This window comes from Rutilus rutilus (genome assembly GCF_951802725.1).
Source record: "Rutilus rutilus genome assembly, chromosome: 21".
In the NCBI taxonomy this organism is placed as follows: domain Eukaryota; kingdom Metazoa; phylum Chordata; class Actinopteri; order Cypriniformes; family Leuciscidae; genus Rutilus; species Rutilus rutilus.
The window spans coordinates 17,318,205-17,462,383 of NC_140226.1; the positions used below are offsets into that span (position 1 = coordinate 17,318,205).

The 144,179-nt window shown below is 38.7% G+C and overlaps 7 protein-coding genes and 1 long non-coding RNA gene across 14 annotated transcripts; 5 read left to right on the forward strand and 3 right to left on the reverse strand.

Annotated features, from left to right (window-relative positions):
• Positions 1–44,816: 44,816 nt before the first annotated feature.
• LOC311280784 lies at positions 44,817–45,223 on the reverse strand. The gene is made up of 3 exons (XR_014625728.1): positions 45,138–45,223; positions 44,980–45,050; positions 44,817–44,840 (listed from the first exon to the last, which is right to left on the reverse strand). It is a non-coding gene; the product is annotated as an uncharacterized lncRNA (long non-coding RNA).
• A 5,248-nt stretch (positions 45,224–50,471) lies between these two features.
• Positions 50,472–59,432, forward strand: neurl1ab (neuralized E3 ubiquitin protein ligase 1Ab). The gene is made up of 6 exons (XM_084393219.1): positions 50,472–50,636; positions 53,490–53,698; positions 54,034–54,355; positions 57,427–58,056; positions 58,313–58,468; positions 58,567–59,432. Exons 1-6 carry the CDS (start codon positions 50,606–50,608, stop codon positions 58,800–58,802), a joined length of 1,584 nt encoding a protein of 527 aa, XP_084249345.1. The 5' UTR covers positions 50,472–50,605; the 3' UTR covers positions 58,803–59,432.
• Positions 59,433–59,671: 239 nt separating this feature from the next.
• sh3pxd2ab (SH3 and PX domains 2Ab) lies at positions 59,672–75,501 on the reverse strand. Of its 3 annotated transcripts, none has more exons than XM_084393213.1 (8): positions 75,314–75,501; positions 74,866–75,006; positions 71,810–71,914; positions 64,724–64,841; positions 63,040–63,635; positions 62,819–62,868; positions 62,565–62,684; positions 59,672–61,771 (listed from the first exon to the last, which is right to left on the reverse strand). In XM_084393213.1, the coding sequence occupies exons 1-8, from the start codon at positions 75,351–75,353 to the stop codon at positions 60,233–60,235; spliced, it is 2,709 nt and encodes a 902-aa protein (XP_084249339.1). In that variant the 5' UTR covers positions 75,354–75,501; the 3' UTR covers positions 59,672–60,232. The 3 variants fall into 3 exon arrangements, with proteins under 3 accessions (XP_084249339.1, XP_084249338.1, XP_084249337.1); XM_084393212.1 differs by having other exon boundaries at positions 75,298–75,496; XM_084393211.1 differs by lacking the exon at positions 75,314–75,501 and having other exon boundaries at positions 74,866–75,202.
• Positions 75,502–79,968: 4,467 nt separating this feature from the next.
• Positions 79,969–87,168, forward strand: LOC311280875 (sterile alpha motif domain containing 8). Of its 4 annotated transcripts, none has more exons than XM_084393358.1 (6): positions 79,969–80,040; positions 83,328–83,904; positions 84,440–84,535; positions 84,932–85,049; positions 85,969–86,119; positions 86,241–87,168. In XM_084393358.1, exons 2-6 carry the CDS (start codon positions 83,330–83,332, stop codon positions 86,543–86,545), a joined length of 1,245 nt encoding a protein of 414 aa, XP_084249484.1. In that variant the 5' UTR covers positions 79,969–80,040; positions 83,328–83,329; the 3' UTR covers positions 86,546–87,168. The 4 variants fall into 4 exon arrangements, with proteins under 4 accessions (XP_084249484.1, XP_084249483.1, XP_084249485.1 ...); XM_084393357.1 differs by having other exon boundaries at positions 79,992–80,092; XM_084393359.1 differs by lacking the exon at positions 79,969–80,040 and adding an exon at positions 81,807–83,051.
• Positions 87,169–88,166: 998 nt separating this feature from the next.
• On the forward strand, positions 88,167–89,948 carry msmb (microseminoprotein beta). The gene is made up of 4 exons (XM_084393363.1): positions 88,167–88,212; positions 88,461–88,581; positions 89,596–89,698; positions 89,808–89,948. Exons 1-4 carry the CDS (start codon positions 88,210–88,212, stop codon positions 89,920–89,922), a joined length of 342 nt encoding a protein of 113 aa, XP_084249489.1. The 5' UTR covers positions 88,167–88,209; the 3' UTR covers positions 89,923–89,948.
• Positions 89,949–94,086: 4,138 nt separating this feature from the next.
• Positions 94,087–97,450, forward strand: LOC311280776 (uncharacterized protein). Of its 2 annotated transcripts, none has more exons than XM_084393215.1 (5): positions 94,087–94,179; positions 94,557–94,647; positions 95,106–95,208; positions 95,541–95,645; positions 95,798–97,450. In XM_084393215.1, exons 1-5 carry the CDS (start codon positions 94,177–94,179, stop codon positions 97,290–97,292), a joined length of 1,797 nt encoding a protein of 598 aa, XP_084249341.1. In that variant the 5' UTR covers positions 94,087–94,176; the 3' UTR covers positions 97,293–97,450. The 2 variants fall into 2 exon arrangements, with proteins under 2 accessions (XP_084249341.1, XP_084249340.1); XM_084393214.1 differs by having other exon boundaries at positions 94,088–94,179; positions 95,795–97,450.
• Positions 97,451–111,471: 14,021 nt separating this feature from the next.
• On the forward strand, positions 111,472–112,605 carry npy4r (neuropeptide Y receptor Y4; the record flags this gene model as incomplete). Its single annotated transcript, XM_084393222.1, has 1 exon — positions 111,472–112,605. The coding sequence occupies one exon, from the start codon at positions 111,472–111,474 to the stop codon at positions 112,603–112,605; it is 1,134 nt and encodes a 377-aa protein (XP_084249348.1).
• A 21,503-nt stretch (positions 112,606–134,108) lies between these two features.
• slc16a9a (solute carrier family 16 member 9a) lies at positions 134,109–142,655 on the reverse strand. The gene is made up of 6 exons (XM_084393220.1): positions 142,165–142,655; positions 141,561–141,807; positions 139,104–139,247; positions 138,277–138,372; positions 135,573–136,457; positions 134,109–135,378 (listed from the first exon to the last, which is right to left on the reverse strand). The coding sequence occupies exons 2-6, from the start codon at positions 141,763–141,765 to the stop codon at positions 135,170–135,172; spliced, it is 1,539 nt and encodes a 512-aa protein (XP_084249346.1). The 5' UTR covers positions 141,766–141,807; positions 142,165–142,655; the 3' UTR covers positions 134,109–135,169.
• Positions 142,656–144,179: the final 1,524 nt, after the last annotated feature.

Below are 144,179 nucleotides of genomic sequence, written 5' to 3' on the forward strand. Positions count from 1 at the left end.
CAAGTTGCATGGAAGACTGGATTATTTTGTCATGCACTAAACAGAAATCTTTCTCATAGATGTAACGACTGATGTAATGGCTGCTCTTCAGCGCCTGAAGGTCTCCTACTCTCATCAGAGAAGTAATGGCTAGTAAAAAAAAGCTAACTTGAGGGAAAGGTTCTTGGCCTCAGCCGACTCCAGAAGTTTGAAGGGGGCCTCGAACAGCCCTTCGAGAACCACTGCCAGGTCCCATGTGGGAACCCTGGTACGAGCCGCAGGTCTCATCCTCCAAGCCCCACGAAGGAAACGTACGACCAGCTGATGTCTCCCCAGAGGCCCATCACCTAGAGGAGAGTGGAAAGCCGCAATGGCAGCCACGTACACTTTGAGTGTGGACGGGGTAAGACTAGCTGAGAAGCGATCTTGGAGGAACTCCAGCACTGAAGCTACCAGGCAGTTAACTGGGCCAACCTCACGCTCTCTACACCAAGTGGAAACACATTCCATTTTAGGCCGTACAATCTCCTCGTGGATGGAGCTCTGGAACTAAGTATGGTCTCAACCACTCCAGCCGACAGGCCAGCCTCTAGGTACTGAGCCCCCTCAGGGGCCAGGCCCAAAGTTTCCACGGGTCTGGTCGAGGGTGAATATTGAGCCCTCGGCCTGTGGAAGCAGATCCCTCCTCAGATCTGTCAAAGCTGGCCTGCCAGGGGTGCTATGGTGTTTGAAAACCATACCCGGGCCCGCCAGTACAGGGACTACTAGAAGTAGGCTGATCCCGTCTCGACGGACCCTCTCCAGAACTCCGGGAGCAGAGCGATCGGGGGAAAGGCATACAGGCGTAGCCTCGGCCATGTCTGTACCATGGCATCCAACCCCAATGGGGCTGGATGGGTGAGAAGAAACCACAGTTGACAGCGGGACGTCCCTCGAGACGCGAACAAATCCACTTCCACTGGGCCGAACCTCTCACATATCGTCTTCACCACCTCGGTGTGAAGTCTCCATTCCCTGGGACTCAGCCCCTGCCTCGACAGGATGTCTGCTCTCTGATTCTGGTCCCCTGGGACGTGCATTGCTCTGAGAGGTAACAGTTTCTCCTGGGGCCACAGGAGGATCTGATATCCAATCTGGATAGAGGGCGCGATCTCAGAACCCCCTGATAAATCAAGTAGGAGACCACCGACACAATTTCTGCGTGGTGGCCCCTGAGGTAAGGGAGGAAGCTCCTCAGAGCCCTGCCATCCATGACTGCCATCACCCCAGCATGTGAGGGAGGCGTCTGTCGAAACGGCTTTCCGGCAACATGACGCTCCCAGCATGGGGCCTTGGGACAGAAACCAAGCTTTTTTCCACATAGATAGGGAACGAAGGCATCTGCGCGTAACCCTGATCATGCGGAATGGGTTCCCCCTCTGGGAAAACCCCTTGGTTTTCAACCACCACTGCTGGGCCCTCATGTGCAGCAGGCCGAATGGAATGACGTTGGACGCTGCTGCCATGAGCCCTAACACTCTCTGAAAATGTTTTCCTTAATTTTAGCTTAATTTAAGTGATGGCTTGGCCTAGCTTTATCCTGGTCATCGTGGCCAGGATGGACTCGATCCGTGCAGGAGACAATTGTGCCTGCATCGTGACCGAGTTCCACACCACTCCCAGGAATGTGGTTCTCTGGGCTGGTGCCAACACGCTTTTTTCCGTGTTGAGTCTCAACCCCAGGCTTTGGATGTGGGCAAGGACAACATCTCGATGGCGAACTGCCAGCTCTTGTAACTGGGCCATAATAAGCCAGTCGTCAATATAATTTAGCACCCTGATACCCTGAAGCCTCAGCGGAGCTAGAGCTGCATCCATGCATTTGGTAAACGTGCGTGGGGAGAGAGCTAGGCCGAACAGAAGAACCCGATATTGGAATGCTTCGCCCCCGAAAGCGAACCTCAGGAACTTCCTGTGAGATGGAAGGATGGATATGTGGAAGTATACATCCCTTAGATCTATCGTGACAAACCAATCTTCAGATTTGATCTGACTCACGATGATGGGAATAGTGAGCATCTTCAGTCTGAATCTCCTCAGAGACCAATTCAAGTGCCTTAGATCTAAAATTGGCACAACCCCCCATCCTTCTTGGGAACTATGAAGTAGCGGCTGTAGAACCCGGACTCGCTGTCTGGAGGAGGAACATGCTCTATGGCCTCCTTTACCAGCAGGGAGTTTACTTCCTGTTCCAATACCTGACCCTGCACTGGGTCGACTGCAGTCCACACCACCCTGCTGAATTTCGGTTGGCGGAAATTTCCCTTCTCTATTGTGTGCAGGACGCATGGAGGAATATTTGGCAGGTCTTGTCATGCTTTGAAATATTCGACTAAGGGAACCAGCCTCTCGAGACTGATTTCGCGTATTATTTGAGATTCGTTCTCGATCCCCTGAAGCGGCTCTCCGGCAGGGTTTGGTCTAAATGATTCTCGATGTGCGGACGCGAGCGCTGCCTGGCCGCAAGCCTGTGGGGCAGACAGAGCAGCGTGCGTTTGCTGGAAACCGATGTGTCCCAAAGCGCATTTGACTGTGGAATACAGACATCGATTTCCTGAGGGCTCCCCAGGGCTCCAAAGGGTGTCCCTTTGTAGCTTCCGTGTATGCCATCACATGTTACGCCATGATGCAGCACCAATCAGAATTGGATTAGTTTCATTCATACTTTAGATGTGTTACGCTAAAGGCGTTCCCCAAAGTGTCGTATCGACACAGTTCGTGTTCCCTCGAAAGGGAACTACTAGTTAATGTAACCCCACCTATATCGTGTCTCCTATCTAATTAATCCTCATTTAATGACTCACACTTTACTGTACATCGCCTTCTCATAGAATGCAGTGTGTGTTTGTGATATCTATCTGAGTATAAATGGACACAAATGGCAAGGCCCACACTTGAGACAGAGTCATAAATCCTCCCAACAGAGAATTTCCCGCTTAGAAATTCCCCCTTTCTTATTGGTTGAGCCAACCCTGAAAGGTGGAACCTTTCTCAGTGTTTAAATGGCCTCTACACAAGCCCTCCGCTCTCTTGGCCTTCTCTTGTACGTTCAGGTTGCTGTCCTGCGGGGCCGCAGCAGGCCTTGACTCACAACCAGCCATGTGCTCATTCAGGAGAGAGAGGACTCTCTCAACCACAACAGAATCAAGGACAACATCAGGAGTTTGGCACAATTTCTTCATTCAATGCATAAGAAGTCCATCGCAACTCCAACCATCAACTCTTCTGACTTCCTCCCTTCTCCTGGTTTCTCTGCGTGGCCTCTCCGGCCCAGGGCCGGCAAGCCACCATCTGCGCTCCAGCCATGTACTCATGAAGAGAGAGAGAACTTCCAACCAGAACGGAGTCAAACTTTTTTTCAACGCAGAAGAAATCAATTGAGACTCAGGGGACCATCAAAATCCTTCCTCAGAAACTTCACAAAATGCTTTCACCGCAAAGGCCATGCAAGTATACATTTAATGAGGTGCTCTGAAAATAATAACCTGATGGTTCTTTTCATTGTTAAATGGATATTTTCCATAGTTCCATTTCCTGCTTCTGGTTTCATTCTGTCACTTACCATTTTACCTATGCATGTATGTGTGTTTAGATTAGTTATGTTTGTGATTTAGTTAATAAAACTTGTGCACAATACGTATTTGGTTCTGATTCTCTGCTTGCAATAAAGTTTATTTTACGATTTAGATTGTGACTACAGGCTCTTAGTAGTACTGTACAGTAAGAAAGACATTTCCCTCCCCCGGAAATGAACATTTCTTAGAATTAATAAACAATTAACATTGAGTGTTCACGAACAGGTTGATTGATTGTAATTTTTATTTTACTACATTAAATTAATTCTATTAACTGTTCGAAATATTCATAATTAATTATTAAGTAATGATTGATTATTAATATTTATTTTGACATAATTTGCTACATAGAGCTTCATTAGTTTACACTGTACTTTTTAGTTTGTCTAAGGTTAATAGAGAAAATGCAAAAATGAGGAATAGATTTCAGAGCCATGGTGCTTGTATTTTTTATCTTGCATTATGAATTTACTTTATTGCTAGATTTTCCAAAATTGCTAACCTAAAAGAGATAACAGGTGAGCTGTCAAACTTAAAAGCAAGCAAAATTCTGTGCAAATCATAGCAATAATTAATTTCGAAATGTCCTCTGGTCCATTAGAAAGCTTGTGATAATGTACAGACTGCTCCATGTACTGTACAACTAATAGGAAGTCCTTGAATTCTTTTATAATTAATTTCCACAAATACAGAAGTATGTTGCCTTCGGATAATGTTGATTGTCACCCTGATGGCACAATATTATATGAGCAGTTTCATTTTTCTATTTATTTTAGAGGTTGCCGGTTTTACAGTTAAAACCTGAAGTATATATTTATATACAAAAAATACTCCAGAATGGGCAACAGGGCTTCTGTCTAAGGAGATTTGAGATCTGCTCGAGGATGTCTTAGGTCTTACAACAGCTATATGAGAGACTGTCTTGTGCAGAAATAATTCTCTTTCATTTTCCTTTTCAACTTTGTCTCTTTCTCTCACTCCTGTGAATATGAGAGTGATAAAAAGTGAGGATGAGAGAATCTTATGTATGTGTGTGCTGTGGGGGAGAACATTTATTTTGCAAAGACCATATTACATGTGGGTCAAGATCTGTTGATTTAAAATCTCTTAATATTTCACTGTGGGGTTTTTATTTTTGCTGATGTTGTTATTGTAATGTTTACTGTGACCCCGTGCCATGCTCTGCAGGGCTGTTGCTCAGTCTGATTTCATATGCCTGAGATAACAGACACTACACTTACATTCTGCATGAATGTTGAGTGAATGTTTGTGTTTTTGTCCCCCTTAGAGTGATTATTGATGAGTAGATGATGTTAAAGAGCATATGAGAGAGTACAGGAAATACAGGAAAATGGGTAATCCAGAAAACGGGCAGAGAATCAAAAAACACACGGTAAACCAGGATAATGGTCAGAAATGCAATGTAACAACATACAAGACTTTGAAAAGTAAGAATGAATACACAGGGCTTAAATAGGCAAGTGTAAATGAGATAACACACAGGTGGAAGTAATCAGAGCATAATTAGTCCAGGCAATGGATTATGGGAAATGTAGTTCATGGTGAGATAAAGCAGATGGAAGGAATGTCCTCTGGTGGAGATCATGGGTGCTCCAGCTGGTGGTTGTGACAGTTACATTAAAAAATATATGTTATTACAATTAATAAAAAAATTATTTCAGCAGATTTAGCTAAAAATATGACATTAAACAATTTTATTTTAATGAATAAATTCAGTCGAGAAGCTAAAGGGCGGAATACACTTCTTAACCGTTTAAAATCTCACTCAAGCCACGTGAGTGTTTCTAATATAACGCCTGAGGAAGGGACATCAAATTCAACATCTTTCTGTCTTCTGACCAATGTAATCAATCTTTCCGTATTGAAACTCTTGTAAGTGTCTTGTAAGTCGCTCTGCGCAGTGCTGCAGGTGCCATATTAGATCCAACAAAAAGTGCCATCCTGCAGATGGCACGTCCCAGTCTCTTCGTCCAGACAGTTCTTCTTAACTTCTCCGCTGTGGACGTATGCCATTATATAAGGCGACTGCTGACAAGATGCAGCGTTAGTTCAGGGCATGTGTAATAGCAGTCGTAGACAGACAACATTAGACAGTAACATGAATAACAGATGGAGCAGAGTGCTGTTAGTTCTCTCGTCTAAATTCCCAAAACACCTTATACTACACTCTCCCTCCTTCTCTCCCCACCTCCCTCTGTTTTTTTCCCCTTCAGTCTTCCTTTCAATCCGTGTAAAGGGGATTGACATGTTGCTGCTCGAGGATGTCTGAAATATTACAACAGCTATATGAGAGAATGTCTTGTGCAGAAATAATTCTCTTTCATTTTCATCCACTGACTTTACGTCTCTTTCTCTCACATGTGAATGATAACAATAGAATACGAGAGTGTCTCCTGTATGTGTGTACTGTGGGGGAGATCATTTATTTTGCACTGGCTATATTATATGTGGGTCAAGATCTGTTAATTTATAATCTCACAATATTTCACTGTGGATTTTTTTTAGATGACGTTATTGTAATGTTTACTGTGACCCCGTGCCATGTTCTGCAGGGTTATTGGCGAGTCAGGATTTAATATGCCTGAGATAACAGACTCTATACTTTGTAGAGAGATAGTATGGTGTAACTGAATATGTGTGAATGTGATCGTGAATGACTGTGTCTTGGGACACATAGAGAAATTATTGATGTGCAGATTATTTTAGGCGGCAGATGAGTCTCATCATACATAATTACATGCAGTCACACATTCACACAAACGCACACACATACTGTAAAAGAACATATAGTCCTTATACAGATGCACTTGCACTTATATCATATATAATTAGCCTAATTTAAATGACCAAATGTTCAAGTACAGCCTGACACTCATCTGACTTGACATGCGGCCACACACACGTACTTACTTGGGACTCTCAGGGGATTTCAAAGTACTTTTGCCTTATCTGAACTCTTTGTACACGAGTCAGGACATTTAGCAATGAATGTTCATTAAAACACTACCACAGATCCGTGCATGAGAAAAGCCATGCTTTGTCTTAATTAAAAATTTAATATCAAGTTGTGTTATCTTAGTATTATGTATGTATTAATTAAGATTTTAAATTGTTCTAGTAATTGTGTTATGTGCTTTGTCATTTTTGTTTGTTTTTTAGCTGATAAAAGAATAATTATTTAGCTTTAATTTTTATTTCAGTTTTAGTATTATTACAATATTACAACATTTCATTGATTTTTTTTAAGTTTAAGTTTTTATGTAATATTTATATCTCATTTTATTTAAGTTTTATTTCAATTAACAAAAACGATTTGAATAATTTAACTTTTAGCTTTAGTTAACAATAACAACACTGATATCAACATGCACAGTATTAAAGCAGTTAAATATTCACGGATGAATCATGGATTTTAATTAGAACAAAAACCTTTTGGTAACACTTTTTGGTAACACTTTATTTCACAGTGTCCTTGTTACATATGTTACATGTACTTACCATAGTAATAACAGTACATTATGCATAATTGCATGCAACTAACCCTCAACCAAATCCTAATCCTACCCTAACCCTATAGTAAGTACATGTAGTTTCTTAATATTACACAATACTTAATTACACTGTAACAATGACAGCTTAAAAAAAAGTGTAACTCAATTTTTTACATTGTCTTTGTTACACGTGTTACATGTAGTTACTATAGTAAAAACATTAAATTATTGTGCAACTAACCCTAAACCAAATCCTAATCCTAACTCTAGTAAGTACATGTAGTTAATTCATATTACTCAGTACTTAAATGTATAATTACACTGCAACACAGACACCTTAAAATAAAGTGTAACCACCTTTTTAATGTGGTATTATTGTAGAAAATTAACGTAATACATGACCTGTTGTTTCAGATTAAAAAAAAAATAGATATTAAACTTAAAAATTATGTTTATGACCCATTATGCTTATTATATTATTTTGTTCTGACATAGTATATTTATTAAAGCTCATAATTGTTGCTAGTGTGTCCCCACAAGGATAGTAAAACCTATGACCAATCACCAATGCCGCTTTTCCACCATCGGGCCAAAACTTTCTCATTGCTTAACCGTTCCATTCCGTGCCGATTTGGCCCAGCTGGTACAGATGGTTTGATTTACCACTGTGGAGTTGTTGGAATGTAATAGTCAAGTTAAGTCATCTTCATTCATATAGCGCTTTTAACAATGTAGTGTTATGGTGTAGGAAGGGTGATGAAGGGAATGAACCCAATCACAGACAGTAGTCACAGCACACGGTTTATTATATGTAAATAATAGGGAAAACAAATCCCACGAGGGGGCAAAACAAGACAGGACAACGAATGACTAAACTAGACTATGACTTGACATAACTTGACTACAAACAAAATACAGAAACAGAACTTTCTCTTGACGACACTCTTGACAGGGTGCTCACAGAGATGAACAAAGTCTCACAATGAATGATAGCATGTAACAAGTAACAATGAACCAGCACAAGACAGCAAACACAAGGGGATTAAATAGGGAGACTAATGATAACAGGTGACACAGGTAAAGCAATGACAAAACGAGGATAACAAGGGGGCGGGGCAAGAGAACGAGACAACACAAGCACATGGCCCAAACAAATGGCCATGTGCTTGTACACAAAACATGGGTCTGTCATGATCCTGCCTCAAGAATTAAAGAATGACAAGGACTAGATGGCAGAATCATGACATGTAGATTGTTCCAAAGCGGCTTTACAGAGATACAAGGATAGTTTAAAGTAACAGAGATTGTTTTGGCTTTAGTTCTTGAATAAAGTTATTATCCAGTTAAAGTTAATTTGATTGATTCACTTCGGTCGCAACGATCATTAGTTATTAACTTAGGGGCCGCTAACACAACACCGTTTTAACAGGAAACTCTACACAGACTTTAAACGCGAAACCTGTGAGAACGCATATGACGTGCACATGCGTATTACGAGTTCAGTCTATTGGTATGTGCGTTTGAATATATGTGCGGAAATTTTTAATTCCCTACAAACCAAGCCTTAAAAAACTACTTGTCTGGCCTTTACATTTTGATACAGAATTGTATCACTTCGGGGTAGATAAGCAAACCGAATTTTCCCGACAACGCTTTATCTGTAGAGTGGTAAAGGGATCCTCCATAAGGAGAAACTAGTTGGCACTTTAGCACCCCGCTATGACATCAGGTCCAGGCGCAGGTCCTTCATCAGATCTGGATACAGCCTGGATCCGGCAGGCTGCGGGAAAACCTCTGGATAAACAAAAACATTAAAATTAGCGTAGATGCCATTCTTCTTATGATGTAACGAGTACATCAGGATTTATGGGAAGTGTTCCCGGTTCCGGCTGGCCTGATCTATGCAGCCTAACATTGAATTATAGAAGTCTATAATGTGTTATGTGTATGCTAGGTCAAAGAGATGTGTTTTTAGTCTAGCTTTGAACTGACAGAGTGTGTCTGCTTCCTGGACAATGGTAGGAAGACTGTTCCAAAGTTTTGGTGCTAAATAGGAGAAGGATATACCGCCAGCAGTTGATTTTGATATTCTAGGTTTTATCAACTGGCCGGAATTTTTAGATCGCAATAGACGTGAAGGACTATAATGCGTTAAGAGCTCGCTCAAGTACTGCAGAGCTAAACCATTTAGTGCTTTGTAAGTAATCAGCAATATTTTAAAATTTATACGATGTTTAATAGGGAGCCAATGCAGTGTTGACAGAACAGGGCTAATATGGTCATACTTCTTGGTTCTGGTAAGAACTCGAGCTGCTGCGTTTTGGACCAGCTATAGTTTGTTTATTAAGCGTGCAGGGCAACCACCCAGTAGAGCATTACAATAATCTAGCCTTGAGGTCATGAACGCATTAACTAATTGTTCCGCATTTGTCAATGAATGCATATGGCGTAATTTAGATATATTTTTAAGATGGAAAAATGCGGTTTTACAGATACTAGACACGTGACTTTCAAATGAAAGATTGGTATCAAAGAGCACACCCAGGTTCCTAACCGACGACGACTAATACAAATGCGTCAGTCATTGCCTTGGTAATGCAAGAGTTTACAGACGGTATGAGATGTAAATAGTGACTGCGTTATGGAGGATGATCACGTATCTCTTTTAATTTTATTATTAACTTGCGTTTACTTTGCTTAAATAGCACGCTTGGCCAGCTACAGAGAAACTGGCAGCCATGCAACAGACAAGTGACCAATCCTGATTGGTGACGTCACTTCATGCATTCTACCAGCACCTTTTTTTGTGAGAATTCCCAGTGAGAATTTGTAATCATGCCGAACTACGCTCAAATGGAAATATAACTGTAACTGTTTCTTACCGTTCTTGGAAGCGTTCGACCCGACGGTGGAAAAGCGACTCGAGACTGAGCCAGCCAGCGGTCCCAACAAGGCCCTGAAAGTACTCTGAGGGTCATATGCAGAAGGTTATAGAAATCATGTTTTAAAAGTTTAACTACTTAATTTCTAGATTTTTAAGAGATATTTTAGGTATTATGCAGTAACTTTAATGTTTGTTTAATGATAGTAATACAAATTCTACCGAGTTACTGAGAAAATCAGTTTTTGTACTGAGGGTTCTTTGGGTTGGCTGAGATCTTGAAGAGGTCTGTAAGGTTGAAAACCCAGAGGATAGAAAAAGTCCTCACCATGAAGGAAAAACTAATGTGTGTGCGTATGTATGTATGTGAATTTGCAGTATTTATCAATCTCTTTTAATCTTTCTGTCTGTTCTAAATAGTTGAACTCTTCAGGAAGGACTTTATTCAACTATATTTCTCTACGGTTTGTTTAATTGGCCTCAGAACCGACTGATTGAGGCGATGTGTTTGAAGGCGATACTGTTGTCTTCAAACTGCCTTAGAGACTGACGTCAGAACCCGACGTCGGATAGAATTCATAACCCGACGTCAGTTTGATTTACCCGATTTTCATTTTCAACCACAATACAACGTCTGTCCAATGTTGGAGATTAACGTCAATCATTCTGACATCAACCTGATTTTCATTTTCAACGTTGGGTTTGGTCTTCTAAATGCGAATTTTGTCATTGTTTTAGAGCACACTAGCTGATAGATAACAGTAAGGCTAACATGTTCATACTAAAAACCAAAAAAAATTAAATAGGGCACAATTTGAGGGAACAGCCATTTGGGTGTCCGAAACCATTGTGGACGTTATTGAGTGCACTTATTCAATCTCACATTCAATCCCACTACTGGAACTGTGTTCTAGAGATAAATTTGATATTGATATGAGGGTAAGTAGGCAGGCATAGATTCAGAGCCATAAGGTACTGTAAGTATTACATACAACAATGCAACAATAATAAAACAATGCATTGACATTTACTTTTTACTTTTGATACTTAAGTATACTTTTAAAAACGAGTACTTCTATATTTTACTTAAGTAAAAAAACTGTCTTTTACTTGTAATGGAGTAATATTTGACCAGAAGTATCTGTACTTTCACTCAAGTAAGGAAGTTGTGTACTTTGTCCACCTCTGCACCTCTGTTAGGATACTGTCTAAGTTGACAATAAGGCAGCATGATAGGTTTTAGACCTTTAACATGTTATCAGATTCAGTGAGGTGGATGTGTATTTTGTATCTGCTCTTTCTCAGTCTCTATCATTCCTGTCACCTGTTGTCTGTGTGACATCTCATTTAAGTTTCAATGACTATTAAAAATATTTTTTTAAACCTTTAAATAATCTCTCATATTCTACACATACATTGTAGGCCTGATAAGATGCCAATCCAGTCCAAAGGCAGTAAAATAAAGAGCAGACATTGATGTTCTTTCTTCTCCTTATCTCTTCTCTTTCTTGTGCGACTTTTGATAACAATTTCAACCTGCGGACACTATGGAACAGGAAACACAGAAAATCAGAGAGGAAGTAGCTCTGATGGAACTTCACAGCCCTGGAGGAGAGAATGAAAGTACGGAGAGGTTGTGTGCGCCTGTGAGAGACAGAGAAAATGAGTGTGTGTGCGTGCGTGTGAGCGGGAGTGTGTTGGTCGGCTCCTGTCGTTCAGTCTCTGAGTGGATCTGGGAGATCAAACGCTGGTGAAAATGAATCTCTTTATATGTCTCTGAGGGTAGTGAGAGAGACGCTCTGATCAAGGAGTGTGAGATGTCTGTTGGTCGGATCAATAACAGACTCATTATGGTGCCAATTTTACACAAATTCCACAGAAAATTTTTTAGAACATTTCTTAGATTATTCAGAATGTGGTGCTTTTGCTGAATATTATAAGTGTTAGATAGATAGATATTCTGTCATTTTTTTACTGTCATTCCAAATCTTTTTTGTGCGAGGAAATTTGTGCGACGGTGTCCGTGTCATTTTTCATGCAATTACAATGAGCATGGACTGAAGCTTTCAAAATGAAAACCGAACATGAAAGTATTATAAATGTGGTCCACATAACACGTATACATAGCAGATAGTGGAAGCAGCCTTGGCCAGCAACATGCAGTGCATGCCCAGTGCCTATTTGGCAAAAGAGAAGACAACAGCCTTTTTTCTTTGTTTTCTCTCAGACAGGTAGCACTGTTTTTAATTTTTTCACCTTTCTACTGTATAGGCAGCCAAGTTTTATTGAAAGCCTATTTTGCCAGTGGTGACGTACCCCTTCAAATGCATGGACAATTTTTTTGCTTTTGCATTCTTTTTCGAAGCTTGTAAGCTTTAGTCTCCATTCATTTTAATTACATATAAAACAGTGACCAGTATGAGTAAAAAATGACATAATTTACATTTTGGGGTAAACCATCCCTTTAAAATTAAATAGTTAATGATTTCTGAAACACCACCGTTAATAAATCCACGGCACATCTCTCCTGTGAACGCCATCTAATGAGCGAGAAGCCTGGCCTTTAGCTCACTATAGCTAACACTCATAGCTTTCATTTCTGAAAATGTCACATGTTCAAAACGGGCACAAAACAAATTGAGGTCTGTCGTTTAGTTGAGGTCTGCGCTGAAAGATCCAGAAAGAAATGAAAGCAAGTGGGTTCCATTGATCTTTTGCGGTGTGAATGAGAGGGAATGATATTATTACGACCTATCCTTCAGGCCGGCCAAAAAAAGAAAGAAATCATTCAATCTTATCCACACACTGTCAAGACACAGACGTGTGTAGCCCCGTGATTTTCGGATTCTTCTATTTTGCCGTCAAGAATGAATTCCACGGGTTTATGCGTAAATCACAGTTCTTCTCTCTTTGATATAAACATTAAAGTCTTGATCTGTCAGAGCCTGAGGGGATGGAGAAGCTTACCCACTCATTAAACACCCATCTGCAGAGTATTGCCAGTCATTAGGATTACTTAACTAATTTCATGATAATTTAACAAATGAAGTTACGAATGAAATATGTATTAGATATTAATATAGGGTAATGCCTGGAACTGCTCTGAGTCATTTGGAAAGAACTGTTTCTTTCTTTCTTTGAATGTGTGTGTGCATAGACGTGTAAAACACTCCAGTGATCAACGAGAGGCTCAGAAAGCTGCGGTTCCTTAAAGCCGGAGGTATTTTATAGCTTTAGGAGGCTCATAGTGTCTTTGAAGGGCTCTTCATATGCTAATGAGGGAACTTTAATCAAGGGTTCTCGTTAAGGTCTCGTTTAGAGCTCTTGTGGGAGCTCGTTAAGGTAAACCTGCCCCAGGATTACACCTAATTAACAAACTCCAAACCAAGCGGAAAAATGACCAGCGTGGAAGACTAGCAATGGGTTTGTGAATGCAAAGGGGAGTTTTTCTCTAAATGTCTACTGAATATTAAGCTCCGTCTCCCGGGTGTTGTTTGAAATGCTTCCGTAGTTTTATCTCCATAATGACTCCATCAAATTACCTTAGCTCAGTGTTACAATTTCTCAGCTCCCTATAATCGTCTGGTTCAGGTGAGTTTGAGGGCAATAAAGGCAGCTAATGTTTATATGTTTTTCCCTTGTTATTTTTATGCACCTCGAACGCGCGTCCACACACGGGTGGGTTCTCACTGTATGTTTAAACCTTTCACGCCGTGGCTAATTCTGACTGATGTTCTTCAGCAGCACTCAAATATGTAATTAATTCAACTGAGCCAATTAAATCCTCCAGACTTACATCTATAAATGTGTGCGTATGTGAGACTCATTTTTGCATTAGACCCTTGGTCAGCATTACCGGAGCCTTTGATTTTCTAGGACTCCATGATCACAGGTTTAATTTATCCTAGGAATTTCGACTTTCTCCGGTCGGCTGGCTTTGCAACGATTGTATACTGATGGATCTGCAAATATGACTGAAGCATAAAGTAGAGACAGCCGATCGCCTCGGGCCAACCTGTGGTGAGACTGATAAGATGGCTTACATATGGTGAATCGTAATATCTCTTATATACGCATTCAAAAACAAAAATCAATTAGCTCACATCCCGTAAGCACGTCTTTTAAATAAAGCACACCTTTAATTGGGAGCCTGATAGCTTACCCAGGAATGTGAATCTTTGTACCTGTGTGTCAGTTGGTCTGTGCACCTGTGAGTGTACTTGTGTGTGTTATTGATGTAAGAAACCCAAAAAGACTTTTGCTAATCAATTCTTGAGCCTTGATATTTGAGGTTTCTGCTATTAGAATTCTAATCACGATGACTGTAAATAAGCACACAAAAGTCTGATTTCTGGGACAGAAATTCCTCACACCTCTCCATCCCCTCTCACTCTCTCTGTATCACTCTGTTCTCTCATCCTTGAATCGTTTCATCACCTCATTCTTAGAATTCATCTCACACATCATTCATCTCTGGAAAGGGAAAAATAACAATATACAAATATATTTATGTGGCGAATTCTCACCCTGAGAGCAGTGAACCAAAAGCATAATATCAAAAACCGGTGACAGCAGCTAAAAAGCATGAATATGAAATGGGCTTATGCTTACACATGGTATAGTCACACCAAATAGCATTTCATTTGGTTAATTGTGTCATTTATGATGCACAATGATGTTCACAACATCTGGCTCTCAGATGCTTTTGTGCATCATTTAAATGCAGACCCAGTCTTTTCAGAAGTGTGGACACTGTCAGTAGAATTGTGTTTCATTTTCTTTAATTGAATCATTTGACTTTTTTTTTTACTTATGTTTCATCCAGCTACCCTGCCGTAAATGTTTGAAGACGTTAACGCCATCATTTCTTATTGATCTCTCCGTGTCTTTCTCTCATACGCAGTGAGCTGCCTCTGACTTCATAGGTGTGTTCCCGTCGTGAAGACTGTTCCAAAGGGAAGGCAATTTAATTATGCTTCTCCTGAAGATACCTCATTTGGCCAAATTCGAAAAGGGCGTTCACACTAACAGTGATTTGCACTGTCAAAGACACATTCATTCATTTTTAATGAGATAAATGCTGATTTAAAAAGAAATAACTGAACAACAGTCCTCGAATTTGATTGGCTGATTTGCAGCACTGAGACTTTTCACTGTATCACTCCACTTGAGAGACGTAAGAAGCTGTGAAGCTTTCTGCAGGTTACTAATGTATTAACTAACATTACCTAACAATGAGCTACAGATTTGTTACAGTATTTATTCATCTTTGTTAACATTAGTTAATAAAAATACAACCGTTCATTGTTTGTTCATAGTGCATTATCTAATGTTAACAAATGCAACTTTTGATTTTAATACTGTATTAGTAAATGCTGAAATTAACATTAACTAAGATTAATAAATGCTATTAGTATTGTTCATTCTTAGTCCATGTTAATAACTGAAACCTTATTGAAATGTGTTTCTCATAATTTCCCAAGTATGGCAACAAGTGTCTTAATGAGCGAGTCATGAATCATTCACTGGACTGATTATTTCAGGAACAAAACAAGTAACTGTCATTGAGTCATTAGATCATTCATTCAAATGGTTCATTCAAAAACAAAGATATTTATGATTTTTAAACGTTCTTTATGATTGAGTCACTGGATCAATCAACTCTCAAGTTGCTGAATCAATCAAATTGTTCAGAAATGAATCAAGTGAATGTCAAGTGAGTCTGTGATGGTTTCTGGATGAACTGCACAGTTTTTAACGACAACAAAAACAATGATTTATTCAGGGGAAAAACTACTTTTTTGATTGTGTTTGGAATTATTATCTTTAGTGGAGCAATAATAGACAGTCGCAAGTTCGCAACATGTTCAAAAGTTTGGGGTCAGTGAGTTTTTTTCTTTCTTTTTTTTTTTTAAATTAGTCATTTAATTCATACTTCATTAATGCATGTAAAGATATTTATAATCTTCCAAAAGATTTATATTTCAAATAAATGCTGTTCTTTTGAACTTTCTATTCATCAACGTATTTATCATGGTTTCCACAAAAATATTAAGCAGCACATCTTTTTTTAACTTTGATAATAATAAGAAATGTTTCGTGAGCAACAAATCAGCATATTAGACTGATTTCTGAAGGATCATGTGACACTGAAGACTTGAGTAATGCTGAAAATTCAGCTTTGACATCACAGGGATAATTGACATTTTAAAATATATTTAAATAGAGAACAGTTTTATTAAATTGCAACTGTTCACAGTTTCACAGTATTACTGTTTTAACTGTATTTTTTTTTGGTCAAATAAATGCAGCCTTGGTGAGCAGACTTCTTTGAAGAAAAAAAAACTTTTAAAAATCTTACCAACCACAAACTTTTGAATGGTAGAGTTAGGTTACTTGGTTTTAACTTCCTGTTTATTGAACTGCTGTTTAAAAACAATATTGCAGTCGAGCTGTTGGTTTGTATGAAACAGAGTTATTCTCTAACCCCCTCTCTCTGGCTTCCTCCTCTCCTCTTTATGCTGCCTTTAATGGACAGAGAGACCGAGTGTTTTGTTCTTCAAATATTGCTTCTAATCCAGGAGGCTTCTTGTGGACTCAGATACAATACACTGTTGTTCTGCTGTGTTGTCTGAAATGGTGCTATGAATAAAAAGATGCTTTTTGTGAGTTTATATTTTTGAGTCTGTGTGTTTTCCATTTGGCAAGTGATGTTTAAATGGATGTCAAAAGAGAAAGCAGATGAAATGGTGCACTCTCACAGCACATCATGAACAAGCAACACTAAGTGTGTACACACACAAGTTTGTGTGGAAAAGACAGCAGGGGATGGAGATTATCACTCTTTGAGAGTATAAACAGAAGAAAAAATCCTTCACTTTCATCCGCTAACAGCAGAAACACAAGACATACAGTTTATATTATGATAGAGTTCAACAAGCCTGCATTTTATAAAATTTAAGCTGTTCAGAGAGAAATATCAGTGTTCTGCTTACTGTGTAATTTATGATATATACTGCCAACTAAATCTATCTATCTATCTATCTATCTATCTATCTATCTATCTATCTATCTATCTATCTATCTATCTACCCACCTACCTATGTCTCTGCAGTGCTTACACTCTATACGTCCATCAGGGCTTCAGGGACATGGTACATCCAGCAGTATTATAGGACCATGATTCCTCTTGGTTTCATTGGAACCAAGATGTATGTGTGTGTGTAAACCCAGCTTTATCCATTACAGAACTCATTGTGGTGGAGGCCAAAGGTTCCTCCTGCAGAGAGGGGGTGTAACCTGTTAAAAGCAGATAGAGAGAGACAAGAGAGGGAGAGAGATGGGAGCTGGTGGAGGGGGCTCTGTTTGTAATGAGCTTGGCGTGTGTCCAGTCTCAGAGCTGTGAGCTTAAAACTCTCCGTCGGGTTGAGTGAGGTTTCAAGGTGTGTGTGTGTGTGTCTGTCCATGCGTGTGTCCATGTGTGTGCTTAAGGTCCAGGGGTCTGATCTCATCTCTGAATTACAGAAACGCTTTCTCCTTCCATTCTATCCCACTTTCTCACGCGGTTCCCCCAGCTTTTTACTCTCTTTTTCAAAGACAATTACTCTCTCCTGTCAGGGTAGGCCCTCGTAATTCTGCCCTTTTTTAAACTGTGCATTTCACCTGCCTGCTTGTCTGTCCATATGTCCATCCTGAAGTCTCCCTGGCGGATCGCTCACTGTGCGTAATTGTTTTTCCTTCTTCGGTGTCTGTGTTTATGCCCATGTATGTCCTGTCATCTCTCAGTCAAAGCTCATTCTCATTTCCTCCACCAGTGAAATCACTGAGCCGCAAACAAGCCGATCTTAACAAGAAAAACTAAATTCACACCCACCCCCCTTCGCTTATGAGAGAGAGAGAGAGTACAAAAATAATGGAAGAGAAAAAGATGACAAGAAGGTTTTATGTCATGTAAAATGAGAGATTTATCCCACATTAAAAGAGTTTGCAGAATTTCCTGTCATCATGCCTTCACTCTGATCAGACCTGTCTGATCTGTAAACTCAGTTTAGAGAAGCATTGTGGGCTTTGAGATAAAAGAACTGACAGGGATAATCTTACACACACACACACATTCTTTCCAACAGCCTTGACAACTCTGGGAATTAAAAAAATATATATATTATTTCATTATTTCACGTGTTGACTCATGTACAAATCTGACATGTTTATTTTTCCTAATGGAACATTTCTCTGCTCTGTATTTTCAGATAAGCTGAAGATGTATGTGTGTGTGTGTGCATGTGTGTGTGTGTGTGAGAGAGAGAGAGAGAGAGAGAGAGAGAGAGAGAGAGTACCCAACAGTTAAAGCCTTTAAAGTTGCATTGCTTTATATTGACCTAAATTTCCTGCCAGTTTTTTGACGATGCCTTGAAGTGAAGTGTGTAAATAAAAGACTGATGTCCTAATGCATAAATGCACCAGTAAAACTTCCATTTTATGGAGAACAAAATGTAAAGGAATCACAGTCGCTCTCTATCGGAGGCTATGAAACCTGTATTTTATGAGCCAACCTTGGCTGTACGGACAAGATGGTTAGTGGTTGTGATTGATTATAGTTTATCTCTTATCTTTCTGACAGCTCTCTCTCTTAGACTTTCTGTCTTTTCTACTTATGGTTCTTTTACCTTGAAACTTTAAAGACAGGGTGAGAAAAGGCTTACAGGTAAAATGCCAACATTTCATACACCACAACATCAAACATGCTCTTCAGGAGGAATCCCTAAGGGGAACGTCACCTGCCATAAACAGTTCAAGCACTGACACCACACCGCTGAAACACAAATGAGACATGACATTCTAAGTTGCCTTCAACAAATGCTAATAAGAGAACACACACAATACTGCTGTAAAGAGGTCAATGAATGAGACTTTTCATTTTGTATTTTCTGTACAGATTTCTGGTCTGTGATCATTTGTGTCCAAAGGGATAGTTCACCCAAAAATGAAAATGCTGTCATTATTTAGGCTACTAACCCTCAACCAAATTCTTCTGTGAAACACACACACACACACATATATATATATATATTATTTTATTATTATTTTTTTATTATTATTATCTATGAATTACAATGAAAGTCAAAGGAGCCCAATGTTGTTTTGGACCCCATTTACTTTCATATATGGACAAAAAAACATTCTTAAAAATATTACACAAAAAAAAACGGTAGTGTATACAAGTATACATATGACCCCTTTAATATCATTTTAGTCAATGAACCAGTTGTTTGAAGGATTTTAATTATATTAGCCAAATTTGTTTGAAGGAATAATATTAGCTAAATTAGTTAACATACATACAACCATTTCTGTCACAAACGTGTCATGTTATTCCTGCAAACTACAATGTTTAAAAAAATTTTTTTTATAAAGTCTCAAATGCATTTCCTGTGATTCTGAGACACAGATGCCCTTTACCTGCCATCACTCATTCGATCAGTATCGTGCCTGCTAAAGCCTGTCTGGGTTTTTGTGCGTGACTGTGTATATGGTTTTCATTTGTAGATCCCTGTAAAACAGTTCTGTCTGTCATTTCAGCACTGGTGAAAATAATATTTAACCAAATACATTTATACATTTAATCAGTTATTAATCATTTTTTGTCTTTTCATGCTGCAGTCTGCTTACTGCCATTGTGTATGCTGTGACAGTGTGCATAAAATGTCTATAAAGTATGAATATCAAGATATGATCATCTCTTTATGGGGTATTTTGCTATAAACACTGTAAATGTCACATTTTGAGTTTGTTTTTTGATCTGTTCTTTTCATGTCTGTTTCTAGATTAGTTTTCACTTTGTTCAGTTCATGTTTCCCTGTGTCTGTATTCCTGTCACCTGTTCATCTATTATCTCTTTAGTCATGTCGGCTGTGTCTCGTTTCTTTGAGTAGTCCCTGTGTATTTAAACCCTGTGTTTGGTTCAGTCAGTGTTCAGTTCTACGTCGTTTTATGTTGGTTGTTCTGTTCCTTAGGATCCTTGATCCTATGATTCTGTTTTGTGAATATTGGAGTTTCTTTCGAAATAAAGACTGCTGCACTTAGATCCTGTTTCATCTCTGCTGCAACCAACGCTGACAGTAAATTATATATGAAACAGCTTGCATTAAACAGTATGCTAGTATGCAACATGACCTATTACATACGTACATGTTTAATTCAATGGGTGAAGGTGAGCATTTTGATTATATGCTCTGGTTATACTGCACATTTGGACAAATGTCATTCTATACATTTGCATACTGCAAATAATAATATAGTAGTGTAGCGGATTTCACCCAGCACCACAAATGAACCACTGACACCAGGCTCTTCGGGGGACTACGTCTGCAGTTTATTAAACACAGGACAGGAATTAAGCATCAACACTCTCAGTTCTGTGGTCTCTGTCTCACCCAAATCCCAAGCTGTTCTATACAACATTGACTAATAATTTTTATTTTTATTTTTTTTACAATGTCTCTTTTCATTCGTTTTACTTTCAAAACATGTATCACCAATTACATACAACACAATCTTAGACACACATTCATCAGGTAAATAGATAATAAATGTAATAATAAATGCATATAATAAAATGATCTATATATATATATATATATATATATACAGTACTGTGCAAAAGTCTTAGGCATGTTAATAGAGATGCAATTGGGCAATTCAGCTAGTGGAAATGACGTCCCTTAGCCATAAAACTCAATACAGTATTTTAAAACAAAAACTAACATTATTCTATATAGGATATGAACAGCAATATGTGCACAGACACACACAAATAAAATAGAAATAGATTCAATTTATTTCTGGGAGGACGAAGTTTGCTGGAATGATCACAAAACTCAAAACACTCCACTAGTGTATATTATTTATCTTTGCTGCTCCCAATGCCGCTAGTGCAGGGGTGTCCAAACTCAGACCTGGAGAATTTAACTCCTCAACACAACTCCCTGGAAGTTTATATGCCTAGTAAGACCCTGATTAGCTGGTTCAGGTATGTTAGGGTTGAAGCTCTGCAGGACAGTGGCCCTCCATGAGCAGGATTGGACACCTCTGCGCTAGATAAAGCTGGGAGTGTGCCCAATGGGCAGTGAAGGAGCTGATAACTCTCTAATGGACTACTTGCACAACTACTTCCGCGCTCTACTAATTATTACTCTGGAGTTTTCGGTTACAGCGTTCAGCATACCTATATGGACAGTTACTCATGAGAACACAGATTATTATTATGTTTTATGGCTGTCAATTGATTACAACAATTAATCATGTTCTGCTTTAACGTGAATTATCTTGAACCTGATTAAATGTTTTCTTTCCAAATGTGCATTCACTCTGAATAATATATTTCCCCACTAACCTGCAGCAGTCCAGTGCTCATCTTTTCATTAACAGTGTTTTACTCTTACTGATCATATCTCATACCTGTGGGGTTTAAATTTTTTTATTAATTTGACTGATAAAAAGGATTGCTTGTGTGCAATGGTGCTCATATTCCAGTCTTTTAAAATAGTTGAATGAATACATGGTACGTGCCTTAAATAAATAACAATATTAAATATTTAATTAATCTTAAACAGTAACACGTTGACAGCACTACTACTTTGAATATTAATTTATAATTTTGGCATAAAAGTTACGCAGTGAAATGATTGATTTAATACAAATAAATAAAGGTTTGTTCAAATTATGTACACAGTAATCATCAGAATATCTCTTCTCCTGTCTCTGAAAATGTCCAGATTTGTCCAGAGGACACTCATTTTAAGTGCCGTTTAGTCAACTAGGTGACTACAGCACATTGAAAATATACATTAGAAATAAATGAGTCGTACTATTTCAAAAATGGAAGTGCATCACGAAGTTCAGTGCAAGTAGTCTATTGACCTGGTCACACTTCACCATTACCACTAACAATTATTTACAGCGGTTTATGTGTGGAGGCCAGGTTTCAAAACACCAGATGGCAGCCTATTTAGGGGAAGAGGGAACATGAATTTTCATGGTTGGTTTTCACAAGATGTCTGTCTGTTCCTGGTCTCACACTCCTGTGGCATGTTAGGTTTGTTTATTTTTATTTGTCTGTGCATCTATTGTGGTATTTTTTTTTTACATATATATATATACTGTATATATTTGGTAGAACACTGTTAGATCAATATCAGTAGAAGAAAGTTGCATTGCATGTCAATATATATAAAAGATTATTGTTCTTGTAACTCAACTGGTAGAGCATGCCATTAGCAACAGCAAGGCAATGGTATTGATTCCCAGGGAACAGGCATATTGATCAAATGTATGAACCTTGAATGCAACCTGAACCTTGAATGAAAGTTTATTTGCATAAAAGCTTAACATTAATGCATAAATAGAGAATGGACCTATGCAAACGATGAACACTGACAAACTCCTCCAAATAATTTTCTCCTTTTGTAGTAATTTCTTGAATTAGCCTGCTGAATCCTTACAAACAATATAAGAGAAATCTCCAAAATGCTGTACGAGGTTTACTAGGTAGGTAGCACATATGCTGGGCATATCAAAATTATTGCTTGTAGGCTATGAGTTGAGTGCAAATATACACCATTAACTCCATCAGATAATAAAGGCTTTGAAGATAGCTATTTTCTTTAAATCATCATTCACATTAAACATAGATCAATGGCAAACAGGATAGGCTATATTCTTCAAACAGGGGTGCGTTTCCCTAAAGCATCGTTAGCCAACTATGGTCGCAAGTTCCGTCGTTATAGTTCAATGAGTCGGTGTTTGCTGAAACCATCGTTCCAAAGAACATTCGCAAACAGCATCGCAAAGTTATGTGTTTGGACCGACAGCTCTCGACCTGAGGTTAGAAGCAAGTTTCTTGTTTCCATGACATATGGACTCAAATCCTTATCTTGAGCCAAATAAGAAAGCTAACATTCAGTGCAATCTGTATCTTTTTAGAGAGAGTCCAGGGTGTGCTTGACAGCTTGTGTGACCAAACTAAATTTCCCATTATTCTCTGGGGCAGTCTAAGCACATCAAATTAGGAAGTGAAAAAAAGAAATAAATTTCAATGGCCTATCGAGTCAATTTTATTCCAACCAAAATCACACACACAGCATTACACACAATCAACAGTATCTTTTATGACTTTTATATCAGTATTAGAACCTATCACTATACCTCTATCACTCCCACTGATGTAAGATGCAGAGCATGTACTGCATACCCTGGAAATCCAGAGTTCTCGCGAGAGAACAAGTTGAATTTGCTCAGCGAGTTTACTCTGGCGTCGAGTAATGATGCTCATTAAATATGCCCTTGTATCCGAGCTGCACCAATCACATCGGGTTATCTGATATAGGCAGGCCAGAGGCGAGCTAAACAGATGACGACAGAGCTGTGACGTTGAAGTCATTAGTAAACATTGCAAGATGGCTACCCTTACGAAAAAGAAGTATACTTCAAGTTCATTTTATGAAGTATACTAAAGTAATGTTCAAGTATATTTTTAAGTATACATTATGAAGTAAGTATACTAATGTCAGTATAGTTGTAACGGAACAGCTGCGGTGATGAAATGCTGGCTGTATGTATACTGGCCTAATCCTCCGGTCAGAGAAGACGCAGCAACTTCTTTCCTTTAGATGAATTTATTGGTCTTTTACAACTCTACAGGGCACTGTAATATGTGTATGTGTGGTTTGTGATGCCTACAGAAAATAACAACAGTAAAACAATATTAATACTAATTAAAGTTCAGTGGCATCAATGGTAATAATGATAAAATAACATGAATTACAACAGATATGAACAGTGTGTAATACTGCAAATCGCCACTAGGAGTCAGTGTAGGATCATTAAACAACACCACAGCTTCGCGCCATAGGTAGGTCACGTGACCAAGCTAAACTGAGAAAGCCCTGACAACTACCGATCAGTAATTTGACACATTAACGTCAAAATATTAACGGCCTCAATAAACAAAGCTACACAGCTAAATAAACAGTAGAATAAGGAAATAAAATGTGGGGTAATTAACTACATGTCAGGCCGTCTGTTTCACGGGGCTCAGCAACACACGCTAAATAGGAAGTTAACAAATAAACATATTACCCCGGTAATATTAATAACTCACGCCACCTTCAAATATATAAACAATATCTACTCATCACGTAACTTACATCATCACCGACGCACACTGTTGTACAAAGTAATAATGAAGACCACGGACTGTCGGTGGAAGGCCAACTATTGACTAGGCCTACACATAGACAGTAAAAGAAATGGACACAGCGACCCCATTGGAACTCAATTGAGACAAGTGAAGCCCATTTTTAGCGATTTCTTAGCACTTCCTTTCCTGACGCGCAGACTCAAACCGAGCAAAGCTTTACACGGACCACGTGAGCAACCCGTCTGTCTTCTAGTAGCTGTGCCAAGAAAAATCTGAATCATTCCCTTCCGAATCTTGCAGAGACGGAGAGTGTGAGTAGGAGCTGTCCATAAGCTTGGAGCAGGAGCAACTTTTGCTAGGTATTCTGATTAATTATATTGTCATTTTGCCTCCACGTCCCCCCGATTGCCCGCGAGCTTCTCCTCCCGTCCATACGGTAATCTCTCTACTGTGCGACAGAGAGTCGCGTGGTTATGACGCAATCGTTAGCCTACTTTTACAAAAACTGCTTCTACGGGGCCATAACATAAGCTACAAGGTAATGGAGCATTTTATACATTGTCGTGTTTCTTTAGAAATAAATAATGGACAAATGGAGTCTTTAAACGCCTCAGATGTAAAGTTATTCGCTGTCAAAGTGACGCCAAAATGAATGGGAGTCAATGGGATGCTAACTGCAGGTGAAGTTCTGCTACAAGATGGCGGCACGCGGCCGACTTCAACTTCCGGTCGACTTACTTCCCCCCTGGGCCTACACAGGAAAATTTCCCCGAACACACTGCGCATGCGCAAACAGTCCCTCAGTGTATGAAGCAGCTTGCTGTGACGTGACCTCCTCACAGCAGGGAATTCACAACAATAGTAGTAAACTTGTAAGTGTACTATTTTAATACTGCTTGGGTCTAAATTGGCCCACTTTTAATAAATAAAAGTATATGTTTAATAGTCTCCAGCAGAAGAGTGTGGAATCATGGGTAAGTGCTCTTACCCTGCCCTGCAATGAGGTGGCGCTGGCATCACTCCTTCGTTCATTCATGGGTGCCATCATTGTCCACTGATTGGTGTTTGGATCGTAGGTAGCGCTCTACTGTTTTAAGCCGTTGTTGTCCACCAAAACCACCAATGGCATAAATGAGCCCGTCCAGAACAGCAACACTAATATAGCAGCGGCGTTCATACATGGGGGCCACCTACAACACACCAAATACATCAGTGTGCGAACACACATCAATACACCATCTCATTGGTTCTGTCCTATCAGTTGCAAATAAATACAATAATACTATTATTATTTTTCTTAAAGGAGCACGCCGACTTTTTGGGACTTTAGCTTATTCACCATATCCCCCAGAGTTAGATAAGTCCATACATACCATTTTCATCTCCGTGCGTGCTGTAACTCTGTCTGATGCACCCACCGCTAGCCTAGCTTAGCACAAAGACTGGAGGTAAACGGCTACAGCTAGCATACTACCTAGAGCCCTGCACGGGGCAAAACATCCAGCCCTAACAAAGACCTGGCCTGTGGTGTTCAAGCCCTAATCCGGCCCCAGCCCGAAAACGTCTGCAATTTTTCAGCCCGAACCCGACCCGAGACCAACATCAATATCACTTAAAGCTCTCGCTGACGCGTGCTCTCTGATCCGTGGTGTCTCTGCTAGACGCACACACACGCTACTAGGTAAAATTTTATTATAGGCCTCAAACATAACTACCACCACCGACAATTATGCCCACAAATATACAGATTGTCCATTACAGAGAAGCATAAGCATGCAGTAGAGAATATTATATAGCCAAATGTGATCCAGCAGTAAATAAAGATTTAAGGCCTACCTTTTTTTGATGTCAAGTAACTTTACTGAAGAACAACGTTTCAAAGAACTCTTCGCCAACTGGCTAACGTTAAATAATATAAAAAATATAATAAAGAAAAAAAAAATTCGTTGAACTGAGTAGGCTCATTCACTGTTTATTTGCGAGTGTTGTGAAGAAAAAGAATAGCATCCACTGTTGAAGGCTTCAGGCTCATTGTTTGTTGTGGTAATCAAATCAAAACTCTTTCAAAATGCAGCTTTTCCTGAAGTATTGAGAACTTTTAGTAACTCCCCACGCTCCAACTTCTCCCTGATGCTCTGCATGGTCAACTGTCACCTACTGCATTGCACTCATGTAATCGCATATTGCGTTGCATATTTATAATATTATCAATAGAACAATATTTCATACAGTAGCCTGCACCCTGCACGTATATTATGGGCACGATGAAAGGAGATAAGCTAAATGAGCCCGAGTCTGACCAAAGCCCGATCTGTAAAAAAAATAAAAATAATAATAATAATAATTGTACACGCTGTGACTATACAAATCACAACATGTATATAGGAAAATGTTGGCGTTATTTTGTCACTTATTGGGAGCAGTATGCTAGCTGGAGCCGTTTACCTCCTGTCTTTGTGCTAAGCTAGGCTAGCGGTGGGTGCCAGACAGAGTTACAGCACGCACGGAGATGAAAAAGGTATGTATGGACTTACTAACTCTGGGGGATACGGTGAATAAACTAAAGTCCCAAAAAGTCGGTGTGTTCCTTTAAGTGTACTATAAGTGTAACAGTAGTAAACTTTAAGTGCACAACTAGTTCATAATTACATTTCTCATTTGTACTGCAAGTGAACTTATGGGTATACTAGTAGTTTATATTTTAATACTTGTTGCAACTTTGAAGTATACTCTCAGTAAACTACTAGTTTAGTAGTTTTATACTACAAGTTTTCTTTAAGTGACCTTAACATTATACTTATAGTTTACTATTTATATATAATTTTTGCACTTGCAGTAGGCCTATTGAACTATGTTCAAATGTTATTTTTTATACTTGAAAAATACCTTTAACTGTACTTTAATTTTAAAAACATTTTATTAGCTTCATGCATCCTTTTTTATCAACACTTGCATGTTGGTAAGTTTCATAAAGAAAGGCAACATTTTAAACAAAAAAGATGAGAAAATCTCATTTTTGTCAAAGACTACGCCTTGATCAGATTCAGAAACGTGATTAAAACACAGATGGAGTAGATCGAGTCCAACCCACCCAAAGCTTCACAGTCGTTTTCTCTTCATGGGTTACGCTTCATTTCATTTGGAAACATTAAGCAGTTTTGATTTACAAGCTGTTTAATGTTTGATGATCACATTATTTTACATTTGAGTGAGCAATCTTCTATCACTTGTTTCAGCTTCTTCTTCTCCTGTGTTTTGATCTGGAGATTCTGCACTAGAAGATGCGTCATAGCGCCCCCCTACCTTATAACAGTGAAAACATGGATAGCTGGAAAATTCAGTCAATGGTGGGGAAAAAGTACCCTGGTAATCCAGAGTTCTCGCGAGAGCACAAGTTGAATTTACTCAACGAGTTACTCTGGTGTTGAGTAATGATGCTCATTAAATATGCCCCTCGATCTGAGCTGCACCAATCACATCGGGTTATCTGATATAGGCAGGCCAGAGGCGAGCTAACCAGATGACAACAGTAAACATTGCAAGATGGCTATGGATGAATACCAGTTGTTTGAAACGGCTTTGGCCGCTACAATGAACGAGTTAGACTAGGCTTTTTATCTAAAACAGGAACAGAAGACGCCGCTCGAATCGTTCCTTTGCAAGAAGGACGTTTTTGCTGTTTTGCCGACCGGATACGGTAAGAGTATAGTCTACCAGTTTATACTGGTAGCTAAGCGTATGGGGTTTATTGTTGTGATTGGTCGTAGTGTTATCCAATTGCGTGCAGTGAGATTTTGCCCCTCGAGCTGGACGATTTTCATTAGTCGACGCCAGACCCTTAATCTTTTAGATTTAGGTCTGGATTTCCAGGCTAGGGAAAAAGTAGAATTAGAGTAAATTCCTATGTACACTACCAGTGGACTAGCCTACACAAAAATTCAGATACGCATAATTAGAAACATATCTGTTTTATATCAATATTTTCAAACAATGTAAGTTTCATAAGACTGTGTATGAAAACCTATGTAAAAAAAGTATATTTAATAGGCTACTCGATCAAAAGAGTTAACAGAACTACAAGCCAAGTATACTTTGAATACTTAATTATACTTTTAAGTATATCTCGATCAAAAGATTGAGTACAAGTATAGGCCAAATATTCTTGGACTTTTCTCTCAGTATAAGTCAAGTACACTTACAGTAAGTGTAATTAAGTATATTTCTGAGAAGTACATAAAGTATATTTTTGAGAAGTATATAAAATGTAGACTGAAAGTATGCTTTCTTCTTTTTAGTTGAAAAGAAGTATACTAATAGAACACTTGAATAAACGTATTTTTCGTAAGGGAATTATTATCGCTGTGTACAAGGTTCAGTTCAGTGAGATTTTCAAATGCATGCTTGGTGCCGCCCCTCGAGCTGGCCGATTTTCATTAGTCGATGCCAGACCATTAATCTTTCAGATAGGTCTGGATTTCCAGGCTAGGACTGCAGGCCCTGAGAGTGAAAGATCTACCCTTGAGAGTAAACACTTCCACACCAGGCACTTAACATTAAAAAATGCAACGTAACATTATGAGACCAGACAATGTGACACTTTTCTTTGTGTGCATTTGGAAGCATCACTTCTCTGATGTTAAGAAATTCATCCAGCCCACAACACAAATTGTGCCTCGTGGTCCGTCACAAGCCACGACTGATGTTGTTTATGTATGAGGTTTATGAACAGCATGTGCACTAAAGCAGATGGATATGGTGCAGGCTAGGGGTGGGTGATATGATCAAAATCTTTATCACGATATGAGTCATTTGATTTCAAAATAACGATATATATAACGGTATAGATATTTTTGCTTCAAATAAGATATTGATATCAAAATTCTTGTCACAATTTTCAATATTACAAAAAAGAAGCCTTCTGAACAAGAAAGCAGTGATAAAATAAGAACAAGAAGCACCAGAAATAAGAAATAGTAATCAAATTAATAAAAACACTGTAGTCTTCATTATTGTTTAAATTAAAGTGAGAGATTCTCTCTCTTTTGGTATTTGATTAAAATCAATGACACAGACGGCAGCAGCAGTGTCAGCGCCACCAGGGGGCCCGGCCCATGCCACCTCGGCCACTGTGCCCCCTCCCCTTTGTTCGTCCACTCCACTCAGAGCAAGGCAGGCTACTGCCCTGGGAAGATTTCCCACTTGAATATTTGTTATATATATGTTTCTGAATATTGCTTTATTTATACTGTTTAGATCAATCAATAGGCCTATTCAGAATCAGGTGCAGTTATTTTTCTAAATGTAATTTTTTTCTGTGGAGTATGAGGGAATGGAAGCGAGCCCCGCCCACCCTCCTGCCAGTGTGAGTATCGGCTTTACCCTATGGACAATTTGTGTGTTTGTGAAGAGACGAATTTCCTGTGTCTCTTCATCTCGCCAGAACCAGAATCGTCTTCAGTCCTGTTCACCCCACCCAGCCTCCCTCTCCCACCACCTCTCCAAACTGCCCTTATTGATTTATTTTGTTAAGTTAGTTTCTGAGTCATTCTCCAGTCTCCTCTTTAGCCCTCAGCCACTCCTACCACCCAGTCATCGCTACCTCCCATCAATCCCTTAGCTTCACCTCAGCCTTCTCTCAGTGGCACGGCTACCCCTCGAACCCGCTAGGAGCCATCTCTTCCTGGGTGTAGGAATGTCCGTGGCTCCGCCTCCAGCCTTTGAGTGCTCCGCTCCACCTGGACCCGTCGCCATGGCTCCTGTGCCTACACTCCTTTCTCTCTTGACTCCAGCGTGGACCATCGGCCATTCGGCCTCGCCAGGCTCCCTTGGTATGTCGGCTCTACCTGTGTCAGACATCGCCACTGCGGGCTTGGGGGCCATTCACTGCTCTCCACCCCTTCGGCTCTGGCATGCTCCGTCCTCCCTCAGGCTCCGCCTCCGCCTCCGCCCTCGGTCACTCAAGCTCCACCTCTGCCCTCCTGATCCCCACTTCCACCTCAGGGGGGGTAGTCGCTGCGGCTCTGTCGTGGCCGCCTAGGTCTTCAGTGACTCTCCACCTCATGGGCTCTCCGTCTGCGCTGTGGGCTCCACCTCTATTACCGTCGGCATTTTCGCCTCCAGTCATCCCCAAGGTGACGTCGAACATCACACCATCTGCACGCCCCAGTTCAAGGCCATCCCCTGGATTCATCCACCATCCTCACCACCCTGGACTGTCCTGTTATCCATCCCCCTCCCGGATCTTTGCCCTCCAACAAAGGCTCCTCCAGTCTACCTGTTCTCACTATCCCTTCGCTAACTCCAAAGTCGTTTTGCACTGTCTAATCTGTCGTCTTGGACACTGATGTGATTTGTTATTCAGTTCAGGTGTGTGTCTTTAATTATCCTCATTTACCTGTGTATTCAAGTTCCCTTGTTTCAGTTCAGTGGTGTCGGGTCTCGTCAGTGTTATGGTTGTGTTTGCTTGCCTGCCTCTACCTGTGGATACTAAAGACTGTCTTGGATCTTCATCTTTGTCGTGTGTCACAGCCGGAGTGTGACATACGTCTTATTCTGCATAATCTCATTGGTTTTTAAGGATTCTCAATGAGAAATGAGCACAAAGTTGTGCATCGAGTTTTGAACAATGCACCAGAACTGCAAATTGTGTGAAGGGAACAAGAATGTGTCAACAGTTTTGCAGAAATGGTATTTGTTCCCAGGACATTAGCATGAGCAATGCCTCGGTGTATGGCTTCAGTCATAGTCTGTATCCAGTTGAAAAATACTGTAAGCACACAGATATTTTCCAGTCACTTTGCATTTATATCAACGCTTAGGAGAGCGTTTCTCAACTGGTGTTGCTTCAGGATCCAGATTTAGGGCTTGGACCTGCTGTTTGTGAACCACTGGCTTAAAAAATGCCAATTATAGTTTTTAAAAGATAGTAAATCTATTAAAAGGCATTAATCTTCATTGGAAGGGCATGGCCTCACTCTCCCTGTTAAAGTGCCAGTGTGGGTACCTGCATGCGATGCTGTCATAACCGGTTGAGACTGACTGCTTTGATATTTATGACGTAGGCTGATGAAAGAGAGAAATCGGCACTCTGCATGAGTGCTGTGTGTGTGTGTGTGTGTGTGTGTGTGTGTGTGTGTGTGTGTGTGTGTGTGTGTGTGTGTGTGTGTGTCTATATTGATTGCTGGGCTCTGATGGGTTCGCTGTTGGTGGTCTTAAGACTTAGTACACACATCTCTGTTAATAAGGTCATACTGGCCACACAAGCATACACACATACACATAGCACTCATGCAGAGTGCCGATTGCTCTCTTTCAATGTTGGGTTTTCATGCTTTATGGGGACTTTTCATATACATAGTGATTTTTATACTGTACAAACTGTATATTCTATCCCCTAAACCTACCCATCACAGAAAACATTCTGCATTTTTACATTTTCAAGAAACATCACTTAGTATGATTTTATAAGCTGTTTTCCTCATGGGGACCAAAACATTTCCCCAGAACCAACCACACACACATACACGCAGACACGCAGTCATCTCTGATCCACAGCCTTATACAATAACAATATATACAATATAATTTAGTTATTTCAAAAAAAAAACAAGATATTTCGCCTTTGCTAGCTAAACAGCACATATAGCTACTACGCTATTCAGTATTCAAATCAAATGTTAGTCTTCCCCACCTGGACAATTGTTACATTTTAAAAGATTCAGAGGGTATGTGTACAAGTGCAAATTCATGATAGACACAATGCAACTCAAAACATTTTTTATATGATGAGTATCTTGGTGTTCTGCTCAAAGTCACGTTACAGTGAGAGTCTCATGGAGCTGGTTGGTGGTGACATTTAGGCTTGTAAAAATCAAACTCTGTCTTTTTAGCGTGAGTTTTTGACCCATGCTCTTTTCACTTCGCTTGCTGTCAGATAAGCTAGTTAAACCATTATTTGCTGAGAGAGAGACAGTGAGAGAGAGATGTTCCTAAATTGTCTGAAAAGATCAAAAACAAGTGCTACTGGAGAAGAACAGTTATTCATCTGCAAAATGTATAGGCCTACTTCATATTCAACTTCACATCCTGAGAAAACAATTACTGCTTGTAGGACGTAACACTGCTTTAACCATATTCATGAGTTGTCCGTACCATAGAATTTGTTTAACTGTATACATAATAATCATAATAATTAAATATAAATATAAATAAAATCAAATAAATATTTAAGAAATTTAACATGAGTTTAGTATTGTCATTTTCCCTTCATTTACACATAAAGAAATTAATAGTACTTTAAATTATTATTAGGGCCCAAGCCCTGAAAGGGCGAAGGCCCTATTGTTTTCGTAAGGATAATTTTTTTCTATTATTTTTTTTTTTGCCTTTTTGCCACTTTTGGGCCCCTTAACATGCTTAAAAACTCTTGAAACTTTGCACACAGGTCAGAACCCGCGGCCATCAGGGCCGGGCTGAAGCTGGTACCGGGGTGTGGCAGGGGGGCTCCACAGCGCACAACTTGGTCCATATATCAAACACACTTGCATGAATTAATATGAAACTCGGTACACATATAGAACTCATCGGCCCGAACAACCTCCACACTCTATGTTATTAGCTCCGCCCAACAGGAAGTCAGCTATTATGGGTTGTTTGAAAAACATACGCTCTGGAATTTGAAATACTCCTCCTAGAGAATTAACCCGATCGCCACCAGACTTGGTCAGCATAAAGTCAAGACATTGAGGATGGTAAATTGCGGACGGATTTTTGATATCTCGAACGGTTTGGCCATGGCGAGGAAACGAATTTATAGCGAGAAAAGAGAAACAGGAAGTGTGTTATAACTTCTGCATACATTGACTGATCTTGATAAAACTTCAGCAGTGTGTTCGTGGTCAGAGGCCGATCACATTGATGTGACTATTGTGAGTCAAAGTTATAGCGCCACCTACTGGCAGCAGGAAGTGTGTCACTTTCAAAATGCTTTGAAATCACCCTCTTATTTTTACCCGATTTGCTTCAAACTTTATCTGTATAATGTAAACACACGACAGATGTAGACCTGTGAAAGGATTATTGATATCTTAGATACTGTTGCCGTGGCAATGCATCAAACTTTAATTTTCTTTTTGGATGCTTTTGAGGCTCTTAACATGCTTGAAATTGGATGAAACTCGACAGACACATCACATTTATTATCCAGTAGACATGTGCAAAGTTTCAGAAACGGGCGTGGTGGAATGGCTCAGTAGCGCCACCTTTAGTCAAAAATGGGGGCTTAGTTTTTCCTAGAATCACAAAACTTGGTACGTATATTGTTCTCATCAAGCCGGACAACTTTCTAATTTATAGTCATTAGCTCCGACCAACAGGAAGTCAGATATTTTGGTTTGAATGTGGATTTTCTGGAGAATTTTCTCTCTCTGTCTGTGTGTCTGTGTGTGTGTGGGGGGGGGGGGGATTTGTCTATTCCATTTAATCTTTGTTTTTTAAGGTTTCAGGGGCTTTTGGGGCCCTTAACATGCTCAAAAACTCTTGAAACTTTGCACACAGGTCAGAACCCACAGTCATCAGGGCCGGGCTGAAGCTGGTACCCGGGCGTGGCAGGGGGGCTCAACAGCGCCCCCTTGAACACGGTCTGAAAACTTGGTCCATATATCAAACACGCTTGCATGAATTAATATGAAACTCGGTACACATATAGATCTCATCAGGCCGAACAACTTCCGCATTCTAAGTTATTAGCTCCGCCCAACAGGAAGTCGGCTATTATGGGTTGTTTGAAAAACGCATGCTGTGAAATTTGATGTATTCCTCCTAGAGAATTCATCCAATCGCCTCCAAACTCGGTCAGCATGAAGTCAAGACATTGAGGATGCTAATTTGCGGACGGATTTTTGATATCTCGAACGGTTTGGCCATGGCGAGGAAACGAATTTATGGCGAGAAAATAGAAACACGAAGTGGTATAACTTCTGCACACATTAACTGATCTTGATGAAACTTCAGTAGTGTGTTTGTGGTAAGAGGCCGATCAGATGGATGTAACTATTGTGAGTCAAAGTTATACCGCCATCAACTGGTAGCAGGAAGTGTGTCACTTTCAAAATGCTTTTGACAAAAATGGGGGGGTTAGTTTTACCCACAGTTACAAAAATCAGTACGTATATTGGTCTCATCGAGCCGGACAACTTTCTAATTTACAGTCATTAGCTCCGACCAACAGGAAGTCAGATATTTTGGTTTGAATGTGGATTTTTTGGATATTTCAGACTGAGTTTTTAGCTACTCCTCCTAAGTGGTTTATTTTATTCACATCAAACTTTTTCAACATGATGAAAATACACTAAAGATGCTAAATTGTGAACTGATAATAAATATCTCAAACGGTTTTGCTATGGTGAGGGATTAAAATAATGTCAAAAATAGGAAAACTAAAAGCCTCATCAAGGCTCGAAATTGCGACCATTTTGGTCGCATATGCTCCTGAAATTTAATCTGTGCGACCTAAAAATATATTTGGGAGCATTTGTGCGAGTGCAAATAATGGTTGTGGTGCGACCTGTTTTCATTTCTCTAAAAAACGTTTGCAAATTACTTCACAGTGTGTACCTTATGTGCGCTGATACGCGATGGCCGGACCCTCATTCTATCCAACGTTATATAACCAATCCCGGGGTTTTTCCTGCATTGATTTTTTTTGGCGGCCGCCAAAGCCTTTGATCGGTGCGTGAGTGACTGCTGCGCTTGACGAGAGAAAGCCCCGGCCGCGCGCGCGCACTCTCACGTCTTCAAACAACACGAGCGCTGTCTTGCTCTCCCTCCCTCGCGCATATTAATCAAAATCATTTGACACGATAGAAGAAGGGCGGAAGACCGAAGTTTCACGTGGAGCATTCGGAGATTTTTTTTTCTCCTAAATTACCGTGGAGTGTGAATTGTGCTAAAAAATAAACTACCGGGATAATCACACAACGCTTGCCGTATGCTACACTTCCACTAATGACACTCCGATTCGCGAACTAATGACTCATTTGAACCGATTCACTTTAATGAATGGTTAAAACAACTGATCTGTCCAACACACTCACGAGACGTCTGAATCGGTGTATAACAAATCGGTACCACTTTACAATAATGTTCCACTTATTAAATTCTAGTTAACACAGTTGTACTATTAAAAAAAACTGCACTTTGTTAATTTGTTAACCATTGTTAATGTTAATTTCAACATTTGGGCTACTAATAGCCTATACATTATTGCATTTTTTTTATTTATTTTTTTAACATAGTTAATGCACTGTGAAGTAACATTAATGAACAATGAACAGCTGTATTTTTATTAACTAAGATTAACAAAGATTAATACAGCATATTAATAGCAATAGAGTGCCAAGTGCCAAGCAAAAAATGCAGGGACAGGTGTGTGGCAAACAAATCAGGTTCAATTATTAAGGCTTTTAATCGGCAGGATACGTCAAATATAACCATACTGTCTATGAATATAACACCGCATGCATACACCATCGCCAAAGAAGAGCTTGCCTTCACTAAATTTATGTCAAATGACAAATCATGTGCCAATATCATCGGGGTGAGATGATATAGAGCCAGAAGACCAAATTTTGAATCTTGGCCACAGGATGAAATAAAATTTGTTAATATATAATTTGTAGTTGTGGTGCTCCTTAATTTTTGGTGGGTGCTCCTAAATTTTTGCTGGTGCTCCTAACTTTTTGAAGTTGGGAGCACCAGTGCTACCAAGTAAAAAAGTTAATTTCGAGCCCTGCTCATATCTTCTAAAAATGTAATTATACACCATTTATTTCTATATAAAATTATACAAATATCAGAACTAAACCCATTTTATTCTTTTTTTTTTTCAATTTAATAATTGTTTAAGTTTAAAAACAGCCAGAATGTTTTTTTAGTCCAAAAAATAAATAAATCATGTCATTCATAGTGCTATACTGCCCTCTTGTGTTCAAAATCAGGTAGGCCTATTGTATCTATATAAAAATATACTAGGTATATGACGGTGAGAATATTTTACTAACGGTTAATCAACGGGTTAATCAACGTTAATCAATGTTGTGGAACATTTTGAGTGTATCATAAAATCAGAATAAGGTAAGACAAGTAATATTTTCTGTCTTTTATATATATATATATATATATATATATATATATATATATATATATATATATATAAATATAGCTGCGAGCAGCGATGAAGGGCCAAAGCCGGCGGCACCGCCACCCTGGTGCCTTTAGGTAACTAAAGGCACCGGGGTTGCGGTGCCACCGGCTTGGGCCCGTAATCGCTGCTCGCAGCTATATTTATTATTATTATTATTAGTTTTGATAATAATATGTTTTAAGAAAATGATATTGTACGGATATAGATAATAATAATATAATCATAAAGGTATATACAGTCAAATCCAAAATTATGTATTTTTTTAGCTTATATAATTTATATAGCATGCAGAGTGTCTAAATTAAATTTGGTTTGACTGTAAGTGTTCTATATAAATAAAAAAGATTTATATATTAAGTAATTTAACATGACTTAAGTATAGTAATTTTTCCTTAATTTAAAAAGTTTACACAAAGAAATTAAGGGTCACAAGACTCAGTGTCTGGACTGTAGTCTCCAATCCCATCTCCTGATACTGCAACTTTTCACTGCTGTCTTTCTCTCAGTCTCCCTCTCTTTCTCTCTGTCTAACTTTCATCCCTTTTACTTATTTCCTCTTCCTCTATCTCTTACTCTTAAGCTTCTGTATCTGTCAAGGCCTCGAGAGGCTTAATCAGTGTCAGAACGGCCTTCACCAGAGCCTCCAGCTGTGGACATATTAGTTTACACACACACACATACACACACTCTCATTCCCTCACTCACTCACTCTCTCTCTCACACACACACACACACACACACAGATACACACATGTATATATATATCACATGTCTTTTGTTTCCCTGCAGAGGAAATTGTTCAAACTATCTTGACACAGAATTAGACTGTGTCTGAGAGGGTGCTGGGGGGAAGCATAGGAGCAGAACATCAGCAGAGGACACACACACACACACACACCATATGCACACATAATGAAGTATCAGATACCAGCTAGTCAGTTACATGAATAAAATTCTGATATTTTGCCAAAGTTTGCTCTTGGTAGAATCAACCAATGTTGTTGACGATATTGATGCATAAAATGTATAGAATATTGATGCATCTAATAGTAAGAACAGGTAAAAATTGAAACGTGAACGGCCAGATGTTTAGTGAGAATAGGGCACCCTTCAGTGGACGAAAGAGAAACTGCAGTGTCGGATAAGAAACAAGTCCTGTGGTTCTTTGTTGCATATAAATGACAGTTGAGGTAAAACAAATAAACATGACTGAACTTAATTTGTTTCATTGTCACGGCTGTGTAACAAAATACATTTTAGTTTGTTGGTGCACCGCTTAAACCACTGTAGAATTATTCGAATGAGTCTTATGAGCCGATTCTTTTTACTGAATCAGAAACATCCAGCGGGACCAGTGAAATCTGAATCAGTAAATTACTCTTATGACGCGGTTCTTTTTTTTGTCAGTGGAAAAACATGTGCTGCGTTCGTAACCACATTCTAATATTACTCTATTTTACAAAATATTTTGATGGCAGAAGTAGTAACAGATGTATGCTAGTGTGCTGTTCCGAATTCAACAGGCCTGTCTGTCACTGTAGTCCGATCACACAACGAAATAACTATTTGGTCCTTAGTTATGAGTGAATCAAACCAGGCCGATCAATGTAGCTCATTTCATGAACAAATGACTCTTATGAGCCGGTGCTTTTGAGTGAATTAAACACATATACCAATGTGGCTTATTTGACAAAAATGCTATAAGCTGGTTCTTTTGATGAATTGTTCAATAAAGACGAGAATTTTGGAACCGCATACTCGTAGCCTACTACGATTTCCATATATTTCTATGGCAGAAATAGTAAGAGCTAACATGTGCACCTGACATCTACATCTACATCATTTTTTTCTTATTTTATGTACTGTAAATTTAAATGTTTATGTTGATTTTGATATGTTTAAGGTATGTTGTAAATAGTTGGAAAAAGTACTTCAATGTAGCCTATAGAACAAATGATTTTCATTTACCATTACCAATTGTATTTAAAAAAAAAAAAAAAAAGGTAGAGAAGAATTTGGTTCATGTAGAAATTATGACTGTCATTACAAAAATAAACAATGTCCAGAACAATTCATTCCCTTTTATTTACACATTTAAAGTTGCATAAAAATAATGTACAGAAATTTTCTTTCCTTTTAAAAAATAAAAGTGAAAACAAGTTAAACAAGAATATGTAGAAAATATATATATTTTTCAATCATTCTCTCAAGAAGAGAAAACAGCCTGTCCATCCTCTCCCTATTCTCCTGTGCTCTCCTCGCCTCTGCCTCCCTCTCTAGTTGCATGTCTTCTCTGATCAAGTCCAAAAACTCGTCCTCTGTCTCGCCGCCTACGTGCTGGTGCTGGTGGTGGTGCTCCTGCTGGTGCTGGTGCTGCTGTTGCTGGTGGTGCTCGTGTTCGTGATCCTGCTGGTGCGGGTGCTAGTGCTGGTGCTGCTACTGGTGGTGCTACTGCCCCTGGCTCCTCCTCACCATGGGCACCCACTACTGAACTCGGCCTTGGTGTGTCCTCAGGGATTGAGGCAATGAGGACAGGGGGGCTGGTGCAATGCCTCTGTCCCAACACCTCATCCATGAGGACAAACCAGGGCCAAGGTTTAGCAGTGGGTTTCCCACTCACACCCTCACCTGTCCCAGGACACTTGCAATCCTAAAGGCAGAGCAAATGAACCATGGCTTGGTAACAACAACAGCACAATAAAACATTTCAGCAAAGATGTGTGTATTCATTGTCTTTATATATATATATATATATATATATATATATATATATATATATATATAATTATTATTAAACCTTTTTTTTTTTTTTTTTTTTGCCTGTATGGGAGTTACCTTCACCAGACCCATTTTCTCCTGAATTGCTCTAAAAAAGCAGAAAGGGGTACTTAACACAGGGGTACTTAACACAGGGGTGCAATCTTAAGTGCATTGTTAACACTGCAAAATATGACACATCAAGACATGCATACAAAATACTTAAGAAATCATATTTCTGTATAGGCCTACTCAAATTTGGTTAAAACCACATAGCTTGCATGACAGCACTACAAAAACACATAAAAGTGAAACCCCATTGCCTTATCTACTGCTTTTCTTATTGTTTTGAGCTTTATTGGGTGAGTGATATTTCTTATAATACACAAGTGAGATAGACTAGTGCAAATATTATAAATAGGTCGTTAAACTAACTAATAACGTTATTACCACAAGTTTTGCCTCAAACTACCTGACAAATGAAGCCACGCAATGGTGACGAAGGAGTTAAGATGAAGTTTTTAAGAAACTTTAACTCTGGTGTCGCTAGCTATTTGAGTAAATGAAAACACACTTACATTTAAATGTGAATTTGCTGTCCACCAAATTCACCGGCGCGCAATGACTTATGGGGTAGAATAGGGTAGGATAGGCCGCTAAGGATCCTTTTATGTAGGCTATCCTTCCTTTCACGGGGAAAGGAAGGGTGCATTTGGCGTCGCTTTTGAATCAGGGTAGCCTTCGTCGCGGCGCGATGACGCAACCGTCCTTCGAATACGGCCTTCGAAGGATGCAGAATTGAATTGGGACAGCCTTCATCACGCCGCGGTGACGCAATCGGCCTTCAAATGCGACCTTCCAAGGATGCAGCCTTTGAATTGGGACGTCCTTCGTCGCGCCGCTGTGACGCAATCGGCCTTCAAATACGGCCAATCGGAGGATGCAGCCTTCACATTGGGACACAGCTGCTGTGTCCATTTCTTTTACTGTCTATGATTAATTGACAGCTGCTGTCAGACTCTAAAATGGAAAGTGACTCACAGGGTCGCAAGACGACATAAAGTACATGCATCTGATGAGTTTTATCGAGTTTATGTCAATAGCGCTCGCTCTCTGTAGGTATATTCATATTTTGCCGCTATGTGGAAAAAATCCAGCAAAATGCACCGTCGCGTTTGTCGACCCCAGAGAATTAACTTTAGCCTAACCATAAATTGTGATTATATATATGATCACTCACTTCAAGATGCCGCTGCGGTGGTGGAGTCCATGCAGGAGGAGTATGGGGTGAGATTTCGGTCACAATTCTGCGCGCGCAAGATCACATTTTGAGCGTGGAAAAGGGCATTTCGCACGCGCGTGAACTGAGTTTTGCGGAGAAATGTTCGTCTCGCAGATAAGAAAATATTGCGAGCGAACGAAAATCAATTTTGCATTTAAAATAAGTATTTGGATGTGCGCGGACGTTCTCTTTCGCGTGTGCAAAGTTTCACTTTCTTGCTCCTTTCAAACCAGCCGTGAGCGCTCTCTAAGCGCAGACGGCTCGCTTGCTCAACACAACCCAGCGTTACAATATGCCATAATTCCAGCCAATCAGAGATGAGACTGCTAAATTCTGATTGGCTGGCTTGAAAACCAATCACAAGACTCCCTGCATCACCTACTGCGGATTCAGAGAACTAGTGCAGTTGAGAGTAAAGTTGGCAGTAAATTCACAGATTCGAACTTCCCGGGTCAATAACTCGTGAGCTAAACGTTGTTACTGCACAAATGACACCTCTTTTTAATCGTAGTAATGTAGACAAGCAGCTACAACCTAATTTTCCTCCAAACGAGCTTTCCCTCGCAGTGGACAAAATACATTGATCTCTATGCGCAGGCGGCAGCGAGACAGATCCGAAGGGACCGTCTGCAAAGTGCAAAACCCGAAAAGCGTTACTACGAAAACAGTCAATAACTTCACTGTCACACACTGTAGTGTCATCAAATTCAGGTCACACATCACTGCTGTCCTGATGGTTATACTACAACACTTATTTTGTATAAATATCGTTTTGCATATTCTTTATGATTATTATTTATGAAAAATATTCAATAATTTCACTGTAATTCACTGTATTGTTGGATCACTGCTGTCCTGATGGTTATACAACAACGCTTATTTTGGGAAAAATATAGATTTTAAATTGTACTATTGTAAATGTAGAAGTTTTATGATTTTTATGAAAAATATTCAAAAATTTCACTGTAATTGACTGTATTGTTGCCAAATTCAGTTCGCACATCACTGCTGTCCTGAAGGTTATACAACAACACTTATTTTGGTAAAATATATATTTTAAATTGTATATACAATTGTACTGTAAATGTATAATTTTTATGAGCATATTCAATAACTTCACTGTAATTCACTGTATTGTTGCCTAATTTAGTTCACACATCACTGCTGTCCTGAAGGTTATACTACAACACTTATTTTGGGAAAATATATATTTTAAATTTTAAACAATTGTAAATGTATAATTTTTGTGATTTTTATGAAACATATCTTTACTGTAATTCACTGTATTGTTGCTAAATTCAGTTCACACATCACTGCTGTCCTGATGGTTATACATCAATCGAATCTGTGAATTTACTGCAACTTTACTCAACTGCACTAGTTCTCTTCCGACAAACATTACTTTTCTGCACTGTAAACCCTAATAAGTTGAGACTACTCAAATGATTTGAGGAAAGTGATTCCCTCAGTTCAATTGAGTAATGGGGAAATTGACAACTCAATTTAATTGAGTTGGCCTAATATGGTCGCTTCATTGAAGTAACTCAATCATTTAAGTTATCTGTACTTAATGTTTAACTATAGATAACTTAAATGTTTAAGTACATATAACTTAAAAAGGCAAAGACTAAACTCAAACTTTCCTGTTTATACAGTATATCGTTTCCTTGTATTAAATCATTAAAACAAGTATTGTTTTTCACATCAACCACTTTATTAGGTTTATACAGCATTTACATTAATTTAACAGAAACATTTCTCATAACAATATGCTCATATTTTTAAGACACACAAACATAAAAATTTAGTGTTTTAACAGTAAGCTCATATTTTTAAAAGACAAACAAAATCATAAGCAAATTTTTTAGTTGCATTTTTTTAAAGACAAACAAAATAAGCTAATTTCTAACACATTTAACACAAACATCAAATAAGCAATTTTTAGGTCACATTTTTAAAAGACACATGAACAAAATCATAAGCTAATTTTTAACAGTTGCATTTTTAAAAGACACATGAACAACAAAATAAGCTAATTTCTAACACAAACATCAAAATCATAAGCTAATTTTTAAGTGACATTGTTAAAAGACAAACAAAATAAGCTCATTTCTAACAGTCACATTTTTAAGGCACACAGACATCAAAATCGTAAGCTCATTTTTTAAACACATTGCAAGGAACTGACACATCTACCAAAAATACGTTTTTTTTAAGGGATGTCTGTAGTCGTTCCACAAAATCGTGCAACAAATTTCAGTGTTCTGTCATCGAGAAAATTACATCGCCCCCTAGAAAAAGCCGTTGCATTCTGCTGGTAAAAGTCTTACTGGCCGCTGCATCATATTTTATTTTTTGTTGAATGCATGTGCTGATCACGTTTTCTCCATTTTAACCAAACAGATGGTTAGCCAAAGATTGTATTTTAGGCTGCAGGTCTTTCTGCCCCATGGAAAGGAGGATGCGTTGAATAAATTCAAATGTGTACTTTAGAGACTTTGGGTAATTCAGGTGTAAACTATAAATTAGCCCGAACAGAAGGCACATTGCTTCAGGAAGGTCATGCAGATTGTCCATCACCACTTTTCCCTCAATTACTATACCAATGGACAAGGGAGACAAATGCAGAGAGTTGAGGGGCTGAAGAGTCATCCCATCTTCCACTAGTACAATCCCCACTGGCACATCAAGATTAGAGCTGCGATCATCGGACATCTAGTGAAGATGAATAAACATTAAATTTAAATTAATTCACATGCATGTAAGCTCATGTACATTTCAAAAGGTGCAACTTAACCTTAAGGGATAGTTCACCTAAAAATGAAAATTCTGTCATTAACAGGGTGTCTACAGATATAAACAAGTTAAATTTAAGACTTTTTAAGACATTTTTAATGCCACTTTGAATGAAATTTAAGACCAAACCTTTGATGGAAATACACATTATATTGCATGCGTATATGTAATATTTAACCTAAGTAAGTAATTGAAATAATTTTATATTCATTACTTGTTTATTGAACTAAAATCAATGTAACATTTGCAATCGTGAGAATATTCAGCAAAATAGCTCCTGTCATGTTATGTTACTCAAAATGTCAAATGCCGGCTCAAAATGAGGCGGAGGTGGTAAAATCCTAATAATGTATTTTAATAATGAGATATTTAAATTTGTATTTTTTGTAGATCATCATATAGCCAAATGTGTTTCCCACATTATTTTTGTTGGTGGAGCTTGGTACCTCTAGGGGAGTCCGGGGCGGCAAATAAATTTTGTACATTTTAAAGATAAATTCATTAATCTGGTGCACTTTGAGTCACCCGAATCCACTGTTAAAAATAGATAATCCACCCGCAAATCACCCATATTCTTTGATTTAGATATCTGCATCTGATCATCACATTACAATTATTCAAATTCTCAGTATTAAGCATGACAATATGGTAACATATCACACTGAAGTAGGCTGATGTAAAATGAACATTTATTTAAAATAAAAGTTCTTCTTTTGGCAAAATTACATTTCCTTAATAGCCTAAAAGGAGACTTTACTCCCTTCAAGCTTAAATTGTCAATGTTTCATTACATCACTTGCAAGTGACATTTCCAGCTGGCGTAACGTTATATTATTGTGGAAGTTTTAAAGAATGCTCCCTGCATAATAGTCCATTGGCGCGTTTGACCAATTTGTCAATTTGAGACCCGCCCTCCTTAGTTACTGTCGCTATGTCCGACAAGCTAGGCCGTTCTCACGCGGCCACACTATGTTCTCACGCAGTGAAAAATAGGCTACATCGCGGGGCAGAGAGGACACTGACAACACGCTGACAGACAGTACAGACCAGGTTACTTTTCGGTTACGTTTGATATTAAACATATTAAACAAAGTCTCACCTTTCAAATTTGGTCATTTTTTAAAAGAAATTAAAACAATAAATACCGTTTTGTGGCTCTTTAATGTGTCATGACAGATCGCTGTAGAGCATCAGTTAAAGCTGCTCGTGAACCGATCATCTCTTCCTTCTAGTTAATTTATAGCCTCAAATAAACATGAACAAACATAAGAAGAAATGTTGTTTTAACCACGGAAAGACGTCAGTACACTCCGTTTTTCAAGTTCAAATCCTCCCATGTTAATCTACTATCCTGACTGCTTTGTCGGACAAAATGGCGGATGGCGAAGTATGATTGGTCAGATCACCTGTCAATCAAGCTCCCTGCGAAGGGTCAAACTTAACCGCATTTATACCTTGTCCATCCGTATAAAATAAAACCTTTTACAGGCAATAAAGTACAATTTACAGGTGTGTTATACATTAACTTACATGCTAACGTTAACTCCGTGGGCCTAGGCTATAACGTACGACTCTCTCCCCCTCCGCGCCTGATTTATGACCGCCTGCCTGATAGTGCCGCTGGGGGAGGATAATAGGAAATACAGCGGGAAAGTTAGCACTAAATGTTCTTACAGAAAGTTAGTAGCTCAACCGTGTTTACAACTCGCAAATTATCTAAAAATAAGCAAAATGTACGTATATTTTAAAATTAACTTACCACTGAGTGTAGTCTGAGTCTTTCACGACGACTCTCTTCCCGCTTGCTTTACTGCCTGTCTGCTTGAACCGCTTGCCGGAGTAAAACGGGGAAAAAACATTAGAATAAAACGTGTAAGGCAATTACGATAAATGTGTTTAAATCTCTAACTTACTTACCTATTTAACTTTATTTCAGAAAACTGCAAGTGCCTCGAGAGGACTGCTGCTGCGTCGTCACACCAGAGCCGTTAAACATTCAGCACGACAAAAACAATATTTTACCGCCTTGCGTTATATCGACCAATCAGCGCGGTTGTCAAGGCAGAATTTCAAGCGCAACCAATCATTTTAAACAGAGACATAGCTAATAATTTAAATGAATTGAAATGTTGAGCTTACAACACTTAAAATATTAATTAGAAAGATTTCTGCTGCCAAATGAGTAAGTTAAGCAGACCTGTTTAAGTTTTGATGGCAAAACTTTTTATTTTAAGTAATGTCAAGTACTGATAACTTGATATCTTTAGTATGGACAACATTGGGGTTTACAGTGTGGTCCCTTTTGTACAAACACAATTTTTCTCCCAGTATAGGTGTTTTATATGGAACAATAGTAATATCATTCATAATAAAAAATCTTTGTACATGGAGAATTGGGTCCAACACAACATTTTAATTGTTAGCCAACTAATTGACAAAAATGGGCAATTTTACACCTACCCTAATTTTATTTCAAAATATGGTTTATTTGTAAATGAAAAAGAATTTAACAAAGTAATTAAGGCTATTCCTAATGGCATACTAATATTAAAAAAAAAATTTCAGATGTAGATATCAATAATACATCTTTACAAAATCCTCAACTCTTTGTAAATGGTCTCTCTTTATTTGATAAAGGTTTTAATAACAACTTTATAAGAAACTCCTTTAATGTTGGATCCAGTCCTCCATGTAAATCAAAGTGGCTTAAACCTTATTGTATATATTGGCGCAACATTTGGACTATGCCCTATAAGTTTATTATTTCTAATAAAGTCAAAGAAGTAATGTACAAAATTATTCATAGATGCTATCCTGTAAATGCAACCATTAGTAGATATATTCACGCTGATAAGTGCACTTTTTGTAACACATCACTTGAAGACAGAAAAAGGGCAATATAAAAATAAATGTTCAATTTCTTTTTGGACTGACTTTAAAATAGATATGACAAAAAAAATTGAACAGATGTCTTGATTTAGACCCTCATGACATTTTACTTTGTTTCCAAAACCCTTTTTTTTTTCTGAAAAACAAAATAATATAATTAATCTTTTTATCATTTTGGCGAAATTTTATATTCATAAGACAAGAATAACTCAAAAGAAAACCTCCTACGGTATATTGCCTTCTATAACACTGATCTAACAATAGCCTATATTTTGAAACTCTTTCAAACATGAGATCACAAAATAAAAAGCTTATAAAAACAATACAAATATTAAAGCTTTTCAAATACATATAAATGCCCTGATATTTTATACTTATATTTTTGTATTTGTTCTTATGTTTATGTTTATTTTATAATAATAATAATTATTATTATTATTATTTTATTTTTTTGGTAAAATATTTTGAGCTGTATTGTCAATACTTTGTAACCATTTTGTTTTGTTTTTTTGCATTGTACTGAAATGTTTTTGTATTTGAACTGACTAAATAAAAAAAAAATTAAAAAAAATAGTTCTCTTCCGCAGTAGGTGATGCAGGGAGTCTTGTGATTGGTTTTCAAGCCAGCCAATCAGAATTTAGCAGTCTCATCTCTGATTGGCTGGAATTATGGCATATTGTAACGCTGGGTTGTGTTGAGCAAGCGAGCCGTCTGCGCTTAGAGAGCGCTCACGGCTGAAAGGAGCAAGAAAGTGAAACTTTGTGTAACCCCTCTCACCCGGGTCCTTCACACCCCGCTCCGTGCGGGTCTCGAACCCGGGTCTCCGGCATGAGAGTCAGGCACTCTAACAAGGAGGCTAAAGACTGCAGCCTCTAGCGTCTGTCGCTAGAGCGCCAATTGAGATCAGAGGAGTGAGGTTTACTCGCACAGCAACTACTAGCTGGCCTCCGTTACACTCACCCCCCTAAACCTCACTCCCATCCGGGTCACGGCACCAATGTAACCCCTCTCACCCGGGTCCTTCACACCCCGCTCCGTGCGGGTCTCGAACCCGGGTCTCCGGCATGAGAGTCAGGCACTCTAACAAGGAGGCTAAAGACTGCAGCCTCTAGCGTCTGTCGCTAGAGCGCCAATTGAGATCAGAGGAGTGAGGTTTACTCGCACAGCAACTACTAGCTGGCCTCCGTTACACTTGCACACGCGAAAGAGAACGTCCGCGCACATCCAAATACTTATTTTAAATGCAAAATTGATTTTCGTTCGCTCGCAATATTTTCTTATCTGCGAGACGAACATTTCTCCGCAAAACTCAGTTCACGCGCGTGCGAAATGCCCTTTTCCACGCTTAAAATGTGATCTTGCGCGCGCAGAATTGTGACCGAAATCTCACCCCATAGAGGAGCAGCGTTTGGCACTGCGTCGCTTTTCAGCGCGAGCTGTGTGGAGAAGCCCATTTCCACCTCTATTGCGTTGGAGAAGCAATCCCGCGTAAAATTCAGGTTGCACACTTGAGCTCCACTGGCGCCTAATTTCCAAGTCTGCTGGAAAGCTATGCAGTCCAGCAGTGCTGTTGCAGGGTTGGGCGATGTCCCCTAAATTGGCAGTTGACGATGTTTAAAACATCGCGATGGACGATGATATCGTCGGGGGGGGGGGGGGGTGGGGGTGGGGGGGGGGGGATGCTACAGAATCGCGCTGACCATCACGAAGAGAGAGAGAGAGTAGCTACTTCTGCTGTGTTTACGCCACGGGAATACTCGGCTTGGCATTTTGAAATATTTATATGTTTATTTGGCCGTTTAGGCTCGCAACCGAAGACAAAGACTATATTGTCCGTGTTGCGCTCGGAGCGCGCGCACAGCATCCTGTCAGTACAATTCAGGTCTCGCGCTTTTAATATTTCTTTTCAATATAAAGCACATCCTGCTCTTTTCTTTCTCATTCATTCATGTTTTATTATTAATAACTTTAAACAGAATCGTCAACTGAAATCTGCGCGGATTATCAACAATACGACACATTTATAGGACATAAAAGGTCTCTGCGGCAAAAGTGAAAGTACCAGCGGCCAGCGGGTGAAATGTTTCGAAATGTCTCTTTGAACAGTAAAACACCCGTTTCAATAAAAGGATATATTAAAGTTTATATAGCCTACTTCTACATTTTCGCTGCTGTTCTAAAATGATTTTCGCCATCACCTTAAACAAGCAGCAGCTGTAACTGTGCAGGAGCTGTAACTGTTAGGTTACCACAGAAACGTAAGCGGTTAGTTGATTGCTGTGGTGACTCGTGACACTCGCGAACAGCACGTCTTAATTTTTTTATCGTTCGTTGGTAAAGGGTGAGAGACCTTGCGAGCCACATGATTTTTGCCTAAGAGCCAGGTTCCTAACCACTGGTGTACACACGAACACGAACTGCCGTGAGACTGGGCTGGTCTCACAGGGTGGGGGCGTGGCATCACGATGGTGGCTCACCATCGTGATGTCGGTCAGCCATCACGATGGACGATGATATCGTCCATCGGCACAACCCTAACACTACACCAACGTACCCTCCTGACCACTGTACTAAATACAGATAAATCTACGCTAACTTGAAACTATCATAACTGATGCAATACTATGCGTGGTAGTTCGTACCAAGGGAGGGCGTGGTGGGCTGGAACCTGCTTACGTCACGTAGTACCGCTTACGTCACGCAGCACCGCAAACATCCAATAGGAAACTTAAACTGCAGTAGCCACCGTTCAACCTGAAGTGGGCAGCACTCAGACGTTTTTACACCATATATTGTAGAATTAAAACACTTTATACCCAAATGTCAATAAAGTTACTCGAATCAATGACCAGCACTAATAAAGCCCCATTCTTAGAGATCATTAACTAAAAAAAGTTGGTTTAGGGTTTAGTTACCCTTTAATTTTCAGTTCAAAACCTTACAAAACCATGTAGCTATAGAGATGTTATTGCAAGACCAGTCTAAAACCATGGCATGTTTGCATTTCATTTTTCAATTGCTCAGGTTTTTTTTTGTATATATATATATAATATTTTGCAGCATCCTTTGTTCAAATTTATATCGTATCTTGAAGTGAAATGTTTAATGTTGCATACTTGCACTTGCAGCAGGGTTATCTATAACATTTGGGTTCACAAGTTATCATTTCATTTATAGAGTATAGGCTACATTGCAAAAAGTGGTAACCTGATTTTGTAAGAATATTTTCTACTTGAGCTAACATTGATGTAACATTCTGTTATCAGATAAGTTTATTAACATTGATAAAACATTCTGTTGTCAGATAAGTTTATTAATGTGAATTACTTTTGAGTATAGTAAAATAATAATAACTGAATGTACATTTTTTACATGAAACACATTTTATTTGATTTATTCTTAGAGGTATTGGGGGTGGGGGCATTCTAGGTGTCAGTGTAGAAATTTTGTAGAATAAGCATGACGTCAGTATCATTAATGACTGTCCATATGGCAACGTGTCACACAGAAGTTTGTTTTTCTACAGAAGGAATATTCGTCGAATGGCCAATGCAGAAGGGTGAACTAATCTCTCCTGCTGCCAAAACTGAATTCAAACACTTTGTGGGTTCGTGTGCTTCGCTTGTTTGTTCATGCAATCATGATGAGCTTAAACAAGAAACTGAGTGATGATTAATGTGTTCTGTTCTTTTTGACCTTTCATAAGCTGCCATAGCCTATCAGCTACTTTATATACACAGAAAATGTCAGCAGGTATACACACACCCACTTACAGAATAATACGTGCCTACTGAATTCAATTAGATAATCATTATCATTTGAAGTGAAGCTGATTAGATCAAGACACATGTCAGACCATACCATGAGTCCCACTGTTATCTAAACATGTTTAGCCTACCTTTATTTTGTGATGCTAGAATGCAAGATATGCTTGTGGTCATGTCCACACTGTAATGGAAGATAAAAAATAATGTTACAATATCCAAGGCAACAGTAGCCTATGTCAAAGGGATCGTCAATCTCCACTTACCTCGTATTTTCAGCCTACTGAAACAACGAAGATAGTTATGCATACTGCTAGTGAAAGTAGGCTACTCTGGTACATTTTGTGTCAACTGTCATTTTATAGGCAGAAGAGAAAATCATATAAAAACTGGATATGTATAAATACATAGCTATACTAGTCCGACTCTTACTATTAATCGGGTCATTCAAACGTTGCTTAGTAACTTTCGGAGAGCGTCTAGTCACGTAAGCTAATTCATTTTCATAATCCAATCCTTGACCAGTAGACCTCCCAAGCTCCGCCTCCTATGCTAATGAGAATCCGTTGAAGGGTCTTGCTGAATGGGAGCGCGTTTGCATGTGTACAGCCGCTGTACAATAACACACACCCGCGGAGTATAAATCTGACACATAGTGCGAGTTGCTTTATTTTTAAATGCAAAGCTGTTGAAGACGTTTTTCAGGATTTCATTGTGTGAACATCGCTGAAATGGGTGGGCAGGTTACCCGTACCGCTTTAGGTGAGTAGCCTAACAATGAAATATGCGTGCAATTCATAATTCTATAATGATTTCGAGGAAACTTTGTGAATTGATATATAGAGCATCTTAATTATTTTTCAGAATATTATATAAAGAAATATGGCTGCATTTTCCCAAATTATCTGAATGAAAATTTGTCATCTTCCTTACCTTATTGTTAGCCTACTTAGAAACGTGCTCTAAACAGAATACTTGTTGCTCAAATTCTTCTTATCAAAAAAGTGACTTTATTCTCTTCCGTTTCTCCAACATATTTCAGATGGTTTGATTTTCTGTCTGGGATAACTATTTGTAGGCTACTGTCGATCAATAGGCTACCGATCAACAGTTTGTCTTTCAGGGAGTATTGTTTATATATATATATATATATATATATATATATATATATATATATATATATATATATATATATAAACTAATTATAATTATACAGATTAACTCTAATCCAAACCTTAAAAGAATACGTTTTGATATTTTTAATAATAATTAAAAACATTATTCACAGAGTTTTGAGCAATTTATACTATGTATGTCCCCAAATGGACTATTTTGTTCCCAGTTTTAGATATGTCTGTTGTATGTTTTGCTCTTTCTTGCTGTAAACAAGAAAAGTATGCATAATATACCATTTCAAGTTTATACCCACTTAGTAAACGAAGCTGACACTGAATCATCCTGACACTTAGGCCAGCTATTGCCTACAGCACTGAGAGAAAGAGTCCACACATATAATAGGATATGACATTATTATCAAGAGAAAATCCCTAACATCTCTTCGAACCAAGAGGAAAAATTAGGGATATTGGAATCTGTGATTAGTGATTATCTATCAAAAAAAAATCCAAATAATGTTTTGCTAACGTTACTATTAAGTTATAAAAAATTGTGTTTCTGAATGTTCCTGGATGTTCAAACATCTAGTTATTTAAATGTTTCAAAAATGTTTTTTCTTGGTTATGCAAATGTTAATGGAACATTCCATTTCATAATTTTGCAAACATATTGGGAATGTTACTTTTGAATGTTCTCTGAACAAAACTAAATGTTTCAGGTAAAAAATAAAACGTTCCATGAACAATGTATAAATAATATTTTTGTGCTAACATTATAGAGACCACATAACTTTGAACAAATGTTTCATTAACGTTACTGGATGATTTGTTCATAACTTTGAAAGAACCACGGCGTTAGTTCTGAGAACGTTCCCTGTTATCTGGGTAGCTTGTTGGCTGTGTGGGTCAGTTTTGCCCCCCAAAATATGGGGACATTTAGTGTTACGGGATAGAAAATATCGTTAGATCAGTAAAACAGAATGTAGTTTAAAAATCCACACCATGAAAACAAATATTGGTTTACGTGTATTTGTCATGACATAGCCTAGAGCTCAGACTCAGAATATTATTTCTATTTATGTCCCATTTGGCTGTGTGTGTGTGTGGGGGTGTGTGTCTTATGATTCTCTTATTAACACATACACAAATACACTCACATACACCTGCAACTACATTATCCTCATTTGCCCACACAGAGCTTATGTGTGGAAGTAGAAGTATGCAGAATCTGTCTCAACTAAAAGCTAAAGACCCACACCTAGTGAAATGTCAACAGCAGTTAATTAAAGAGAAAAATATCTCTGTAACAAGACTGTGTCCTTGACTTAATGCTTCGGAGAGGCCTGGGAAAATATGAAAGGGAGTTGAGGAGCAAGTGTTTGATCACAAGCCAGTTTCGTCTGTGAGAATCAATGTGCATCGCATTTGCTACTTTTAATGGCTGTTTATGTTTTTACTTATTTATTGTCTCATTCATCATCATGGAATTGCGTAAGACCATCTACTATCCCAGAATTGTTTATCACTGCATTTGATCACTCAACTACAATACCAGACACTACATTGTGCCTTTATACCGCATGCACAGCACTTTAGAATGCATTATTCTGATTGGCTGACTGACATTCTAAGCTGTTTATATATATATTTTAAATAACTACACGGTATGGAGTAGTTCTAAAACTGATCGTATTACAATTCTAAATCACAGCAAATTATTTCAGTTATTTAAAATGGCAATCCTGTATTTATTAGTTTATTTATTTGTTTGTTTGTTTGTTTTTGTTTTTATTCAGTTCAGTAATTATGGGTTTGACAAAAAATTATTTGAGCAACATGTTTATATATTTACATATTTCACTAAAAGTATATGTAAAAGTATATATATATATAGCAGCAATAGCTGGTAATTATACCGTTATAATGTAACTCAGTAGACAACTATATACTGATAAACACTTTTAGTTGAAAACGATGACATTCTTTACTGGTGACTTGCTTAATTTTTAACACATTCAAACTGCTTTCATTCTCAAACATTACAATTGTGACAAAACCTCAGATTAGCCAGCTATAACTTTGCCCTGGTCAAATGTTTAAATAATGAGAGTTCATGACAGCAATGTTCAGTAAACCAAAGCTTGCAAGGCATAAAATCAAATGTATGATCAAAGAATGAAGTAGTCTGATGTTGAGTTGAGATGTCTTTCCAATGTGTAAGTATTTGTGTGTGTGTAGACATAACCTCATTTTTGGCAGCCTGAATAGCAGAAACCTGCGTTCTTTCTCTCTCTCTATCTCTGTGTCTCTTTTGTTGTCTCTGTTCTTGATAAAGATTTTCATTCAGAGATAGCCACTGTGATCTCTAAACACAGCACAAAGCTCTTAAGTAATAACAGTAGCTAGTCAGAATTTACACTGTTGTGAGTGCCTATAGGCAATACATATATATATTTGGAAGCAATTTAACTTTCTTTTCTTCTTTTTGTCCATCTCTCAGATGGCGAAACACTTCACTGCCACCCCTTGAAGGCGAGCATATACCCACAGATGCCAGCCCTCCTGCCGCTCTCTTTCCATGCCAACACTAAAGGCTCTCAGATCGTGATGGACAAGACACAGCGCAGCGTGCGCCGAATTGCCAGCTTCTGCAATGCCATCACCTTCACCAACCGGCCAATCAGAATCTACGAGCAGGTCAGGCTAAAGGTATGGTAACCTAACTCTCACCCGTTTCCAGATTCCGTCCTGTGTGGTCCCAAAATAGCCCTCACATATCCCTCCTTCATATCACTCCATCTCAAACTTTCCCGACGAAGGGAAAACAGAAAGAGAATGCTAGAAATGCTAACATGTGAGGTTGTGCCGTTATCTTGTTCTGGTGAATGTTCTCAAGAATCCGTTTCTGATAAATGCTTCTGCTGGTCTCTTTTTATAGCATCACGCAATAACTTTTATCAGAGTTTTTTTGTAAATATTGTTTTAAAAATGTGTCATTTGAGCTAACTTCCTCGGTTTCTCTGACTTTTGGCCTCTTCTTTTAGATCACAAAGAGACAGGGATGTTGGAGTGGTGCCCTGCGAGTGGGTTTCAGTACGGTGGACCCGTCAGACTTGTGTTCAACGTGGCTGCCGCGGTTCGCCTGCCCGGATCTGGTCAGCGAGAGGGGATTTTGGGCCCGAGCACTTCCTGAGGAACAATGCGAAGAAGGAACCATTCTTTCCTTCTGGTTGGATAACACAGGACGAGTGTTTTACCGGGTTAACGGCGGCTGTCCGATCTTCTTCTTCAGCGGTGTCCCTGCCGGAGAGCCGGTATGGGCGGTCATTGACGTTTACGGGCTGACACGTGGAGTGCAGCTACTTGGTGAGTTCGCATTTCTCTTATATGAAATATCAAGCTTCAAGAATTTGTCCCGTCAAGTTCTAAACCAAGAAGTCATCAAACTGCCTGAAGCTGGTTTGTCTGTGAAATAACTCTCTACGCAGATCAGATGATGTGCCATTCAGAGTTTGCTCCAAGTGGAATTGCTGAGCTCCAGGTCGGCGTGTAATGTGGGCCAGTATCTGAGCTGCGCTTCACTGAGCTCGTGCTGATCGCTTGATGAGTTGCAAAGTTCACAGAGGCCGGTTTGTTTTCGCTGTGCCGAGCACATTTAAACAATTTAAATTCACAACATTTAAAAATAGAATCCTAGATTTATACACTCTTATCCTAATTACAAAAACTGCCCAATGGAAAAAAGATTGGAGAGATTGGAATGTTGCCTAGCAACACTTTCGCTTCAAAAATGAAAAACGTATGCTGGGGAATTCCAGAATGCTGGCAGAGTGAGAAAAAAACTATTTGTGTTGAACAAAATCAATCAAACTCAAAGTTATTCCATTCATAATTCTGTTTTATTGAGATTCTGTGGAAACAATGTCAGGTTTAATTAAGCCAATTATGCATTCAGTGAGACATTGAGAAGAATTATGCCTGAAACTTTATTTATTTGTTAATGACTTTGTAAATGCATGCAGATTCAGAATACAGTTGTTTTTGTTGTTTGGTATTATTAATCAGCAGTTTTCTTCACCTAAAAAACTGATTGGGAGCTGTTAAAGGTTAACAGTGTTTGAAAAGTGACTTTATCATATGTTAAAGTAGTTAAACTACTGTTAAACTACCATTTTGCAAAATGACTTTTCTTTTAGTTGTAATAGAATACCACCAATGCACAAAATGTACACTAAATATTATCTTGCTTCATTAAATCTGACATTATTTTGTGTATCGCTATCAAAAGACGACATAAAAAAAGAGGTTGATATGCCGTTTAAAAGTTTAGAGTCAGTAAGGTTTTTTATATTTATTTATTTGCTCACCAAGGCTGCATGTATTTGATTAGTAACAGTAATGTTGTGAAATATTATTACAATGTAAAATAAACTGTTTTCTATTTCTGTATTGTTTTGAAAAGAGCTGAGCTACTGTCACAATACAAAAAAATGAACTTAATTTAGTAGCAATTTTACTTTTAGTTAGTCACTGCCCTACACTGTTTTTGACAATTTAAGTACTTTTTTGATCTCTCTCTCTCTCTCTCTCTCTCTCTCTCTCTCGCTCTCTCTCTCTCTCTCTCTCTCTCTTACGTTTGAGTAAAAATAGTCAATGTTTCCACAGAGTCAGATAGCAGTATGTCTTGCAGCGGGAAGTGGGTGTGTTCACCAGCATAGACAGTGTGTGTGTGTGTGTGTGTGTGTGTGTGTGTGTGTGTGTGTGTGTGTGTGTGTGTGTGTGTGTGTGTGTGTGTGTGTGTGTGTGTGTGTGTGTGTGTGTGTGTGTATGTGTGTGTGTGTGTGTGTGTGTGTGTTGATATCAGGGGTCAGTATTGGTGTAACATCAGTTAACCTTTGGGACAGCTAGACTATTTTAACCTTCATTATATAACCTGATCTCAGCTTTAAAAACGTACAAGACACATGCAAATAAACACAAACATCAAGCCATATTTTGTTTCTGTTATCCAGCTAGCAACATCCTCTATGTGTATTCAAACTTATTTTCAGTTGCACTTTGCCTCTGTATAAATAGACAGACATAGTTGGTTTATAGATGAACCATCCTCAAGCAATCCGCACGCACTGTGCTCTCTCACATTACCTCTGCCGCTTCCAAAATGTGTTTATTGTCAGATGGCCAGATGCTGTGACTAAAATCGCCTCCTGTTTTTACTAATGCAGATCACACCACATCTGGCATTTTGTTAAAGTGTTTTAATTCTAGATGGAAGGTCCCTTGTTTGCCTCCTTCCTTTTGCTCTTCCGTTTCATGACCCCAGTGTCACTGAAGCTTCCATGTCTTAATAATTCCTGTTCAGACTAGTCAGCGTCAGCTGAAGGCACTTCAGTGGATGGTAGCGACGTCAAGCCCGGAAACTAAAAACAACCCAGAGAGGAATATCTACTGCGTCTGAGGACGTTTCTGCTGATGCGACTGCTGTGAAAGTTATAGCAGACCAGTAATTTCCATCACTGTAGCTCTGGTGTTCTCATCAGCGGCTGTTCACCGTGGATGGCCAATGGCAAAGTTCTTACTGACTGAGGTCAAAATGAAAAACCACCCAGTGCAATTATACTGATGTTACTGATTACAGGTTACATGAGCAATAGAGTTTTACAATATATGAAGAAAATATGAATTGTGCTTACCCATGCAAAACATACTGCCACAGTGCTAGGGTGTTGTCTTGGATGGTCATTATTATTATTTTCAATGTTGAAAATAGTTGTGCTGCTCAATATTTTGGTGGAAACCATGATACCTTCTTTTCCAGGATTCTATGATGAATAGAAAGTTCAAAACAACAGTTTTTGTAGCAATGTAAAAGTTGCTTTTGATCAATTGAATGCATTCTTGCTAAATAAAAGTATCAATTTCTGTTGTAAAAAAAGAAAGAAAATCTTAATACCAAGTTCTGGCATGACAGATGGTAGCGTTTTCAGAAACCCTCCACCTTCCCCAGCTCCACCTGTATAGATCTGCTTCAGGGGTTATTTCATGTAGGCCTATGTTACATGTGCAGCAGCAGCATGTCTTATATGCTCACAGCAGTATGTCTGTGAATGTATTGGCAGTAGCAAGTCTCTGTATACTTGTTCTGCAGCAGCAGCAGTGTAGCAGATCTATTTCGCAAAGACCAAATACATTAACATTGCCATATCCATTACCATTACCATGCCAATACCTCCAAAAGTTGTCACGGCAGAACTGGCGTTCAATTTTTGAACGGTAGTGTATGTAACAATAGGAGAAACGAGAGTGGAATTGTGGTTGCTAGGGTTTTCTGGTTGGTTGCTAGGCAGTTGCTTATTGGCTCATGTCCCTTGTAAGTGCAATCACTTAGAATAATAGCATGATTCTGATTTTAAATGCAGTGTGTGTTTGTTTTACAGACAGCAAGATTGTGCCAGCTGAATATCTCTGCCCTGCTTTGACTCATGAAGGGATGGATGACTGGCATCTGTCAAGCAACTGCTCTGAGCTTGATCTCCAGGACGGTCTGCCATCTTTCTCAAGCTCTCCAAACGCCCTCAACTCAGTGCTGTCACGTCATCTGAACGATGACTTGCATTTTCACTGTGTCCATGGCAACGGTCTGCGTCTGCTGACTGAACACATAGCGGTGCGTTATTATAACAGACGTGAGGATTGTGCTCTGGTGTTCACGCATCGACCATTGCGCTGTGGAGAGTGTGTGTTTCTAAAGGTCTCGTTGAGGTCATCTGCCCTGAATGGATTTTTGTCTTACGGATTCACTTCCTGTAACCCGGCCCATATTAACCCAAAGCACCTGCCGGTCAATCCAGACGATCTGCTGGACCGCAAAGAATTTTGGGCTTTTAGCTGCCTGACTTCACCACTTGTGGGCGGGGATATCATCGGTTTCCGGGCAACTGCAGAAGGGGAGGTGCTTGTGAGTCATAATGGAGGGAGAGCCTGTAGAGAGATGTGTGTAGATAATTCCACTCCTCTGTGGATGATCTTCGATTTACACACTCACATCAAGCAAATCAGCATACTAGGTAAAAAAGAAAGAAAGAAAATGCTCTGACATAATGTGAAGATGCTTGTTTTTTTTCCCCTTTAACTTTATAATAGATTTTTTATTATAATATAATAATTATTTTTTGTACTGAACAGCAGTCATGCATATATTTTATATATTTTATATAAATATAAACATGATTTGCTTAAAATTATATATATATATATATATATATATATATATCATTTTATACAAATATTTTTTATTAATAATTTTTGTTTTGTTTTTTCTAGGCACATCCTTTGGTTACACTGCATCCAGTTCAGAAACACAGAGGTCCATCTTTAGTGATGCCAGTCACACCTCAGCCAATCAGAGACACAGAACAGCAGTCATGGGCTTTACTGACATCTTTCAGCTCCGCCCACAGAGCATCAGCAGTTCTGCAGGTGTGTTCCTGTCTCTCATTGTTATTCTTTTGTTGATTTACCAAATTCTTTAATGTTTTTCTCATTGTGGTTTTCTATGTGGTTGTTGTGGTCACCAGGGACAACATTCAGTTCACTGTACTCAGAATCTCCAAATACCCCATCATGCTGTGCGATTACTGGTGAGGAGTGTTTAATTTGCTGTGAGAGGGCAGTGGACTCAGTGCTGTACGCGTGCGGACACATGTGTGTGTGCTCAGTGTGTGGTGGCAAGCTGACGGAGATGTCAAACCCGTGTTGCCCCATGTGTCGCAGCCCAATCAGAGACATCATCAAAATTTACCGCAGCATTTAACCTGGCAACAAACAGGATCCCAGTACCTGGATGGTTCTGAAGAGGCCCTGAACAGGTCATTGTCCTTTTCCAAAAGGATTTCCCACATGTCCATTTAAAAGGCTGCTTGTTTGAGCTCTGCAAGGAAGAGGCACTAAATGGCTGCTTAAAACGACTTACCAAAAATGCAGAGAAAACCCAGAAGTGACTGTGCAAATGCGAATGGCACAACATTAATACATGACATTAATACAATCTCAGATTCTATAAATCATAAATCTTATGGCTAGATGTGCACAATGGAAAGTCAAGGTATAATGAGACTGATTCTGATTTTCAGTTTGATAATGTCCTAGTAACTTTCAAAACTTTTCACATGTTTTTTTCAGTGTTTGTTCCCCCACCAACTATTCACATTTATCAGGAAATACATTTTTATTTGACTTGTATACTTTAAATCAATCCAGAGTCCGAATCTATCGCATTGTGGATTTGATCTGTTGCTAATTTTTTTATTTTTTTTCTGAAAAACATTAAACTGAAAAACTAGAAATGTTTTTAAATACCAAAGTAGACATTCACAATATTGCAAGTGCCAATAACCTTTATCTATGTTCATTGTGAAATAAAGCTATTACTTAAATGATATCCAACAACAGAGCTTGTTGTTATTTATTGTTACTGTGAATATATAAATATAATTATAGATTTTTTTTTTTTTTTTTAAGGTTTTTATTACGTGCAATTGTGTTTTTATTTTAAGCATTTGTAATCTGTATACACGCTTGTTTACCTAGTTTTTTGTGAAAAATGCCATGATTGACGACTTACTGACTGATTTATATATTAATGCGCAGACACAAACACACAGAGACAATCAAGCTATTGTGATTAAGATGGAAAACAGCACTTGGACATTTATTATAAGACTCAGTTTGAAAATGAAGTGATTTAATAGGAATAGCACCATGTTTAATTACACAAGCAAAGAGACATTTACAGATAGATATAGACAGACAGACAGACATACAGACCGACAGACATTCTGAAAGTGCATATAGTCTGTAAACAGACCTTGATATATTTATTTTGTAAAACAAAAAAAACTAAGAGAAATTTTAAAAGAAGCATTCTGCAGCACATCAAGACCAGCTAACTAAACTAAAATAATAACTAAAAGCCTGTTCAGTGACAATAACATCACATCATCCAGCAGAAGCGGGAGTATACAGCATATAAACAAAGTGTCAATCAACAGTTGGGACTTGCTTTGTTTGTGTTTCCTTTGATTTTGTGAACAGAGAAGGCCATGTCTCATATGAAATAAAAAGAAAACACATTTTGATTGGGGTCACGGTCAAGACAGAGTGTTTAGAATGAATGCTGTTTGGTAATGGGAAATCATTTATTCTGGTATCCTTTTTTGTTTCTGATGGCAGAATGAAAGAACACTAGCTCCTCCTCTCCAGGAAGTTGGAGGGCACCCATCCCTTACGTGTTTTAGCCGTGTCGAGCACACGGCAGAACCACCATCCATTAGGATTTCTCTCCAGGACCTCTAGCCTCGTACCTGCAGGGAAGCTCATGGTCTCTGAATCACCGTAGTAATCGGCAATAGAAACGTACTCCTCGCGCAGGTTGTTGTGGATCAAATGAGGTTTAGGCTTCACCATTGACACCGGTACCTTACGCCTCATGCTCTCGGTATTACCTACACAGGAAGAGGACGTTTGGTCATTGTAGCTATGAAGTGCGGCATGATTAGTCACCATGTCGTTCCTCCATCCTGTGGGAGTTGTGTGCATATTAGTGTTGTCCTTAAGGACGTTCTGAGGTCTGACGGCGAGCTGCTTCACGCCAACCCTGCAGTTCTGCTGGTTAGATCTGTGTCCGCCCTTCAGGCTTTGGTTAACACGCTGCTCGTTCTTCTCCAAACTTACACATTTACCCATCTTTCCAACATCTACCTGCACCGAAATCTCCAACTCAGGAGCTGCACACCAAGACGTCTCAGAATTAACCTTCTCGGTGGTTTTGGCTTCTATACCACTTGTTTCTGAGCTTTTGATTGGCTGTAGATAGTAAGTGGGTGCCCATCCCTCTTCGTTCCCCCAGCGGACGAACCACCAGCCGCTCTCCTGCTTCTCCAGCACCTCCACCGGCACTCCCGCAGGAAAGCTGAGCTCACACGGCTCTTCTCGTTGGTACGCTGCAGTAGTGCGGTACAGGAGGGAAGATGGATCTGAGAATCTCATCTGGAAATCATCCCATGAGCCATTTTCTGACTCCTCAGATGTGCAGGAGGTCCTGAACTGCATCCGGCCTGGTTGCTCGTGGTTTCGGGGGCTTCTGAGGGAACTACAGTCTTGGTTTGCGGGTTTCGGACGCACGGATGGTTTGCATTTAGACTCATCAGCCTGCTGTTTGAGGTAAGGTTGCTTTGAGTGTGCGTAGAGTGTCGTATTGGTGTCAATGCTGGGCTCGATTGTAGGGGCGTCATATTCCGGTGGATCCCACATAGATGCCCGATGGGCCGCAGAGGGCGAGTATATGTCAGAGTAACTGTCCTTACGCTGTGGCACAGATCTGAAGCCACCATTCGCATATACACCCTCATCATCCTCTTCATCCCCCTCGCCCAATGTGAAGGAAACGATGCGCTGACACAGAGGAGGAGGGGCTTTAGTTGGTGCGTCTCCTCTGAGAAACTCCACCTCGGGGTCAAATTCAAGGCCCACTGCTGGAACATCATATTCTGGTTCCTCATACACTCGTGGACTTGCTAGGCTCACAACCTCAGACTCAACACATGGAAGCGAGTTCTGCTTTTTGATTGGCGGAGCAGGAGGTGGGACCTTGGGCCGGGTCAATGTACTGGTTTGGCGGTTCAAGGTGGGCTTCTTGCGTTTGTCAATGTAAGAACAAGGGGCCCAACCCTCCTTCTCTCCAATCTGGACATACCACCAGCCTCCAGAGTTCTTCTCAATGACCTGTAAACATACACAGCCTTTAGGTCTTCCATAGAGATACTTATACGTAGTGTAATTTGAAGCTAATAGGGAACGTTGGGCTCAGTTGTCACTCATTTGACTCTAGTGAATATTGTAGGTTTGTTTGTTTTTTTACACTGATATAGAATAAAAAAATAAATAATGTAACTATAAAAAAAAGCCATTTTCAAAAACATCACTAGGCTACTGTTTAAAAGTTTGGTGTCTGTAAGATTTTTTTTATATTTTTTTGAAAAAGGTTTTTGTTTTTGAAAGAACTTTTATTATGCTCACCAAGGATGCATTTATTTTGTGATATTGAGAAATATTTATGATTTAAATTAACTGTTTTAATATATTTTAATATGATGTCAATGTCAACAATTACATTTTCAGCATCATTACTCCAGTCTTCAGTGACACGTGATCCTTCAGAAATCATTCTAATATGCTGATTTGGTGCTCAAGAAACATTTCTTATTATTATCAATGTTGTTGTTGCTGCTTAATATCTTTATGGAAACTGGTAAATTTATTTTAGGATTCTTTAGAACTAAAAAAGAACAGCATTTACAGTATTTGAAATCAAAATCCTTTGTGACAATATAAATGTCTTTACTGTCACTTTTGATGAATTTAATGCATCCTTGCTGAATACAAGTATTCATTTCTTTCTTTCAATTTTTTTTTTGCCTACTGACCTCAGATCTTTGAATGGTAGTGTATTATTCTCCAAAACCCCTAAACTGTAAATGACAAATAATTCCATGTAGACTACTGAACAGTGTCGTACGTCAGCTTTCTGTCCTCCGTTGAAACTGATCCCATCTGTCAAGCAGGACCGGAACTCAGCGATGGTGTAATACTCGGCTTCAACAGTAGGGGGATCTGGGGGCTGCGGTAACTGAAATCCCTGAACATGAAGAGAAGAATATGCTGTTCAGCATAATATAAACCACAAAATGACCTATTTGTGTGTGTTGTGTGCAGTGGAGAGAGAGAGGAAAAGAAACATAGAGAAAGGGAAAATGAGAGAGACATACTGACCAGGCTGTTTTCTCGACGGGGAGGTGGTTTTTGATTGTTTGATGGGGATCCTGGATTCAAAGGGAAAACAAATCAAAACACAAAATGTTTAACACATTACACGAAAGAACAACATTATAAACAATTAGAAGAGGTAGAAAGGAAAAGAGCAAGAGAAATATAAAGAGAAAGGAAATGACAAAAAAGAGAAAGAAAAAAATGAATGAAAGAAAGAATCTCACTGGTCTCAACGCTGTGGAATCTCTGAGGTGCGACTCGAGCAATGGCAGGAGATGGAGGGACAGTTTTGGTCTTTAGTGCGGATGTTGTTGAAGACACATTTGCTTCAGAAACAGACACAGATACACAAGCATCTGGCACTGACACAGACACACTGCTATCTGAGACAGACAGATGCAGACTCGAGTCTGTGTGCTGGTTGACCTGATCATCCGAGTCTCTCTCTGAACTACTGCTGCCCATGTTAGCAGCTGTGCTAATGCTGCTGTTTCTGTCAGTGTGTGTATCGTTACTGTAAGCATCAGTCTCCTCTGCATCGCCGTTGTACTGTGTATATGTGTCAGTCTGCGAGTGCATGTATGTGTTTGCTGAATGTATTAGTGTGTTGCTGTTAAGGTGTGCATTGGTGTCAGGTTGTGTATGCGAGTGCCGTTCGTTAACGGGTTTCTTGTTCAGGAGGTTGCTGATCTCCATAAGGTTTCCGATGATTTCCACCTGACCATGCACAGCTGGTTTATTTGCCTGGTTACCAGCCATGGCACCATCTTGCATTTTCCTCAGGTAAGCAGCAGGGGCCCATCCCTCCTTACCACCATAACTGAGAGACCATAGAAAGAGAGAGATAATGCACATGCCCCAAAAAAACAAGAACAGTTCAAAAGTTTGGGGTCAGAAGTAAAGATTTTTTCAACTATTTTTAATTATTAATTTAATTATTCCTTCTATTTAGCAAAGACTAAATGGTTCAAAAGTGACAGTAAAGACATTTATAATGTAACAAAAAAAATCTATTTCAAATTGATAAAAATGCTGTTCTATAGAACTTTCTGTTCAAGAAAAAATGCCTCACGGTTTCCACCAAAATATTAGGCAGCACAACTGTTTTCAACACAGATAATAATAAGAAATGTTTCTTGAGCACCAAATCAGCAAATTAGGCTATGTTCACTCTACAAGCCTTAGTGCTCAGATCCGATTTAGCTGTTTACATTGTTGTTTTAAATGTGGCCAATATCAGATTCCAGTGTGAACAGATCATGGTCCTGGACTGTCCCACATGCGCAAAAAACGCTAAAAAGATGTCACGCAGCACGCTGTTATACAGAAGTAAACATGGAGGACATTAAAGTAAGTGATTACGCATTTATTTATAGTGTGATCTATCGTGGAACCCAGCGAATTTATGTGCAGACAATATTAAAAACAAAGATGAGGATGCGAAAAAAGAGTTTTTAACTCTGTAATACTTATAAGTTCTGATACCTTTCCCAACTGTCTTGATAACTTCAGGAGTGTAAAATCTTTGAAGTGACTCCCCCGAGGCCAAATTGTGATGAATGATGCTCTAGTCTAGAGAGTGACGTAAAACTCGCATGAATTCCAATATGACTGTTCAGACTGAGGTCGCACTGCAAAACATCTGACCTGAATCGGATTTAGTACCACATATGGAAGTGGCGTAAATCGGAATTGAAAATATCAGATTCCATGTGGTTTGTGCCGTTCACTGTCATGAGAAAAACAGTTGTTTTCATCGCTGACTGCTCAACTAGCAAATTTTATCATCACATTTACTGTTTCTGCAAAAACCCAACAAATACAGAGTACTGTAAATTCCAGCAAAAGAAAGCAAGGCATATTGAAGTAGCTCAAAGAGAAGAATAAACATGTGGAAGAAGAGTTTACCGTATGAACCACCAGCCCTCCAGATTCCTCTGGATGACCTCAACAATGACGCCACTCTCAAAGCCCAGCTCATCCTGACTCGAACTGCTGAAGGACTGAACTGTAATATACCACTCTGCTACGAACAAAAGAGGAAAGAGAGCACATTGTATACCGTCCTACAACTGGATACATACATAGACAACCGAATGCAATGCTTAGACTTACAGGGGAGAAAAAAGCGTAGAATAAATGCATTTTAAATCTGTGTAGGTGTCTTGCACGTGTACTCATACTCTCAGGTGTATGCTTTGGTTCTGTTTAGTTTCAGTGTGTTTTAGTTTGGTTCTCCCTCTGCCCGTTTGCCTGTGTTCTTGATCCTCGTTTTTTTTCTATAGTTACTGATTACCTTCATCTGTTGTTCCTTGCGTTACCTCATTACTCCCTGTGTATTTAACACCTTAGTTTTCTCAGTTCTTGGTTCTGTGTTGTATTTGAATTATGTGGTTGTGTTTTTCCTGAGATTTGTCATTAAAGACTATTATTTTGGATTTCCCTCTTCATGTGCTAACTACTATAGCCACATGTTACACATACAGTACCCTCAAAATTATTTGACACTTACAGTCACATTTAAACATTTCATCAGGGCTTTTAACACTTAACATAATTAACTCTAGGTCATTCTAAAACCCATATAAACGGAATCCTGGGATATCTTGCTTCGTGTTTCACACCGCTCATAATTTACCCGGGGTTACAATTAGCCTAATCCTAGATATTCATAAAACGCTGTTTCTAACACAGTCTCACCCCCAAACGTCACATACTGACGCGTCTTGACCAAACGGCAATATACGACGAAAAGGGTACCCCTAAAACGTCCGTATGTGACTATTCGGGTTATGGGTAGGTTTAGGTATGCGTTAGGGTACCGCTTATGGCGAGTGGATAATGCCACGGATAACTTACCGAAGTCTACAGTCGTGTACTTTTACGTGACAGAAGGGGTACGCCGCACCACAGACGGGTGAAACCAACGCGTGACTCCAACGTCGCATCACAGCACGTCGCACCACTGACGCGTGACTCCAACGTCTCACCACAGCACGTCGCATCACAGACGCGTGACACCAACGTCTCACCACAGCATGACTCCAACGTCGCATCACAATAAAATTATATCTATTTCCCCCCCTAGCTTTTCTTATCTTCCCTGTGTTATCTTTCTAATCAATCATTATTTTCTTGTATTCTGATGACATTGAAAATATCATTGATACAAATTTTGTATTGTATACAAAGTTGTGTATGTCATTATTGTCATCTCTGAATGGTTTACGAACATAGTTTTTTTTTTTTTTTTTATAATTCACTCACTTTCTACTGGATATGAGGGCTATGCAAATTATACACCATCAAAGTCACAATTTTTTGCACAATTATTAACAACAACTTTAAAGTTGAACAGATAAATTCATTAATTGTAATCTATAAACATAGTATTCTGGAATGTGTCAGTCTGAGTTTTTACTTTTGAAGGTGGTAATAATTTTAATTTACACAGTTGACCATAATGGGCGAATACACAAAATGAAACTATTCACGATATTGTTTACAGGAGAAGGTGACAAGAAAGTATTTTAATAGCCTATTATTTTCAAGAAATCAACAATGAAAAAATAAGACAGGGAAATAGTCGTTTAGTCACAAAATGCTAAACAATGTAGGTTCATGGTCAAATGTTCAAGACTAGGGCTGTCAGTGTCGACTATTTATTTAGGCTATATATTTTTTGGTCATAAAGATAGATCTGAAGTGAACAATAGCCTTTATGACTTAAATACATAATTACAAATGAGGCAATATAATTGGTTCAAATAAAGTAGGGTATTAAAAGTAATTAATTATTTTATTTTATTTAACAACACTATTAAAATACATGAAGAAATATATAAACAATGAACATATGTATATTATGTACAAATGCCAACAGAGGGCGCAAGAGGATAACTGACGATAATTGTTACACTTTACATCAAGAGCAGTAGGCTACTACGGTGACGCATAGCTGCTGCCACATACATATTATTGTTTCCCCTCAATTATGTTGTAATAACGAGATCTTATGTCGTTTTAACGTCATCTTTTCTCGTAATAACGTGATCTTATGTCGTTAAAACGACATATTTTTCTCGTAATAACGAGATGTCACGACATCTTTTTTTTTTTTTTTTGCCTTTATAATCCACATAAAATTGACAGCCTATCCTTTTTCACACTTCTACGTTCAAAAAGCTTATGAAAATAGTAACAGCCCCCAATCAGGCAAAATGAATCAATGAGGCCCTTTTTAAAAATATATTTTATATCGGCCTATAAGTTTTTTTTATATAATATATTAATTATATAGGCTATAGCCTAAGATTTATTTTTGTTAATAGGCTATATCTTCATTACCTATAGATAATTAAACAAAAAGTAGTCAAACCACATCTAACAGAACATAGCCTAAGTTGTTTATTTTTAACAACATTGTGTTCTTATTTTGTTTAATTAACGAAATGTCAATCTTCATCTTTATAACAGAAGATACAATACAAAAATCTTCAAGATACAGCCATATACAATCTTCACATGTATAACGGATTGTCACCTTATAAACAGTCCTTTGTGTGGTGGAATAAGCAATGCTATATAGAAATGTTACCGGTATAATTTAAACTTTATTTTATTATTTTATTTGTTCATGAACTAATTATGCTAACTCAACTAATTTAATGTAAAGAGCTTGATAAAATTACTAATTAAATAATGTCAAATATTAAATGTAGGCTATTGATTAGAGTTGCCATAGACTAAAGGATTTTTCTAGACTAGTAGTAATTTATTTAAGCAATAGGACTAATCACACGTTTATATTCAATCCTGGGTGTATATATGGCTATTCCGCGCTCAAGCGCATAAAACTTGCTGCAAAGCACCGGCAAAAGTAGGCTAATAAATGCGCCTTTCATACAGACAGGATCACATAATCAGATGGTAGCCTACCGTATTTGCTTTCGATTGGATTTTTTTTCGTTGGTGGACATTTTTATTTTATTTATAAACTTTATATAGATAGTTATATTTCTCATGTCTGTGAGGCTAACTGTTTTTCGGTTCATTTTTTAGATGCGCTCCAATTCACAGAGATCAAGAAAGCGCGTTCGTTTTCTTTTATTTTACAAAAGCACAACGTTTTCTTGTTGTTGAGAGTTTACACAAATAAAGTTGCGACTGATGTATTATTCTTTTCTGTATGACCAGAAATGGAGTATTTAAGTTGTTTCCACTGTTGATAGGAAAATGCGAGTGATGGCACCGGCGCGTCCATGTGTGCCATGCAGTGCGCGCTCCACACTCCGCACAAACACTCGGATATGCGCTTAATAATAGCGAACATTTATCTAGGTTAACGTTAGAGCGAGCGGCCATGCCAGACTGATAAGTCCTTCATGTTTAACAAATCAAATTCTGTTGCATTTTATTGCGCCAGTTTGAAAAGGGCGGCTGAAACACTCTAAACGCCCAATGCTGTTTTTTTTTTTCTTTAAACAAATTCGTTTAGTCTTTAAAATAAATATTGTTTGTGGGCTAATTAATGCCACAATAATTTGTTTATTTTATTGGCTACTTTTATTTTTCATTTTTGTTTTGCATTGAATACCATTTAAAGGATTTGCTGTGCACCGCAATGCCATCCTCCCATAGAAAGAAACGTTAAGAGCCACCTTTATTTTCTTTATAATAAAGGGTTTCTATCGGAAAACGCTTAACGTGTAATTAAATGCATTGCGTTCATATTCTGGGCTCATCTGCTTTTCTGTAGGATAGTATGGTTTATTAATAAGGTGTGTACAGCATTTGATCTGTATCACTGAAGTAGCCTATTAAGCCACATTAAGCTTTTTCTTTATGCTTAGCCTAATATGCAATTAAACCTATTTTTTACAGTCTATGAATTAAACACAATGTTCGTATTCTGGGCTCATCTGCTATTAATAAGGTGTGTACAGAATTTGATCTTTTAACATGAATGTCCGTTGGGGGCTGCTATTTCTTCAGCTTTTTGAACGTATGATAAAGACATGATTGGCTATCAATTTTATGTGGATAAAGGCATATTTTGTACATGACTACACACGTCCTTATAAGGCCAAGAAAATGTGTCGTTTTAATGAAATAAGATCTCGTTATTACGAGAAAAATATGTCGTTAAAACGACATAAGATCTCGTTATTACGACATAATTGAGTGGAAAAAATTATATGTATGTGGCAGCAATGCGTCACCGTAGTTTTTCATAAACTTCGATTTAAGAATAAAGAATTTTCCAAGCAAAATGATTAAGTCGACTATATATTGTACAGAGAAATTTGAGTCAGAAAAGTAAAAGAAGATATCAAAAATTAGATAAATGTAGGCTATGTTTGAGCCAAGTTGTTGAAACATTGTTGTTGCCATTAATGAAACATTGTAGGCTATATCATTCCACAGAGAAGAGCTATGTGAGCAATTATAGAATAAATGGTCTAACGTTTCCGTTTCCATAAAGCAAAAGCTGCATTTTTCGTCTACGGTAGGCTATAAATTTAGAGATAATCTTGTTACAGGGGTAATAAATTATATTTCTTTTAATTTGTTTGTAATTAAAGATGTATGTGGGTTACTCCATGCTCTATTCCAATTAATATTTTCATACAAGGGGGACCATTTGTATCTGGAGGCAGGGATAGATTTTGCAAATAAAAGATTTTTATTACTTTGTTGTTAACTTTTCTGTCTAGAAAAGATAGACCATTTATTGAAACACTGCTGTAGAAAGACCAACAAGTTAGAGCCTGTTTATGGAATATTCGCTTCTTTTTTTATTAAATCCAAGCAATTGGGTGATGACAAATTTAAAATTAAGAGGCTTTAATATTAAACAAAAATTCACTTTAAAGAAAAGCTTCCTACAAAACAAAACAAAAATCATGTCTCCCGATATAGCCTATTGCAAATCCAATCTTACTCATGCTATTCACTTTTCGTTATCAACATCGGAAGAATAACATTAGATAGGGACGACGTGTGTAGCCTATCAGGCGTCTTATTAGGCGACGTACTGAGGGACGACGTGTGTATCAGGCGTCTTATTAGGCGACGTACTGAGGGACGACGTGTGTATCAGGCGTCTTATTAGGCGACGTGCCTGGTTCAGACGTTATGATTTTTTATAAATTTCTCACGTACGCCGTCGCCACGTCGCCGTAAGGTATACGTTACTACTGTGACGCCGCCGTGACGTCGCCGCCGGTCTGTCGTCTGACGTCTCTATCAATCCCATTCAAAAATAGACACGGACTGACGGCGACGGAAGGGTAGACTGCTCCTTCGCCTTCTTCAGGGTAGACTTAGAAAAGGCATTATCCGCTCGCCATAACACCGCTAAGAGGCGCTGCTGGTGCGCTTATGTCTTCGTCTCATATGGACGTTTTAGGGGTACCCTTTTCGTCGTATATTGCCGTTTGGTCAAGACGCGTCAGTATGTGACGTTTTGGGGTGAGACCGGGCTGCTGTTTCACATCATACATCCCTAAACCCTGGGTTAATGTTCTTATCTGCATATTTGCAGTGCAGTTTCATTGATTGGATGCACTCAACCTGTTTACATAAAGGCAGGTTTACATAATATTGCGCATCATCATATTATACATTGCCGACTGCAATATAAAGGTAGCCTCTTCACTTCAGCTGACGAGACTCCCATCAACATTTGACATTCTTTCCCTCAAACGCCAGAACACGCTGTGTTTCCATGACTGTCCAAAGCACATGAATTTCAGGCATGTGATTGGTTGTCTGTTTCGCAGCACTTGCGCACTGCACAAGTTTGGCACCGCAATGCCGTGTTAACTCTGCAAAAGCGGTGCTAATAACCCCTGGTAAAAAGTGGCAGTGTGAAGTGTTCCTTTACCCGCCATTAAATTTTTTGAACGATGATAACCCAGGGTTAAGCACAGTGGAAATCCTTATTGAATTTTATATGCAAATATCAAACCTTGTATTATTTGTTACACATTTCCTCCTGAAGTAAGTTTTCTGAGTGTCAAGGTTTTTAAAAGTGCTGTGACAGATTTTTTTGCAATTACTTTTAACCAACTGGTCCTAAAGTCAGTGGATTTATGAAGTCAGTTCACACAGGTGAAGTTCATCACATTAACTATGAACATGTTCCACTGACATCTGAATAAAGACATCAAGAAATCCCTTTTGCCTTAATTTCGAACAGTGTGTCTACTGTTTTATCATATCAAACTGAACAAACTTTGTGAAATGTTTTGGATAAAGGTTTGTTTGTGGTATATTTATTTCAAATACATATGGTTTGATATTTTGTTGTCTAATGTAATAACATTCATAAATAATTTAAGCATACGTAAAGTGAAAAAATATATCATGTGGACTACTTTATGTAATGCTTGCGTATTTAGTTTGCTTGCTATTTTCATTTTGCAGTGGAAAGACCAATCAAAACATGCAGACACTGCAGAAACTAGTCTCCACCTCTAGTTATATTCTCTCTCTGTAATATGGGTCAGCGTGTGTTGGACCCAGTTGTACAGCAAAAGCCTTCTGGACCAAGAGATGGAAAATCTGACATCTTTGCTGGAATTTCCACTCCCAGGCTGTTAAATGCTCCAAGAAAAGTGTGTGTGCGTGTGTGCGTGTGCGTGTGCGTGTGTGTGTGTGAGGGGGTCCCTAGACTACGATCTGATGACTGAATGGTTTTCATCCAAGCAAGACTATGTGCTGACATGGCATGAACTTGCATCCATAACAGACTTAACCAACAGTTTTCACCCATAAATCTCGTGAAGCGAATGGATGGAAACTGTTAAGAGTTAGGGGTTGCGCAAGACAAAGAAAAACAGGACATTTGGCAGCTGCTTGTTTTACAAAAGCCAGCAGCTCTGATATCTGCTGTAAAAGATGTGCTTTGTTTCTTCAACGGTTCTTAAATCAGTTTAGCAGCAGCGTGGGTGAATAAATATGTAGTTTAGCAGTGTATCTTTGCCTTACTCTCTCCATTCGTTGCTCTGTGGCTGTCTCGACGTCCTGTGAGAGAGACAAGGTATGTTGCAGGAACCCAACCTTGTTCTTCAGCTGTTCTTACAAACCACCACCCTAAAGAGAAAGAGAGAGAGTGAAAAAGAGAGATTCAGTGAGCACATACCACTGATGTAACTGATTCCAGCTGTTCTTTTGAATTAGGTCACATACCCTCTGTCTTAATAGTCCTGAGCACATCGACATAAACAAAACAAAAAATCAGATCATTAAACATTATTTTTAAGGACAAAGGATTTGGCAAAAATGCATCTGTGATTAATGTTCTTAATTTTAACTTCAGATTTTAAAAATATCAAATATTATTAATGCATGTATTACGCCTTACGCTATACCGTTCAAAAGATTGGGGTTGTTAAGACTTTTTTTATTTTTTAAAGAAGTCTACTATGCTCATCATCACTGCTGCATTTATTTGATTAAAATACAGTAAAAATAAATATTAGGAAATATTATTACAATTTAAAACAGTTTTAATTTTAATGTATTTTCAAATGTAATTTATACCTTTGATGGCAAAGCTGAATTTTCAGCATCATTACAGCTTAACTGTGCTACATTTTTTTCAGGATTCTTTGACAAATACAAAAAAGTTCAAAAGAACAGCATTTATTTGAAATAGATATTTAATGCATACTTACAGAATAAAAGTATTAAATTCTTTTTTTTTAAACGGTAGTGTATTTTACATAATTTTTACAATACATTTTACATTATATTTTACAATGCATATTTTTAACCTTTGTAGCTATATACTTCACAAATGTTTCGAAAATACTCCCAAAAAAATAAAACCACAAAAATGCTTATGCTTATCACAAGAACGTTGTCACTATAGTTGCACACACCTGCCTTGAGTTAGTGCTCACAGTGTGAAACACTCATTAGAGCAAACAAAACTAGGTTGCCAGATCCACAGTTTATTATGCTGTGTAAAAAGAATATCTTAAGGACTTTTACCTAGCATGCATCACTCTGCAAAAGCATCACATACTGAGGAAATGTGAGACACATAAACATATAAATGGCTCATATGAGTTCAGTACTCCAGATTACTTCTACAGAGTACTTCTGCATTCTTTTTGTTGGCATATACTGCACATGCCTTCATCTGTGTGTGTGTGTGTGTGTGTGTGTGTGTGTGTGTGTGTGTGTGTGTGTGTGTGTGTGTGTGTGTATGTGTGTGTGTGTGTGTGTGTGTGTGTGTGTGTGTGTGTGTGTGTGTGTGTGTGTGTGTGTGTGTGTGTGTGTGTGTGTGTGTGTGTGTGTAATGTGTGCCCTTGTTTATATTACATTGTGGGGACCAAATGTCCCCATAAGAATAGTAAAACCTGAGATCACCTACATTGTGGGGACCAGCCAGCGGTCCCCACTTTTCAAAAGGCTTATAAATCACACAGGATGAGTTATTTTGAGAAAGTAAAAATGCAGAATGTTTCCTGTGATGGGTAGGTTTAGGGGTAGGGTTAGTGTAAGGGGACAGAATATACAGTTTGTACGGTATAAAAACCATTACGTCTATGGAGAATCCCCACAAAGATAGTGAACCAGACATGTGTGTGTGTGTGTGTGTGTGTGTGTGTGTGTGTGTGTGTGTGTGTGTGTGTGTGTGTGTGTGTGTGTGTGTGTGTGTGTGTGTGTGTGTGTGTGTGTGTGTGTGTGTGTGTGTGTGTGTGTGTTAAAGGACAGAATCAGAATATTCCAAACAAATGGAAGATAGAGAGACATGTTAACAGATATTAGAAGTCACTAATGAGGACGAGAAATTGCAGTCAGAACAGTCAGTGGAAGAGAGAGACTATAGTGTTTTAAGCTCATAATGACTTAAACATAAAGAGTTCAGCGACACACACTCACACAAAAACATCTACACAAACAAGTCCACATACGCATATGAGCGTACACTTTTTCTGCAGAGGAAATATTCTGGAGGATCCATTAAGACGGTCTAAAGACCTTCACTCAACGCGCTGGCTGTGGTGGGATTTTTCAGGACACACACACACACACAACTCTTCTACTGCTCCAAAATGACTCAATATCATTGATTTCCTCACAACTGGTTGTTTAATTCTCTGTCTTTGCATGTGTACGTTTATTTGCAGATTTCAACGCAGTATTTCAGTAAAAAGGTAATTCCGAATTCTCTCCAGACATGCCATTTGTTTCAAACACACATTGTAGGCTGAAAACTTTCCAATTCTCTAGTAAACCAAACAATTGTTAATTTAAACTCTAGTAAACCAAGCAAAGTTTACTTAGAAATCTTGACAACAACATCCAAATAGTCGTAGTGGCAAAATACAAAGTTCTGTCATGAGACTCTAGATGGCGCAGGCTGATTGGTCCTTAACTCAATTTGTCAGCGATCACAATGTTATCTTCATAGCGCAGTTGATTGGTCACTGTAGCATCAGCAGCCAAATGAGCTGCGGCTCAACATTCAAATGCTTGGCATTGTATGCTGTTAGCAGTCTGCAGTGCGCTTTCAAAAACCCAGCTCCACCTGTATAGATCTGCTACAGGGGTTATTTCACGTATGTTATATGTGCAGCAGCAGCATGTCTTATATGCTCACAGCAGCATGACTCTTTGCATGTTTTTTAAATTAAATTGGTCATTTTGTGGTAGTCATATATCCTTGTTCTCTCATTTAGCTTCCAAAAAGGTCATAAAATAATTAAAAAAATAAGCACAACTGCCATGAAAGACAAATCTCAAATCATGCTGCAGAACACAAGATTATCTGATTTTAGACAAACTTGTGGAGTTCACGCAGCTTGCTGCTGTCATTAAAGCAAAAGAGAGAATAATGAAATTCACGTTCTATTTTCAATTGAACTTTTCACTCAAAATGTTATTAATATAAGTTATAAGTAATTAAAAATGTTGCATTACATTATAAAATGCAAAATACACGCATATTCATGCATGGTCTTGGACTTTTGGACCCCATTGTACATATGACAATATGTTATGTATGTGTGTTATGAATGTGTGTCACTCACCGCTCTCACTCTTTTCAATCACCTCCACTCTCTCTCCTGCTTTCAGGCTGATTTCTGTATTCTCTTGACGCTGATAGTCTGCCGTCACCACATACACACACATAGACTCCTCTGCACCCAAGGCTTCTCCACGCTCTTTCCCTGAGGATGATGGAAAAAAACAGGCCGTGAGCCAGCTGCCTCCCCGCCCGTGTCCACCTGAACTGCGCCGCGCCATTCACCAACACCAACACAGCCCCAGCCAATCAGCACGTGGTAACAGATCAAGGGTCATCCAAGAATCAACAAGAACACAGGCCCAAAGAGGCTCAGATATGTGGAGTTAATGTCTCAACATTCAAAAGGCTCAGGTACAACAAATCCTACTATTCATCCAGTTTCATTCCGCCTTAAAGTTCCAAGGTAAAAGCTTTTGAGCAAGCACAGTTCAACCTGAAGCACATCCTACCGGCCCTGGGCCCAGGGGTCCAACCAACGACAAGACTCATATGGGCTCTGGCATCTCCTCTAAGAGGTTCAGATCCCTTCTGCAGCAGGACACAGGCCTGACTGAATAAAGAAATGGAGCAAAGGGGGAAAAGAAAGACAGAGAGAAAAGGAAAAGGGGTAGCTGACGAAAGGAGTGAAAGATGAGAAGAGGAAAATAAACCAAGAGCTAAAGGCTCAAGGGGCGGGACAATAGAGAAAGGGGAAACAGATGCCAATCAAATGATGCTCCACCCCTTTAAAACAGTTTAAACAGAAACATATGGCCTATGAAAATAGAGCATACTCACACAGTCAGCACATACTCACATTCTCTCCAACTTTGTTCAGATTCTCTGAAACACATCCTACTGCCAGTGCTCTCTGACACAAAAAGAGCACTCACAACTATGCTTCTCTATTTTTAGAATGAAAAACACTATAGGCCTATTAATGGTTGTTATAAGCATTAACATGATTAGAATTTATTAGTGCTCTCTCATCTATCTACAAAAATCTTTAATGACATTTCTGGAATGTATGCTATTGCGAGGGGGGAAAAAGTATTTCATTAGAATACACTTTTGAACAACCATCAATGAAAAAATATAATAGTGTAGTTACAGTATCTACCAGCAGGGCCAACTAACTGCCAAATGCCAATCCACCAAACCATGACCCACGGGTTTACCAGCTTTACAGTACATGGTCATGACAGGAGGTGAAAGATTGTGTGTATATATATATATATACGTACATACAATCTTTTACCTCCTGAACTTTCTATCCATCAAAGAATGCTAAAAGAAATGCATTTCGATTTCAACAAAAACAGTGTTAAGCAGTGTTAAAATAAAGTCGTCAACATTGACAATAATAAGAAATGTTTCTTGAGCAGCAAATCAGCATGTTTCTGAAGCATCGTGACACTGAAGAAGTAATGATGCTGAAAATGCAGCTTAGCCATCATAGCAATAAATTACATTTTAATAAAATATAGAAAAATACAAAAAAGCTATGTTAAATTGTAATACTATTTCTTTACTGTTTTTAATGTATTTTTGAACAAATAATTCGTTAGCCTCATAGCATAATTGCCTAAGTCATTTTTTGGCCAAATTGTGATATCTGCCTAACTTTACTGTCCTACCACTGCTGCAAAACTTGTCTTGTTTTCCAAAAACATTGAAATATGACTTAGGCAATTATGCTATGAGGCTAACGAAATACAGCCTTGGTGAGCATTAGATACATTAGAGCATTAGAACTCATTCAAAAACATTTTAAAAGAATTAACTTTGCACAAGGTTAGTAAGCAGTTCGATCACTCGTAGGATATTGTCTTTGTGGCTATATTTTAAAACAGTGTGTTTTTAGTGTTTGTTCCAGTGCAATAGTACCCAATAGTCCTCTACTGTAGTGCACACATAATTGTAATTGTATCACTGATTTTCATTTTTTATGGCCAACTCACAGTCATGGTGATATTCAAAACAACAGCACCCTTTGATGTGATATTGCTTATACAGTATGCCTTTCTGCTGATGCTGTTATTCAGTGATAATTTCTTAAAATTTGTATTTTAGCCCTAATTTTCCAACCCTTTCCTCAAAGCTGCACAGACGAGGAGTTTGATAAACTTTTAGTCTTCACGGTGTACCGACAAAGGGACATTTTATTCCCTTTTTTTACAGTCCCGCTTTCTCTCTGTTTTGCTCTTAAATTTTTCTCTTTCCTTCCCTCTTATGGCTCCCCCTCTCCTCACTCCTCATTCCCCCCTCGGACTGAAACCACTTCCTCTCTGCCACGTCAACGGCCTCCCTCTGAACTGCTTTTCTGAAAAATCACAGAATCCCTATCTCTCTCTCTCTCTCTCTGACTATCTCTTTTGTCTTCATTACTCTCTTTCTGACCCCAATATCATATTTGACTTATTTCTACAGGAATTCAGCTGACCTCATGAACAAACAAGCACAATGCACTTTCTTACATTATAAATAATACTGCAAATTTAATACTGCACACACTAAATTACACTTAATCAATTACATAAATATGTTGCAACTCTGCTGGGTTTGACATGAAAAATGGATTGTGTGATTAAGGAAACTCAGGAAAAAGTTAGTCATTTGTGCACTCTCAGTGGTTTTAGGGTATGCACACTGTGCTTACGTGCGTTTCTGACCAACAGATGAATACTTTTGGGGACAACATTGTTGAAAATGTCTTGCTAGAATCATTCTAGAAGAGAAAGCAGAGGTCTCAAGATGTATTTTTAAAGCTGAAGTACTTTTTAAACCTGAAGTACTTGACAGACCATCTTAAAATGCAGTACTCATAGCGCCAAACGCTGAAAAACAAACGTGATGCTATGACCAATGACGTCAGTCTGACTTCACAAATAATATTTTAGACTGAATGCACAAGCATGACTGAACATTGCAAAATGAATTGATGTGTACTGCGAAAGTCTTGTGTTCAGTTATATGGAAGTACAACAAACAATATATCTAAACTAATCCAAAGTGTCTTTTAATTATCTTCATTCTGAGGCTTTTCTCAGCAAATTTTGTGATAAATTTGATTATACTTTTAATTGATTGTCAGCCTTGAAACTTGCAATGATCTGTACCAAACAGAGTCAATTTATATAACACACACTGAAAACAACAGAGCTCACATTTGTTCTCATTCTTTCCAATCACCCCGAGCAGGAATTTGCACTGGCCTACATATCACATCCACACACACATTATTATGTCTTACTCTGTGTTCATAATGTTACATGTGGAATAGTCAACAGATTATCTCTCTTTCTGATGCACACATACAATAATATTGGGAATTAAAGGCATGTACAATATCCCCAGGCCTTAATTTGAGGTAATAATTGCATCAACAATGCTATTTCACTGTGTAATTGTGTGTATTATCTTGCAGATGTAACCTGCATCCCTTTGACATCAGCAGTCCAGGGGATCTTAACAAGGATATTTCTGAGCAAATTGATTCCAGCTGATGAAAAGATGTGCTCCCCATAATGTAATGGTAAAGCAGCTTATCTTGAGAAAACACTTTTCATTAGACATGCAGGATAACTACAGCTAGGTCATCCTGAAACGGTTGGTCAGACTTTCAGAATAATGGTAGGTGTGCGTAACAATAACCAGTACGGTTCAGGACAAGCTAAAACAGATATAAATCGTTATCAGATACAATCTAACAACTACTGCAAACACACAAGAAAGCTGATAAAGTTGAATGTGGGTTATTCTGAAACTGCCCTCAAACCAACATGCACAGAAGTGTTTCAGACCATTCACCTTTAATTTTACAAAATATACCACTAAATATAGCCTAAGTCATCTGCAAAATCTAAGTACAACAGCACAACCTAGTGTATAAAAACTATGTATACTCTCAACTCAGGATTAAACTCATGTGTATCAAAAAGATGAAGGTAAAACAATATGTAGATTGCTTTAAACTCTTAAAAATAAAAAATATTCTATATGGTTCCATGAAAAACATCATTTGCACAAAAGGTTTTTTAAGGCATCACTGCGAGAGAAAAAAAACCCTTTTGAAACCTTTTATTTTTATGAGTGTAGATAATTTATATTTTTCTGTTACTTCTAAATCTGTTTATTACATGCCATGGAAGGTAAATTATAATCAGATTAGCCATTACCAGAACAATAAGAAAACTGTACAGAAATTACAGAGTAGTTTAGGAAATTATCATCATTGAGATCATATTAGCATTTAAACTTTCTAGATCTTGTAGCACTACTGAACAACAAAGATATTTTAATATTCCCAGAAAGTTGTGTATGCTTTATTGACAAAGGCTGTGCACAGTAGAACTGAGCTGTCCTTAACAAAAGTGGTTCAAACGTGTAATGTAATAATACTCACCTTCCCAAATTGAGGTCACAATGTGAAGTCTCACCACTTAATCAAATCACACACTTGCTGTTCCAGAGGATTCCTGACCAATGAGTAACTGTTGTTGTGGTGACCACAGCACAGCGCTTCACACTCCACTAAAGCCACCAGAACTAAATATGTGATGAGAATTATACTGCTGAGTTGCATCTGTTAAGTACAGTTTGGAAATATGCAGTGTTCCATATGAATTATGGAAATATGGACCGCCTAACTGGTTATGTAACCTGGCATGAAACATTAGAATAATGTTTAAACTTAATATATTATATTGGTCTAATACTATATAATACATATGTATTTGTTTGTTTGTTTGTTTGTTTGTTTTTAGAGATACAATTTTTAATCGTTGATTTTTTTTTTTTTTTTATGGGCATCTATATTTATGACTAAGCACTCAATATTACCCATCATAGTTGCCTACAAACTTCCAGAAGACGCAACAAAAAAACTTTTACAGCTTACGCATTTTCTTAAACCTAAATATCAGTACTTAGCGCATTTCCAGTACATTACATTCAGGTACAGCGTGTAAAACAAGATAATTAATGATAAGAAAGGTCCATAGGAATGAGGGTGTTGCCGGTATCGTGCACTGAAGTTGAACAAGTTCTAGCCTAGAACAATTCCACATTTGGAGTTCCGTAGCCACACCCAAGGGGCGTGTCATGTGTGACGACGATTCCTGTTTACATGCTTTTGGGCGTCACTGGCAGCATGGTGACTCAGAAACAGAAGGCTGATGTGGATCCGTATTGCAAGGTGAGGATTTATTAACAAATGGATCATTTAAATAACCACAAGGATAAACAGGGTAAGACAGGGATAGCTCATATGACAAGCAATTCCCATCCATACATCACACTCTTCCACTGTGACAGAGAACCAAAGTCAGATTTGTCAGTGCTTTTTTCCCTCATTTTTAGCGTCGTTTGAGCGTCAATGCTTTACTCTATCAATGGGATTATTTGCTATTCCTTTCTGTTTCCACATGGATATCATTTGAAACTTGTTGTATGATTTTCTTTCTCCCGTGAAACGCAAAGGAGATGTTAAGAGGAACCGACAGCCGCAGTCACCATTCAGTTTCGTAGCTTTTTCCATACAATTGAATGGTGACTAAGACAGTCATTTTGTCTGACATCTCCTTTTGTGTTCATTCATTGTTTGGTGAAGTGTCCATTTTAGAACAATTTGATGTTATTTATTTTTAAAGGTTATGGTCCTTGGTCGTGCCGCTGGGACAGCACAGGTTTAGTTTAATAGGATCTGTGATTACTGTCAAAGTCAAGATAGACTCACGCGCCCCCGGTACACCGGACACCGAGCCACAGCTCGGAAACTGGAATCACTGGGTGGCCACTGGCCAAGCTCCAAACGCGATTTTAATCAAGTTTAATTGGCTTTTCAATTTTGAAGATATTAAATGTCTATATAAGTGACTTAAATGACGCCACTCATGACGTTCGTGGTCTCTGAGGCGCAATCCTGTTTGTCTTTTGGCGCCTCTAGCGTCCGTAGTAGTGCAACAACTTTCAAGATTTTTTGGGGGGGGGGGATGATAAAAAAAAGTTTCTGTTTGCATTTTAAACTGTATTAAAGTAGTCTCCATGAATGCTACCAACTTGTTGGCTGCCTTTCCTTCGCTATCTAACTCAAATGATTCATTAAAAAGTTTATTTATATATTTGTTTGTACTTTTTCATTTTTGTTGGCATAATTTATATTGTTCTGCTAAACTAATCTGCAAAGGCCTATGTCATGAATATTAAATAGGTTGTCCAGAAATCCTTTAACATATTTTTTTAAGTTTGTAGTTAGGTGCTCGAAATAAACTTTTGACATTTGATTTATTAACTTCATTCTGCTGCTGTCAGTTCCAGAATTTTGTAGGTTCTAATCCAGTTAGAATAATATTTTATTTTACTAAACCAAAATTGCTGATGTGCATCTGTGGACGTAGGCTATATCAGATTAAACTCATCCAAATGCCTCTGGATTTGGTAACAAGAAGTTGTTTGTTCATGCAGTGTTGTGCAAGAGGATGAAGCTTCCCTGAATCAATAATTGCTCTTGGTACCGAGTGGCGGTATTCTTGTGCTTGTGTGTGTGTGTGTGTGTGTGTGTGTGTGTGTGTGTGTGTTTCTGTCATATGATTGTAATCATTTTGTTGTTAATTTTAAATGGACTGGGGCTATTTTAGTTGAGTATTATTTATTTAAGTCGCTCCACTGAATGTCGTGATGTTTTTAAATCATTCTAGTTCCAGGACTGTCACATGTTTGACATTCTGTCATTAAGGTTCAACAGATCAGTAATGTAGATAGTAGACAGTAAACATGTACAAACAGCACATACCTGTCAAACGCATTGCATGCTGAACATGCTAAAGGAATAGTTCACCCAAAAACACAAATTCTTTCATCATCATCTATAGCATGGCATGGGTAGAAATGTTAGCTTATTTTTAGCTCATCCTGTTGAGCCAGTAGGTCTAACATAGAGCACTAATAAGGATCTGTGTGTGTCATGTATTTCAGCATGTTTAAGAAACATCGGTATTATCAGATCCTGTCTATCTGTGTACATATTGCAAGTCCTTTGGCCTGATGACAGGTGTAAACATTTGAACTAATTTGAATTTAGACATCATCTCCATAAGCTCAAGATCTTAAGTTCCCTGTACTTGTCTAAATGAGTATTTACTGAGATCATACAAGTGATGTGACTAGTTTACAATGTTATTTAAGTCAGCGAGCACTGGTAATAAGGTCTGATCATTTAGATTTAATTCAGCCTAGCACACTGATCAAATTTCAGACATTTATTGAACTGATTACATAGGTTACACACAGTCCCTGATAAGAAAGTGTCCCTTGTGTGTTTGTTAGAAATTCTGCACTTTAGCACTCAAGCCTCATAATCAGCAGAATTTTGCACTGAAGATTGCATGAATGTACTCGGATACAAGTAGTTCTGATTGTACACAGACCTTTGGATTCAGAGAGAGAAGTTTAAGATGTTGAGCTGTAGAGAGTGACTCAATGAGACCAGGGGTGTAAAAAGCGACTGTCTGCTTATAGTCCACCCAAAAAAATATGTCATCATTTACTCTCCTGCATGTTGTTTAAAACCTGTATGACTGACTTTCTTCTGATGACGGTAAGAAAATAATGACAGAAGTTTCATTTTTCAGTGATCTATCCAGTGTAGTTAGGTTCGTTCTTGGCGTTTACATCACAAACAGATAGACGGATTGCAACAGAATTGAAAAGAAAGCAGGGAACATAAGACAGTGGAACTAGCTTAGGGTAGGCTATTTGTTCCAAAAAAATATATATATATTATGCTGGTTGAAAGTCTCTTCACGTCCTGATAGCAATCACTAAGTTAAGTGGTCTAAATTTATTTATATGTATATAGATCGTCTGTGGAAGGCGTTGGACCATAAAATGTTTGTCTATTGCATTCAGTCCGATACGATGTCCTACCGGCCTGCACCCTGTTTGCATAGACATCACACGTCATCAGCACGTTTCATGCTATGCAGAGTTAGACAGATACAGTCATCGAGCACCGCAACCGAAACAGCAGCCACCTTTTACAGTTCCTCCTGAACCAAAACATCGAGCTTATGCTGCGTTCACGCCATAACTACTGTAATTCGGAAGAAATGGAAACCTGTGACCTTATACTCAGAGCGGTTCTTGACTCGAATTTATGCATTTCAAAGGCAACACTATCAACGCCGAAATGAACCTGCAGCAGTACAGGTCAGTGCTCTTTAAGTTGTTTATGTTCATTATTATTATAATGTTATGTGCTTTGAGACATGAGGTAGTTTAACGCCATCTCTCGTGATGCTTGTGTTTGCTCCCTGCTGTTCGTGTTCATGTGTTTTGAAGGAGGCGTGGCTTTGGAGGCGCTCTGAAGGAAGGGAGGGATCTTATGCTTTCAAAGCTAGCTCGCTATTGCTAGCCTCTCCGAAAATTGCCCACCCTACCTTTAATTTCCATGCAAAACTAAGAACATCATGTCTGTCTCTGCAGGTATGCCGGGCTCCAGGTACGTCGGTGTGGAGAGTTGGAGCAGTAAGCAGGTAGCTGGCTGGCTTAGAGAACAGGGATTTCGTGAATATGTGGATCTCTTGTGCTCTAAGCACCGTTTGGATGGTGCCAGCCTGCTGTGTCTTACCGAGACTGACCTGCGGTCTCCTCCGCTGGAGCTTAAGGTGCTGGGTGATATCAAGAGATTGATGCTGGCTGTGCGGAGGCTACAGAGACAACACACAGTCCTCGTGCGTTCAGGGTCAGAGGTCAGTGCGTTGTCTCCCATACACACTGGCGGAACAGACCGTGTCGCCTCTAATAGCTTCACAGAGCGAGGGTCAGGAGACCACCAACACTATAATGGGGCGGTCACTACAGTTGGTGGTGAACACAGTTACTCAAACGGGAAGCGTAAGCAGTATTGTGGTCGGTTTGACCCGGAGTACTGGAAGACCACCCTCAGCGCACTCTATGCCATGCTGGTGTGCGGAGTGACATCATTTGTCATGGTGCTAGTGCATGAGAGGGTTCCTGACATGAGGACGTACCCGCCACTTCCAGACATATTTCTAGACAGGTGAGTTATATCTGGATGTGTGCGGTGGATGTATTTTTGGGATAAGTGTGTTATATTGCTTCACCAGTGTTAAGACAGATATATTTTAATTGCATTTATTTAAACCTCATCTGCAAAAATGTATTTCTATTAGTCAGTTCATGGCAGTGAATCAAAAATTCTTTAAAATGTTTTAGTAAAATAATATGTATCAAAATGAACATACAGTATGTAAATACAGTATATGTAATATAACTGTTACTATGCAATGATATAACTGTATAGTACTTAGTTAGTGAAGTACTGTATAAAATAATTGGAAAAAATGATTAAAAAATAAATTAAATATTAATTTCGTAGGAAAAAAAACAGCTGGAATCATGTCTACTAGATTTTTTATTTTATTTTACATCTATTTTATTTTGAATGTGCTTAGCAACAGTGGTCGAAATGATGATTCCTCTGATTCAGAATTTTCATTTTAATCTGTCTTTATGCTCAGTATCTTGGTTTGAGTGTTAACATCAAGAATTATGACTCTTTATTTATGTGTCAGTGTTCCCAGAATTCCCTGGGCCTTCGCCATGGCTGAAGCATGTGCAGTGGTGCTGGGCTCCATATTAGTGCTGGTCTTGTTGATGCACAAACACAGGTAAACACACAGAAAATACAAACCAGCACTTAGAGACACTTTATAAAGTTTACTGTGGTCTCACAACTGTTGCATATTGTGTAATTATAATCTTCTCAGAGACAACGCTGTTCTTTTCAGAAATTTGCTGGTACTTATGAAAATACTTCATTACTACGTCAATCTCATGTAAATGTTATTTTCATGTTTGATAGAGGCTTTTTCTAGATGTAATTTGACTACGTAGACTAAAGTGTTTGGTTGATGCGTTTACAGTAGCATTTAAGAGTTATTTAATAGTTTCATTGTGGTAAAACAGTGAATTTTATATTATTGTTATTTTGCTTATTGTGGACCCCTGATCTTTTTCAATTTCCATCTTACTGTAACTTCTGCCATTGTGTGTTTGTGTGATAGGTCCATTCTGTTTCGCAGACTGTGTAATTTGACGGGCACTGTATTTTTGCTCCGCTGTGTCACCATGTTTGTTACTTCACTGTCTGTACCTGGTCATCACCTTCAGTGTTCAGGCAAGGTGAGAAACATGCATATGTAGGATTTATTTTTGAAGGTGCATTTGGGATGGGCAATGAAGTAAGACATTTTACTGTAGGTCGTCCCCGCAAAATGCCTTGAAAACAAGACAAATGCCACACATTGTTAATCTTGTTTCTCTCTTTGGACAGAATTAGAGTTGAAATGTGTCATATTATATGTAATAAAACTTAAGGATAGACCATATCAATATAAAACGATAAGACTTTACAATAAAGTTTAATTTGTTAACATTAGTTAACTACATTAGTAACATGAACTAAGAATTAACAATTCTTGTACAGCATTTAATAATATTAATATTAATGACAACATTTAATTACTAATACAATTTTTTAAATGTTTAAATACATTTTATTAACATTAGTTAATGCACTGTGAACCAACATGAGAAACTCTATTAATGAATGTTAATAATTGTACATGTTAAATGTTGTAAATAATTTTTTTTTTTACTGTTAGATCATAGTTAATACAATAACTAATGTTAACAAATGAGACCTTATTGTAAAGTGTTACCTATGAATCATATATGGTAAGATTCTTTAACGTTTTTGGAAGTATTTGTATATATCAATTGTATTTCATGTACTGGTCATATTTACTTTCCTCTACATATCTCTTTACAAGAATCTTCACAAATGTACTGTTGATTTGAAGAGTATAAAGACAAAGTCTTTTTGTTGTTACTTGAGCATAATATCAATACTGTATGTACAAACAATCTTTCTTGATTGCACCATCTTCCAAAAATCTTCCAGTAAAAACAAAAATTACTTTCTCTTTCTCCCTCTATCTTTTTATTTCACTATTTATATCTCTCTTACACACTTCAGCTGACCATCATCCATCTGTGCAGTGTGTGTGTGGCCATTATCCTGCATATGTGTGTCTTGCAGATGTATGGTGATGCATGGACAAAAGTGCAACGTGCACTGGACATCTGGAGCGGGCTCGGCATGTCTTTAACTGGGGTTCATACATGTGGCGATTACATGTTCAGCGGACACACTGTTGTTCTCACCATGCTCAACTTTTTTGTCACCGAATGTGAGTGTACACAAACAGTGTAGAGAGTTTTACTCATTTTAAATAGATAGCACTTACATTTATCATGCATTTATCAGCAGTGTTTCAGTGGTGTGGTCAACGTCTTTTTCTTTTTTTTTAGACACGCCACGTAACTGGAACTTCATCCACACCATGTCTTGGGTCCTAAACTTGTTTGGAATCTTCTTCATCTTAGCGGCTCATGAACATTACTCCATCGACGTCTTCATCGCGTTCTACATCACCACCAGACTGTTCCTGTACTACCACACGCTAGCAAACACACAGGCCTACCAGCACAGCCGCCGAGCACGTATCTGGTTCCCTCTCTTCTCTTTCTTTGAGTGCAACGTGACCGGACCGGTTCCAAACGAGTATAGCTGGCCTTTCTCCAAACCCTCCTTCATGAGGATATTTCTAGAATAGGATACCTGTGTTTATGTCTAGCTCAGACTTTGGTTCCACAGTCTTCAAATTTTGAGTTTTGGGGGAATTTTTTTTTTTTTTTTTTTTTTTTTTTTTTTTTTTTTTACTTTCTTGCAACCGCTATTTGTAATTCTTTATTCTCTCTAAATCAGAACATCGTTTTGGTGACTTTTAACTTATTATAATTTCTGCCTGTATACCAAACTAAAAAGCACATCTCAAAATGCTTTTTCCTTTGATACCTCATTATGCAGAATCATATTTTCCATTATCTGGTGAAGCAGGTTTGAGTTCTTACAATTGCAGATTTATGTTTCTCTAACCGTTGGACACATAGTATTTCAACTCCTGAACACTAACAGTATGTTTAACCGAGGAAAAGTGCTAATATACATTCAGTCTTTATTAAATAATCATGCCTTGTGCTGCCTATGCTACGTCATAATGGGGCAAATTTAAGTCTTACAGCCACAGAGATATAATTCGTATACTTTTTGACACTGTTATTAAAATGTGACCATTGTATAGATAGTTTAAAATTTGTATGTGATTCTAGGAATAGATTGCTATTATGAAATGTTTTGCCAATATCAGCATCAAAGACACATTCAGCACTTTTATATGGACTTAAAGGGAAGTACATTGTAAAAAAAAAAAAAAAAAGGGAGGGCATTTTCATTTACCAGTAGGGCCTATGATTTGTATTTGTATTTGTATGTTTGTGCATACAGTGTTTTTGAATATTGTTTCTTTTTTGCTGTTTTATTTAAATGTAACTTGACTTCTGTCTTATCATTTGAGGTACCCAGAGAATAGGCCTACTTACTGGAATAATAAAAGTTTACAGACTCACTAAACACTTTTATATATGCGTTTTTAATACACCAAACTAGCAGCATGACAAATGTCCAGTGTGTTGTATATTAGCTTATTATGACGGTTTCTATTTATACAGTTAGGTGTGATATATAAAGTAGCTTAGAATATACAGCACTGTTTGACTAGAGATGAAATGATTTAACTGTCCAGCATGTGTGATCTGGACTGAACTGACAAATTAAAGTGAACTAGAAGAGAATGCGATTTAATTTCAACATTTTGGTGCCAGGAATCATGCATGAAATATACCATTATTCATATACATTTTAAATATGATTTAAATGAAAGGTTTTTCTTCTGTTTTTTTTTTTTCATTATTTTAATACTTGCTTATATTTTAATATTTAATATGGTAATTACTTAAAGATAATAACAATGTTGCCTTGTTTAACTCAGTTCAGTCTGATCTGAAATTTGTACAATCAAAATGTAACTTATTTTAAAAAAGAACGAAATATTTGTAAGTGTATTGGCTGAACCCTGTATATTGATTCAGTAGAGGGAACAAAAGGCTCTTTATTCTTTATGCAGTTGTGATTAATGCGAACGCATACAAAATGAAGTGACATGATCAAACATAGGCTCAAAGTATTTATTAATTGCTCTAGAGAAATTACCTTTCCTTCCCATCATGAGGGAAAACCAGTTCCTATGTATGACAAACTTGTCATTTTTGATTTATCACAGCAATGGTATGATATAAAAAGGTGTGAGGTTTTCTATTCGGCCACTAACTGATCCCTCATCAGCACCTGCTTTGGCTGGATATTGCAAACATTTACAACATGGTACAGTATGATACAGCCTTTTAGAAATCTTTACTACAACCAAATAGCCTACTACTTTTAGTATCTCTGTCTTATTTTACAATCGGGGAGTGTCTGTAATTCATAATTACTCAAAAATTAACATTGGCATTTCATTGGTGGAACATTAATTTTAATATTCTCTTTTCATCTCTCTTTTTTTTTTTTTTTTTTTTTGCATCATGTCTTGACATGTTTAACTGTCCAGTAACTTCTCCACATCTTCTCAGGTGTGTTTGTTGAGAGTGTGCGTTCTCCTCTTCATGGTGGTCTACTGTAGTGCCGAGTGCTACATTCAGAAACCTCAAGTTGATTTGTTATCCCCCGAAGACATAATAAACCATATGCAAGGTGACTAAAGTGTTCAAAGCAGGGCGCGGGAAGATGTTTTGGGGTGCTGTTTTTTTTTTTTTTTTTTTTTTTTACTTTTGAATAAGAAACAATATCAAGTCTATAAAACTCGTCAAAACTCCGCGAATCACAACAAGCGTATCGGTGAGAACACTCGAAAACAGCATACAAACACCCGAACTTGACGGCACATCACTTTTTTGACATTATTGATAGGCCAACTGCTTTCAATCGTAAAGCAACGGATAAATTAAGCCTTTAAATAAAAGGGTTATTGGGCTGTTACCACTGTCATATTTATACAATAAAAGATCCGTAGTAGGCTACTAGTGCGCGAGTAGAGCGGCTGCGGAAGGTTTTTTTTTTTTTTTTTTTTTTATTCTTGCACACGCAATATGACATCACACTCTGCGCATATGTTTTAAAAAACATAATTTAAAGCCCATGTTGCAGGTTAGAGTACCTAGGAACTAGATTTAAATATAAACATATACTTATAAAATGCTATTTAGGCTTCTGGAGTCGTTTTTGTGAGAATTTTAATTAAGCAATTTGCATTCACACTCTCAACCAGTTCTTAGAAATATATAAATAGTCCAAACACTTTTTAAATAGCCCACTTAAAGTGTTTATTACAAATAAATTACTAAATGCTTAAAATGAATAAATGTAAATCCCGTTACAATCCTGTGAAAACACTTCCCGTGCCCCTGGTTCAAAGCCTTTTCTTTCTGACATATGTTTCTGCTATAAGTTATATTAAATATATAATTACTTTATATGTTTAACATTTAAACAATATTTGACTTGATTCATATTTTATTGTATAAAATATAAATGTATTTATAATTAATTTATACCAAAGGAGCATAGTGCCATCTTATAAGGATAAGCCACAGCTGTTAAAGAGGATAATGTTTGTAATCTCTCCATCTAATGTGTCCTGTTTTAAATAATGGTTGTCAATCAAATAACATTTGCATATAACTTTATTGTGCTGTGCTGTTTATTTAGGTTGTGTCGACTCAGAGGGAGTAGCTCATGACTTCGACTCTGAGTGGCAGAATGACTGTTACAACTGTCTCTGTACACAGTTTGGCATTAGATGCTGTAACAAGTAAGTTTTACAGTAGATGGCCATGATATTTAGTCCTTTCATAACCCTTCTGTTTTCAGTAATAATAGAAAGCTTATATACATGGTTTTGTGTGTGTGTGTGTGTGTAGGATCCCAACAGCAGTAGAACACCCTGATGAATGCGAGATGGTTGTTGACAGAACAACCTGCTCTTTCACCCTAGTACTTGTTTCAGACCACAGCAAACCATGCGAACTTGCCTAACACAACTGGAAGCAATTGCACATCTGTGGAATAGATCTCATATTGGGTGAAAAGCCTTACAAATAAAATAAAGGCTTAACTGTATAATCTGATATACAATAAAATGATTTATCTGGCTTTCTCTGGATTTGAATCTATTGTGTGCAGTATTGTTCACCGATTGTCTTTTCATGCAAATTTGCAAATATTATCTTCTCTTCTGGTTCTGAAGTGTCTCTAGCTTGAGTTCAGTAACATACCTGACTTTTTCCATTGGTTTTATGTTGTTTGTGCTCCATTCACTACAATGTATTTTTCATGCTTTACATAAATATTTAAACCTGTATTTACGACATAGAGAACATATGATGTATGCACGTTAAGCACATTACTGCATTTTCTGATTCTCTGTTCATTTAAAAGTGAATGCAAAGTTTTTCGCTTTGTTTTCATGTTTTGTAACAGCAAGGAGTTTGCATGTGAATTATTATTGTATGGCTACTGTCTTTAAAAAAAAACCCAGCTAAATAATAATAATTGGTTACACTTTATTTGAAGGTGTCTATGTTACACTGTAATTATACATTTAAGTACTGAGTAATATTAAGTAACGTAGGCTACTATAGGATTAGGGTTTGGTTTGGTTTAGTTGCATCTACTATGCATAATGGTTATTACTAACTACATGTAACATGAATGACACTGTAAAATAAAGTGTTACCTAATAATTTATAGCCTTACTTAATTGTTAACTTTTATTTGACTTAATGTAAATGAAAACATCAAGTTACAGGAATTTAAGTCTTTAATACACAACTAAACAAGGAATGGGAATTTTATCGTCATGAAATTAGTTGGGGTATAATTTTGTCATAATGGCATGCTGGAGTAAGATTTTCAATTTGAAGAGCAAGTTACAAACATTATTATGTTGATGTTTAAACTCATCCGACCACTACCACTAAATCATTAACTATTACTCAATAAAAAACAATATACAACATGTAACAGATAAAAAAAATATATATATATAGGCTATATATATATATATATTAGCATCATTGATATGTTATTATATTTTTTGTTAATATTTAAAAAAAATTATAATATTTTCTGTTTTCATTTTAGTTTAAGTTTTTGTATGTTGTGTGTTTTGTCATTTTTATTATTATTTGTTATTATTTGTTATTTTTTGTCTTATTTTTAAAATATATCTGTAGGTTTTTATTAAGTTTGGTAACATTATTTTTCTGGTTTCCTTTAGACATTACGTTGCACCTACATGTCAACTAACGCTCATTAGAGTTTTAGTAGGGTATTAGTGTGTTAACAGGTATAAAGCAGACAGTCTACTGTCTTGTTGAAAAACTGAATGAAATGATTATACAATAAAATTCTGTATTTGGATTTAAGTTTGTCCGTCTCAAATTTATATGTAAAAAAATACATAAAATGCTTTCATGAACAAATCATGATTCATCAGTACCTTTCATACAAAAATAATATTTTTACATTTACAAATAAAATGAAAAAGCAACTGAAAACATTATGTATGCAAAAAAAAATCACATAATATGAATGGCCTTATAAATGTGTTAGATAAAACTGTATTCATAGATTTTTGTTATAAGTCATCTATATATATATGTGTGTGTGTGTGTGTGTGCGTGTGCGTGTGCGTGTGTGCGTGTAAAGTTCTTATTCTTTCTTCAGCATTTTAATGGTTTTAATTACAGTGTGACTGAAACGTGTGTTAGATTCATTATGTGTTCTCAGAATCCCTAATCTGATTAAAGAGAACCACAAATACATGTGCACAGTTCTTCCAGTTTACTTTATTTAAAGATTCATATCAGTTATGAAAAATAATTTCTTCTGCAAACAGGTAACATATGACTATACAGACAAACACACCCACACCAGCATTGATGAAAAAAAACATTGGATGTCAACAGACCTTTGGTGGGAAGAGGGGAGATTCATTTTTCCCCATTTTACCACCAAAAAAAAAGCAGTAAAGTGATTGGATGTTCAAACCACATTTTCAACAGGAAAATGGGCAAAGTTTGTTTCGGCACAGCAGCTCTAGAAGAAAATAGTGTCATGGTCCAGCTTAAGTTTGTTCAGTGATGGTTCATTTCTGTTGTAAAAAAGTTATTAATTTAGTTCATTTATCTATACAACCGCTCTGGAGAAAACAGTGATGTCATCGTCCAGCTCAGTTCAGTTGTCCTATAATGGTGTCAATGCAGGCAAATCAATAATATTGTTGAATATTAAGTTAGAAGTGTGAATGAGATTTGAAAGCTAGAATCAATACATAATGGTCTCACCTGTTTATTCCACCATACAATATAAATATAAATTGATGTTCAATTATTGCAGGAAAAGACTGCAGAGAAAAGTCTTTTAAAAGTAAGTGCATATAGTCCTGAAGAGAAGTGTGTGTTGGTTTTTCATTGAATCGAATTTATTTGTTTCATTGCAGAGAACTGGATAATTTTACCTTTGAATGAAATGAATGGAAATGTAAAACTCCTCCAATGATGCTAATTGCTAAATGCTAATTGCTAATCATTATTGCTTTTATTTCTGTTAAATTAAACAACTTTTTTTATATAAACCGCATTTGACCTTAGCCTATAGCCATTTGTGTGCAAGCAGTGCATGGGTGAGGTCTTGTGTACCCAGGCCACCTCAACTCTACACCGTTCAAAGGAGAAGAAACTGGGCCGAACATACTGTTCAGAAGCGTGAAGAAGATTTGAGTTCAGTCAGAGGTTGTGACCTGTGCAAAGCAAAATAATTCTACACTGTAAAAAATTATTGTTGATTAAACTTAAAGCTGCAGTCCGTAGTTTTTCCTCTTTGTAGCCATCTCTGTTCAAAATCTGCAATTGCAGTTATTCACGGAATAATCAACTTTACGTGGGTTGTGCCTCTACTCACGAATCCAATGTTTTGAGGAGAATGCGGCTGCGGCTGTCAGTCACCGCGCCGGTGTGGATACTGCATTCGAATTTTCACTGGAAAATGTCATCTGAACAAGTAACATCCACTTTTGTTCTGACCAACTAAGGGGAAAAAAGCATTGCAGTAAACCAAACTGATGAAATCTAATGATCGCTTATCATGTCACGTCAAACTGTGCAAATTATACTTTGTTCTCAAATTGTTAATGTTAACAACATCAGCATTGCGTGACTACATATAATGCCCTTCCGATATTTTTCCTTGTTTTCGCATGGGCCCGGTTGCAGTCTCTTTTTTTTTGCATGTTTTTGCATTTTACAAAGGGTGAATCTCAGTTGTCACTGCTGATTGTCGTTTGAACCTTTCTGGATCCGCCATCAAACTGATAAGTTTAATTATAATTATATCAAGTGCTGTGAGAAACATCCAACATCCTCACACAATATAGCCTACTAGCCGAGACACATGTAAAGATGTGACGTAATGACGCAAAGACATGCTCGAATTTCCCGCGGAAATCCACCAGTACCACTGGAATTAAAAACATTATTACAAGCTTACCGTTTTGAATCGAGCTAAGGCAAGCAGATAGTTTCGAACACTGGCTGGTTATGTACTTGCTCAAAATGTTATTTTGGATAATTTTTAACCTAAAAAAAGTTACGGACTGCAGCTTTAAAAAAAAAAGTAAGTTACCTGGTTGCCTTAAAATTTTGAGGTCAGTGAAATTAAAAGTTATCTTTTCAGTTATCTGAACCAAATGAATTATAAGCTGATTTGAAAAAAGAACAAAATTTGTGATAACAAATCATTAAATTATTTTTACAATATAGTTACAATGAATTTTCTTCTAATTTGTTGATGGACGTTTGTAGATTCGTGCAGTGGATATTTTAGGTTTTTATCAAGTCATTTGTTTGTAAAGCCACCAAAAAAATGTATTAAACAATTTGCATTCACACTCTCAACCAGTTCTTAGAAATATTTATCCAAGATCAATTTGTATAATATCTACACTGACCCCACCAATGCAAATAATTTGGTTTTGGATAAGTGCTGTAACAATCGCAGATGCAAAGTAACTAAGTAGACCAATTGAACAGAAAATGGGGGTGGGGTTTACCCATTCATGCCAGCATACAGCTGCTGTTCACTGGTTGGAGGAAAAGACTGTACGCATGCTATATATATGTATGTGAATTTAGAGGTAGTGTTTATTGTAGCAGTTCAAGAGTTCCTAAAGTGCCTGTTGGTGTTTGATTGACCAGTCTTCTCGTATTGCTCACCACATCTCGCCACAACATGGTACTGTACAATTTTTATCCTAAACAGCAGGTTTATGGGGTCTCTTTAACAATATGCTGTTTTGGGGTCTCTTCTGGTACTGAATATTCTGTTTTTTTCTTTAATATGATACAATGTGATTTTCTGTTACATATAAGGAACCTATATGGGGGGGAAACAGTATTTCATTCATGAGTCTTATGTGCTGTATGTTTTAGATGTATTTGGTAGAGTTCACATATCTCCAGTTGTGCATTTGTTATTTAAAATGCAACTATATATTTTTAGATTGCCTTTATTATGTTGATTTTTGTATATACTTTGCAGCATATACTATATTTACATCAAATGTAATGTCAAATAAATCCATGTTAATCTCTATTTGTCCTCTCTTTCAGTTGAGACTGATTGTGTTGCTTACAGCAGTGGTCTGCGGTAATGCCTGCAGATTAGAAATGATAAACCCTCCAGAGACCACTGACAGCCCAGGTGATGTTACTACCTTGTCTATTGGGAAAAATGTAACTATGCTCACATTTTTGCAAACCGGTAAATATATGGTTGCAGGTACAAACTCTACGATTGACTAATTTATCGATCGATTGATTGATTCAGAAACGTCCTATTAAAGCCAGAGAGATGCCGCTGTGGTAGGAGGGCTTAAATGCCCATTGGGTTCAGAGACCCATCAATGGCTATTCCAGTAGTCTGAAGATTTGTGTGGCTTTTTATCCCTTTAAGCATTACATTCACTAATGATTGCAAACATTTCATCTGGACACTGTGATTTAGTAGCAGCAGGCCCGTATAAATGAATCCACAAATGTATGCACTGAAAGTACAAGTTTTCTCATGAGATCAAATTAAAAAGTATTTCTGTGTTTGTGTGTATTTATAATCCTGGATAGCTAAGTAATATTTGAGGTACATTTCTATAATTGATTCAGGTTGTACTGACTCTGGCGGAAATCTCCACGAATTTTACACTGATTGGGGGAACGAATATGAAATGTGTGTCTGTGCGGACTTTGGAATCATCTGTTGTGAACGGTACATTTGCACACATCTCATTTCCCTGTTCAATTTTTGTTTATTATAAAATAATTATATTGTGATGGTTGTGGAAATTTTGCTGTGATGCATGACTGTGTTCTTCAATTATCTTTTTCTTATTTGTTTTTTCTGTTTGCATAAAATGGCTTAAGTGCACGAAAGGCACTATATTAAATTATTATTATTTTAATATAGCCCACATCACTTTCACATTTATAGAGAAAATGTATTTCCAACTTTCTCTCAGAAATCAGGAAATTTGTTCTACTGAATATGACCAAAATTATGACACTCTATTATTCTTTCTTTATACTTTTTTTGTGCCGAAGTCTGGACATATCTGATTTCACCACCCCTGGAATAATTTATGATTACTTTGGAGCATTCACTGATGATGACCTTGGAGAGCCTGAAGACCATCACAAAATCCGGCAGTAAAGTCTTATTATGCCATTTTGAAAAGCAATGAAATGTATTGCATGTGTCGTTTTCAAGAAGCACTAGTGCTTTGTGTAATGGTTTGAGAAATGGCAATATGCAGACATATAACTTATAGATGACCGTGTCTATGTGTGTGTTTCAGCAGTGATGAAGAGAAAGTTCCGGATTCCTCAGACTCACGTGATGAAGAGAAAGTTCCGCATTCCTCAGACTCACGTGATGAAGAGAAAGTTCCGGATTCCTCAGACTCAAGTGATGAAGAGAAAGTTCCGGATTCCTCAGACTCAAGTGATGAAGAGAAAGTTCCGGATTCCTCAGACTCACGTGATGAAGAGAAAGTTCCGGATTCCTCAGACAAAGTTCCGCATTCCTCAGACTCACGTGATGAAGAGAAAGTTCTGGATTCCTCAGACTCAAGTGATGAAGAGAAAGTTCCGCATTCCTCAGACTCACGTGATGAAGAGAAAGTTCCGGATTCCTCAGACTCAAGTGATGAAGAGAAAGTTCCGGATTCCTCAGACTCACGTGATGAAGAGAAAGTTCCGCATTCCTCAGACTCACGTGATGAAGAGAAAGTTCCGGATTCCTCAGACTCAAGTGATGAAGAGAAAGTTCCGGATTCCTCAGACTCACGTGATGAAGAGAAAGTTCCGGATTCCTCAGACAAAGTTCCGGATTCCTCAGACTCAAGTGATGAAGAGAAAGTTCCGGATTCCTCAGACTCAAGTGATGAAGAGAAAGTTCCGGATTCCTCAGACTCACGTGATGAAGAGAAAGTTCCGGATTCCTCAGACAAAGTTCCGCATTCCTCAGACAAAGTTCCGCATTCCTCAGACTCACGTGATGAAGAGAAAGTTCTGGATTCCTCAGACTCAAGTGATGAAGAGAAAGTTCCGGATTCCTCAGACTCACGTGATGAAGAGAAAGTTCCGGATTCCTCAGACAAAGTTCCGGATTCCTCAGACTCACATGATGAAGAGAAAGTTCCGGATTCCTCAGACTCAAGTGATGAAGAGAAAGTTCCGGATTCCTCAGACTCACGTGATGAAGAGAAAGTTCCGGATTCCTCAGACAAAGTTCCGGATTCCTCAGACTCACATGATGAAGAGAAAGTTCCGGATTCCTCAGACTCAAGTGATGAAGAGAAAGTTCCGGATTCCTCAGACTCACGTGATGAAGAGAAAGTTCCGGATTCCTCAGACAAAGTTCCAGATTCCTCAGACTCACATGATGAAGAGAAAGTTCCGGATTCCTCAGACTTAAGTGATGAAGAGAAAGTTCCGGATTCCTCAGACTCACGTGATGAAGAGAAAGTTCCGGATTCCTCAGACAAAGTTCCGGATTCCTCAGACTCAAGTGATGAAGAGAAAGTTCCGGATTCCTCAGACTCAAGTGATGAAGAGAAAGTTCCGGATTCCTCAGACTCACGTGATGAAGAGAAAGTTCCGGATTCCTCAGACAAAGTTCCGGATTCCTCAGACTCAAGTGATGAAGAGAAAGTTCCGGATTCCTCAGACTCAAGTGATGAAGAGAAAGTTCCGGATTCCTCAGACTCACGTGATGAAGAGAAAGTTCCGGCTTCCTCAGACTCACATGAAGTCGTTTCTGACTCACCTGAAGTCGTTTCTGACTCAACTTAAGTAATTTCTGATGACTTTAAAGAATCAGCTGACGACAGTGAATAATCCAAACATCCTGAACAGCAAAAATACTTAGATGTATTTAATACAAAGCTTTAACCTGTTGAATGAGCTGATATATAAATGAGTCTTAATAAAATAAACATACCTGAGCATTCATTTGTGGTTGTTGAGCATTTATGAAAACAGTGTTAGACCAGAACAGTATAGCAGTATACTGCAAAGATACAGAAGTAGTGGCCTAATGTTCAGCGAGGTCGCAGGTTTGATTCTCAATCCCCGCAGCAGGGCCATGCACAGGGGGGTGGCCCGGTGGCTAGAGCCACTGCCCTTCTGCCCTCATCAGCTGAGGTGCCCCTCTCGCCCCCCTCCCTAACCCTCCAGAGCAGTGGTTCCCAATTCCAGTCCTCGTGACCCACTGCTCTGCACATTTTGTAGGTCTCTCTTATCTGACACACTCAGTTCAGTTCATGGAGTCTCTCCTAATGAGCTGATGATCTGGTTCAGGTGTGTTAAATAAGGGAGACATACAAAATGTGCAGAGCAGTGGGTCACGAGGACAGGAATTGGGAACCACTGCTCCAGAGGATTCCCATAAAAACGCTCCGCTAAAGATCCACTGATTCTGCTAATCCGCTCCATGTTTTCCTGCTCGCTCCGCAGCATCACTCACGGACAAGAATGTGCCCGCTCTCTGACGACAGTTTCAGAATAGAATGTCGTCCCATTGACAGGTCGATTACAAATTACAATCCACATTACAGACAGTGGTTGATCCACGAAATTAGTATTTTGGTCATTTGTTTTTGTATTTGTATTTCTGTCTTTATGTTTTGCTCCTGTTCTTCAAATAGTGCTAACAACTTACTTAAGCAAAATATCCGTGTTCTTGGAAGAAAATTAGAATTCTTGTTCAATCAAATTATTTTACCTGATCTAATCGAATATAAATAACACTAATAAATAAATAAAACACTAATAAATAAATAACATTTTCTGGTGTCGGCAGATTTTGTAGACAAAAAAAAAACAATGCCTTCACAAAATTAGAAGAAGACAGAGTGAGAAAGAGTAGGCTATATAAAGAGAATATTTAACAGACAGTTTTTCACACTTTAACTCCTGTAAATATATTTCCCATTATAATCAATTGTCTTAGTTGATACTAGTATCTATGTATAACATTCGTCATAGTTCTAATATTTTAAGACCATATTAACATTATACATAATACAAAGTTAATATACTATAAATTATCTAAATGAGTTCTAATCTAAATGAATAGTACCTTAGTATAGTAGGTTACAAGGTGGCTAAAGGCACACCCTAAGAAACATTTGCTTTTCACTACTCCCATGGTGTATGATTGCAGAAAAGTAAATGTTTGAAAATTGATGAGCAACAGGTTTTGTGTGAAAATAAATCATAAAGGTGGTTTGTTAGTTTAAAAATGTATGAGGTGGCAAGGAGGTACACACGGGGTAAAACCAGCACGGTACAAAAGACACACAGTATTGATACAAATACTTTAGCTAAATTAAAATGTTTTTAATAATGCATAAGTTGATACTCGATCAAGTCAAGGATCAGCCAAATTTCCAAGTCCAACATCAAAAGCGTTTATGAAAAAAAGTGCTGATTTTGTGCCATCGAGTGCAAAGAGAATTAAGTTAAATGTGCATTTTACCCCCGTGTGACAACTGTTGTAACCTACTATCATTTCAATTTATACTGTAACTGTAACTGTATAATATTAAATTAAATGTCTAATACTTCCATTTAAGATGAGGCAGCTCATAGAGTGCAGGAGAGCCCACTGAGCATCAGCCAAATCAGCCAGTTAAACTGGCTGACAGTAAGTAAATATGCTAGAGTGCGGTAAGAAAGACAGACATTTAATTATTTAATTGGAAGAATAATTATAACAACATAAATTGATTTAGCACTAAATCCTAATTGTAATCTAATTGCCCACGATTATAAAAAAGTTGTTATTAATTCTCTATATTAAGATGATACTGCCTCAGAGTCAAACTCCTTATAGTGTCCCCTTTTTTGGTTTAAGCCACTGCCCCTCAAAATGTCTGTGCACGGCCCTGCCCCGCAGTAGGACTGAAAAGGTTGGACTGTAGTTGATGGTTTATAGCTATAGCCTTCCTCAATGGGCTGTCGTCAGAACACACTGGATTTGATCCGTTCCATGAAAAGGAGGTGTATTTGTTGTCAATCTTTGGCTGTACACAACACAGCAGTACACAGGCTTTACATGGTTATATAAGTGTGTGTAGATGTGTATGGTCTACAAAGGGAAAGGAATACAGATATATTAACAAATATGTCTTGGGTATTATTATACAAACATTACTTCCATAAACAGAAATTCAAGTTCAATTTTAGAATAAAATAAAGGAATCAATGAGCAACAAAATTATTATGCGACACTGCCACTTAGTGGTCAGAAACGGCAAGACATTCAAACCGAAACTGAAGCAACTGCATAAATCATAAACATTGATTCGCGTACATAAACTTGAAATAGCAAGCGTTTCAGCTGTTAATGTGATGATCACACATACATACATACAAATCAAACACTGGTTGCAATATATCTACGAATTCCAAGTATTATTGAACATAATCGGAACATTCGCGTGTGCCCAACGGTGCGCGATAAACGGCTTTAACACTGATAAATAGGGTAGAGTGGAGGAAAACGCCCCCCTTAAGGAAAATGTGACATTACAGTGAAACAAAACATAAATGTGACTAGAATTGCCATCCCGGTTTTGAGTGACTATGGCAGGAGTTATTCACCAAATATTAAAATTGCTCAGCCTTCATAATTAATTAGTATTTTCACTGAAAATATTTTTGTACAAAGGGGGCGTTTTGCCCCAGCGGTGGGGTAAAACGCCCCCCAAGGTGGGGTAAAATGCCCCCTTTCTTACCAACCAGTTTGCTTCATAGATCAACAGCAAAATTAACAGACAATAGTTTTTAATCTCTAAAGGTAAAAGGCAAGTAATGTATCAACATGTATATATATTAATATTTATTTCAGCAATGTTCAAAATAGGCAAAATTAACTACCTTCCATCAGTGAGCTAACTGTGCTAGCAAGCTAGCTAGTTAATGCTCACTTGAGGTATTTTTTTCATGTTTTGTTCAAATATTTTGATTTTACCACCTAGTTATACTGCATTAAGTGTAAAACAAAGGATTTGATAGACAGAAATATTTTATTATAGTAATTATGAGGGGGGGGGGGGGGGGGGGGGGCGTTTTACCCCTCAGCGTAGGGGGCGTTTTACCCCACAAGCTATGAGTTTTAAAAAAAAAAGTTTAATTTTTAAAATATAATTATATTCCTTATAAATAATATATGATCTCAAACTACAGACTTCACTATTCATCTATCATACATCACTGCGATATCCTGCAGAACAATATTCTCTTAAACACTTATTTACTAATATCTGAAAATTATAGCATTTACCATATAAACCTCTTCTCTTCAAATGTGTCGCTGGTGTCAGCTTATCCATAGAGATTTGTATATCCCCGTTATCAACGTAGTGCATAGCAACAGTAAAAATGTATCTTGACTACTTTTAGTGGTTATTTTGGGAAAAACAGGTGGGGGGCGTTTTACCCCAGGGGGGCGTTTTCCCCCACTCTACCCTACTCATCATCGCTTAGTGGCAGGATGTGACATTGTATTCTACTCCTTAACCAGCATTTATCATTTACTTGGTAAACAGTCAACTTACAGTTGGTTATTGACGTAGGGTCTACACATTGCACACACTGTCCTGCTCCCACCGCTCGGCTGTTGATGACTGTCAATAAGTAGCATATGCGCAGTTGCGCACAGAACTCTGCCTTTTCTTGGGCAGGTAACGACCAAAGGGGCCAGAAACTGAAGCTTCCCCAGGGGCCGCCATTGATTAGCAGACATCACCTGCTGTTAGCATTCCTTTGACTCCCATTCATTTTGGCGTCACTTTGACAGGGAATAACTTCACATCTGAGGCGTTTAAAGACTCCATTTGTCCATTATTTATTCCTAAAGAAACACGAAAATGTATTAAAGGCTCCATTACCTTGTATCTTACGTTATGGCCCCGTAGAAGCAGTTTTTGTAAAAATAGGCTAACAATTGCATCATAACCACACGACTCTCTGTCGCACAATAGAGAAATTACCGTATAGACGGGAGGAGAAGCTCGCGGGCAATCGGGGGGATGTGGAGGCAAAATGACAAAATAATTAATCAGAATACTTAGCAAACGTTTCTCCTGCTCCTAGCTCATGGACACCTCCTACTCACGATCTCCGTCTCTGCAAGTTTAGGAAGGGAATGATTCAGATTTCTCTTGGCACAGCTACTAGAAGACAGACAGGTTGCTCACGTCACATCTACGTCGTCAAGCTCAGTTTGAATCTGCGCAATACGCTCAGCCATCAGGAAGTGAGTGCTTCTAATTGACTTCACTTTTCTCCGTTGAATCCAATGGGGTCGCTGTGTCCATTTCTTTTACTGTCTATGGTAATGACTGAGGCCTTGAGCAAGGCACCTAACCCCCAATTGTTCCCCAGGCACCGCAGTGAATGGCTTCCCACTACTCCGGGTGTGTGTGTCCATGGTTTGCAGTTACTCACTGCTCCTAATGTGTGTGCACTAACTTGGATGGGTTAAATGCAGAGGACAAATTTGGGGTATGGGTTCCCATACCTGGCCTTCACTTCGCTATTTTTCATATGTTCAATATTACTATGTTCAATATGTTTACAACAGGTTTAGTGGAAAAGTCATTTTTTAGAAACATTAATATAAACATTAACAATAAGTTCTATTTTTTTATGTGAAGTCACCCAAAAGCAATTGATTTCTTTGCATTTTCCACCAGATCTACATTTACATTGAATCATTTAGAAGACACTTTTATACAAAACTACTTACAAATGAGGAGAGCAATAGAAGCAATCAAACCAACAATAGGGCAACAATATGCAAGTGTCGTGACCAGTCCTAGTTATTCCAGCACAGTACACACGTAGCAAGGTTGTTGTTGTTGTTGTTGTTGTTGTTTAAATATATATAGAATAATAAGTTTTAGTGTTAATGGGTCATGTGTTGCCGGAAAAAGATGCCTCTTCAGCAGTTTCATAAAAATGGCTCAGCAGCTCGGGTAAAGGTGGGCAGGTCATTCCACCAGCTTAACAGCCAAGGTAGAGGCCTGTGAAAGTGATTTTGTACCTCGTTGGGATGGTACCACAGGGTGCAGTTCACTTGCAGAACACAAGCTTCTGGATGGCATGTATAGGTCTGAAAAAGAGTTTAGGTATAAGGGTGCAAAGCCAGTGGTTGTTCTGTAGGCAAACATCAGTGCCTTGAATTTGATACGTGCAGCAATTGGAAACCAGTGCGAGTTTATGAGGAGAGGTGTGACATGCAGAGCGCTCTCTTCAGCTCATTAAAGGGATAGTTCACCCAAAAATGAAAATTCTGTCAGTATTCACTCACCCTCATGTTGTTCCAACCCCATAAGACTTTCGTTCATCTTCGGAACACAAATTAGGATATTTTTGATGAAATCTAGGAGCTAGCTCACTCCTCCATAGGTTTCTAAGGTCGAACTTACAGGCCCAGAAACATACAACACAGAAGCGCTGCGCTGTTACACTACGTGAATTCATTCAGTCCCACACAGACGAAAATGGATAGTTGAATAAAAGTCTTAATTTTGTTTCTTTTTTTGCGCACAAAAAGTATTCTCGTCGCTTGATAAACTTATGGTTGAGCAACTGTAGTCACTTGTTGTAACTTTTCTGGACCGGCAAGTTTCGATCCCTTAGAAGCCTATGGAGGAGTGATCCAGCTCTCAGATTTCATCAAAAATATCTTAATTTGTGTTCCGAAGATGAACAAAAGTCTTACGGGGTTGGAACAACATGAGGGTGAGTAATTACTGACAGAATTTTCATTTTTAGGTGAACTATCCCTTTAAAGACCACTCTTGCTGCAGCATTCTGGATCAGTTGCAGAGATGGCCATGCTGGAAGGCCTGCCAATAGAGCCTTACAATAGTCCAGTCCGGATAGAACAAGAGCTTGGACAAGGAGTTGTGTAGCATGCTTCGATAGGAAGGGCCTGATCTTCCTAATGTTGTATAAGGCAAATCTGCAGGACCGAGCAGTTCTAGCATTGTGGTCTGTGAAGTTCAACTGATCATCAATCACAACTCCAAGGTTTCTGGATGCCCTGGATGGAGTTATGGTTGACGAACCTAGCTGAATGGAGAAGTTGTGATGAAGTGTTGGGCTGGCCGAGACCACAGACAATTCTGTCTTCGCAAGGTTTAGTTGAAGGAGGTGGTCCTTCATCCAGCAAGAAATGTCTGTTACTGAGATGCGAGCATCTACCTGGTTGGAAGGAGAGTTAGAGTTGTGTGTCATCAGCATAGCAGTGATAGAAAAAAACATGTTTCTGAATGACAGATCCTATTGATGACATGTAGATGGAGAAGAGAAGTGGTCAAAGCACTGAGCCCTGAGGCACCCCAGTTAGATGTTGCGACTTAGACACCTCACCCCTCCTTGACACTCTGAAGGACCTACCTGAGAAGAAAGACTTGAACCATTGGAGTGCTGTTCCTGAGATGCCCTTCGTCTTGAGGATTGACAGGACAGGAGGTTAATCTGGTGGTTAACTATGTCGAAGGGCCTGTTTACACCTGGTCACTTCATGCATATTTACTGATCAAATCGCTATCTGATTTATCAAAAAGATTCCAATTAAACCTGGTCACTTAAATGTGTTTTTGCAAAACAGATATAAATCCAATCTTCTGTTCCCGCACTATATGCAGATTTAATGGAGTTCAAGTCACCGAAAGCAACAGATATCAGCTGCATTTTACTGATCATCAGCGCAATAGGAGAGAACGGACACAGTACTGGTAATATCATTTCGTTTCTTTCCTTTAATGAAGATGATTGTGTGTTAAGCGTCTGCGACTTACTTTCACTTTAATTTGTGATAGTTTGCACGTGCTGGCTGGCTTGACGAATAGATGCCCATCTGTGGTGATGTGTGCTGCAGTAGCGCCGTCACATCTGGCTATAACATGATAGCCTATAACACGCTCTCACACGTTTACATAATGTGGTTTCAACAAGTAGATGCATTTACACTTTACAGTTTCGTCTGGAATGCAGCCCAGACCACCTGATGAAGTGGTTTGAGCGATCGGCTTTAAATCTGTCTCAAATGCGTTTCGGAGGGCATTTACACCTGGTCTTTCCACATAGGGATAGCTATCCAATCATAGAAACGCATGAAGTGGCCAGGTGTAAACAGCCAGCAGACAGATCCAGCAAGATGAGTAGGCTACTGAGGGTGTGGAAGCTGCTCTTGCCAGTCTCAGGAAATTGCAAGACAATGATCATGTGCGTTTAGTGCCAACACCCGACCAGTAGGCTATAATTAATTGATTAAAGAATACCTTCTTTCTCGTTTATTTCTGGCATAATATTCGATCAATATTCTGTTTCTCGTGACTTTTCCCTCTGTAAAATTAGGCATTGGCAACAGGTAATGACATTGATAGCTACTCATCATTTCAAGGTAATGTCATTGCTAAATTGGACTAATTTGAACGTTCAGCCTAAAAGTGTGTTGTTTTAATAAGAGGAATTTAAAGCTTCATGTCGGGAAATAAATGCAAGTACGTGTGTCAGAAAAACTGCAGTCTTGCATTATTACCCACCCTGTTTTGATGTAAAGTAAATGGAGTCGAGGAGTCGAGACAGTAAACTCGAACAGGAGAGTGAATTTGGTTGGAGTCGGGAGTCGGATTGGACTCCAAAAAACCTGGAATCGAACACCTCTAGGCTCGGGTATTCAGAGCATTCGCAACTTATTCGCAACTTATCGGGTATGCAGAGCATTCGAAACGTACAAATTATGCAGAGCGTCTACACTACAAAAGCAATCCGGTCAAATGTGTTTTCGACTACCTCTGGAAGAGGTCGAAAGTTGACAAGCTCAAAAAGTTTTAGACCCCGTTTAAACTTGTATTTAGCGTAGTCCACTTGTAATCCAATCGACCAAATCGTAGTGTAGCCATAGTGCATACCCGAGCCTAGAGGTGTTGGATTCCAGGTTTTTTGGAGTCGAATCCGACTCCCGACTCCAACCAAACTCTCCTGTTCGAGTTTACTGTCTTGACTCCTCGACTCCATTTACTTTACATCAAAACAGGGTGGGTAATAATGCAAGATTGCAGTCATAATACTGGGTGTAAACAGGGCCTTAAAGGTAGATCCCACCATCCCTTCACAGCGCTCCCCAAAGCACCTCCTCAAAAACACATGAACAGAGTCTGCAAAGCGTCATGAGAGACTACGTTAAATGCCTCAAAGCACATAACATTACAATAATAATGTTCCATGTTACACATGACTGCTGTGGATTCATTTCAGCGTTGATAGTGTTGCCATTGAAACGCATAAATTCGAGTCTGAGGACATGAATAGTTCTAAAACGAGGTTGCCATCTTGTCTTAATTACGGTTCCGACATTTCGTTATTGATTGCTATCAGGATGTGAAGAGAGTTTCAACCAGTATAACCAAAAGTGTTTATGAAAAATAGCCTTCCCTACCTTTAAATGTACCGTGGGCCAATGAGCATACATTTGTATGTGCTAGTGTATTTTTGAGGAAAATATGTGTTAAAGGGTCTCCAAAAGAACCTGATGCAGTACATGGTTCATGTCACACGTGGGCAGTAAACACAGTGCATTCGCATAGGGTTAAGCTTACAGTGTGAAGCCCAGCAGAATAGTTACTACAGAGGCGGCACATTGCAAGGATGTGGGCTCAGAAGAAGCCCAGAGAGAGAGAGAGAGAGAGAGAGAGAGAGAGAGAGAGAGAGAGAGAGAGATGAACGTTGAGGTAGAACACCTGGAGTTGACTGAATCAGAGTGTTTATTCCCCCGACTGCCTGACAGCAATCTGCTGTAGAAGACAGGTGAGTTCTATGCTATATACACAGAAAAATGCATGTTTCTACATTATATAGCTATTCAGTAATAATAAATGATCATTTGAATACAATAATTTAAACGTGTAACTGTTTATTTTATAAATCCTTGTTTCAAAGATGGAAAACAGAGACATTTATGAATGTATCAGGCTCACAGTTTAATTAATCTGTAGAGCGTCTTCGTGTGTTTTAAGTTTGATTGTCTGTGAATAGAGGACACAATGATTTTAAGCCTCTGTGGATGCTTTTGTCTCTTTAAGTTGGAAAGGTTGTATTCTATTTAGTATATTATATCTGATCAGTTTCACTTCCATGTTGGAGACATTGATATTGCAGCCCACATCAGCCATACATGCACGTGCAAACATAGTTGTTCGGAATAGGTTGTGAAAAGCTTGAAGTAACCCACAGTCCTCTATTGGACATGTTGACATAGACTGCAGCTCTTTGGTGTTGCCATGAAGTGAGGACACACAGGCAATTTTCTCCCTTGCACACATAAATGCACACACACCTCCTCAGATCATGTTTGTGCAGGCGGGCAGTATGGCGACAGAATTTAGTGATTTTTAAAAGCTTTATTTGGATCATATCTGATTCAGACTGAAAAGCTATGTCTCAGGGTCAAATGTTTTACCTTTATATGGATGTTCTGCTTCTGATAAGTCACTTCACACGAATGGGATATATGACCACAATGCAATGTGTTATGTGTGAGAGGATTTTCTGAAGGAAATTTACAATTGCCCTTGACCAAAAGGAGTTCAGAGGTCAGCACAACAGCATCTGTGATTGTTTTGAAAATGAAAATCATGTCCTAAGTATTTAAGTAAATAACTAAAAGTTTAAACCACATCAGGCACCAGGCTTTAATATCATCTACATAATCTACAGCTCAGGTCTTGTATTATGGTCAGTATATCAGTGTGAGTGCAAATGTGAATATGTTACAGTTTGGTCAGTGTGACATGTAAAACTGCCTAAGGGAAAATCCACACCTGTAGGATAAGAATAGAGATGATGTGAGATTGGGATGATTATGAAAGGGAGAGAAAATAATGAAACTGACAGAGAGAAAGTGCTAGAGGATAATGTGATCTTCTCACCCTCCGAGTCCTATCACAGGTGAAGAATAACATTTGATGATATAAAAGAAAAGGATATCATATCAGCTGTAAGTCAGGGTAGCGACCACTCTTCCTCCTTTCCTCTTCATCACACGAAACACATGTGCACGTGTTACAGGCACTTTTATGCCACAGCGAGTGACTTTAATTCAACCTAACAGATTTCAACTTTTTTTAAAACACATTAAAATGACCTGAAAACTGTTTTAGGCCTTCGTAGTTTATTTTTGGTAGACCCGGAATTTCAAACTTAAACCAAAAAAATCCATTATAACATATTTCATTTCAAAAACTGATAATCTAACCAAAGAGTGAAATATTCACTCAATAATCAAAGCACTTCAATGTTTACTGCATGAAATGACTATCAACCAAGGTAAACATTGCATAATATTTTTAGAGCATTATTTCCAATCTGTAATTTAACCAGATTATGCTAAAAGTGTGAAATTATTATTTAACTGTTTGTCTGGAAACACCCAGACATTTGACCATAACAAATTGATTTTCGTCATATCTTGTTTCTTTGTTTGCCAAGTTGCAGATATGTTTGACGATGAGAGAATTCTAATATTATAATATAATTAAATGAAGCACAATTACAACAGGAAGTCCAAAATTATCTCATTATGTCTATCCTCTGATTGAGAGAGCGAGATAGAGAGACCAACAAAGAGAGATAAAGACAGAGCCACAACTACAGCCAAGCATGAAAATGTAATTTGTTGCGCAAATAAAGGATGGTTATGCTCATTGTTTCATAGTCAAAAGCTAAGAATGCCTCTCTACCTTAGACTAACCTATTCTGAGTTCAGCTGGCATATAGTGAGCAAAGCTAATGGCTCTTTCACATGATTTACAACAGGGCTTCGCAATCAGTCTCTCCACATAATGATTTCACGCAAATTGTAGTGATCAACTGCTTTCATCAGTTACTCACCCATATGTGGTGGAATACTAAAGAAGAATGCTGATGCTGCTCTTTTCAGTATAATGAATAATGACTTCAATTTCATTCTTTAGTTTTATAAAAAAGAAATGATGGTGATTTTTCCCCGATTTGGAGCTTGACAACATATGGTTATCATTCCTTTTTATTGTATGGAAAAGAGCAGTGTAAACATCCTGCCTAATGCTGCCTCAACATGCTGCTGAAATTACCGTAATTATGAATTATCATAAAAAAGATCACTTTGATAGATGAGTTTCCAAGTTGGGACTGGCCGTAACTTTATCATTGCTGCAGTGATCGATATGTTTTAACTGTTTTTCCCACAACAAGCCAGCAGCCATATCACCCTGTAGCCCAGTGGTTCCCAATCCTGGTCCTGGGGACCCACAGCTCTGCACATTTTATATGTCTCCTTTATCTGACACACCCACTTCAGTTCAGAGCTCTTTCCTAACGAGATGATGATCTGAATCAGGTGTGTTAAATGAGGGAGACATACAAACTGTGCAGAGCTGTGGGTCCCCAGGACCAGGATTGGGAACCACTGCTGTAGCCCAAGACTGGTTGCCCACTGAATCTAACCAGGGTTGAGCCTGGTTAGTATCTGGATGGGAGACCTCCTGGGGAAAACTAGGTTACTGCTGGAAGAGGTGTTAGTGAGGCCAGCAGAGGGTGCTCACCCAGTGGTCTGTGTGTGTCCTTATGCCCCAGTATAGTGATGGGGACACTATACTGTCAAAAAGCACCGTCTTCCGGATGAGATGTTAAACTGAGTTTCTGACTCTCTGTGGTCAATTTTTAGGGGTTAAATGCCAAATTTGCCCATTGGCCATTGGTCTCTTTCCATCTTCATGGCCTCCTAATATATAATGATTGGCTTCATTACTCTGTCTCCACTCCACCAATAAGTGTGTGTGTGGTGTTCGTTCTGGTGCAATATGGCTGCCGTCGCATCATCAGGTGGATGCTGCACATTGGTGGTGGTTGAGGAGATTCCCCCTTCCGTAAAGCGCTATATAAATGTTACTAATTATTATTATTATTATTATTATTATTATTATCTATATTGCTTTCTCTTGCCGTTACAGTCATGTATATTTACATATATATATATACAGTGCTATGCATAAGTGAATACACCCATGCTAAAGTTGACTAAAAAGAGGAATAAAAAATCATATTTTGGAAATTGAACTTAATGCCTTAATTTAAAAAATTAGGAAAAATCCAACCTTTAAGGACACCAATTTTCTTTGTGAATGAATAATGTATCGTAAATAAATAAATGTTCTTCCTTAAAATACATGGTGCATAAGTGAGTACACCCCTATGTTAAATTCCCATAGAGGCAGGCAGATTTTTATTTTTAAGTATTTTTTTTTATTTTTTTTTAGGATACTATGCATCCTGATAAAGTTCCCTTGGCCTTTGGAATTAAAATAGCCCCACATCATCACATAGCCTTCACCATACCCAGAGATTGGCATGGTTTTATTTCAGTTAGCCTAAAAGCTAGTTTGATTTGCATTGAGAGATGATCTTATGGAAAGTACCCCATGCCAATCTCTAGGTATGGTGAAGGCTATGTGATGATGTGGGGCTATTTTAATTCCAAAGGCCAAGGGAACTTTATCAGGATGCATAGTATCCTAAAAAAAAAATTTTTTAAATACTTAAAAATAAAAATCTGCCTGCCTCTATGGGAATTTAACATAGGGGTGTACTCACTTATGCACCATGTATTTTAAGGAAGAACATTTATTTATTTACGATACATTATTCATTCACAAAGAAAATTGGTGTCCTTAAAGGTTGGATTTTTCCTAATTTTTTAAATTAAGGCATTAAGTTCAATTTCCAAAATATGATTTTTTATTCCTCTTTTTAGTCAACTTTAGCATGGGTGTATTCACTTATGCATTGCACTGTATATATATATATATATATATATATAACCATTTGATGGATATTGTATTTTACACAGCAAAAATATCATTTATTTGACCGAAATTCCGGAATCGTCAACAAGCTGTCTACTAGATAGCACTTTGTGCAATGTGGGCAATGTTTATACAGTTGCCAACGAATGGGACACTACATTTTATTCAATATCTGCTGGATTTAATATTGACTAAATATATTCTATAATTTATATAAGATTTCCCCAAGAAATAGGCAAGAGTAAACCTTCTGTCCCCTGTGATTCCTTTTCTCTCTGACAGCAAAGCACTAAGTTGGCGCGACAAACTGATTCCACTGAAGTGAGTTAATGATAGATTTTTCATTTTTAGGTTAACTATCCCTTTAAGAATTTAGATTGTTGATCGATGGAATGTGAGACGCTTTTCAGACACTGCTAAGAGTAAATCAAGAACAGTGGCTTCAGTGAGATAAATGTGTGTTAGTGTGTGTGTATTCAGAGCATCTATAGATTCTCCATAGAACACTATGACACTATGAGACCCGTCTGCAAGCCTGGCAACCCAAGAAACACACAAATAAAACATTACAGTCTCCAAGACACTCTGTGGATACTTTGCTGAAATGGTCTGATTGTGTTCTTATATTATGAGCAATTGCAGGTCCCGGATCAATGGCCACCCCCAAAGGAACATCTATAATTGGATGCACTGCAAATCCCTCAGCAGGGTCACAGTATCACTCCTCCCACACACTTCTCCTTTATCTCTTTCCCATTATGTCCAACTACAGAAAAAGTCAAATAACAAAGAGTTTGTCCTTTTTTTTTTTTATCTAAGGTGTCAACCCAGCTCTCTCTCTTAACCCATAGATATAAAGGTCTCAGAAGAACTGATAATAGCGCTCTGTAAGAGTCACTGTTTGGGATTAAGTCAAATTCTTGTCTTAAAATCACCTTTAACATTCTTTCACTTTATGTCCTCATTATTTCTAAAATAACCACTATAGTCTCTATAGTATCACAGCAGCTGAAATGCATGTTGAGTGCCCTAGGGGAGTGCACATCTAATTTAGATGCTCCTTTTTGTTATTTTCAGACTCCCAAGATGGCGCTATCCTGAGGTGGCCAATGCCGTCGGCTCTCTTTGACATGCCGTGGTGGCAGGCGCTCTTAAACTCCACCCTCACCCTCAATCAAAGCAACAGTAGTTTGTTCCTGCTTGACGTCCCCTGCTGGCAATCAAGTGCCATGACTCTTACACTCGTGTTATGCTACTGCCTGGTGCTTATTTTGGGCTTGCTTGGTAACATCCTCCTCATTTGCATTATTATGCACCAGCGGGACCCTCCTAACGTCACTAGCATCCTCATTGCCAACCTTTCGGTTTCTGACATCCTGGTGAATGTGTTCTGCCTTCCCTTCACTGTGGTTTACACTCTTATGGATCACTGGATCTTCGGTGGGCTGCTATGTCGCCTAATGCCATTTGTGCAGTGTGTGTCGGTGACGGTTTCAGTTCTGTCTCTGGTTTTGATTGCACTTGAAAGGCACCAGCTCATACTGCATCCATCTGGCTGGAAGCCGAGCGTCCCACAGGCGTACATAGCCGTCTTGATTGTGTGGCTGTTGGCCTGCGTAACATCATTACCTTTCCTGGCATTCCACATGCTCAGCAGCGAGCCATACAGTCTGCTTCCAGCGCCGCTTAGCCAGCTACAGGCGTGTCTGGAAGTCTGGCCTTCTCAGCAGCACAAACTAGTCTACACCACCAGCCTGTTACTATTCCAGTACTGCATCCCGCTGCTCCTCATTCTTCTCTGCTACCTTCGCATTTTCCTGCGGCTGCGTCGCAGACAACGCATGCTGGAGCGCCAGTGCAGCCGCAATCGAGAAGACGAACACAGGCGTGTGATGCACAGCAAACGCATAAATGTTATGCTTGCCACTTTGGTGGTTGCATTTGCTGTGTGCTGGCTGCCATTAAATGCCTTTAATGTGGTGGCGGACTGGCACCAGGAGGCGCTGCCTGTGTGTTACCACAATCTGCTGTTTTCACTCTGTCATCTGCTGGCCATGAGTTCCACCTGCATCAACCCCATCATCTATGGCTTCCTCAACAGCAACTTCCGCAAGGATGTGTCCTCCGTGGTGCTACACTGCCATTTTCAGCCAATCGAAGACAGCTATGAACACTTTCCAATGTCCACCATGAACACTGATGTGTCACGGACATCTTTTAGACTCAGAAACAATTCTGTGTAATTGGGCTTATTGCTTAATTCATCTGGACATCAAAACCAGTATTTAGCTTAGATCAACGTTGACTTCCACTCCAGTGACAGATGCCAGCCCCATATATATATATATATATATGGTGGAAATAAAAGTACATAAATGTATTGAAAATGTATTTACGTTAACTTGTTCTACGATTGAATGGTGTGGATTCTGATTGGTCCAAGGAAGGAAGTCGTGACTAGAACCCATTTGATTTATTAGGATTGAATCATTCTAATCCTTCTTGTAACATTGAGGTATATTATGCACACTGATTATGTTTTAAATTTGCAAAAGCATTTTACTCTGCTAAAACTGGTGGACTATATAAGGAAAAGGCAGCAGAAGGTTTGTGAGCTATGTAGCTTTTTTTTTCACTCAAACACAATGAAAGCTATAAGGAATGAATTAGGCGAAGGCAACACTTGCATTTAAAACATTATCTCTTCTTCCTTGAGGCACAGAGCTAAGATTGGAGGTACTGCCAGTGTACAAATGCCTGGAAATTGCAGCTAGCTAAGCCCTAATGCTAGCCCTAATGTCTAGCATGATACAAGCTAAAACCCACAATAAATCTGAATATACCTGTCAGCTTATATTGTCAGGCTGCAGCCTAAAAGGGGAAAACCGGCAATATCCACTGGACAAACAAAACTGTGCTGGAGTTTTTAATTTTTCTGAGGCTTATTTTTGTGACTCATCCTTTCAAACGAGTGCACACACACACACACACACAACCAGCAGAAAGATACATTGTCTGAAATGTTCTATCAAATATGTAGTTTTCAGAAACTATTAATTAATATTATACAATGTTTAAACTCAAAAAGAGCATTAAATAAAATTGCGAAAGAGACGTAAATGTCACCTTCATATGTGTGCTTGCGAAATACACTAAATGAATATTTGTTCAGATTGTTGATCCGGTGTCAGGCCCTATAACTCATCTGTCTGTCACATAAAGACATGATTGATGAGATTAATAATTTTGTATGATAAAGGGGCTCTGGTACAATACATCAATTTATTTTAAAGTGCATTCCCAATAGAAAAAGCATCCACATTTCAAGATTACACCCATTTCATGATTTAGTAATGCAGTTATACTGTAATCATCTAAGACTGAGTGCTTGTATCCTTGCCAGGCAGAACATATTTGTCAGTCCCTGGGAAAAGGTTTGCCTTATCTGTAATAGTTGGAATCAAACAGAACAAATCCCTTATTCCCTTATACCCCCATACTTTATTTATATACCATACTGTTCTGATTGACAGAATTCCATTATAAAATCTAAAATATATAACCATGTGTAAGCATGCTCGGTCGCAGTGATTTTGCCGGATCAACATCTTTTGTTGATCCTGGAACAACAATCCTGTCCAAAAACATAGGTCTAACCCTATCCCTACCCATAAACCAAACCCTACCCAGAACTTATCCTAAAATCAGAGGGAAATGATGAATAACACTGATGTAGAAGCACCTAACCCTGGTTGTAAGCCTAAACTTGATTGAGGCTACATTAAACCTATCCCTTAAATCTGATTGGTTGATTGGAACGTTGTTCCAGGATCACCGAGGATGTTTTATTAGGTGAAATCACGTTCACCAAGCAGGACTCATATTTGAATGCATTCAGCAGCAAGATTGTAACTGCTCAAACTTCTCTAGACAGAAGACTTCTCTTAATGCCTGAATTGAATGTGACTGTGTCTTATTCTAGTGTTATATATTTTCAGGTTTTGTGAAACATTATAAACGTTTACTGTTCTGTATCTGTGTAATGTTGTCATATCCATGGGTGGAACATCAATAAATCTCTTTTATGGGCAATTGAGTTGATACCAAATGTTGTAAAAGAGAAAAGCTGAGATTTAGAGGGAGAAGTAAAGAGAGAAGAGACGATAGATGAGTTTAATATGAATTTTCCTGGAATGGTACTGTTGGCTCATGCTATAAGGTTCTCAATTGTGCATCTGTTTGCCTGTATTTCTTCACTACACTTAAAATTGTTTTGATGTTGTTTAGTTTTTGTAAATGTGATAGAAAGACAGCACACAAATTGCATAAAATGATTGGTTGTTGCAATGAATTTTGAAGTTTATATTAGATCTGATGTCATGCATGCTTACATGTTCACTCCCCTGCTCCTAATATGTCTGCACTAACTTGGATGGGTTAAATGCAGAGGACATATTCCTAAGTATGGGTTTCCATACTTTGCCTTTACGTCACTTTGCTTTCACTTTCATTTTCTAATGACCAGGAATTATACTTTTTTTTTTTAGTACAGATATGTGTCTCAGGCATGTTAATCTGTGCACATGTTGCCGCTTAAGTCACCAAGTTTTTAAATGAGCCATACATGCACAAAATAAGGTGTAGGCTGTGTGCAATTTATAGGGATGGATAATATTTCTGAGAATTAAAAAATTAAACAACATCAGCAATTGTAATCTTCACCCAATTGTATTTCAATCACTCTCATAAATGTATGTAAAACATTTTTCATTCCTCTTGAAAACTGTTCTAGGTGCTTGAATGTAAAAATTGGTTTTCACTGTGATCAACTGTTTCAGTTTCTTGGAGTTTGACTCTAGTCTTGGTAAGTGGTCTGACATTTGACATGGTGTGATTAACTTCAATTTTAAAACGTATTTTCAACAAATATTCAAACATTCATCATCATATTCATCAGTGAACCTTGGTCCATTCACCCTCTTCCCTCACCGGGAAAAAAGTTAAATCAGCCTAAAATCAGCCTAGCCCACTTTTTTTAGCGGTGTTGGTTCCGGAAGTATTTTTTCCATTCATTTCTCCCATAGGAATTTTTTAAAAAGTCTTTGTTAAAGCGAAGCGATTTAAGCCATGAAGGTGAATCATAACATTACAAACTTTAATTTGAAGCAAAAAAGTACAAAAAAACAAAGGTGCAAGACTTTAGTGATAAGAACTACAATCCCATGAAGCATTGTGAACAGCATAATTAAATTAAAAACAGACATTTATAAACTAATATATATATGAACATTATATTTTTCAAATATACATTCAAATACTTAAGTATTTTGTGAGTGTATAGGGAGACCGACTCGATTACATAATTTGCAGTGCTTCATGGGAGTGGGCGGAGCTAACAATCTTTTACTGTGTTTTGCTTGTTTTGACTCTGATTGGTGGAATTGTGTACAGCATCATGGGTAATGTTGTTTTTCATCGTGAATTCCACTGTTAACAATTATGAACTATTTAACTAGTTGAAATAATGTGGGTTGATGTCTTCAACAGAAGCAAATACCATTGATTAACAACATTGTAGCTCACAGTAAGGTTGCCTTTAAAGGTTTATAAGTTATCAATAAAAATCAATTTCTCTATGGAGAAACTTCAGTGGAGTTTTTAATTCTGAAACCTGACTGAAACCTGACTGACTGAAATGAAACAAGCAAACAGTGAGTGTGAGAGTATTACAAAGTGTAATAAAATGCAAATTCTCATTACGAATATTTGCATCATCACACAATCAATGTGTGCACTTAAGTGGAATATGGTGACACTGGGCCTGGCCTGGTTGCAAAACGTATGACACACAAAACCAACAAAATTTTATGTAGCCTAAGCCAACGCACAATTAAATCTTCGTTATTTATCAGCAATTATAGGTATGAGTTGGGTTGAAATTCTTTCAAAAGCTTTGGTTTTCTGCACCAAATTAAACACTGGTGTAGTCTTCCTTTGACATTTAACTAAAAAATTCCATTAAAAGTTCATCTTGAAGACAGCGTGGATAATAAATTAGCAACGATGTCCTCCTCGCTGTGGGGAACAAAATCTTTGGATAGGCTATCAATGAACATTTATTTAACCATAGCAAAAGTACATTTCTTACTGAAGTAAATTTTACTTCAAAAAATCTGTTTTTTTGTGTTTATTTAAAATTAGACAAATCTGATATTATTTTAATCTTGTAGTTTATTTAACAGTTGAGAGCAGTAGTTCTTTATTGATGATCTAACTAGCAGAAGACACTAGCCGGGTTTAAATAACAGTTGTAATATAATATCATTTGCCATTTTCATAATAATGTGATTATTTTTATTTATTTATTTAACAGTATTTCGTATGACTATTTATTAAAAAACTTCTTGCATTTCACACGTTTCAGATTTGTTCAGATACTGAAATAGTCTTCTGTCCAAAAGGAGTCCTGGCTTTCTTGCACATCCACAGTAAGGGTCCCTAGTCAGACGTTTGATATTGAACCAGTTTCGAACATCCACAGACGTCCCAAGGGGTCCTAGTCAGACGTTCAAATATTAAACCAGTTTTGCACGTCCACAGACGTCCCAAGTGGTCCTTAGTCAGACGTTCAAATATTGAACCAGTTTTGCACATCCACAGACATCCAAAGGGGTCCATAGTCAGACGTTCAGATATTGAACCAGTTTCGAACATCCACAGACGTCCCAAGGGGTCCCTAATCAGACGTTCAGATATTAAACCAGTTTTGCACGTCCACAGACGTCCAAAGGGATCCCTAATCAGACGTTCAGATATTAAACCAGTTTTGCACGTCCACAGACGTCCCAAGGGGTCCCTAGTCAGACGTTCAAATATTGAACCAATTTTGCACGTCCACAGACGTCCCAAGTGGTCCTTAGTCAGACGTTCAAATATTGAACCAGTTTTGCACATCCACAGACATCCAAAGGGATCCCTAGTCAGACATTCAGATATTGAACCAGTTTCGAACATCCACAGACGTCCCAAGGGGTCCCTAATCAGACGTTCAGATATTAAACCAGTTTTGCACGTCCACAGACGTCCAAAGGGATCCCTAGTCAGACGTTCAGATATTAAACCAGTTTTGCACGTCCACAGACGTCCCAAGTGGTCCTTAGTCAGACGTTCAGATATTAAACCAGTTTTGCACGTCCACAGACGTCCCAAGTGGTCCTTAGTCAGACGTTCAGATATTAAACCAGTTTTGCACGTCCACAGACGTCCCAAGGGGTCCTAGTCAGACGTTCAAATATTAAACCAGTTTTGCACGTCCACAGACGTCCCAAGGGGTCCTAATCAGACGTTCAAATATTGAACCAATTTTGCACGTCCACAGACGTCCCAAGTGGTCCTTAGTCAGACGTTCAAATATTGAACCAGTTTTGCACATCCACAGACATCCAAAGGGATCCCTAGTCAGATGTTCAGATATTGAACCAGTTTTGCACATCCACAGACGTCTAAAGGGGTCCCTAGTCAGACGTTCAGATATTGAACCAGTTTTGCACATCCACAGACATCCAAAGGGATCCCTAGTCAGACGTTCAGATATTGAACCAGTTTCGAACATCCACAGACGTCCCAAGGGGTCCCTAGTCATACGTTCAAATATTGAACCAGTTTCACACGTCCACAGTCGGCCAAAGGGGTCCCTAGTCAGACGTTCAGATATTGAACCAGTTTTGCACATCCACAGACATCCAAAGGGATCCCTAGTCAGACGTTCAGATATTGAACCAGTTTCGAACATCCACAGACGTCCCAAGGGGTCCTAGTCAGACGTTCAAATATTGAACCAGTTTTGCACATCCACAGACATCCAAAGGGATCCCTAGTCAGATGTTCAAATATTGAACCAGTTTTGCACGTCCACAGACGTCTAAAGGGGTCCCTAGTCAGACGTTCAGATATTGAACCAGTTTCGAACATCCACAGACGTCCCAAGGGGTCCCTAGTCATACGTTCAAATATTGAACCAGTTTCACACGTCCACAGTCGGCCAAAGGGGTCCCTAGTCAGACGTTCAGATATTGAACAAGTTTTGCATGTCCACAGACGTCCCAAGGGGTCCCTAGTCATACGTTCAAATATTGAACCAGTTTCACATATATAAAAAACGTACTATAGTATTCCTCAGCTCAGCAGCATCCGTTGCTCCTTGAAATACCAGCACTTCTGAGGTACATTTTCCATTATAGTATTATTCCTCACAGCGCCGCGAGACGGTGTAAACAAGTACAATGATCTGAATAAACTTGATGTGTTTTCTCGAGCTGATATGGGGGCGTTTGCGTGGATTGCCTCAGTCATTTGCGTTTGAATAGCGCGCGCTCTCCGTGGGCGGGGTCACATTAAAAATAATTAGCTGAGATGAGAACGACTGACATCTCTCTCTTTTCATACAGATTGCATAAACTGAGAATATTTGTTTTTTATAAAAATTGCTTAATTTAAAAGAAGAGAATTCAAGCTTCATGCCTGTGTGTCTGTATGCCTGTTTGACTGAGTATTCGCTGAGTTATGGTTCATTTTCAGACGCGTTTCAGAATGGACTTAACTGACAGAGAGAAGGCAGAACTCGCTTCGTGTTTATTTTTCTTTATTTGACAAAAAGCACAACACTTTGTTTTTATTGTGAGTATACACAAAAAAATACACACTTAACAGGACCGATTGATGTATGAAACTCCTATGGAAAATCAAAGTCAACAGAGTATTTATGAGTCTCTTTTACACTGATAAAAAAAAGCCGGCGATACCGCCGACCCCAGGGGGTTAAGTTGATATTATGCAATCATTGCAAAATTATTCAATTATTTGCAATTTATTTCTATTGCGAAATGGAAACTTTCTGGGAAATTTCAGAAAAATTGGTATTTTGGAAATTTTGCCCAATTTAAATTGCAAAAGTGCAAACTTGCACATTCAGTGCATGTACATGCAATTTCCAGTTAAAAGCAATTCAGTAGAATTACAACCCATTATCAAGCGGTGCAGAACACACTTCATGATTCTCTGGATCCTGCACACAGGGTTGAGCCCACAATGGGCCTAAAATTTTACAGATTTATATTGAGTGCGATCATATTTGTATATTTTTTTAGTTTTTAGTTTTTTTGTAAAGACTCCTAATTCTATGCTGATTTAGCACATATCTCACCATTTAGCAAACTGCAGTTATTAATATTAGTTTGACCATGTCCTGATGTCATTGGAGGACACGGGATCCTGCACCGATGAACAAAAATAGCAAATGTATGTTTATATGTGTAAATAATAATACCTTTTTATCATCAAGTGAAAGGTACGGCAATGGGATCTCCATTTGCCCCCAATTATGCAAACTTGTTCATGGGCAAATTTGAAGCAGACTTTGTGTATTCTTCAAGTAACATTTTTCATCACTGTTTGAAGTGTTGGTTTCGATATATTGACGATGTGTTTTTCGTTTTTAGTGGAACAGTTGAAGAACTTAATCAATTTCACGAATTCTTAAATTCCAGACTTGACTCCATACGATTTTCATTGGAATACAGTATGTCTTCTATATCGTTTCTTGATGTTAAGGTCTTTAGATCTACTGGACAGACTCTTCAGACGACAGTATATCGTAAATCCACAGATAAGAATAATTTTTTACATTCTAAAAGTTATCACCCTCCATCTATGAAAAAAAGCCTCCCGTATAGTCAGTTTTTGCGTATAAGAAGGATTTGTAGTACTGATGAAGAATTTGAAAACCAGGTGAAAGTAGTATATAACCGGTTCCTTTCAAAAGGTTACGATAATATGAATCTCGACTTGAGTTTGGACAGGGTACGGGGTATTGAACGTGAATCACTTTTTAAGAAAAAAACAGTCATTTCAGATAATCGAGTTGTCTTATCTACGACATTTTCTCCCCTTTCGGGTAAGATCAAATCAATAGTGAATAAACATTGGCATATTTTATCGAGTGACACACAGATCGGCCAGACTTTTCGAAACCCTCCGCTTTTTGCTTATAAGAGATCACGTAATTTGAGAGATATGCTGGTTAGAGCTGATTCTTACACTTCGCCTACCAATTGGCTTACAGCCCTTGATCCGGGCAATTTCCCTTGTAGGAGTTGCATTAATTGCAATGCGATGATTATGGGTAATTCCTTTTCACATCCACGGACCGGCAAGACATTCTCTGTGAGAGGGAGAATTACTTGCCGTACGTCCTTTGTTGTTTACTTGCTCAAATGCCCATGTGGGCTCTGTTATGTTGGTAAAACAAAAAGAGAGTTAAGAACAAGATTACACGAACACAAAAGTAACATACGCAATCACGATATTAAGTCACCCGTGGCGAGACATTTTAATGAGTTTGGACATGATATCTGTACTTTGAAATTTCAAGGCATTGAGTTAGTTAAACCTTTTCAACGGGGTGGAAATAGGGAGCGTTACCTTCTTCAGCGAGAGGCATTTTGGATTTATACACTTCAAACAGTATACCCTAATGGTTTAAATGAAGAATTGCCTTTGAATTGTTTTTTATGAAATCATGTAATTTGTCATTGAAATCATGTAAAAATGTATTTACCATGTATTCTGAAATTATTTTCTTTATACAGTTCAAATAGTATACCCTAATGGTCTAAATGAAGAATTGCCTTTGAATTGTTTATGAAATCATGTAATTCGAAATTATTATTATTTTCTTATATTTTTTTGTATTTACCATGTATTCTGAAATTCGAGTTTTTTTATTTTTTATTTTTTTATTTATTTTTTTATTTTTATTTTTGTATAAATTGTTCATAAGGGTCACATGGATATTACATATGGTATGTTGTGTTATTCCTGGTGTTTCCACAATGCTGGTAATTTGATGCACCTGAAGGTGCTGATGATTTGCGGAATGAGGTTCACCTGTGAGGTGTTTCTTTTTTAAAAAAAACAATCTTTTCGGTGTTTCATAGTACACACTGATGATGGCTTAGGCCGAAACGCGTCTGTGAGGACATGGTAATAATAAATGTATGAAAATAGAACCTGAGAGTGCGGTTTTTCATCTTTACTTTTGATAAACGATTTTTATTACTCGCACCCATAAACTATTTTGAAGAAAGAGTTGAGCGCGCCTGCTCTTAATACTATATGTGTAAATAAACCAACATTGTTTTTCAGTGAAATGTCCCTTCAAATAAGTAAATTAATTGTTACATACAAGGATAATGTTTGCTTCTGTCCTTATATTTCAATTTTATTTCCATTAATTCATTAATTCCCATGGAAAGTGCATCTTTTGAATATTCCCAAAATATTGAAATAGGTTAATGCTTTACATTTAATGTCCATAAAGTGGGCGTTGCCGTTCCTGTTCCGTCAGTAAAAACCACTCCAGTTTCTGCACTGCAGGCTGAGGTGGGTGAAATGCCTCTTGAGTTAAGAAGACTTCAAATGATGCTGTCATATTTTGTGCATATTCAGGGTCATGACACCCAGCAAAAAGAAGGGAACAGGCAAAAAGTAAAAGAGATTGTTTTGGTGGGAATGTGCAAGAAAAAGCAGGAAAAATTGGTATAGCAAACTGCAAACATGGAGAGTCCATCAGTGGTCTATCCATCTCATGCTCCTTGGATGTTACCAGCCCCAGAGATAGATATACACTCTGTGAAAAATTAAAAGTAACAAGGGAGCTAGTGGGCAATTAGCTATGATGTATGTGGATAGCTATTATGGATATATTCAAATTTTCACAGATGGGTCTAAGCAGCCAGATACATATCGCTATCAGCTTTAAAAAAAAAACGTGCAAACAGGTCATTCTATTCTAGAAAAAGGTGAATAAAGACTGAGAGTCAATGTTCAGAAATGATTCATTATTATTATGTTTTTAACTATGCTGTATAGCTGTGTTTTGCTGTGTAAATTTGTTGTCAAACTCAAAAATGTGTTTATTTTTAATTATTAAAAAATGCCAGTATTTTATATGAAAAAGTTAATAATTGTATTTTATTGACAAAATATTTTAGTTTGTCTTGTATATTTTTTTGATTAGATCAGATAACATTTTAATTGGTCATATGGTCACAATGTGCCCCTTACATGTTGGGGCATGTTGTCACATTACTTCCATTCTTTCGGGGTATATCAAGTAAGCTACCCAAAAAAGTATACACTATATAAATGAAACAAAACCACATAACTGTACTAGATAGGGAAATTGATGGTAAAAAATTTATTCTCTGCACCCCAAGTGGATTTACACAAACTGAGAAAGTAAAAAAGTGTTAGTTTGTGCCCTGCTCTCCCTAGACTACTCATTTCTTATTTGTGCACCCTCGCTTCCTTTCCTACTCTTGCCTACTCTTTTATAAGTAGCCTACTGTGAATTCGGACATACTTCTTTTGTCACATACTGTTTCCCGCCTATACTAAATAGTAGGGAAGTATGCGATTTCAGATGCAGCCATATACGCTTTATTGGCCGATGAATCGTATGTCAATGGCACCGCCATATTGGTCCAGGCAACTTGCTGTGGACTAAAGAAAAGATTCCTGACTATTGTGATGTTTTACAAACCTATAATCCAAAATGTATAATCCAAACTAGATTTTAGGGAATTACAGTTGTTTGTATTTGGCCATTATAACATTATGTTGACAGCTAGTTGGCCACCAAAATCAGACTAACAGCTAGCGATAATGCTAGTTAGCAATGAAAACTGAGACTGCATAAGAAATAATATAAAGTTTACATGATTCTTATTGTTTACATTATGAACTAAGTCCATGCTATGCAGTGAGCCAGAGGACTTTATCAGAACAGCTCAGACTGACAGTGATAAGAACTCATCTCCAAAGAGTAGGTGATTTGATTGCTTGATTATATTTATATTATATAGGCTATATATATATATAAATCCGATCTGGACTAGGCTACTTAAAGATAATATATTGTTAATAAATAAAACAATAGTAATAAAGGCGGTATAACTGAGGTAAGCGTCCATTTAATACGAGTTGTGTTTGACAAGATTAAATGAACAAGTGACTACTGAATTTTCGTTAAGTACTGCATTTAGTAAAAACACATACATGAAATAGATTTGCTTATGTCATTGTTCTTTAAAAAAAAAAAGATTATTTACTTTAATCAGAGCTTTACACAACACCCAAACACTGGCATGAAAACTCTCTGAGCTGACCGGCTCAGTTCTGCCTCCCCCTTCTGTTCACCAGAGGAACAGTCTTTCAATATGCTGTGCTATGGTGCGAACACACCACTTACTCAACTAAACAGTTGGCTAAACCTGTGTCAGGATTGTGCTTTTCAGCTAAAGTGTATATTAATTCAAATGGCTTTTCAAGCTTAATGTTTGAACAAGATGTGGCTTTCATTCACATTTTCAGGCATCACTCTTGAATCATACATGTAGAGGGAGCTATTGCTAAGTTTATATAATGTAAAATTATATATATATAGATAGATAGATAGATAGATAGATAGATAGATAGATAGATAGATAGATAGATAGATAGATAGATAGATAGATAGATAGATAGATAGATAGATAGATAGATAGATAGATAGATAGATAGATAGATAGATAGATAGTAAGTAACATGGGTACATTTCCTGTTAACAGTTTCTGTTTTGAACCTGAATCAGTTTACATATGTTTTAATGTATTAATGGCTGCCAACATTGTGTTTGAAAAGTGCATCTCTCTCTCTCTCTCTCTCTCTGTTATTTTTCCACTGCTCCAAATGGAACATGCCAAAAGAATGTCTTGCAGCATGCAACATGACAAAGTAATTTTCCTGTACTGCAGGAACTGCACAAACACCAGGAACTGGTAACTAAATTAGAAAAATAAGCATAGTTCAAAGATATTACATTATTGTGACAGATGATAGCTGAAGCTTTATTTTAATCCCACGTTTGTGATAATTCTACAAAATGTTCATGGCCCCTGGAATATTTTGTTGCATGAATATCTGAACATGCATTATATCAAAAGAAATAACAGACCCCGATCTGCTTCTTTTTTTTTTTTTTTTATTCTAGCTTAATGTATTATTATTTTTTAGCAACACTGAATGTGGGTAAGTCTCATAAAAAAAAAAGCAACACTGGGCAAAAAGCTGAGAAAATTGCATTTTGATTTATAATGCTTTTTTTTTTATGTTGATGATCGCGTTATTTTACATATGCATCTGCTTAGGCTACATATGAATATGACATCGCTTGTTTCTGCATCTTTTTCGCCTGTGTTGATCCATAGATTCTGTACTCTTTCAGAAAATGTGTAATAGCGCCCCCCTACCGTATAACAGTGAAAACACGGAAAGCCGGAAATGTCCGTCAATGAAGTTGTAAGCAGTTGTCCGAAGCGTTGTAATATACTATTCTTCTGGGCTGCGTTCAGCCCCGACAAAACGTTGCACAACGTTTTTTAAACAGAAACGGTGATGCGTTGAACACACTGTTCTGATGACGCATTCTTTGTGAAGAATTTTCGGAGCCTGATGAAGTCGGTATAAATATGTGTTTAATACTACAAAATATGCCCAATGTTACAGTTACTGCACTTGCCGCCCAGAACAAAAGAGAACATCCCAATCGAGTGAAGGGATTTGTGGAACTGAAATGGAAGCACATCTTACCTAATTCAGACTAAAACACATCTATTTAGCCTCACATACTGACTTTATTTGTAGTTCATACTGTTTTAATACCCTGTATTTTCTTTCTCATTTTTAGGAAAAGCACTTAATTACCATTGTTTATTTCTATACCAAATGTCATACACTTGCAATGAAGCTAAAAATATAAACAACAACTACATCATTATGTTGATATCCTATATTTTTACAATAAAACTTACGACAAACATGTCTTCTAAAGCCGCTTTCCGACCGGAGGAACCTTTTCACAGTTCCTAGAACTATTGGCTAAAGTACCCGGATGTCGGCGTGCTCGCACCGCAGGAACTAGGAACGATTTTAGTTCTAGGAACTCCATTTGTAGGAACTAATTTAGGTCCTACTTCAGAGTAGGGTCTAAACCAGCACTATAGGAACTATCCGTGACGTTAGTGTACGCTTATTGACCGAACGCACGCGGAAGACCAGCACCCGCCATTTTTAAAACAGCTAGAATGTAAACACACAGATTATAGCCTATATATTTACTCCATAAACTAACTATACAAACATGGAAAACAGTGATAGATGGTTCTCTAAACCTTTATGCTGAAGAGAAAATCCAACGCAACTTTGAGGGGACCAAGCCAAACATGATTATGTTTATCTGCCCAGCTAGCAACACTGGACATAAACCACATAGGCTAATAACCTTTTTTTCATATACTGTCTACTTTCTATTACAGTTCTATCTAATAACATATTAAACTGTACTGTTAGATAGATTGCTAACTAATAAACACAGAGAATGCGAGCATTCATTGTTTGCTCTGGCGTTCTCAGCGCCGCCAAAATAAAGGTCCGTCGCGCCGTCAAAATAAAAGTCACCGTGCCTGCGTCACTCCCTTACTCCTCCTACCAGTTCCTATGGCCACTTGGCCAGTGCGAACGCAAACAGCAAAACCGAGTTTAGGGGAGAGTAGTTCTTAGAACTGTTTAGAAGTGGACAGTTCCTAGAACTAAGTTCCTAGAACTACTTGGTCGGAAAGCGGCTTAATATCCTCAGTTGTTGTCGAGCTGCATCGAACACATTTGTAAATTACTTTCCTTGAACCCATTGTGCGAGTTCACTTTAATACCGCGTGCTATACATGTTGCTGCTGATTGGACTGCAGTTCTGACACACCCACCAAACAAGAGAAAACGTATCTCAAACCCCGTTGCACACCGGTGCACGCCGTTTCCAGGAAACATGACGTTCAACCCGGAAACCGTAGCAAAACGTTGCGCACCGTTTTGAACTTGAACGTGCCCCTGATCAAAAGCATGATGGGAAACGACTTGCTGACGACACAGCCTATTGCTCATTGGTTTAAACAACCGTGATGAATTGTTCTCTTTTAAAATTTTTGATTTTAAAACTCTTATCTCATGTTTTTATGTGTTAGTATTCCCAAGCTGTCTGACAGTGTGATCTATAGGTTATTTGATTGTTGTCATAGGCCTATTTATAAAAATATATATAAAACATGTCTTTAATTAAAGTAAAAATGATTTATAAACACATATTTGGTATGTAATTAATTGGGTGTCTTGTTCTTATAATTATTTTCATATAAAAGCAACAGAACTTAAATTAGGCTACATCCAGTTTATTAGCAACACTGTGCAAGCCTTATATAGGCTAAACGGAGAAAACCAGAAAACTGAAGGGAAATAAAATTGAGCGGAAGTATACGCCAGGCTTAGCCAGGCTAATATACTATAGCTAAATTACGGAAATTTTCGTCACTGACGGGAAAATAGTAAGTATCCACACACTCTTTTTTATAGACTAAACAAGGGAACCAGAGACATTTACTGGGGGGAAAAAATAGCAATGACATGGCATTTCAAAGTTGACAGTGGATGTTTTCTTTCTCCTTACAATGAAGGCCACTTGTAAATCATTACCAAAGCTGGAAAACGTAATCGGTTACCTAATGTAACCTCTGTTCTCTCTAGAAGAGGGAACGAGTATTGCGTAAGTTGCTTACGCTACGGGTAAAGTCATCTTTTCTCAAGATATGAAGCCAAAAAATTATCCTTAATTTTTATAATCTTGTCATGTCAACGCAGTGCAGCAGCACGCAGGCCTAAAGCAGGCTATCTAGCGTGCTCATTGGCTGCCCTGCGGCAACTGCAGCAGCCTACCACTGAACCTGGCGTGATGTCAAGCGCCCTCATGCGTCACAGCCCGCCAGAAGGGGCGTGGTTTAGCGTATATCAGGAAGGGCTCGGAGGCTGCTCCCCTGGTTTTCGTCGACTGAAGCGAAATGAGCTCGTGGCGCGAGCACGGCGGGTTACGCAATACTCGTTCCCTCTTCTAGAGAGAACAGAGGTTACATTAGGTAACCGATTACGTTCTCTTACGAGAGGTTCTCTCGTATTGCGAAAGTTGCTTACGCTACGGGAACCCCCTTGTCAACGCCTTGCACACCCAGCATCCACTGTATGAGTCCCAGGGAAAGCCCGGGGAACACGATGAGTGGGAAACAGGCGGCCAACAGAGTGGCTAGCGCATGTACATAAGCACACAGTAGGGAGTGCAGAGCGGCCCAGCCGGTCTGTACTGAACTGACACAACCCTTATAGTGCAGCTCAACCAGGAGAGCTAAATTGTGGGCAGGGCATACACGCAACTTAGACTGAAAAAAGTTTAGCCTGCAGGGCGGGAACTTCCAGGTTGTAAAACCTAACAAATGTAGAGGGGGAGGCCCAGATTGCCGCCATACAAATGTCATGAATAGAAATCCCGCTGGACCGAGCCCACGATGAGGCTATGCCTCTAGTGGAGTGAGCTCTGATGCCCAAAGGGCACTGCAGGTTTTCAGATGCGTACGCAGCCGCAATAGCGTCCACTATCCATCTGGACAGACTGTGTTTCGAGGCGGCGAGACCCTTGGTGTGGCTACCAAACGAAACGAAAAGCTGCTCCGAGCGCCTGACAGCGGCGGAGCGCGTGATGTAATTTCTCAGTGCTCTGACAGGGCAGAGGAGGTTACTATCGACCTCGCTGCCGGATGCCGGCAAGGCTGAGAGAGAAATGACCTGCGCTCTGAAAGGAGTGCCCATCACTTTGGGGACGTAACCGTGCTTCGGTTTGAGAATGACTTTTGAGTCATTAGGTCCGAACTCGAGGCACGCGGCGTTAACTGATAACGCGTGTAAGTCACCCACACGTTTGACTGACGACAGAGCTATCAGAAAAACGTTTTTTGAGCGTGAGGTATTTCAAATCCACAGTTTCTATAGGTTCGAAGGGATGCGCTTTCAAGGCCTCTAGGACCAGAAAAAAGATCCCAAATAGGAACCGACGGGGGGTTCATCCTCCTGGCTCCTCTGAGGAGGGACCTGCCCATGTCCAGCAGCTCTTGAAGGAAGCAAGCACCCACGAGACCCCACACGTTTGTGGGTCTAAATTTTTGACGGTGCACCATTTATTAAACACAGACCATTTAGACGTGTAGACCCGTCTCGTAGAGGGAGCTCTAGACTGCGTGATCGTGTTCACAACCTCTTTTGGCAGGTCAACGTTGGGTATCCGTTGAGTATCCATGCATTTCAGAGACTAGCGCTCTGGATGAGGATGCCAGATCGAGCCGCGTTAACTCCGGGAACCACGTTTGGTTCTCCCAGTGCGGGGCTATGAGGAGCACCGAGTGGCGCGTTTCCCTGATTCTCCCGATGACCTGTGGCAACAGTGAGACCGGGGGGAAAGCGTACAGCGGGCCGCTGGGCCAGGCATGGGCCAGCGCATCCTCGCTCTTTGAAAAGAACCTTGGGCAGTGAGCGTTGTCTTTTGACGCAAGAGGTCGACTTTCGCTTTGCCGATAAGGCGCCACAGTAACTGGACTGTCTGGGGATGCAAAGACCATTCCCCCGGGGGAACATTGCCTCTGGACAGTCTGTCTGGACCATTGTTCAGGTGACCGGGCACGTGCGCGGCTCTCAGCGAGCGCAGTGAGTGCTGAGCCCAAACGAGGAGGCGTTCCGCCAGGGCGCAGAGAATTTTGGATCTGACACCGCCCTGATGGTTCACGTAGGACACCACTGACGTATTGTCCATGCGGACTAGTACATGGTGATCCCGCAGGTATGGGAGGAAGTGCTTCAGCGCATTCTCGACCGCCAGCATCTCTAGACAGTTTATGTGAAGGCGTTTCTCCCGGTCTGACCAGAGGCCATAGACCGGTCTGCCCTGGAGGAGAGCCCACTTCGTGAATGTACGGGGTGCTAAAGACAGGCCAAACGGCAGGACGGTGTATTGATATACCTGACCGTCGAAGGTGAATCTCAAGAATGGCCTATGACGGGGTATAATCTGAATCTGAAAATATGCATCTTTCAGATCGAGAGAAATAAACCAGTCCCTCGGGTGAAATTGCGCGAGGATTTGTCTGGTTGTGATCATTTTGAACGGTCGTCTCATGAGAGCTTTGTTCAAATATCTCAGATCTAAGATAGGTCTGAGAGCTCCGTCCTTCTTGGGCACGAGGAAATAACGGCTGTAAAAGCCTGTCTCGCTCAGAGAAGGATGCACCTGTTCTATCACCCCCTTGCACAGCAGCTTTGCTATTCCTGCTTGAAGTAGGTGAGCTACTTCTGTATTCACTCTCGTCTCGGTCCGTGCTCGAAGCGCGGGGGACGGCAAGCGAATTGTAGTGGATAGCCCTGCTTTATAGTATTCAGCACCCATTCTGACACGCCCGGGATCGCTTCCCATGCTTTCGCACGCATAGCTAGGGGTGCGCCGCCGGTGCTCGAATACGGAGGCTCGCTGATAGCGGTGACTGGCTGGGCAGCACTTAATGGCTCGGTCGCTGTGGACGGAAAACATTTTGTGGCGAGAAACCCGTGACGCTAAAGCAGCGTCGGGGGTAGCGTGTTTATTGGTAAGTGCGCGCGCTCGTGAGTGGGCACAGGGCTTACGTTCGCAACATGGCCAGTGTTTGGGAGTTTTAGAGGATCTGAACCCCGGGACAACCGTGTGACAGAGCGGGCAGTGGGTAGGTGTGGGCACGGGATCGTGGGCACATTTCCTACGCTTAACACTCGAGCGGCGCGTGCCCGCTTTATGAGAGTGAGCTCTGTGAGAGACACCGGGGAGATCGTGCTTGTGTGTAGGGGTGAACACTGGGACGTGGGCACATTTTCTACACTCATAACACCATCGGCGTGAGCCGGATAACCAGACATTATACTCTTTTGAGATTTCTCTGCTTATGAGATTTCTCTGGGGTGCCGTAAAAACGGTGTTTGGGTGCAGGCGAGCGAGTTGTACAACGCGCTCGTTGGCTGCAAAATACACATCTGCAGTCGCCTTTTTTTTTTGTTTTTTTGAGGGGACTGACAGAATGCTTTGAAGACTCATGTTTAGACGCTCATAATACTCGAGCACCATCATGCGAGTGGGAGGGTGCGAGAGGCGGGTTCGCTTTCTGTATGTAAGAAAGCTGGCCGCGAGCTCGGAGAAGCAAACAGCATAATTTTATCTGCCGCCCGAGCCGGGATTCGAACATGGGTCTCTGGCGCGAAAGCCTAAGATTCCACCACTGAACCACAGGGGGAAACACATAAGCTTTTGGTTAGCGCGAGCATATAAGAGAGCGTCATCATGTTTGTATCGGCGTTAGTTTGCAGGCGTGCATGTATTGTAACAGGCTCGTTTACTGCAATATTGATATTTCCAGTCACCTGAACTTAGGAGGGGACTGAGAAATGTGTGAGAAATGGAGGTTGGTCCGGCCTCGGCGGGACTAAAACACTCGTTTCCTTTCGCCGGTGAGTGACGCGCGCGAACGGGGTGGGGTAGCTTTCTTATAACGTAAAGAAAACTAGCCTCGTGACCGTCCGCTTCTGACATCCCTTGTGGGCGGCGCAGTTTGCGCGGCTCGAACAGAGGGAGTGCGAGGAAGCTAGCCCGTGACCGTCCGCTTCTAACATTCCTTGTGAACGGCGCAGTTTGCGCGGCTCGAACAGAGGGAGAGAGCGCGAGGAAGCTAGCCCCGTGAACATCCGCTCTGACGTCCCTTGTGAACGGCGCAGTTGCGCGGCTCGAACAGAGGGAGAGAGAGCGGGAGTGGCGCGAGGCATTTGAAACAACGCCTCGTTGGAAATTTCTCTTTTAGAAGAAGAGAGAGTGTGTGTCGCAGCGGCGAACACACACAGCAGAAAAAGGATATGACGCCGGATAGCGTAACAGGCACGGATGGCTGAAGGCGGCGAAGACGACCGGCTTCCTCAAACGCTTTCCTCGGCCTGCTGGTCGCTTGCTTCAACGGCGGCGGCTTCTCTCAGAGTCCAGCGATGCGAAGAGCTTCGCTGAAGAGACGAAAATCAGGAGAGCAGCCTCCGAGCCCTTCCTGATATACGCTAAACCACGCCCCTTCTGGCGGGCTGTGACGCGTGACGGCGCCAAGCGCCCTCATTGGGCGTGACATCACGCCAGGCTCAGTGGTAGGCTGCTGCAGTTGCCGCAGGGCAGCCAATGAGCACGCTAGATAGCCTGCTCTAGGTCTGCGTGCTGCTGCACTAGCGTTGACAAGATTATAAAAATTAAGGATAATTTTTTGGCTTCATATCTCGAGAAAAGATGACTTCACCCGTAGCGTAAGCAACTTACGCAATACGAGAGAACCTCTCGTAAGAGAACTATCAACTCAAGACTTTACAGATCTCTCAGGAAATGTAGATGAGACACTCATGATAAAGCTGCTTAAAGGGGTCATATGACGGTTCTAAAAAGAACATTATTTTGCGTATATTTGGTTTAATGCAATGTGTTTATGCGGTTTTAGTTTTTTTTTTTTAAAAGTCATTATTTTACACATACCGTAAATTATTGTTGCTCCTTTATGCCCCGCCCAGTGTTGCCAGATTGGAAATGTCCAAGTATGTACCAGAAGCTCAAAACTATCGCATTTGGAAGACCTGAAATTACTTTATTGCTAAACTATTGACCTCAGCTTGGAAAAAAAATGACCTAAAGCGCCTTCTTTTTTTTTCTTCTTCTTCTTCTTCTTCTTGCAAAACATACAGAGATGATATTGTATAATGATATACAACTTTTAAAACAATATACAAAAAGAACATTAACTTGTGCTCATGAAAGAGTCATTCTCCACGATGATTGGCAGAGAAGACGTAACCTGAGAGATGGAATACAAGCGTAACAAATGTCCACGTTCTCCTCACAATCATGACGGTAGAGTCGACGTAGAATCCACAGCTAGATCAATCATCATCTATTCTAGATCAACATCTGGCAACACTGGCCCCGCCTTTCTGAAACGCGTCGATTTTTAAAAAGCTCATCGTTCTGAAAAGCGCTGTGTGCTCATAGACTGTAAAAAATAGTGTGTGGGGTGATTTGTGCCAGGGGGGGGAGTAGTTCCACCCTTGTTTCTGGAAAACCATAGAAGAAATTGGTCATGTGACCACATAATTTTGAAAAGCAATCACTTTTACTCGTCCTCCAAAGAAGAGAGACACATGGCATGAGAGTTAAGCATATTTTAGTGCAAAAAACAGTTTTTTCCCTTTCAAGGTAAAATTTCTATGATTAAGGTTTTTTGATTGTAGTGTCTGAACAATTATAGACAAGTTTGAAAACATTTCACACATGTTTTAGTGCTTTAGTAGTCTACACAATGAGTCTATACAGTTAGCATGATGTTAGCTCTTAACTGCTGGATCATGCTAGTTTTTCAAACTTGTGGGTCCGGGGTGATTTGTGCCAAAGGGCCTGGGTCAAGTTGTACCAGATCCAGACCACCTAGACCTACATTCTCACAGGGGATAATCTTGAGAAGTGAGGAGATGGGCATGCCTCATCATTGTTTTACTTGGGCCTGCCTGTTATTTGTTTAATTTAGCTAACACTGATTTCAGTTTTGAGTTTGCACTATGTTATTAAAGAGAAGTTTTATTCCGTTTTTAAGTGGCCTATGTCACAATAGGATGTTTAGAAATTAGCCTAGTCACTTTAAATGTTACATAATTGACAGACAGCGCTGTCAACAGGCATCTATTGCCAAAGCCTTTTTGCCTGAAATGATTCACAAATATCATATTTTGTGTTGCTATGGTGCTCTAAATGGTTGCTAGGGCGTAGCTTGATAGCTTCACAATGATCCTGAGAGACTTATTGGTCGTCTGAGTAAAATGAGCCCGCCCCCTTGTCTCTATGACACTGTGATCCAGAGTTATGTTCAATACAAAATCCCTATGCAATTGACCATAGTAGGAAAAACGCATGCTATGGTATTCCAGGGTGACAATATCTAAATAAACCTTAAATTAGTAATTTTGTATTGAATTTATCTTGCTTTCATATAGCAGTATGGTTCATAACATTAAAATGTTCTGTTTTACTTCAGAAATCACTGGCACAATTTTCCCCCAATGTATTCCCCCAAAGGCACAACTTCCCCCGCACCAGGGGCAAGTTGTGCCATGAGACCACTTTTTTTCCAAGAGCTATATTTCTGAAACAGTTTATTTCAGATCCAAAGTTATTGTTCTCAGGGATGCACCACATCCTGAAATATATGTACATCCTTAAGTTGAAGGCATTACTGCCATGGCCTCACTTTAAAGTCACTTTGAGTAAAAACTGGCACAACTCACCCCCCTCTCCCCTACTGATCTCTTCTATATGGCTCTGGGTCCGCCTTGCTCTGATGTCATGGTGACTTATGGCAAAAAAAAACTTGTTTAACGTATATAATATCTCTTTGTGTTTGAGACTTTGTAACTCTGCAGATCTTATACATGCACATACAGCTACATAACACATTAAAGAAAAAAAGAAATAGCATCATACGACCCCTTTAACTCTTACCCCACCAGCGGTTTAAAAAAAAAAAAAAAGGTTGCCAGCCACCGCCAGCATTTTTGATCATTTTCACAAAAATGTCATTGCCCCCTGAATATTTTGTTTTATAAATATCTGAAATTGCAATATATGTTGAAAATTTCCATCAATGGCGGGGAAAGAGTTAAGAATTATTAGCCTTTGCTGTTTCAAGGAATTGAATTGAATCAAATATTTTTATTGTCACTTAAAAATCAACAAATGGTACGGTACAAAACAAACTCTGAAATAAAAGAAAAAGACAGGTACATCATAGGGGTATAGTGTTACACTTTATATATAATTTTGCACTTTGTCAAATCTTCACTCAAGACTCAAAGCAAGTCTTCGGTCAAAAGTGGTGGCCTTTTCTTTACATTATTTTTCAAAAATGTATAAATAATATATGATGGTTCTACAGTATACTGACATATAAAATAATGACACTGGCATTTCAAATTTACAATAATATAAGATATAGTGTTGCCAGGGACCAGCCTGTTGAACAAATGATACATTTTGAAATAAAGCCTTTCTCTACCAGGTAATGAAACAGGTGCCACTTTGGAATTACATACATTAAAAGGAGATGATATGCAGGAGACCATAAAAAAAGTGGTTAAGTAGGAAAATAATGTGCAGACGCTATTTAAAAGATTGCATTAAAGTGCATTTTCTCTTTGTTTCAAGTCCTTGTCACTCCAGAAATAATGAAATAAATCTTTGGATCTGGATTCCCCCCCACCCCCAAATTGTTTTCATGGTAAGTGCAGTGAAAAGCCCTATTCACACATGCTAGTTCTCTGAAGCCTTCAGTCAGAAATGTTCCCTATTAATGGAAACTATTGTATATATTAACAGGTTGGTGATATCATGTACAACACAGTGAGATCATTCATCTCAGAGAGTAAAGTAACAATTCAAAGTGATCAAGATCTACAAAAAAAGCATCTGTGTCCAGTAAACAATCTACTAAATATACTATTAGCAAACAATTTCTGCTATTAATTCAAGCCTCAAAAATGAGGCAGTCTTTATAAGCATCTAAGAAAAAATAATACACCCTCTCAAAAATAACAGGGTTCGTGGGAAATGTATAAAAATATATATAATATTGAACCAAAGAAAAAGGCACCATGAGAAGTCCCCTGGCAAAATGTCAGTCTAATCGCCAGTAAGAAAAGGAAGACAAGCTTCTACGTCCAACAGAATGTTAAGGCGAAGTTCAGTTTTAGAAATATTGTTCAAGCCACAGAGGCTACTTTGTCACAATCAAGAGTGTGATTTTGTTGTGAAATGTTGACGTCCTTTTCCGGAGGAGAATCTCCCTCCTCCGTCGTCCTGTTCCAGCAAGGCAGGGTGGCCAAAAACAGAAACAAACCAGACACTAAAACACAAGTGCCACTGAAGTAGAACGCCAGGTCATATGACTGAGTCCAGTCGAAGAACCAACCTGTAAGAAAAGAAAATGGAGACAACATCAGTAAAAGAGCAGGGATGTTTGAAAACGCCCTGCGGTGAGATATCACTCCATTTGTGGAGCCAGTGAGGGAAATATATTTATAATCATCTATTATTTTTTTTATTCTTGAAAGCATTTGTCTTTATTTTTAACTGCACTGGAGTTGATAAGATTGTTCTTCTTACCTACAACAGGTGGCCCAAGCGTGATTCCAAACCCTCCGAAGCACATGAGAATACCATGAGCGTGACTGAGTCGTTCCATGCCCACTATCTTGGTAGTGATGTAGGACGTGATAGACCAATTTCCTGAGCAAAATCCAACCATGGCCGACAGAACTTGCAGACCCAGGTAGCTCTTAAAAACTGGGATGAGCAGCAGAGTCAAACCTGTGCCTATCAGCGTCAGGGCGTACAGGTACAGGCTGTTCACCCATTGCATGTCTGCCAGCACACCCAAGACCAGCTTACCGATGCCTGTTGTCAATGCAACGATTGAGACGAGGGGTATTAGTGCAATCCCATCAATAAGCCCCTCACTCTGAGCCACGTCCTCCATGAAGAGAACAGGTGGGAACGCCCCTAAGCTGAACAAGAAGATGGCGATGCAGAAAGCCATGAAGACACGGTCCTGTAGGAGCTCTATAGTCTTGCACAGGTACCGTCTATAGGGACGCATCCGCTTCTTAATGGCTCGTGCTACTATTGAACAGGACGGTATCCCGCCATTTCTTTCCCCTTCACTCTCTTGCAGCTCTGTGGGTTCCATGGTGATCAACAGCTTCATGGCGGCTATGTTATTGGCTGAGCCGGGTGTGGTTTTGAGATCCAAGAAAGAGTCGATGATAATGGCAGTAGGTTTGGTGTAGAGTGGTTCTGGTTCCTCTGTATGCTGTAGAGCAGCTCTCTGTTTTAAGTAGTAACCAGGTAAGTTCATAGGTCGCATTGGCCCAGCACATGCCATCAGGTTGAGCGCCAGTGCTCCAATGATAAGCAGGCAGCCCTCCAATCCAAACAACTCAATGAGCTCATTCTGGAGTGTGGCGTAAATGAACCCGCCCGCACTTGTACCTGAGAAAGATGAAAAGAATCATTATCTGTCCCATTTTGAAAAATCATTTTAAGGAAGAACATAAACATACAGAATCTATACAGGTAATCAAACAAAAAATGTTTTGCTATCTGCTCCATATCTAATTAAAGTTCAATAACCTAAATAAATAATGCATTTTTTTCACTAAATTTGCAAAAGCAAAAAATGCTTATGACAGTTAATCAGTAGACAGTAGGGTGCCCTTCATCTGCATGCCATGCAGGCTAGAATTGCGAAACATTATTGGATAATTCTTATAAATTACATTTCTCTGGGCCAATCGGAATCTTAGCACTTGCGTCAGAATCTTGAAGCACACAGCGTCAAGTGAGCTCGCCATTGGATGAGCATCTGGCGAGCGTGTTGTTTTAGGCTAATACACCAACAGCAAATTTCTGTATAATAAAGGGCTACATTTTGCATCCAAGTCTATCATTTAACATCTTTACATTGTATTGTAGCTCAGAATTCGAGTAGCCGTATATCTCGAAACACCGATCAGTCCTTGGACCGATGAGATTGGCTAACTTATCCTGTGATTTTCCATTTCAGAATGAGGGAGCTTAATGAGGAGGACTCATTATATATAGTATATAGTATGCTGATTTTTGTTAAGTCACGCTCAGAAATGTGTCATTTGCATATTAAAATCACAAAAAAATCGAGCTGGGGGCACGCCCACCCCCCGCGACACTGTCACCTTTTTTACTCTGAGGAGTTTGCAGGTCTGAAACTTGGATTTGGTGCCGTCTTTTTTTCTTGGATTAAATTTAGTGCTCCCTCCGCAGTAGTCCTGACTAATAGTTTGTACTCTAGACCATTTAATTTGTACTGTGGCACTCGACAGGGCTGTCCTTTAAGCCCAATTTTATTCACTTTAGCCATTGAGCCTTTAGCAATTGCCCTACGTGAAAAAAGACAGCAGATTATTGGAATTATCCGTGGTGATGTTGAGCATAAGATTACTTTATATGCTGACGATCTATTGCTTTTCATTTCTAATCCTCAGACTTCTTTGCCCACTGCCCTGTTCTTGCTTGAGAATTGTGGTCAATTTTATGGTTTATCGTCCAATTAAGGTAGCTAAGCAATTACAGTATTCAAATATACAATTTAAGCCAGTAAAATGTACATTTACCTAGCCTGGGATCTGTATTACACGCCATCATAAGTTTTTTTTTTTTTTTTTTTCACTGGGTGTATTTATTCTATTAAGATGGTATTGCTCCCTAAATTCCTTTACCTTTTTCAGTGCTTACCTTAATTTATCCCTGTCATTTAAAAAAAAAACTCTATTATTTCTAGTTATATTTGGAATGGTAAGCATCCCTGTCTGTGTAAAGCATTGCTTTGGAGGTCTGGCCTTAACTAACTTTAAGTTTTACTATTGGGCAGCCAACATACGAAACACTGTATTGGTGGCACTATCACTTCTTGCCTAATAAAGATTTGGATTTGGGGCCAGGATTTGGAGCCAGGTGAGAAAATCATTTGGCTTTCAGGATTTCTCTCTTTTTAGCCCTATTGCTCGTATTCACTTTTTTCGCATTCACTTTTTTCGCCCTCGATCTCGATGCAGGATGGATCAATAAAGAGTTGGTCTGACAAAGGGATAAAATGTTTCAAAGACTTATTTACTGACAATTAATTTCCTCCCTTTGAATAGGGGATTGTTGAATCTGATTTGTATCGAAAAACAAATAAATAAATAAAAACTTTGAGAGAGAAAATATCATAATACATTCCATTCCATTCCAAAGTGAAGTCACATTGAAAGAGAAAATTTAAAGGCCACACCTGTGGTAACAATGCCCAGGGCTAGGCCACGCCTCTTGTCAAAGTACTGGCAGGTTATGGTCAATGTGGCGGCATACACAAGTCCGCAGCCCATGCCTTAAACACAGAAACACAAATGTAACATTTCACAACTTTATTTACACATTTGCTGTTTCACATTTCTCTGTAACTATAAATTTAATGTCAATCTCAAAAACCATACATTATGCATATATATATATATATATATATATATATACATACACACAAACTAAAGGCCTTGTCTGCACTTCTCTCCAGTGAGGATAGGCTAGGGTGTAGGTAATGATGGAGTTGACGAGTCAGTCAATAGTGCTAAATTTTATATAATTTCCTATATGTACTTCTGATTGAGGGGAAAAAAGAGGTGAATATACCTCAACAACAGGATGAAAACAATCGTATGACTGATTGATTAATAGATTGACTGCTGTATGTAAAGTAACTCCACTGAACTGAATATGCAATGGTATTTGTGGGTAATACATTTCTGTCTGTGTGTGTGTGTGTGTTGTGTGTGTGTGTTTTAAATTATAAACTGTCAGTGAATAACAATTAAAAGCAACCCTGTCACAAATATTCTAACATATTCATCTGACATATGCAAACTATTTAGCACTTACTGACAATCATGCACACAAACACATACTATCACTCTCTACTAATGCAGGGCATTCACACATAGATTCACATGTTCATACAAGATATTCATGAAGCTTTGAAGGTAAAAAAACAGACTCAAACACATGTGTTCTAAATACCAGCAAAGTGCTATTTAATGAACACTAATGATGCTTTTAGTTTCTTACCGACAACAATGCCGTAGGAGAAGATGAGGAAAGAGACGCTCGGAGCAAAAGCGCTCAGCATCAGACCGCCGGCCACCATCACACCGCTGAAGACAGTAACGGGCCGTGCACCGAAATTATCCACACAGACACTGCACACCGGGCCTACAAAGAGAGACACAGGAACAGCATCTTACTAAATGCAAGCAACACAGAAAAATCTGATAAAGGATCTAGAAGAAAAATAATGCACACCACAATCTGGACAATTTACCAAACAATGAAAAACCCACTGGAGTTAGGCTGCTGGGTTGTAGCAGCACAGTACAGAAATGCCTTTGCCTTCCACCTAGACCTATGTACAATGTTATTTTCATTTTTATTATTTTTATTTGATCTTGAATTATTGCATGTAGTTTATTTTAATTATGCACTATTTTCAGTGTGTCAGATAAGGCACCGATGCATAGGCAACACAAATGCACATTATTTGTCTTGCCAATAAAAGCTTAACCTGAAAACTAAATGATTGGTACCATGTTATAAGACCCCTCAGAAAACAAACAGCCCTTCTGTTCTATTTATGTGTAAAGGGGACCCTCATTCCAACTGTCTTAACATATACTAAAATAGACACGGTCAAACTTCAGTGATGAAGAGAACATGTTTGTCTATCTATGATTAGAAATAACAAATGACCCAGTAGTGAGTTGCTCCTAATATGGCTAAAATGCCTGGACCCGGAAGAGCATCTAGTGAGAACATTGTGTGTTTGTGCCATCCAGACTAAATAATTTCCCTGTCTTTATTTTGATGGCTCATTAAGTTCTTTACTGTCTGGTATGGGGATACTTTATATCCCCTAACATCACTGCCAAATGCCCTCAAACACATTTAAGATTACTCAAGACCAGCCATTACTCAACACTCATTTCAGACAAAGTAGAGCTCTACATACCGACCAGCATTATCATATGAATGGACAACTCAAAGCCGAATCAGAACCAATAATAACCAATATTCTATCAAACATAATGAGAAATTAAACTATATAATAGCCAGTAGAACCAGTGGAGATGGCAACTCTTTCCCAGAGTATGTCTAATCAGGAATTATTCAGATACTGATGAGTACTGATTTTATGTGTGTGTTTCACAGGCCAGAAACAACTCTAATTTTCTGAATCAGCATGACCAGGGCACACAACAACATGCTCATGCTCTCAAATACACACCCATGTCCCTGTCAGTTCTGTCCAGTCATGATTCATGACTTTCCTTGTCGTGACGATAGACTACACAACTATGCCTGTAAACAAAACCTGACACCTCCAAAACACGCACAGGCACATTTACAGACGTGCATTCTGCCTGTGTGAACTTTTACTGTAGCTCATGAAAGTTGAGAGAGGGCTGCCTTTCTTGTCTTCAGAAACACAATGTTATAATCTCAGTAATCGCAAACTCTTCATTAACGGTTAAAGAAATGTATATGTTGCTTGCGAAACAAAGGGAAAAGAATGGTCAATTGACAGCACATCTTAAAAGGCATAATTTGATAATAAGATTATGGCATTTACCATCAGGGGCTAACTTGCATGCTAACCAGCCAAACTTAGACTCCTTGACCATATTTCTAAGTAAAGTTTAAAAAGTGTTATTCTGGACTCATTGTCAATTTGACCTCTGCAACACAAACAGTAATGAATGACTTATGTAAAGAACTGCACTGTAAACAGGTAGATAATTACTCTATCTGTCAGCGTGTCTTCTCGTAGAACAAGGCATTAAAGAACTGAGTCAGCAGCATACTATGTGAATAAAGAGCAGTGCTGTATGTTTGTGTGTGTGATTTCTATGTCTGATTATACAAGAAACAGGTTTGATATTAGAAAAGAGCTGTATAGTTTATCTCATTCACCTTGTTTTCTACTAAAAAGAACATTAAAACAAAATGTTCTTACTTGTTTAAAGCATAAATCTAACAAAATGTAGAAAATAATATTTGCCAATAAGGTAAGGAAAAATAAAAGCAAAACTTGCATTACACAATTTGCCTTGCAATGTTTTTTAAAAAAAATTGTCAGCATGTGTGATCATGTGCATTAACCGTAAAGGCCTCTCCCTGTTTGCACGTGCTGCTTTTTATTAGGAAATCTGTACACTTTCTTTATCTCAGTCTCTCTCACACACACTGGTTTCCATGTTTTATGGGGCCTTTCCATAGACATAATGCTTTTTATACTGTACAAACTGTATAGTCTATCCCCTAACCCTACCCATCATAGAAAACTTTCTGCATTTTTACATTAAACTTCATTTCGTATGGTTTATAAGCTGTTTTCCTCATGGGAACCAACAAAAATGTCCCCACAAGGTAAAAAATTATTGGTATTACTATCCTTGTGGGGACATTTGGACCCCATAACGTAAGGAATACCAGGTACACACACACAGGAGATAAATGATCATTACTCACTGGTGATGAGCGCCATACCAGACACCATGGATCCGACCCAAGCCGTCATGCCTTTTCCTTCCTGGAAGGCACTGAGCCACTCGGGGTACAACACCCCAACGGACTGGGGGGATCCTGATGACAGGAACTGGGCCATGAAGGAGGCCACCACAATAATCCATCCCCATCCACCATCTAAAGCACCCTCACCCTTTACAGCACCCATTCTCAGCACTGATCTTACGCTGACTACACTTGACACAGGGGTCTGCAGAAAGAAAGGGTGAAACATGATAATAGGAAGCTCACACGTCAAGCAGTGACAGCAGTGTGACATGCTATAATTTATGCAAAACTAATATAAATATCATTCTTGCAGAAATGCTATATGTAATTATATTTAATTTGCAATGCTCTATTTAATCTTGACACACAAATAACTATTTAGGTTTAACTTTATATATAAAGGTGACAAAAAGCTACAATGTGATTAAAAGTGAAAATTTTAAATGTTAAATGGCAAGTTACTGCACCTACAATGTTCACTTTTGCATCAAATCACGATTGTTTCCGTGCATGTTATTTGTCAACTCACACAAGATGTGGAAAAAGTTGTGGCACTTACGACAGGTGGAGGATGTTGCTCTTGCTTGCCGAGAGCGGTGTGCTGAACCGCTCGTGCCTGGTAGACCAGGCCAGTCTCACGCACTTCTCTGCTGAATACCTTCTCGAGATCAACAACGCACGCCGCCTAGTTTTAAACGCTTCTGGACACAGACCACACCTCGAAGGTGGAGAGACCACTGAGCGCACTGCCTTCTTATCGCCCAGTTTTCTTTTATTTACGTCCATAACTACATCCCACAGTCGCGAGGAGAACTGGTGTCGTCTGGGGCGCGCGGATGCATCTTTCTCTCCAGCGCGCGCAGAACGGTGCCAACGGAAGCGTGCTGAAGTTTCTCATTTTCTCAACATGCGCTCTTCTATCCTGTGAAATAAAGAACCGGTTTGAAGCTGTTTTCACCGGTCAAACTTGTGATCAAAATCAAATGGATCAACTGTGCGATCAACTGGAAAGAAGAGCGATTGCGTCCGTCTCTGTTGCTTTTGCGTTCTAGTGTTTTATATTGCGTCACAGGAAAACTGTACTGTTGCTTTAAAATGCTGTTGCTTTATTATGCAAATACATGTTTTAAAATTTTAAATAAAAATAAAATAGAAAATCATAATTAATCATAATTATTTATTAATATAGCATAGCATCAAAATGATTAAATAACGTTTTCTATTCTGAAAGTGACACATCAGCTCCTTATTGTTTATGAACTAGGCTATACAACTGAGACCCTGTGGACATATATCACATACAGTTCACATACATATTCTGCAATTTTCATATGACAAAAAACTAGGCTATAGCCTAAAGGACACATTTTTGTGTAAATATTTGGACGTTTGAAATCATGTCAAGGTTATGTCTAATGAACAAATTAGTGTCTAAAGGTTTTTTTTAAATATATATTCAGGTTATGCATCTCTGAAGTAATGTGCAAATTTTAAAATAAAAATCCCAATACCTGCACCAGCTTGTGTGAACACACACATTTTTTTCATTGGAATCTATAGGTGTTTGGCGTCACAAAAGGCTTCAACCACTAAGTTACTATAATTCACTTATTTGAAGGCTACATATAATTAAATATCGGTGTCCTTGTTACATGTATTTACTATAGTAATAACTACAAATTAGGGATAATTACATGCAACTTAACCAAACCCTAACCCTATAGTAAGTAGCCTACATGTAGTTAATTAATAGGCTATTACTTGATTGTATAATTACACTGTAACAGAGACACATTAAAATAAAGTGTAACCTTGCTTACATGCTTAGATTGTGCCCCAGATCAAACTTCATAGGACTAGACTTCTGTTAGGCCTAGATTAAAAACTTCTTCCCACCCTTCTGTCTCTCCTCTCTGTCTGGGTGGTCAGCTGAACTTTTGTGCTGGGTGAGTGCGTGAGGGTCAGACGGCTTGGGCTTTAAGCCCACCGAGATCCTGTTCCTGTCCAATGCTTGTACTCGTTCCCACACAGACATAAAACAAGAGAGTCTTCCCCCACCCTGACTCTGTAATCCCCTCTGACATGAAAAGAGAGGGAACAAAAAAGAAAGAACAGAACAGTTAATTGCATTTGCCTCATATCATCTTTTTGGACAACATCTCTTCTTATGCAGCGTGGCAGCCCGCAGAGATCTGGGAAGCCAATGGGATACTTCTGGAAGGAACATATGGTTGGCTCTAGATTACATTTGGTTTAAAAAGTAGAAAACAGCACTTGGCATGATGGACAGAGCAAGTTCATCTACGGTACCAGTCAAAAGTTTAAACACACCTTCCCAAGTCTTTCTTACTACTATTTTGCACAGTTAAGAATCACAGCAAAGTCATCTGTGAAACAAGCATGCACATTAAACAAAGGCTAACCGTTTTGTTTGAAATTCTTTAATGCACCAAACAGTTCTAAACACTTGGCAATCTCTCAAAACTTCACAAGTAGCCACTTGAGATGCTTTTCCAACAAACATGAAGTAGTTCCCATGCATGCTGGGTGCTTAATTGGTTTCCCTTCACTCTC

Bases quoted from the DNA above. Each gene is read 5' to 3' on its own strand.
- neurl1ab (XM_084393219.1), top strand. From the start codon at position 50,606: ATGGGTGGGCAGGTTACCCGTACCGCTTTAG. The intron at 58,057-58,312 runs GTAAAAAAGAAA...TGTTTTTTCTAG, and splicing joins CAAGCAAATCAGCATACTAG to GCACATCCTTTGGTTACACT. The intron at 58,469-58,566 runs GTGTGTTCCTGT...TGTGGTCACCAG, and splicing joins GAGCATCAGCAGTTCTGCAG to GGACAACATTCAGTTCACTG.
- sh3pxd2ab (XM_084393211.1), bottom strand. From the start codon at position 75,082: ATGGCGCGGCGCAGTTCAGGTGGACACGGGCGGGGAGGCAGCTGGCTC. The intron at 62,869-63,039 runs GTGAGATTCTTT...CTTTGAATCCAG, and splicing joins ATTCCACAGCGTTGAGACCA to GATCCCCATCAAACAATCAA. The intron at 62,685-62,818 runs GTCAGTATGTCT...CTTCATGTTCAG, and splicing joins CCCGTCGAGAAAACAGCCTG to GGATTTCAGTTACCGCAGCC.
- LOC311280875 (XM_084393357.1), top strand. From the start codon at position 80,059: ATGGATCATTTAAATAACCACAAGGATAAACAGG. The intron at 80,093-83,327 runs GTAAGACAGGGA...CTGTCTCTGCAG, and splicing joins TAACCACAAGGATAAACAGG to GTATGCCGGGCTCCAGGTAC. The intron at 85,050-85,968 runs GTGAGAAACATG...TGTGTCTTGCAG, and splicing joins ACCTTCAGTGTTCAGGCAAG to ATGTATGGTGATGCATGGAC.
- msmb (XM_084393363.1), top strand. The intron at 88,582-89,595 runs GTGACTAAAGTG...CTGTTTATTTAG, and splicing joins CATAATAAACCATATGCAAG to GTTGTGTCGACTCAGAGGGA. The intron at 89,699-89,807 runs GTAAGTTTTACA...GTGTGTGTGTAG, and splicing joins GGCATTAGATGCTGTAACAA to GATCCCAACAGCAGTAGAAC.
- LOC311280776 (XM_084393214.1), top strand. The intron at 95,209-95,540 runs GTACATTTGCAC...TTTGTGCCGAAG, and splicing joins GGAATCATCTGTTGTGAACG to TCTGGACATATCTGATTTCA. The intron at 95,646-95,794 runs GTAAAGTCTTAT...TGTGTGTTTCAG, and splicing joins GACCATCACAAAATCCGGCA to CAGTGATGAAGAGAAAGTTC.
- slc16a9a (XM_084393220.1), bottom strand. From the start codon at position 141,765: ATGGGTGCTGTAAAGGGTGAGGGTGCTTTAGATGGTGGATGGGGATGG. The intron at 139,248-141,560 runs GTGAGTAATGAT...CTCTCTTTGTAG, and splicing joins TGGTATGGCGCTCATCACCA to GCCCGGTGTGCAGTGTCTGT. The intron at 136,458-138,276 runs GTGTGGCCTTTA...CATCTTTCTCAG, and splicing joins CCTGGGCATTGTTACCACAG to GTACAAGTGCGGGCGGGTTC.